The sequence below is a fragment of the Solanum verrucosum genome, unplaced genomic scaffold, assembly GCF_900185275.1.
Source record: "Solanum verrucosum unplaced genomic scaffold, falcon-dt-bn FXZP01000217.1, whole genome shotgun sequence".
Lineage (NCBI taxonomy): Eukaryota > Viridiplantae > Streptophyta > Magnoliopsida > Solanales > Solanaceae > Solanum > Solanum verrucosum.
In genome coordinates this window covers 1-122,775 of record NW_026020032.1, presented here as the reverse complement: position 1 = coordinate 122,775, position 122,775 = coordinate 1, and the positions used below count along the sequence as shown (strand labels likewise).

The 122,775-nt window shown below is 33.5% G+C and overlaps 13 protein-coding genes and 4 pseudogenes across 16 annotated transcripts; 8 read left to right on the top strand and 9 right to left on the bottom strand.

The window, feature by feature from the left end:
• The first annotated feature begins 13,971 nt into the window (after positions 1 to 13,971).
• Positions 13,972 to 23,624, top strand: LOC125821497 (probable RNA-dependent RNA polymerase 1). The gene is made up of 5 exons (XM_049500917.1): positions 13,972 to 14,055; positions 16,638 to 17,207; positions 19,132 to 20,996; positions 21,435 to 21,585; positions 22,620 to 23,624. Exons 2-5 carry the CDS (start codon positions 16,704 to 16,706, stop codon positions 23,442 to 23,444), a joined length of 3,345 nt encoding a protein of 1,114 aa, XP_049356874.1. The 5' UTR covers positions 13,972 to 14,055; positions 16,638 to 16,703; the 3' UTR covers positions 23,445 to 23,624.
• A 717-nt stretch (positions 23,625 to 24,341) lies between these two features.
• On the bottom strand, positions 24,342 to 28,697 carry LOC125821509 (uncharacterized). Its single transcript, XM_049500929.1, has 10 exons — positions 28,392 to 28,697; positions 28,105 to 28,196; positions 27,560 to 27,667; positions 27,398 to 27,480; positions 27,134 to 27,267; positions 26,941 to 26,990; positions 26,703 to 26,795; positions 25,346 to 25,437; positions 24,847 to 24,953; positions 24,342 to 24,686 (listed from the first exon to the last, which is right to left on the bottom strand). Exons 1-10 carry the CDS (start codon positions 28,602 to 28,604, stop codon positions 24,645 to 24,647), a joined length of 1,014 nt encoding a protein of 337 aa, XP_049356886.1. The 5' UTR covers positions 28,605 to 28,697; the 3' UTR covers positions 24,342 to 24,644.
• Positions 28,698 to 34,010: 5,313 nt separating this feature from the next.
• Positions 34,011 to 40,962, top strand: LOC125821500 (probable methyltransferase PMT2). Of its 2 annotated transcripts, none has more exons than XM_049500919.1 (7): positions 34,011 to 34,340; positions 35,968 to 36,619; positions 36,736 to 36,946; positions 37,076 to 37,370; positions 38,547 to 38,921; positions 39,751 to 39,828; positions 40,364 to 40,962. In XM_049500919.1, exons 2-7 carry the CDS (start codon positions 35,975 to 35,977, stop codon positions 40,596 to 40,598), a joined length of 1,839 nt encoding a protein of 612 aa, XP_049356876.1. In that variant the 5' UTR covers positions 34,011 to 34,340; positions 35,968 to 35,974; the 3' UTR covers positions 40,599 to 40,962. The 2 variants fall into 2 exon arrangements, with proteins under 2 accessions (XP_049356876.1, XP_049356877.1); XM_049500920.1 differs by lacking the exon at positions 34,011 to 34,340 and adding an exon at positions 34,356 to 34,442.
• A 2,262-nt stretch (positions 40,963 to 43,224) lies between these two features.
• LOC125821502 (protein PHYTOCHROME KINASE SUBSTRATE 1-like) lies at positions 43,225 to 44,979 on the top strand. The gene has a single exon (XM_049500924.1). It carries the CDS (start codon positions 43,406 to 43,408, stop codon positions 44,819 to 44,821), a length of 1,416 nt encoding a protein of 471 aa, XP_049356881.1. The 5' UTR covers positions 43,225 to 43,405; the 3' UTR covers positions 44,822 to 44,979.
• Positions 44,980 to 49,867: 4,888 nt separating this feature from the next.
• LOC125821501 (AAA-ATPase At3g28580-like) lies at positions 49,868 to 51,794 on the bottom strand. 2 transcript variants are annotated; one of them, XM_049500921.1, is made up of 2 exons: positions 50,226 to 51,794; positions 49,868 to 50,189 (listed from the first exon to the last, which is right to left on the bottom strand). In XM_049500921.1, the coding sequence occupies exons 1-2, from the start codon at positions 51,792 to 51,794 to the stop codon at positions 50,052 to 50,054; spliced, it is 1,707 nt and encodes a 568-aa protein (XP_049356878.1). In that variant the 3' UTR covers positions 49,868 to 50,051. The 2 variants fall into 2 exon arrangements, with proteins under 2 accessions (XP_049356878.1, XP_049356879.1); XM_049500922.1 differs by having other exon boundaries at positions 49,868 to 51,720.
• An 11,251-nt stretch (positions 51,795 to 63,045) lies between these two features.
• On the top strand, positions 63,046 to 67,504 carry LOC125821495 (putative late blight resistance protein homolog R1C-3). 2 transcript variants are annotated; one of them, XM_049500915.1, is made up of 3 exons: positions 63,046 to 65,600; positions 65,696 to 66,824; positions 67,067 to 67,504. In XM_049500915.1, exons 1-3 carry the CDS (start codon positions 63,046 to 63,048, stop codon positions 67,259 to 67,261), a joined length of 3,879 nt encoding a protein of 1,292 aa, XP_049356872.1. In that variant the 3' UTR covers positions 67,262 to 67,504. The 2 variants fall into 2 exon arrangements, 1 of the variants encoding a protein (XP_049356872.1); XR_007442597.1 differs by lacking the exon at positions 63,046 to 65,600 and adding an exon at positions 66,966 to 67,010 and having other exon boundaries at positions 66,663 to 66,824; positions 67,098 to 67,197.
• Positions 67,505 to 68,056: 552 nt separating this feature from the next.
• On the bottom strand, positions 68,057 to 72,178 carry LOC125821517 (sphinganine C4-monooxygenase 1-like). Its single transcript, XM_049500936.1, has 2 exons — positions 71,484 to 72,178; positions 68,057 to 68,885 (listed from the first exon to the last, which is right to left on the bottom strand). Exons 1-2 carry the CDS (start codon positions 71,736 to 71,738, stop codon positions 68,331 to 68,333), a joined length of 810 nt encoding a protein of 269 aa, XP_049356893.1. The 5' UTR covers positions 71,739 to 72,178; the 3' UTR covers positions 68,057 to 68,330.
• Positions 72,179 to 73,988: 1,810 nt separating this feature from the next.
• On the bottom strand, positions 73,989 to 77,032 carry LOC125821516 (origin of replication complex subunit 6). Its single transcript, XM_049500935.1, has 10 exons — positions 76,830 to 77,032; positions 76,687 to 76,733; positions 76,059 to 76,163; positions 75,846 to 75,926; positions 75,456 to 75,567; positions 75,289 to 75,351; positions 75,073 to 75,160; positions 74,904 to 74,971; positions 74,420 to 74,516; positions 73,989 to 74,319 (listed from the first exon to the last, which is right to left on the bottom strand). Exons 1-10 carry the CDS (start codon positions 76,947 to 76,949, stop codon positions 74,246 to 74,248), a joined length of 855 nt encoding a protein of 284 aa, XP_049356892.1. The 5' UTR covers positions 76,950 to 77,032; the 3' UTR covers positions 73,989 to 74,245.
• A 1,060-nt stretch (positions 77,033 to 78,092) lies between these two features.
• LOC125821510 (uncharacterized) lies at positions 78,093 to 85,182 on the bottom strand. The gene is made up of 9 exons (XM_049500930.1): positions 85,051 to 85,182; positions 84,141 to 84,263; positions 82,988 to 83,185; positions 82,060 to 82,138; positions 80,589 to 80,731; positions 80,205 to 80,318; positions 79,163 to 79,294; positions 78,495 to 78,608; positions 78,093 to 78,398 (listed from the first exon to the last, which is right to left on the bottom strand). The coding sequence occupies exons 1-9, from the start codon at positions 85,102 to 85,104 to the stop codon at positions 78,348 to 78,350; spliced, it is 1,008 nt and encodes a 335-aa protein (XP_049356887.1). The 5' UTR covers positions 85,105 to 85,182; the 3' UTR covers positions 78,093 to 78,347.
• Positions 85,183 to 91,894: 6,712 nt separating this feature from the next.
• On the top strand, positions 91,895 to 96,548 carry LOC125821504 (probable hexosyltransferase MUCI70). The gene is made up of 8 exons (XM_049500925.1): positions 91,895 to 91,988; positions 92,134 to 92,366; positions 93,173 to 93,271; positions 93,807 to 94,165; positions 94,578 to 94,789; positions 94,881 to 95,137; positions 95,230 to 95,408; positions 96,036 to 96,548. Exons 2-8 carry the CDS (start codon positions 92,144 to 92,146, stop codon positions 96,111 to 96,113), a joined length of 1,407 nt encoding a protein of 468 aa, XP_049356882.1. The 5' UTR covers positions 91,895 to 91,988; positions 92,134 to 92,143; the 3' UTR covers positions 96,114 to 96,548.
• LOC125821590 (U6 spliceosomal RNA) lies at positions 95,767 to 95,861 on the bottom strand (annotated as a pseudogene).
• Positions 96,549 to 107,867: 11,319 nt separating the features above from the next.
• On the top strand, positions 107,868 to 109,310 carry LOC125821508 (transcription factor TCP15-like). The gene has a single exon (XM_049500928.1). It carries the CDS (start codon positions 108,022 to 108,024, stop codon positions 109,138 to 109,140), a length of 1,119 nt encoding a protein of 372 aa, XP_049356885.1. The 5' UTR covers positions 107,868 to 108,021; the 3' UTR covers positions 109,141 to 109,310.
• Positions 109,311 to 113,626: 4,316 nt separating this feature from the next.
• Positions 113,627 to 114,610, bottom strand: LOC125821511 (F-box/kelch-repeat protein At3g23880-like). The gene has a single exon (XM_049500931.1). The coding sequence runs from the start codon at positions 114,608 to 114,610 to the stop codon at positions 113,627 to 113,629; it is 984 nt and encodes a 327-aa protein (XP_049356888.1).
• Positions 114,611 to 114,941: 331 nt separating this feature from the next.
• On the bottom strand, positions 114,942 to 116,060 carry LOC125821518 (uncharacterized; annotated as a pseudogene).
• A 1,154-nt stretch (positions 116,061 to 117,214) lies between these two features.
• Positions 117,215 to 117,941, top strand: LOC125821417 (uncharacterized). The gene is given in 2 exon segments (XM_049500837.1): positions 117,215 to 117,232; positions 117,234 to 117,941. Coding segments are annotated over 2 exon segments (726 nt in total).
• A 1,924-nt stretch (positions 117,942 to 119,865) lies between these two features.
• Positions 119,866 to 120,708, bottom strand: LOC125821416 (F-box/kelch-repeat protein At3g23880-like; annotated as a pseudogene).
• Positions 120,709 to 121,084: 376 nt separating this feature from the next.
• LOC125821415 (uncharacterized) lies at positions 121,085 to 121,975 on the top strand (annotated as a pseudogene).
• Positions 121,976 to 122,775: the final 800 nt, after the last annotated feature.

The following is a 122,775-nucleotide window of genomic DNA, read 5'->3' as shown; positions in this document are numbered from 1 at the left end:
ACTAAAAGTACTTGACCAATGATTATTTATACCAAAAAAAAAAAAAATTGTTTCTCTCTAACCTCCCATAGAGGTGAATTGTGGTATTTATTAAATCATACATGAGCATGTCTTTATTTATAATTTTCATCATTTCTTGACACATTCTCTTTCAAGAATGGTCCACTTTCATGATACTTATTACAAGTCACATTCTCTTCAAGGAATTGACCATAATCATATATACATGCTTCATAATCAGTATTACATTATCATAGTGCATCCGGATTTAGACCTAATGTCTTATCCTGTTAATGTGATGAGACTTGAATCTATCGTTATATTTTCAATCAATGGTATAATAGGATAAAGTTCAATAAAGTTCACCCTCATGCCCTTAAAAATATCATTTATGATTATACGATAAATAAACTAAATTTTAACAAGAAATGAAGTATACTAATTTTGTAGCAGAACAATTCTTGTAACCTGTATTACAATCCAAGTAGACCATAAAATTATGTCATGAAGTCTTTCCAAAAATAATAATTCATATTGCTCTTCGGAAGCAATTTTGGGGCGTGATATAAATATATTTTTCTAATACATATTTTTCTTGGTAATTATGATGAACCATAAGTAAAAGAATACCTTAAGTATTCAAACTTTATTTATTACTATCAAATTAAAATAAAATTATCATTTCATAATCTTTCATAAGCATAATCAAATTTAATATCCTTAAAATCAAACTTGGAAAGAATAATCATTTTCTTTTTGTGATCTACTGTTCACTCTGTTTCTTAAGTATATCTTTTGATGTTTGATATTCAAATTCACAACAATGCAAGATAGATTTTATGCTCTGAAAATATAGCATCATCTAAGAAGTTTTAATAATATAGCAACTAATAGTAGTGTGCTATGCCATAATCTATCAAATGTTTTTATATGCTCTTGAAAAACAACACCTGATAGACCTTTAGGATAAACATATGCTCTGATTTTATCTCTTGTTATTTTGTTTTTGTTTGATATGCTTAAAGTTTGTAAGTTGTAGGCAATTTACTCACATATTTCACAATAAATAATGAAATTTGTTAACATTAACAAGCCTGTAAATTTTATAGGTCAAATATAAGTGTAAGTCCCTCTTTTATTTTTGTAAGCAAGTGATGGTTATTTTTGTGGTTAAATTAATAGCACTTTAAGTAGTCCACAATAGCAGATGTATAACCAATCACATAAGTAATCAATTGCAGTTGAATTAGATAAGAATACTACCAAGGATCTACTTACTGAGGTGTCGTTGAGATGCCGTCAAAGAAAATTTCATGGCCATACATCATGTTTTCTTGTGTATTAATAACAACATTAAGAAAAACAAATTAGGAGTAGTCTCAAATAATATTAGAGCCCCGTGCTGATAATGTGTTATAAAATAAAAGCAGAATATTAAAATCAAATGGTAAAAAGTGAAAAAAAAAGAAAAGGAAGAACAGAGAGCAATAGAAACTTTTTTTCTCAATATTTTTGGTATGTCATTTCATATAATAGTGTAGGCCTTGTATAGGCATTTAGTAACTTGGAGAGCAAAGCTTGCTACAGTGCATATGGGCCATGGGCGCCATGGACATACATTACATAATTTATTTAGGCTTAAGTCATTTGCGGCCCTCTAAAGTTATCCTCATAACTCACTTAAACACCTTAACTATGATTTATACCTATTGAACACCTAAATTATTCAAAACATGTGTCTATTAAGCACAAAATGTTGATGTGGCAAAATAAGTGCATCTCACTGCATTGAAGCGCGTGAACAGGTCCCAAACTTTTTTATATATATTTTTTATTAATAATAAACTTGTACCTTTTTTCCTTCTTATGACACTTGGCATTGCATTAATTAAAATAACTAAAAATAAACTTTTATTCAAAATGATGTCTTATAATATCCAAAAAGAAAACAAACCCACCCCACCCCCACCCCTGTAGGCTATACCAGCAGTTGTCTTCTTCTTCAGCCCATTTTAATCATTTTAAACTCTGAATTGGTACTTTATTTTTATTTTTCGCTTTTTATAAAAAAGAAAAAACTGAATATGCTAAGTGCTAATCAAATTTGCAAGAATGAAAAAAAAATTGGACATCAGAATTATAAAGGCAACTTCCGTCTATCTCTATTTTCGATCACTTCGATCAACAAACACCACCAGCCATTAAAGTTATAAAATAATATCAGAAAATTTGATATAATTCATTTGAATCCTCACAATTTCTCTTCGTCATCGATTTCAAAATAATTTATCAAGTCAACTTATTCTTCACAAAAATCATAATAATCACTCCATTAATCTATCATGCTTCAAAATTTATTTCATTAGCTGCATTTGACTTAATTTTCATAGCTCATAATTTATTATAAGAAGAAAAATAAAAGTTAATCTCTTCGGAGGAATAGAAAATAGTGGATGACAACGGATGAAGAAGAAGAAAGGGCAAATAATTAGATGGGTGGGGAGAGATTTGCTTTTTTCTTTCTTTTTTGTTGTTGTTGCCGCAGGAGGTGCCGACGTTAGGGGAAGAAGAAGAAAAGTGGTTGGGTTCCTGTGGGGTTGGGGGGAGGAAACTTTTTTTCTTTCTTTTTGTTTATCAATTTTTTGATTTATTAAAGGTTGAAATTAAAAATAAATGAAAATTCATTAGATTGGACCCATGTGCCACATGTTGAAGTCTTATTGGTTACTTTTTCAAGACGATGTGCATGAATTACACATACCACATTTTAAAAGCTTTATTATCGTTTTGTGTTCAATAAGTAAATATTCCTTAATATTAGAATGTCTAATAGGTACTAGTCATAGTTAAAGTGTCTAAGTGAATTATGCGGATAACTTTAGGGGGCCGCAAATGACTTAAAGTCATTTATTTATTTACAACAAGAGTTACTATAGTCACGTCATTGAATTTGTAGTAAAAGGGCGGTCAACATATTGAACGTATTGTCATAAACAAATAAAGCCCAAAAAAACACAAAAATGTAAGATGAATCATATTACGCTAAAATATACTGTTACCAATATATAAAGATAATAAAAACTCATAAAACAAATAATGTTAACAAGGGATACTGAAAATAATTTGATTTTTTTTTTTTTGAGTTTTTAGACATCTGTTTACTATAATTTATGGCAAATTTGTAGGACCATTATCGGATTCTCTTCACATTCTAATTTCTAGAGATATTCAAATACAGTAAAACCTCTATAAATTAATACTCAATAAGTTAATAATCTCTATAAAATAATATTTTCCTCCAGTCCCGACTTGGGCCAATGGAAAGAATCATCAATTTCGATAAGATAATAAGATAGTACATTTTCAAAAAACCCCTATATAAATATATGGTCCCATTAATATCATAAATTAATAATTCTTTAAAAGTAGAAATATATCTAAGACAATTTAGTAAAATATGATTCTATTGTGTTCTGTTTTTTCTTATAATTTAAATCTAGTTGAAGCTCATCTGTAACTTTTCTTATTGCATCCAAGAGCTCCGGTGTTGTCTTTTCGAACTGCACCATAAAATTGTGAAGAGTTCTAGATGCGATAAGTGTTTTCATACGTGTAATTGGTTCCAAAGGTATAGTATCATCTTCAACTTCATCATCAACATTGCATTTTCCGATGGTATCCACAATTTCTTCTAATCTCTGGACCTCTGAACATGCATCACTTTCACCCGGATAATCCAACAGGTTATTGACATCCATTTTATTGTGGTAACCGAGATCATTAATCAATGACCTCAAGTTTATGAATGACGTTCTCACAAGTAGGTTCATTCAAATTCTTTGAGATTGCATCCCCGAACGAATTTTACAGTGTCAAAAACAATTTGTTATTGTCTCTTACTGAACATTTATTGTCCAAATAGGGATTGCAAAATTGATAGCATCCAAAACATTAATCTTTGTTGGATCAGTTTGTCCCACTTCATAGTCTTCTATATCCTACGATAAAATATGTTCGATAATACATCTTGAAAGCTCTTATTATCCACAAGGTTGAAATTCTTAAGATACAATGATTTTGATGTATTCGTTGTACTTTATGTAAATATGATACATAAATTAGTAAGATACAATGATTTTGATATATTCAAAATCAACCTTCATTAAATCTCAAACGATTCTTTAAATTAATAAATATTAATTTATCGATTAAATAATATCTCTATAAAATAACACAAGGGACTATTATTTTATAGAGATATTATTTGAAAAATAGATGAGGGACTATTATTTTATAGAGATATTATTAATTTATCGATTAAAATCTCTATAAAATAACATGAGGGACTATTATTTTATAGAGATATTATTTTAAAAATAGATGATGGACTATTATTTTATAGAGATATTATTAATTTATCGATTAAATAATATCTCTATAAAATACATGTATGTTGTCTTTGAGCATTCCCTAGGTTGTCATTGTATCCTTAAACCACCTCAATAGGTTGAACAACCTTGAACCATTTACAAGTCACAATACCTGTAACAGAGATGCACTCGAAAGCACGCAAGCAATTAATATTGTTCATTGGACAAACAACAGTATCAACCCAAAATGAGATCTCATCAGTAGAAATATATATCATTCTCAAACACCAATATGCACATTGGACTGTTGACACATTTTGATGCTCCATTATTCATTTAACAGTTAAATTTTTATCACCCCGTGCACCAAGTGGTTCTATTTGGGATGAAGGTTTTACACTCAACGTAGGCATGTTCTTAGCTCCCAACGCACATACATCAACTAAAACTTGCCATCCATTGTCCTGTAACAAACTCAGCCAAAAATAAGGAAATGCAGAGTGTCATTTTGCTGTCATCTTCCTCCTTTTTGTAGATTGAGTATTACCTTTCAAGTGAGCATCATAAAAGTAATTAAAAAGTAGAGAAAGAGTAACAATAAATTCCAGCAATAGGTGTGTGTCAATGGTTTCCAACTTTCCATAAGACCATTTCGGCGCATAATTTTGGAACTGATTCCTGGATCCCATTCACAATTAACCTTCACCGTTCCACCAAGTTTAACCATGAACAGATTCTCACCGGGATCGACTGGAAAGAGACATTCATCATGTCTTATTTCCTCATTAAATTTTACATGTTTAACATCATTCCTCACATCGTTCGATTGTATTTCTCTCTTTGAAACATCCTCAAGTATTGTGGACTTCATGAAAATTATGTCAACATATATGTTGTTAGATGCCACCAAATCATTTTTTTGTCTAGACAAGACACTATAAAGAGAGTTGACATCAAAATACCTCCTTGGTAGGGCGTGTGTGGAATGTGCAGCCGACACTATAGATTCTTGACCACCAAAAGAAATCAGTAAACATTCTTTGTCTTTAAAGTGAAATTGCTGAATAGTACCCGTTTCTTTGGGTGTTTCAGCGAGTACCCTAACCAGTAACGATGTGGACATAACATTAAATACCTTGCAAGCTTTATCCGACATTGCGTCGAATAGCTGGTTCATCTTTGAATCGCCTGATTTCATAGCTAGGATGTAGTGCGACATCTCGAGAAATCAATTGTGAGAAGCCCCTTCCCAAGCTATATTTTGAGTTGTCCCCGCTGCTATAGTAACTTGAGCACCTAACGGCAAAAATTAGGATGCTGCTACCTTGAGCCCCAATAATAGGACGATAACCATTCTTATCGAATTCTGTTGCAGATACATGATGACCATACTTCGTATGCCTGAACACGAATGGAATAAACGGAGAAACATGCTGCCCAGTGTCAAACCAATGACAAGTGGGTAAGCCATCTGTCACACTCTCACACATTGCTAGGTCCCCAAAATCGGCCAATGACGACTGATTGAATACGAATGGAAAAAACTCAGCAATCGCAGCAACGTTATCATGAGGGATAAGGGAGACTTATCCATCAACTCCTATTGGTTCATCAAAATCAGAAATCAAAATCTCATGAGAAAAAAATTTGTCTGTCACAACAAGCTGCAAATTTGCAAATTGGCATTGTAGGTCGAACTCATTTCGCTGGAGACTTCCATCAAACACTATGTTTGTTTTAGTTTTGAGACATTCATCTTCCTCGACCAGGGGCGGCTCAACAGATCTCGTGGCCTGCAAAAGAATTTGCAACCCCACTAAATTATCCGCTACCAATTAGTCAAAAGCCATGTCAAATTCATGGACCGAGTCTTCAATCTGGTGAGAACTTTCATCAAACACCTGGTCTGCATGGCCTGAATGTTATGACAAAAGTTGTCCCAGCTAAAAGGAGGTTTGTGTCGATCAAAGTGTCAAACGTCTCAGGATGTACCTCAAAATTATTTGCAATGCTTGATTGTCTATCACCCAAAGCAGAGGCGATCTCTTCGCTAACCCTCGTAGTAGCACTGTCAATTGCATCTTCTATTGCAGCCTCTTGAACTATTGTTGGTGACAAGCCCGTGATATTGGAAATTGAGATATGGGTGTTGTCAAGTTGGTTAGACATAACTGAAAAATTGTCCTACACCTTCTGTAGCAAAGTAAGAATAGTCGTGATTTGCGAATGTGCAAGTGCAGACTCAGGGGTGGTTCGTGCTCGAAAGCACAAAGATAACTTTTCCTTGAAATGCTTCCAATCCCAAAATTGTTTGTTGCGATACATCCAACGGAACCAGTCAAGTGCTTCACCATCGAGATAAAAGAAAGGAAGGAGGTATCCAGTCATTCTCCGGGAAGCCAAGGTAAGCGAAGTATCGTTCGGCCCGAAAGATCCAGTCATCTGGATTCCCCGTGCCAGTTAATCGATCTAAACCTACCACTGCCATTAGACTACGAAAATGAAAGCACCAATGTAACGTTTGGAAAACTATATGCACAACGGAAGCATACTAAAATCATACAACTTACATGAATAATAGACAACACATTGTTTGTACTAGAACAAGTACAATCATGTTAGGGCATATAAACTTTCTGAATTTAATTTCAGAATTACCTCTTGAAGCGTGAGCCGATACCTTCAAGTGAATCCACAAGCTAGTCAACAAGCTAGAAACTTCAAGCAAATTCATAAGCTAGTCCATAAACTAGACCACAGTTCTACGGTCTTCTACAGTGATCCCAAGTTCACTTCCAAACCCTCTCAATACTTGGGTGGACAAGTATTTTATAGAAAAAATTATTTTTCAAGGGTTGGAAGAATCCCTATTTATAGAGATTTCTTCTTAGTCCAAGTAAAAGGAATACCATGTCTTTCCTTAGAATAGAAAGACATGTACATCTCCCTTTCCTTAGAAAAGAAAAAGTCATGTCCTTCTTCCTTTCCTTAGAATAGAAAAAGTGATATACTTCTCCCTTGCCTTAGAACATAGAAAGATACATACTTCTCCCTTTCCTTAGAATAGAGAAAGACACATACTTCTCTTTTTTCCCTTTACAATAAATTCTAAGTTCTAGATAAATATGGGCACGATAGGAACCACAGAATTAATTACCGAGGCTTCCTATTATGAAAATAATTCCAAATAATTAATTTGAATTATTCTTACCATAATAAATTACAAATCATTCAACTAGAAATTCGTAATTGCACTCCTCTATTTATATTTTGAAATTCCCTATGTTAAGATTAGAGATACTAATCAATAAATTAAATTACTGACGAACTTAATTCAATGATCAATTTCCTTTAGAGCATTGCTTAACTTATTTCATGTGTCGGATTCTTAAATCCACTTGCAAGGTTTGACACGATGAAAACTTTTAAGCTTCTCAAAAAGGCATATCATCAATCTCTATACCGAGACATGGATTCCATCAACTAACTTATTATTTCACCAATATATATTATCATCATCCAATCTACCAGGAATATTGACCCATTTTAGAATCTCACCGTTTAATAAATCAAAACGATGATTAACATATACAAATCATAATAGTTATATCAGGATTAAGAATATAAGTACATTTAATAGTTTAGAGAATATGCTTTTGTCAGTCAGTCTAAAGCAACTATCTCTACTCGGTCCCGTTCAATACATACAAAATGCACTAGCACAAGAAGTTGGAACTATACCATTCCCATAATCAATATAAACTACATATAATTTTGTGCTACAATCGTCCCGATGGCATGTCCAATTTCCATCTTAGATTGTGAACAAAAAAAACTTTATACTTATAAGAACCGATGATTTAATCCTCTGTGTATAAGCTTAAACTCTATACACTAAATCATCTACTATATAAATAAACAAGCACCATAAATGAATATATGATCTATTAAAATAAATAAATAATTATTCTATAATAAATACTATATCTAAACACGTGGTTAATAGTATATATCCCAACAATCTCCCACTTAGACTTTTAACTATCACGATTGTTATAATGTACTATATCTAAATGCATGGTTAATAGTATATACCCTAACAATCTCCCACTAAGATATTTAATCTTGAAAACTATTAGAATATTATTTTTAAACACATGATTAATAGTATATACCCTAACAATAACAACTTCAATTTCACAATACAAACATTCAAATATTATAATCACTAAACTCGAAAGTTACAACGGAAAATGAAACTAACAAAGAAAACTATTGTAGAAGATAACTAGAAGGAAGATGAGAAGCATAGACTCAAAAAAAAAAGGGATGAGAAGACTAGACATTTTTCTCAACAACATTTGCATACACCCTTCTTTCTCATCCGTCATCCTTTTTAGCTACTTGTTAATTGGGCCTTGGACCCAAATCAACCTTTGTGAAGGCCTTTCAGTTATGTTGCATCTTCTCGGTCCAATAACTAATTGCGCGATATTCGTGTAGGTATTGATGTTGGGCCGAGGTTGGTTCATAACATATTATCTCCTATCAAATTTAAAAATATTTGTCTTATATGTATATTGCCCCAAAACATAATAAACAGGAAAAAAAAAAGAATTTAAAAAGAAGCAATGATTCATTAAAACGCGTCCCACAGTAGACATTTGGCCATACTAAAAAGTAGAGTTGTTAATATGGGCTGGTTCACCCCATCCGAGCTAACCTATACAATCTTTGAAATTTGATAGGTCAAACCGGGCTAGCCCATTTTTGGTGTGGGCCAGAAAATGGTTGTCCTAGCCCACAAGTACGTGGGCTACGGGCTTGTCGGGCCAGTCCTCTTTTCGTAAAAGTATATTTTTTTATAATTTTTTAAATTAAATTATAATTTAAAAATTATCATAAATATCGACAAGATAATATTACATTGTGTTAGTGTTACTACTTGTTAATCAAATCCACAAATAAAATTATCTTTGTAATATTTATTAAGTTTGATTTCAAGTAAAAGCATAAATAGCTAAATAAAAATATTAACCTAATTGTTTTCCAATAATCATAATAAAACACAAAAATTATGACGATATTCCATAGGCTACGGCCTATGTAGTGATTCGTAGAAATTTTAGGTAATTTTTATTTTATGTAATACATATTTTATAAACATAATTTGTATTTAAATTGTAATATTTCAAACTTTAAAATGATTTTGAGTATAGACTCTTTTATTTTTAACACTCTATTTTATTTTTTAATTAATTTTTATTTGGCTCACGGGCCGCCCCTATCCATATTTCTCAAGCCCACAAATCGGCAGGCCTATTCAGGCCGGGCTAAAAAGTTTTTTTCTTAAATGGGCTCCAAAAATCGTAACTCAATCCTATCAAATCACGGGTTAGGTTAGGCCGGCCCAACGGGCCTAGCCCATATTGACGGCTCTACTAAAAAGTTATACTATTTGAAAAAGAAAAGTTTGTACTATTTGAAAAAGTAATATATATCTAAGTTGAAATTATATTTAGACATGTTTTTTGTTTTGTTATTAAAATTATTTTTCAAACATACAATTCAGTAACAACAATTTATGCAAATGTAATTTTACGAGAGGAGATGTGGATGCAATCTAATTCTATGTTGTGAAGATAGAAATATTGTTACAAATAAATTATCGATTCAAGTAAAACATACCAAAATCAATCAGAAAATAAAATACATGTAACAAATATTTATAAAAACAATAGCGACTAGAAACAATATTGATAAACTAAGATACTAAAAACAACAATAGTAGAATGAAATAATATGATAATACTAGAGTTACTGATACCAATGTAACACCCATAAAAATTTTGAACCAAGACTCGAACCATTCTTTGTAGTGAGTGAGATATTTGCAAGGAATTAAACTTTTCCTAAGTGTTAAGGTCTCTAAAAATAGCACCTTGAGTTTCAAGAAGAACTTAAGAGAAAAACATTCAAGTCATTCCTAGTTTTCTTAAGTTTTGGGTCAACTTCAAACAACCATAACTCCTAGTACAGGATGAGTTAAGTGAGCTACAAGATAGAAAATTAAATCCCTTCGAGCCCTCTTTCCAACTCCACCGAGTTTGCTCAATTTCGAGCTATGAGTAAAAAGTTATGACTGATTTACTAACGATGCGCAAACCTGGCAGCAGCTCCGCGACGCGGAGCCAATACGGACCTCACTGCCTGGTGAAAAATCATTCCGACTCCCAGCTCATTTTAATTATTTCTTAAAGGGCATTTTAGTCCTAAAAACCCTTAGGAGGTCATCTAAATTGCCCTAAACGTGTAGAAACCAGTTTTTCATAAATCAAACCCTCTCATCCACTCCAAAAATTCTACGCTCAAGGGATTCAAGAAAAGCTAAGGCCAAAGTTCATCTTCCCAGATTTTCCTTCTAGTTCTTCAAGAAGATGATTCTTTCAGGTATGTAAGCTTCCATAGTGTTGGGTTTGTTCACCACATGCCAATCATGTTAATTTCAGCTTTAAATTCGTTCTAAAAGTTGAAGCTTTGAGTTCTTGATATGTATTCTTGAATTTGCTTTCGTTCTTGAATTGGGCTGAGATTGAGGAGTTCTTGAGATTATTGTGTCGATTTATAGAGTTGTTAGAGTTAGATTCTAGTGTACATGTGTTGGGCATCTAAATCTAAAGAGAGGTTGAGCAAAATAATCAAGTTTAGGTGAATTGGGTTTACAAAACGAAGAAGGAAAAATTCGGGCTAATCTGGCACCTTACTCCGTGTCGCGGACCTGCCTCCCCATTTCATAAAGTTTGTCTTTGCGTCGCGGAGAGGTCACAGACCTCTCTGCCTCAGAAGTTAATTCACGACCAAATATTTTAATTCATCTCCGCGTCGCGGACTTGCTTCCAGACAGTGATTTCTTGATCGTTTTTCATGTTTAACTATCTAAAAACACTCATAAACATCACAAGATCATTCGTATCACAAATCACAACCTTGAATTCATAAATCACATTCAAGGTAGCGTTGAGAGTTCTTTCGAACATTTTGAAAAAGTCCCTTTGAGTCCTTTGAAGAGTGTTATACAACTTCTAATAACTTGTTTCAAGACTCGAGTAAGTGAGCATGAGAGTGAGGAGAATGTATTCATGAGTCTACACTATCACCTAGATCTTTCATATCATGAACCATAACTCTTGAATTCACAATTCACATTCAAGAGAGAGTTAAAAGTAGAGTTTAAGAAAGTTTTTGAGTTCAATTGTGAATCATTTGAGATCCACCATCGATTTGAGTTAAGTTTTGAGAAGTAAGTATGAGAATGAAAGAGTTGTATACTTGAGTTCCTTATTGATATTTTGACCCTTGAGTCAAGTCGTTTATGCCCATAACTTCCACATGAACTCCATTAGTTTAGTATCTTTGAAAGAAGTAGTATCTTCAAGTTCTAAGTCTTGAGTATCGAGTTCCTAACCCTTCCGAGATTATAATCCTAATCATGGGACTATTACCTATTACCCATGAAGTCCATGAGTTGAGTTGTCATGCCCATAATTCCGCATGAACATTATAAGTCGAACAATCTTGAGATGAGAAGTATCTTTGAGTCCTTGAGTTGAGTAGTTCATGCTCATAATTCTGCATGAATCCTCTGAGTTGAGCATTCTTGAAATCAGTAGTATCATTGAAGTTCTTGAGTTCCAAGTATTTGAGTTCTATCTATAGTTATTGAAAATCTTGCATTAAGTCGTTCATATCCATAATTCGGCATGAACCATATTTTAAGAAGTCTTTTACAAACGTTTTAACTTTGTTTTAAGACTTAAGTTTTGAGGAAGTTCATTTCTTCAAAAGTATATGGGGACTATGTATTCCCAAAAGAGTTTAAAATGTTTTTACATTTAAATAAGAACGGAAAATTGAGATTTTCAAAAGAGCCTTTGAGCTAGTGTTTCAGTATAGAGCCTTTGGGCTAGTTTTCAGTTAAAGAGTAAATGCTTTCACAATAAAACAAGAGAGGAAACTTTGATTTCCAAGATAGCCTTTGAGCTAAGTTTTTGAGCACTAATTTCAAATCACAGAAAGAAGTATGTTTTTAAAACATAAAGAGCTAGTATATTTTGGGAGTAGTATTGAGCACCGATATGGGGGAGAGTTCAGACAACTCACAGCCCCCATAAACTATGTAGCCATCATAGGTAGAAAATAGTCATACTTTTTAGATGAATCCTTTTCGCATAGATTAGTGGATCCACTTAGTAGTCCAGGTCCTATACCTGTGGCAAGGTATAGGATGCGCTGGCAGCGTGAGGAAGATCGTTGTATCATCACAATAGCTCTTATGTGATGGTTATCGGTTAGAGAAACTCTCACAACAGTATTTTGTATTTTTGTGTACATCAGATTATTTGTATTTTTACATACATCTCAGAGTTATATGTATATTTGCATACACACAGAGTTGTTATCATGTTTTTAAATAGCTTTTTTTTATATTGCACATGTTTTAAATTGCTTTATATTGAAATGGGTTCAGTTATGTTGAGTTGAGTTGAGCCATGTAATTTCTTCAGTTTCTTTCAGATTCTTTTCAAGCTTATGTTTATGTTTTAGAATTCTCCTTACATGCTCGTACATTCCACGTATTGAGCCATTTGGCCTGCATCTTTTTATGATGCAGACACATGTATTTGGGATCATCAACAGGAGATTCGTTGATACATCCGAGAATTCGAGTTAGCTATGGTGAGCCTCCTTATTTCCGAAAGATTTCATTTACTTTTTAGTTTAGTCAGGATGTCGTGAGTCTTATCCTGACTTCCATCTTTATCAGTTAGAGGCTTCATAGATAGTCAGTATAGTTGAGAAGTCTGTATTATTCATTTATTTTATTAAATGTTTTAAAGACTTAAGTTGTCTATTTTATGGCGAGTTGAATATATTATTTTTATTCTAAGTTGTTCATTTGAGTTAAAGTTTTGAAAAGTTGAGTTTATTGAATTTTATTCAGTTTTAAGTTTTTGCATGCTTAAGTTAGTCTTCCGCTTGTAGTCAACCAGGATGAGGGTTAGCTTGGGGACCAACAATGGTTCTTGAGTGCCGGCCACGTCCAGGGTGTAGACTCGGGTCGTGACAACCAAACATTAAAGGATTTTTGTCATCTGTTCTAGTTTTGGTAGACAAAATTATGTGATATCTGTTATTGATGGCAAATGGTAGATATCTCATGAAATTAATTGAGGTGCGTAAAAACTGATTCGAACCTCTGTTAACTTTCTATCCTAAGAACATGAAATTCATCTTCAAGAATATTTAATATTTTAAAATATTTTTTTGGAAAAAAGAAAAAGAAAAAACATGATGGGGACGGTAGTGTTAGATGACTTAATTGATTGATTGTCTTACGTAAGTCTCAATACATCAGCAAACATCCAAACAAATCCCAAAATTTTCTCAATTGAATCATTGTAACGAAAAAAAGCCAAGAATTATTGTACCCTGTTCAATTTTATACTTATAAAAAACTTTGAAAGCAAAAGCAACCAATTAGAATGATAAAGATGTATTATTTACTTAGTTCACTAGGGATTGACTCATCACTCACCCCTCCCCTCAAGTCTTCGTGTGTTGTGTAAATAAATTTGGTTGTGCTTCAGTTTCTGGCACTACTACTGGGTAGTTTTATTTTTGCATAGTAAGTCTCTTTTTCAAAGACCCATGTTAAATTTTGCTTTGATTCAGTTTATTTTGTGTTGTTTATGTGTTTGGGGCTGTTGGGTAACTGTTTTCTTGGTTTGTGTGTTTTGTTGTTGTTTAAAGTTTGAATCTTTTTCATGGTTTTGTGAGTCTGACTGAATATATATGATCATGGGTGGTGAAATTTCTGTAAGATTCTTGATGGAAAGGCTGTTTTAACTAATGTTTCTAGTATGCTGTTTGTTGATCATTGGCTAAGAAGAAGCAGAAGGAAAAGTTAGCTTTAAAGAAGAAAAAAGAAGAGACTTTGTCATCTGTGCAAAAAGCTGTATAAAAGAGAGTGTAAAACCACTAGATATGGCTTGAGGTAGTAGTAGTTTGCTAGACTGGAGAAGGTCAAGAAACCCCATTTAGCTAGATGATCGACTTAAATTGGGGTTGAGTTAGGTTCAAGTGTTGTATCTTTACATGGTATCACACTATTTGGAGTCCCGTGCAGGGGCGGACCTAGGTTGTGTTTAGGGGGTTCACCCGAACCCCCTCGATCGAAAAATTACGTTATATATATAGGACCAAATTCTAATTTATGTGTACATATATTAAAATGAACCCCCTGAAAACAAGTGAGAAGCTTTGGCTCAATGGACAAGGGGTTCACGAGTGGCTTTTATGTTGTGGGTTCGAATCCTATGCGTAGCAATTCCTCTTCTCTTATTTTTTACCCTTATTGGGCTCAACTTTTGGGCTTTGGATCATCTTCTCTTTTTCATTATTTTTTTTCTAATTTGTTTTTGTTTAAATTTATTAGACACTTTTTTTTTTATTCTTCTTATATCTATTTGTCATTTTATTTCAACATAATTTTATGTACAACTCTTTTAAAAATGATGAATTATATATATAAAGATAAATTAGATGTAGTTGAATGAAGAAACTAAAAATCGTCAATATCCTTTTAATAATATATATTTAATAGAATTCATGGAATTTCCTTTCTATTTTTTCAATTCTATTTTAGAGAGATGGAAACTAAACTTATTTGATTTATTCGTTATTTTTTTTTCAACAGTGATGACTAACCTAGTAAATTAAACTACATGAACTAAAAAATTGACAATGCCATTTATTTATCTTCTGAATATGCATTATAATATTAGTAAATCTATACTTGCACACTTTTAGAGAATCTTGATAATTTTCCTAGTAATATGTGTTTGAATGGATACTAATTTAAAAAAATTTAAAATGTAAAATAAAGTAAAACATTGCAAAATAAAAGTATAAAAAGCACAAGAAAATTTAAGAATGTTCAATGGAGCAAGGTAAAAGTAGGAAGAAATGCTTAATGCGGTACGATAAGGTAATATAAATTTAGCGGATTAAGGTAAATATTTTTCTTCTCCGTCTCACTTCCTTTTTCATCCTTTAATTTTCACGTGTTTTAGGAATTAACTTATATAATACAATTGATCCACTAATTTTTTTATCAACGTAGCTTTGTTCTCAATATCTTTGATTAGTTTGGTGTTAACTTTTATCAACCAATGAGATACCTTGTACAAAAAGCATGTCGGGGTTACTACGCTCACCGTGCACTTACATTACCACATGAGCTTCTTCTTTAAATTTTGAACCCCCTGAGCTTAATTCCTGGATCCGCCACTGGTCCTGTGTAAGCTCTTTTTGGGCTTGGACATGTAGGGGGTGTTAGAGTGGGTCCCACATTGGTTGGGAATGGGTTGATGGTCATATCTTACCTGGTATTAGAGTTAGGTTCATCCTGTTTGGGCTCCCGGTGAATGCTCCAGTTGGCTTGGGCGTGAAGGGGTGTTAGAGTGGGTCCCACATCGGTTGGGGAATGGATTGGTGGTCAGTTTGTATGGACTTGGACAATCTTTTCCTTATAAGTTAATCTTTTGGGGTTGAGTTAGGCCTGAGTGTCATAACTTTATAGGCCAAAAATCTCAAATACGTACATCAATTAGGTTGATTTCCCTATTGATTCGTTTTCTTCTCTTCTCTGTTGTCCTGTGAACTATAGATTACACATCAACAGTCATAGTAAATGTAGTGGCTCATTCGCTAAATACTTCACAACTACATTAACATCTTGCTGTATTTAGTAGTCAAAACAACCTACATTTTTCATGTCTCACAAGTCTGGAAAACGTATCAAATAGGTGTCTAGTAGGTTGCTTATTTCTTTATAGGTAGTCATAGTTTTGCATAACTTTGTGGAGTCTAGTTTTCAGCACATTAGGCTGAGTTTGCTTTTAGATATCCTTCTTATGGAGCAGTTTAGTTGCTTACATGGTCGATGGGTATGAAGCTCTGGGCTGTCCTCTAGTGAAGGTATGGCAAGAACACAAAAGATCAATAGTTCAATGCTCTTGCTTTTGGGTTCACTCTGTCTGTGTGAAATAGAAGGATGAAGCTAAATTTGAAATGCATAGCATTTAGGATTCTCTTTTACCTAGTAACTTTTGGCTCTTCTTTTACCTAGTATAGTAACACTTTTACCTTAATCTTGCTATCTTTGTTCTTTACAAGTATTCTTACTTGTGTTACACATGTATGTAGACTTCAGGAGGTATTCCAGTTGGTGATTAGCATTTGAACGTCGAACTGCACTTGGAATTTGGCTACATGGGAAAGACAATTCAGGTTTATGGATTCCCTGATCTTCTGCCTGCAGAAGTGGTCAAGTCATTCTTAGAGAAACATACAGGATATGGAACTGTATGTGCATTGGATGTTAAACAGTCCAAAGGAGGATCTAGAGCATTTGCCAAAGTTCAATTTGTCGACAACATTAGTGCTGACAAAATCATCAATTTGGCTAGTAAGAGGCTGTATTTTGGGTCTTCTTATTTGAAGGCTTGGGAAATGAAAACTGATATTGTCCAAGTGGCGTATGTGGATCACATGGATGGCATAACTTTGAATTTTGGATGTCAAATATCAGACGACAAGTTTGCAGTGTTGGGAAGTACAGAAGTTTCAATTAAATTTGGCATTGGATTGAAGAAAATTTACTTCTTTTTGTCTAGGGGTTCAGCTGATTATAAACTTCAGCTTTCATATGAAAATATATGGCAGGTTGTGCTGCATCGTCCATATGGTCAAAATGCTCAGTCTCTCCTCATACAGGTTTTTCAATTATTCCAAACCTTTAGCTATTGTTTTCATCCTTCTCCCTGTGCCCGGTCTTTGTGAATATTGTGACTATTTGATTATTGGTTGAATGGTACACAATCCTCATGTATTGGGTCTCTTACTGCTTGTTGATCCACTTCTTTTGAAGCAAAATCATTTCTGCTAACATATATTTATTTGTTGACTTATGAACCATATGGAAGGGGTTGAAATCCTATATATGAGAATTTTGACAATAAATTCCATTTCTAGAAACTGAACATGCATGAAGGCTTGAACCGACATTAAACTGGAAACTTATTTGCTACAGATCATGAAGTAAAGAAGCTTTAGAAAATACAAAGTACAAGTTCATAAGCATTAATAGTGGTTAGGCCCTCCTCAATGTTGTTCTGCTTGAAGTCTTTTAAGGTTGGATGCTTGTGCGTTTATAAGCACTGCTATGTGGATAACCTAGCATCCTGTCCAAAATCCTAACTCACATGCCAGATTGCCATATTCTCAGCCTATCTTTTGATCTGTCGACATCCTATTCCTTTTATAAAGATATCTGTTGACATCCTTAAAGAGGAGTGTTCGAAATTCTTAACATCTTTCATGAATATTTGCGCTAGAACTTTTTTTATATAGTAGAATACCATGAAATGGTACTGTGAACATCCAGAATTCTTGAAGAACATGTCTTTCATTTTTTTTGTGCACATGTTTCCATCAAAGTATAAAATGTTGATTTTCTATCTTCTTTTTTTTGGGTAAAGTAATTAAATTGTGTTGATTTTCTGTTAATATGCGCTCCTATTAAAAATTTAGAAATTACTATTACTAATGTTACTAGTGTCAAAAAAAATAATTTAGAAATTACTATTACTACTACTACTATTAATAAGGGAGAGTCAGAGGAGCTTCTTGTCGTTCTGTCTACCGACCAAACGTATAATTTTGGAATTTTCCCTTTGAGTTTGCTATTCTTGTATTGCACTTCACAACAGCCGCAATAGATTCCAGACGGGAGAATTATAATAGGCTGTGCATTCAGACAAAATCATGTGCTTTTATTTTATCTGTTTAGAGTGGGAGGGTGTTTTCTGTACTTCTGTATTCGTTGTCCTTTCTCATTGGTGGATACAGATGCCTTTATTCAGTTTCCAAGTCACACTTTATAGTTTCAGTTATTTTTGGGGATATTTGGTAGTTGAGACATTCTAATTATGATTTGACTTTCCTCAAGACACCTATTTTAAAGTATTGCATTGTTTCTAATCAGTCTTTTAACAGGCATGTACTCTGTTTTTCATGTAAAATAGACTGGAAAATAACTAGGTGGAAAATGTGTGCATCATAGACTAGAGCCATTTGGATAGCCCTTGACTGTTTAATTATATTATGTGCTTAGTTTTGATTAAAGAAGAAAAGTTGAAAAATGGTTAAAGAACATTTGTCAGTTTTTCAAATTTATAACCTTGGTGGCCGGGTTAGCTTGTGTGCACCTCAACAAGTCCATGGGTACCTGCTACCTCCTACCAACAACCAACACAAATACCGAGTTAACAGTTTCTTTTTAACAACTAAAAATTCGTGATGATTAAAAAAAGTGTGTTAGTAAAGATGTTAAACTTGGGCTTGGTACCACTGGTTAATTAAATAAACCAAGCTTCTAACTTGCATATTATATAAGTTAACAAATATATGTCCACAATTTTCAAATTTTTCAATACTTGTGACTTGTCTGCTCGTGATCTTTTAAGTTAAAGAACGTGAAAGCAACTTTTCTACTGTGTTTGCAGAATTTCCTCATGAGTATAGTGCATCAGTTAATATATCGCTTCATATAATTGAATTCTGGTTAGATCAGTAGTCTACTTTGCTGATTTACGATAAGATTCAGTATTGACTTATTCATTCAATTTCTATGATTTAGTTATTTGGTGCTCCTCGGATCTATAAGAGACTTGAAAACTCCTGTTATAGCTTCTTTAAGGAAACTCCTGATGATCAGTGGGTGAGGACGACAGATTTCGCTCCATCTTGGATAGGGCTATCTTCTAGCTTATGTTTGCAGTTCCGTAGGGGTGTTCATCTTCCAAATTTCCAGGAAAGTTTTTTTCACTATGCAGAACGTGAAAACAATATTACTTTACAGACTGGTTTCACCTTTTTCATCTCTCAAAAATCGGCTCTGGTTCCCAATGTCCAGCCTCCGGAAGGAATTGCAATTCCCTACAAGATATTGTTCAAAATTAGTTCTTTGGTACAGCATGGATGCATTCCTGGGCCTTCATTAAATGTCTACTTTTTCCGATTAGTAGATCCTCAAAGGAGGAATGTTGCATGCATTGAGCAAGCCTTAGAGAAACTGTACTATTTGAAGGAGTGCTGTTATGATCCAGTGAGGTGGCTCACTGAGCAGTATGATGGGTATCTCAAGGGTAGACAACCTCCAAAATCTCCGTCCATCACTTTAGATGATGGGTTGGTGTATGTAAGAAGGGTCCTAGTAACACCATGCAAAGTTTATTTTTGTGGTCCAGAGGTTAATGTTTCCAATCGGGTTCTCCGCAATTATTCTGAAGACATAGATAACTTTCTTCGTGTTTCTTTTGTTGATGAGGAGTGGGAGAAGCTGTATTCTACAGAGTTATTACCAAAAGCAAGTACTGGAAATGGTATCAGGACAAACATCTATGAGAGGATCCTATCAACTCTGCGGAAAGGCTTTGTAATTGGTGATAAAAAATTTGAATTTCTTGCATTTTCATCGAGCCAATTGCGGGATAATTCAGTGTGGATGTTTGCATCAAGACCTGGCCTTACTGCAAATGATATAAGAACTTGGATGGGTGATTTTTCGCAGATCAAGAATGTGGCAAAATATGCTGCCAGACTTGGTCAATCTTTTGGTTCCTCCACAGAGACTTTGAGTGTTCTTAGGCATGAGATTGAAGTTATTCCTGACGTAAAGGTTCATGGAACCAGCTATGTCTTTTCTGATGGAATTGGTAAAATATCTGCTGACTTTGCTCGTAGAGTTGCCTCAAAATGTGGCCTTCAATATACACCATCTGCTTTTCAGATTCGTTATGGTGGATATAAAGGTGTTGTGGCTGTTGATCCATATTCATCAATGAAGTTATCTTTGAGAAAGAGCATGTCGAAATATGAATCAGACAACAATAAGTTAGATGTCCTTGGGTGGAGCAAATATCAGCCTTGTTTTCTTAATCGTCAACTGATTACTCTCTTGTCTACACTTGGAGTGAAAGATGATATTCTCGAACAGAAACAAAAGGAAGCTGTAGATCAGCTTGATGCTATCTTGCATGATTCTTTGAAGGCACAGGAGGCTTTGGAATTGATGTCTCCTGGAGAGAACACTAATATTCTCAAGGCAATGCTAAATTGTGGTTATATGCCTGATGCTGAGCCCTTTCTTTCAATGATGCTGCAAACCTTCCGCGCATCAAAGTTGCTCGATTTGCGGACTAAATCAAGAATATTTATTCCAAATGGAAGAGCAATGATGGGATGTTTGGATGAATCCAGAACCTTGGAATATGGTCAGGTGTTTGTTCAGTTTACTGGTGCTGGACATAGAGAGTTTTCTGAGGATTTACATCCATTTAATAACAGCAGATCCACCAACTGTAATTTCATTCTCAAGGGAAATGTGGTTGTTGCAAAAAATCCATGCTTGCATCCTGGTGATATTCGTGTTTTAAGGGCTGTAAATGTTCCAGCGCTGCACCACATGGTAGATTGTGTTGTATTCCCCCAGAAAGGAAATAGGTAAACTTTACGTCGGAAACCTATTAACTTCTACTTACGTGTAATCTTATAGAAGGCTTTACTCCAACTTATGGGTGGAAATCATTTTCCTACTGGCTACACAATTATTTCAACTCGTAACTTTGTATAAATGCTCCAGACTAGGTATGTATTTCTACTGCCTCCCTACCTCTGAGGTAGAGGTAAAGTATGCGTACACTTTACCCTCCTCAGACTCCACTTTGTGGTATCTTACTGGGTATGTTGTTGTATAATTCACAGTACTTCATCTATCTGGAATATTCTCAATTTTTGTTCATGGAAGAATTTTCAAGTTTGAACTTTATTAATTGTTCTTTCTAGTAAAAGTGTAAAACTAGCTTCCATCCTTGTTAACTCTTTCTATCTTTATTTTTTTTTCATGGCATTGTTACTTAAGTGTTAAAGCTTTGATGACAGACCTCATCCGAATGAATGTTCTGGGAGTGATTTGGATGGAGATATCTACTTTGTTTGCTGGGATCAAGACATGATTCCGCCAAGGCAAGTCCAACCGATGGAATATCCTCCAGCACCCAGCATACAGTTGGATCATGATGTCACAATTGAGGTACCCTTAGCTTCGAACAACTAGTTTTACTTCCAAAATTATCATGCTTCTGATGCATCACTATGTTCAACCTTTCTTACGGAGAATTGGCATGGTCTTGATATTTTTCTTTCCTTTTAATCCTTTTTTTTTTATCAACGCTTTATTGCTGAGATTACCTTCTCTAAGACTTAGATTCAGTCGAATCTAGTTTAGTGTATGAGTGTTAGGTGCATCACCTACAAACTGGTTACTGTACTTTTCTATTGCTGAGATCTCCTTCTGCACAGCTTCGTGACTGGATAGGCACATAAAATCCAGAACCGCTGACCAGACTTCATTCTTTCACCCCCTTCTTTCTCCTTCTCTAAGATCTTTCGATTAATGAGACAAAAAAGGAAGAGATCAACACGAGTATTGCAGTAAGAGCTGAATGCCTTAATTGTTTATTTTCACTATATTTTCATTATTGTCCAATTTCCTTATTTTGGATGTACAGCTAACAGCATAAAGGCAATGCTGTTTTCTTTGTTTTTTACATCAATAAAATTCTCTACCCATAAAAAAATTAATGAAGGAAAATATACCCTGAAGATAAACAACTTGTAAGTGACCAAAACCATAAATAAAAATTTTCTGTTGTGTCAAACCTGAAATAGTTTCTTCTTTCCCCTTTCTTATTTACCTTATCAACTGTACATGTGAGATTCATCTTCTAAGTTTATTATTGTCTCGTTCATGAGGGGGATCAATCCTGAGAGTCCCTAAAGTTTGTGGAAGTGTGCTTATTCTTGATTTTTTTTACTTCAAATCGCCGATTTGCATATCAATATGTGCCATAGGAGTTACATCTCTGATGAAAGAGCACTTACACTCTTGAATTTGTAGTAGGGAATGAACTCTTGAAATCATACTTATAAGATGTGTAATGCAATACAAGTACTGAGGAACTCTTTATTATCTTTTGTTTGTTGTGGGAGAGGGGGGATTGGCCAGTATGTGCAACAACAGTGCAAGTACTGAGGAACTCCTTTTCACCTGTCTGCCTACTGCAGGAAGTTGAAGAGTACTTCACCAACTATATTGTGAATGACAGTTTGGGAATCATATCAAATGCCCATGTCGTATTTGCAGACAGAGAACCTGATATGGCCATGAGTGATCCATGCAAAAAACTTGCTGAGCTCTGTTCAATTGCAGTGGACTTTCCAAAGACTGGTGTTCCTGCTGAAATACCATCTCAGTTGCGCCCTAAAGAATACCCAGACTTCATGGATAAGCCGCCAGACAAGACAACCTATATCTCAGAAAGAGTTATTGGAAAGCTTTTCAGGAAAGTGAAGGACAAAGCACCTCAGGCTAGCTCTACTGCGATCTTCACAAGGGATGTTGCAAGGAGATCATATGATGCTGATTTGGAAGTTGATGGATTTGAAGATTACATTGACGAAGCTTTTGACTACAAAACTGAACATGACAACAAGCTGGGTAATTTAATGGACTACTATGGCATAAAAACGGAGGCTGAAATACTTAGTGGAGGCATCATGAAGACATCAAAAACTTTTGACCGCAGAAAAGATGCTGAGGCCATTAGTATTGCTGTGAGGGCCTTGAGGAAGGAAGCAAGGACCTGGTTCAAGAGGCGTAATGATATAGATGACATGTTACCAAAGGCATCGGCTTGGTACCACGTTACATATCATCCTACATATTGGGGTTGCTACAATCAGGGGTTGAAAAGAGATCATTTCATTAGCTTTCCCTGGTGTGTTTATGACCAGCTAATCCAGATTAAGAAGGAGAAAGCACGTAACAGGCCAGTTCTCAATTTGTCATATCTCAGGGCTCAGCTGAGTCGCAAATTAGTGCTGAAATGAGATTTCAGTCGAGCATTTAGCTGATATATATATAATGTAATAGAGTGTGATCATAAGAAAACTGCTATGCCTTGTTAACAACCTTTTGTCTTTAAAACTGCATGAACCTGTAACATATATGCAGTATTCTTAGAAACAGCTGTACAGCTAAGTACTAATATGTATGTGATTTGAGTTTTATCTCTCTAGTCAACATGGTTCATATTATGTTTTTTGTATTATGCACAACCACAATTCCTTTCTTGATATCCATGAGACATTATAAATTACTGGAATTTTGGATGACAGGACTGATGGATAGTCTATCATAAACAACCTCTCTACCCCACAAAGGTAGGATAAAGGTTTACGTACATCCTAGCCTCCCTAGAGCTCCACCTGTGGCATTATTCTGGTTATGTTGTTGTAAGACTGATGGATAGAGAACTTAATAGCTCCAGGCTGCAGCTGAGAACTGAACATCTTTATTTGTGTTAGCTGGGGTAAATTGACCGATGGATCACAAAGCTAGCATAATAACTCTTGCTAGCTCAGACAGCAGTAACGACATCAATGGTGAAATTTCAGCAATATGTTTTTAACTTGTCTCCATCCCTTTGTCATCCCTAGTCATAAATAATATTTCAGGAACTTCAGTAGTTAAAATACTAGTGAGACATTCATGTTTGTGCCAACAGGATTTGCTGGGACCCTTCTTAATTCTATCAAAGATTTGAATGTTCCTAGAATGTGAAGAGAACCACATACCATTGAGTAACCATTTTAGTCCAATTATCTATTTGAATGTCTTTAGAGTGTGAAGGGAGTTCCATATCATTGAGTCTCCGATAGAAACATGTCCAAATGAAGCAATATGGCTATCAAAAATTCACTCATGTAACGATCCTGACCAACATGTACACACAAGGATACATTAAAGGAGAACTCTGTAGTCAAAACCTACAACAAATAGTATACTAGATTATTGAAAATTGAACAGAAGCTTCCTTGTGGATTTTTCGGCTGCTTTTCAGGAGGGAAGAGTATTATTAGCTCTTCCAGTAAATTTAGCAACTCGGCATTGTAAAAAAGAAGAAGAATAATAGCTTCTCACATTACTTACAAGCTCCAACTAGCATTTGGCCTAAATTACAGAAAATAAAACCAGATTCGTTACAAGCTGATGAAGACGACTTTGTCCAGAGAATTATGGTGCCTAAGTCAAGTTCCTTGTATTATTTCCCTGATATCATAGCCTTGGAGCTATATACAAAAGAGTTTAAGAGGAAGAAATCAGACTAGCATATTCATAGAAAGCAACATGGCAACAAATACTGCCTGCTAGATGGTAATTCTAAGTTGTCATGCTTTAAATGACTTCACAAAGCAGTGAGCTTAAATAAATGTACGAGGAGAAGATTACCTGAAGGAAGGTCAGAAGCAAAATAACACCAGAGTTCCATAAAGCATGAATTGTGATTGGGGTTAGGAGGTTCCGCGTCTGAGCATAAGAAAATCCCAGAGCAGTCCCTGAATGCATGTCATTTTTCAGTTCAGATTAAACATGAAGAGAAGTGCACTGATAATAAAGGGTGAAATCAATTAAGTATTCGCCTCAACGGTGCTTCAATTCCAAACTAGTGGAGGTAAACTACATGAACCCTTTGTATCCATTCTACTGTGTTCGAATTCATTTCATTTCCTCTAAAATTTAATAAAATATAATCTCAAAAACTACAGAAAGTTGTTGATCCTTTCTTACAAGGTAAAAGCAATTCTTACTAGAACTATTTTTCCTTCCTAAAAAGATCTTTTTGAGAACTTTCAGAAGTAAAACCCAATTATATTATTCCTTTTTGTAATTTCTGCTTTTCCTCTACTTTCGTCCAGTGTGTATACATTTAAGAAAATGGAAGCAATACCAAGAACAAACAACTGAGGAAATTGTCCAGGAGTGAGATGTGCAAGAGCAAATACAGCACCACTAATAACCGCTGCAAGCGGTGTAGGTACCCTGCAAGGGAAAATGGAAAAGCATGAGAGACAATGAAGCATCAAGTCACATGTCCACATTAGACATGCATGTGTATGTATGAATAGTCCATAAGTAATAAAGTCATTAGACGACTTTCTTCCGCTGATTTTTCTTTTATTCTTTTTGATGAAGTAGTGATATAAATGGCATCAAGAAGATGCATGATAGCAAAATAGGTACAGAAGAGTTGAGTTTGTTAGCTCTATTGCAATTATGTTATGGATAGAGCTAACAAAGTCCAAAAGTCTGACATGTACAACTATCTTAACCACTTCCTAATGTATCTTAATCCTCATCGGGGTTCTCATGTTGCTATTCAATAACTAGGTTGCCATTTTTTCCGCCTTATTCCCTTTAAAACCAATTTTAATTATAAACATCCACAACAGAATGTTCAAGAGACAACATCATAGTTCTAAGCAAAGTATAGAAGTATCAACCGATCAAGCCCAGAAATATTTTCAAGTTGAGAAGGTTCACACTTGACATTTAAGTTGTGTCCGGTACAAAAAATATTTTCCAATTTTCTCATGTTCGGTTGGTCAAATATTTTGGAAAAAATTTCCTTCATACCGAACACACCCTAAGAGTATCTATAGCCTACCTCATAAGTCATAACATGTTGGCATTCAATAACTAGGTTGGCATTTTTTCTGCCTCGTTCCCTTTAAAACCCAATTTCATTATAAAACATCCACAACAGAATGATCAAGAGATAACATCGTAGTTCATAAGCAAAATATAGACGGATCGACTGATCAAGCCCAGAAACACTTTCAACTTGAGAAGGTTCACACTTGACATTTAATGCATAGAGCAATGCAGTTGGCAGAATCTATAGAAAGAAATCCCAGGATGGCAAAAGATATCTGTTTTGTGTTCGGCATGATGATGTCTCAGGTGTCGATTTAAAAAGAGTTATTGGGGACAGCCCTACTATATAGTATTCGTCTTTTAAGACAGGAGCTCGGCTCTTAGGCAAGGAGGGAATATAAAAGCAAAAAAGTAGATCAACTGGTGAAATCAGAATGTTTACGTATTTATTGTGTTTTCATGCTCATAAGAGATAATGATCCACTGGGGTAACAACTTTATCAAACCTTGAGCAATTCAAAACTTTTTGTCCCTTCTTTTTTCAAGCTTCTTCAGTAAAGTCCAGAAGATTCACAGACACATAGAGCCAGTTCTAACAAATGTGAAGCAGTAGTACATCTGTAATCGAATTTATCTAGAAAGAATTATACCACTTAGTCAGAGAGACCATAAAAAATCCTCTAAACACGGTCTCCTCAAGAATTGGAGCAAGTACACCAGTAATGCCTAGCAGAGAAGCAGTGCTACATAAAAAAAAGAAAGGTGGTTACTCAATAGTATATCATGCATAAGTATTCAGTTAGTGGCAGGAAAGCCATCAACACAAAAGCAATTGACTTGATAACTGAGATAATTTACAGATGAACTTCAAACTTCCTTCGAAAATACCTGATACTTGAGGAACCTATCAATGGGAGTAACCGAGCAAGCGCATCAGTCTGTAACAATTTTTAAGGAATTAAATGAGGAAAAAAGAAAACATCACAGGGGAGAAAAATGAAATTTAATTTGCTTCAAAGGTTATACAAAGAATGAAATTCTCAATCCAAAAGATTGGATGAACTGTTAGTTAAATTCTAACCTCTCTTTGTGGCGGCTCACCATTGAAAGCAGACATTGCCACTCCTGTTAAAGCAATTGCACCTACTGCTCCCGCTAGACCAATTCCAGCCCACAAAAGCCATCCTCTCTGGAGATTGAAAGGTTCCTTCAGATCTGGAATACTAACAGATCATAATCAACCACGCTGTAATCTTTTAGAGTGGAGGAAACTGCAATCCAGTTTTCTGACCAAACAAAGCAACAGATGAATGAATCATTCCATAACTTGGAAAATGCTAATTACCATAACGATATATGTCATCAGGAAGTGGTTGAGATGACTTGGTGAGAGTATAAAGGACTATTAGCACAACTGCAGTTGTTATACTGAAAAAAAAAAAACAATAAGTACACAAAACATCGGAATCGTGGAGATTGGATACAATGCAAAAATGACTGTCCATACAATTGATCAGCGAACAAAATTTCAGCCTTCTCATCCAAGCTCAATGCTTCTACATCAAGTCCTACATATGGTATTGATGCTGTCTCTATTAGTCCTGTCAAAACAAAACTGCCTGAATATTAGTTAGCTTTTTCCTCCCAAGACCAATATTGGTTGCTAGTTACCCAATATCCTTCCAAGTTCCAAGACAAAACAGAATTTCAGCTTGTAAAGATATTTTACACCAACAAAAAGAACAAAACTACCATTTCAGTTACGATCAAATAAAATGTTGCAGTTCATAAATCTTCTATCTTGCTTAGTTGCAATAATACATCCCATTACAAAAAAGGTTCAATCTTTTTACAATTCACAATAAGATGACACTTCATTAGTCAGAGTCAGACATATTTGAAACCTATGTTGCTCAGAATCTCCAAAAATGATGTCGCACCCTTGTTGGATCCTTCAAAAATGCACTACTTCTGAAGGATCCAACACGCACCAATCGCCATTTTTGAAGAGAGCAACATGTTTGAAAGCTTAACCAAGTAACAAAATTACACCTTAATCCACATGCAAGCGAAGAAAGTGAAACAGTTTGCCAATTCCATGGCACATCCCAGCGTCTCAAAATTGGCCAATCAGGTCCACCTCCCTGTAGAAAAATAAAATAAAAAACACAAAAATCACTCCCAGAGAAAAACCATTCTAAGAAGCTCATTCCAAAAGCATTCAAATTTATCATTTTCAATTACATCACTGTGACATAGCACAATTACTTCCACCTAATATATACCTAGCACAAAAAAAGATATACCCTTAATGCCAATTTGAAGTTTATTATACTTACTTTATAATCAGAACCATTTCTGGGACTAGAAAAGCATATAGTAGTGAACCCTCTTGTAGAACATTGACTATGAGCTGAATCTTGAAATTTGAGAAATGGGGTCAATGGGGCAATAGAGATTCTATGTGATTTCTCAAGAAGGGGTTTTGATGAATAAAGTTTTGGTGAAAAGGGTGAAGATTGAGTGAGAGTCATACATAAATTGCCAGCCATTGTTTGAAAGTTCAAAGCTTTGAGGAGAATTTGGAGTTTTGGTGGAGATAAGGGGCTAAGGATTGTGGATGTGTGGTTTTTGAGAAGTTTAGGGGGTGAAAAGAAAATTAAAGTGGAATGGAAGTACCAATATTGAAAGGGAAAAATGATAAATATAACCCTAAACTTTTTGATTTAGAACAGATAATGGAAGTACCAATATTGAAAGGGAAAAATGATAAATATAACCCCAAACTTTTTGATTTAGAACAGATATAACCTCGTTAAAAAAGTTATACATATATACGACGTTTGTTAGACGGTGAGTGAGTGTAAATATACAATTTCCGTTAACTAACATATATTTACTTAATTAAGAAAATCTCTAGACTAGTTTTAATTTCAAAAATGTCATATGACTTCAAAAAATAAACTCATTCATCTTTTATGATTTACCCCTCCATGCCCTATCCAAATTTGACCTACATGAAAAAAATTTATCCCTCATTTATTCAGTTATCACCCCGATGACTTACACTAAGGACGCCTTTAGTTGGTCGGGTAAGAAAAATGAGTGAGGTAATTTTTTAAAATTACGTAGTATTTTTGGAATTAAAATAAAATAATTTTAGGATTATTAGTCTCTCTACCTCTGAGATAGAGATAAAGTCTACACATATTCTATTTATTCCAAATCTCATATATTGGATATATCATTTTGTAGTAAATATAGATTTGTGAATGAAAATAATAAATATATATCATTTATTAGACAACAAAGATATAAACGTCATTTTTTAAACGACTAAGGTATATATGTGCAATTTTTCTAATGAGAAATATATTTATTCTAAATTATAAATTAAGGAGGTGTATAATATTTGCCCCTTTTCCCATAATAATGTTTCTCTTGTGATATCTGCATGTTAGCCACATGTTCAACCAAAGTGAAAAGGTAGACATGTCTCTTCCCAAAAATGAAAATTATGAGTCTGCAATTGAACTACACAATACAAGTGTCTTATACAACAAAGAGTAAATAAATGCATTTACTAAATTCAATTTTACGATACAATTCAAACAATTTTTTGTATAATGATCAATTGCAGTCTTTGTACATTTGCTTGTTGGCTTAAAGAGAAGTGAAATCCACGTGTACATTCACTAATAAAATATGTCCGGTGTAGGCATTGAAATTTTGTCAAACTTTTCAAGATGCGTTCAATTTGATTTGAGACTTTACAAGGAGTGTGTAATTTAAATTAGGATTATTGAAGGTTACTCAATCCTAAACTCTAGTTCAAACCTATATAAAGGGTACAAAATTCAAGATCAAGATCTCCTCAAATATTCCACAAACTCATGGGAATATTCATAAAGAGATCATAATTCGATAAATACGTCACTAACGACCCTCGAATTATGAATATCAAATCTAAATCATCCTAATTCGAGAAATACGCCACTAACGGCCCTCGAATCATGAATAAATCTTAGGAGAGTAGAATCAAGGAAGAAATAAAATTATACCTGCATATTTATTAATAAAGTTATGTTTCTTCAGATTTTTTTTTGTGTGTTTGATTTATTTTGCATGTGTTTAAAATCTGTTGCAAACACCCAATTTCCAGTACAATCAACACTACTTTTTGTACAACAATTCATTGCAATATTCGTACCCCAAAAATTGTCATTTCTAAATAAGAGTAAGTTATAAATATTTTATCGAAATGTATGTAGTAGTGAAGTATAACTTACTCATTATAAGCACATATATACTTTTATAAATAGCTATGACAACAACTTTTGAGGAGTTTTTGGCAAGGGTTTTTGCCTAGGAATGTTCCATATCAAGTTATCAACCCAAGTGAGTTTTTATTCAGATTTTGTGTTAATTAAAATTGATTAACACTAGTATTAACAAGATTTAACCATATAAATTAGTAATAGTTACATTCTTGAGATCTTTACTTTAATTACTACTGTTGAATAATAATGGAAGACAGGAAAAAGGGATGAAAATTTTGAAAATGCAAATGATTACACTTGTTTCATCCATTAAAAACTCTATTGATATCTAACAATCAATCCCAAAACGATACCCCACACAAAACCTTCAATTCTACGAAAAAAGTCCAATCTCTTGACCAACGTGACTCGTAATGGTACAAATCATAATTAGAATCTTTCGATCTTTAATAAGAGGTTTCAGGTTCGAACTTCTAGAAGTGAAAAAATTCTACTAAAAATGTCACCTCCAAAATTGAATCCTGCAATATATGAATCAAAATTTAGTTGAAATTCAATACAAATATTAAACACCGAATAATTTTTTTTAAAAAGTCCACTCTTACCTAATTTTTGAATTGATAACGATATGGAATTTTGATATTTGTTGTAGTTAGTCTTAAAAGCATCATCATATATAAATGTCCCTTTACAATAAAAGAACGGGTCCATTTCTATATTTACTCGAGTAAGCCAAGTGTTTAGCTACTTTTTTCCTATTATAAAAATTAAATTGTCTAATTGTTAAGTTTTTAAATTACAACTTTTACCAATGTTACCTGCAAATATATTTTCCGTAACTTAATAATTAGTGTTTTTTAAAAAAAATTCAATGATGTATAATAGTAAAAAAAATTGTAGAATATGAAAGAAGTCATATATTACCCTAGACGAGATCTTGATTATTTTTTTCATTCGATATTTGATATTTGGTATTCACATTGAAGTTCGATAAAATTTAGTCTTATGTCAAAAAATTCCACATTAAGGAGAGGGGTGTAAAAACTCCCGTAACTCAAACTCAAAAATTCTGATTAAATTTAAAAAATTACTTATCGCTTTATTAGAATCTATCTAGATAGATCTATGATATATTATAGAATATGAACATGCTGACCATATAATAATGCATGATGGAGAAAACGGCAAAAATATCAAGACATCTTACCCCTTTTTCCTATTTGATTAATTAAAAAAAGGAAAAATAAATACAAATTAGTACTACTACTATGATTACTTTATGCATATTTAGTTGGATCTCGATCCTCTAACCTTATTTTATTTACCAAAAAAAGTTAATAACTGAGATAGAAACTTAATTGTCTTGTCGATTACGGTAAGGAACATATAATTTTCTTAAAATATGATTTTAATTGATTATTATTATTTATTCTTCAATTATGCCATTTTTTTATGACTTAACTAATTTTATCCCCTACTATTTTTATACTCAGAATTTTTATTAACCTTTTTGGCATAGCAAGTCGGAAGAAAAAGAGGAAAGAAAAACAAATTGGAGTTAATTTTCTGATGACACGTATTTTAATTTTTTTTGGCAAATTTTTTTCTGTGAGTTGAATAAAAAGAAAAAAAGTTCGTTTTTACTATTTAGATAAAAATAAGAGAAAATAATAATTGATTCGTAAGAACTCAATTCTCCTTCGAACCAAACGAATAAAGAAGGAATTTGATTGAATTCTTACGTTTTTAAGCTAATTATAACTCAATTTAACTTCTTTTACTTTTTTAATTAATCTTTTTTTTATGAAAAAATAAAGAATTTTTTTTCCAATAATGATTGCGTTTACATAAAGTGACAAGACAGCATTTATGAAACATTAATTAAGTAGTAGTTCCCATGTCTTCCTAAAACGTACGCAAATTAAGGATCTCCTAAAATAAGTAATAATTTCATCTAATATGACTACTTTTTATTCTATTTTTTTAAATTTGATTTTGTTTTTTTATGGGATTTAAAAATAAAATATTATTATTTTAAATTAAAAATATTTATGATCTTAGATATGCTTAAAATTAAATAGCTATAAAAAAATTACTACTGTAATATTTTTTTTAAAAATAAAGATAAATAAATTGAAACGAGACGACAAAAAACTTAAATGAAAAATAAATTATAAAACCACCGTCAAAAAGCGTTAGATTCCCAAAAGAAAGGGGCATTTAGTCTACGTCGTGGTCCACACTATATCCCTGGTCCACCTTTCCAAAATAGAACAAACATCCTACGGGCCCCACCCATTTACCATCTAACGCACCTGAATAATTAATATCCCATTGATTAAACGATCTCAACCGTCCATTCCTACCGACTACTTCACTAGAAAGACAACACCTACTTGCGTAAAAATTACTAACTATAGCATAATGAGATCTACTACTTTGTACTTACCATTAAAATAAAATAAAATTGCATACTCGTTATTCAATTTTAAAGATCAATTAATAATTTTAAAATACCTGTTATAGATGGTTTGGAAATGTAAAGAGAAAGTGCGCAAATATTTCAGTGAGAAGATGTGAGAGATTGGTTATAAAAGTACGTGAAGAGATAGTAATATTGTGGTAGGCTGAAAAAGTATTGTGAATAAGTAATTAAAATAAAATATGATGCAACTAATTCATATTATCGAGGACATGACTTGTATACGAAGGAGTGAATGTCGCGTATTACGGTAGAAGGTTAGTAGAGATAGAGTGAGTCTTATCTGCGAGGGTTTACGCTTGTCAGTGCATGTCATAGTACTAATCGTACACTTGTAATTCTTGTTTTTGGTGTGCTTAACACCATGTGTTATTTGTTCTGTTTCGATTATTACACTATTTTGTTATTGTTATTGCTTTTTTATCGATTGTACACTGCTTTTCTTATTTAATTGTTATACTTTCTTCATTGTTTTCTTCTTCTTTCACTTGAATTTGATGTTGCACTTGAGCCAAAAAATTTTCGGCAACAACCTCTCTACCTCCACGAAGTAGCGATAAAATCTACGTATACTTTATCCTCCCGTCATTGATCATCCTCACTTAGTGGGGCTTTACTTAGTATGTTATATTGTTGTTAAAATAAACAATTTATTATTTATTGAATATTATAATTCATTTATAATTGAGACATAAAATTTATACTTACATATTTTTTAATTTTGTGTTTCACTCTTCGTATATTTTTTTTAAAAAGAAATATGGCAAAGGACTATTTCAAAAAAAAAAAAGAAATATGGCAAAGGAATGAGAAACCAGGAAAATAGTGAAAGCGCAGATAGCCAACCAATTGTGTTATTAAAATTTACTTATAATTTGAAACATATCACATAAAAAGTTAATTTTTTTTTTTAAAAAAAATAAACTAAGATAAACAAATTAAAACGAAAATAAAAGTCACATTGTTGATTTACCACCCCTAGTTTTTCACCCAAAAATAGCTTCAACCTTAGCACCGGCAAAAGTCCTTCTTCTCCTTGCTAGATTTTTACTAAAATACAATATAGGTCCCTCATTTTCCAATCAATTCGCGCATGGGTCCCTTATACAGATCTGGGATCTCATTGGTGAACATTTTGTACCCCAAAATTTTCCATTTTTATTATACTAATAAATAAATGTGAAAATGATTTATTTCATTTAGCAAACTGAAAACAACCAAACCCGAGTTTTCACTTTCTTCAAAGTACCATTTTTTCTGTCTTTGTATGATAGATAGAGAGAAGGAGACGTGTGATTTTGATATATTTGGTTGAAAGAATCATCAAGAAACGATTTTTATGAATTAAAGTTTGGATTTTTGAAGTGGGGTTTGTGTTAAATTCGTTTCTTGATTAATTTTTTGGAACTTTTTAAGGACTGGACCCATAACCCATTTCTGTCTGTTGATAAAGGAAAAGAAATAAAGGGGAAAGAAGAGTTTTTGGAGATCATTTAAGGAATTGTTGGAATATTTTCATGCCATTGGTATGCGATTCTTGAATCATATGTTAGCTGTGATCTGTTTATCTAATCATTGGAACTTTGTGATTTGGATTTGATTTCTTGTTTAGTTGATTCATTTGACAGGTGGGGTTTGTTTAAAAAAACGTTTTTTCTGCTCATTTATGTTTCAAATCTGGTCCCTTTTTTGTTTTTTTAAGGTGATATTGATCATTGGTTGGATTAGCTGATTTAAATGAAAGTTGTGTTGTTGAGCATTTAATGTGGTATGTAATTCTTGGCTAAAAGGTTTCTTCTTTGGTAGTGCATTGTGTTTGTTTGATATTTTTGTTTTATTATGTTTGGAGTAAAGATATGTTATTTAAGTGTTTGGTTTAAGCACTAGACTGTTTAGTGTTATGTAGACCAGAATTCTTGTACTAGTAAAGATCTGATTTTGATCCTTGTGAAGTTTTGAATGCTTGAAAGATCCAATTTTTATGGGATGTCCAAGAAGTGACTTTTTGAGTGTTTGAAAGCTATACTGGTTTCATCACTATGCTGGATCTGCAGTTATTCAACTTCTGATTGTATCCATGGCTTGGGGAATGAGAGCTTCATCTGATCTAAGTCTACGTTTTGGTTTAGTTGATCTCGATTAACTTTAGGAACTTTGATAACATTTGACATGAAAGGGTTGGCATGGAGAGATCCCTTACATTATGAGAGTGATGTGAGGAGGAACTTTGAAAGTTTGTTTGAAATAATAAGCCTATGTAGAGAAAAATTAAGATCTTGAGACCTCAATAACCAGCGGAGATGAGGATGTTGAGATGGATGTGTGGGCACACTAGGAGCGACAAGATTAGGAATGAGGTAATCCGGGAGAAGGTGGGAGTGGCCTCTGTGGTGGACAAGTTGAGGGAAGCGAGACTGAGATGGTTTGGACATGTGAAGAGACGGAGCGCAGACGCCCCAGTGAGGAGGTGCGAGGTAATGGTGGTAGAGGGTACGCGGAGGGGTAGAGGTAGGCCCAAGAAGTATTGGGAGGAGGTGATTAGACAAGACTTGGCTATGCTTCACATTACCGAGGACATGACTCTAGATAGGAAGGAGTGGAGGTCGCGTATTAAGGTTGAAGGTTAGTAGGGTTAGCGTGTTGTCTTCCCTTGCAAGGGTATGGGTTGTTAGCGTTTGGAGTAGACCTAGCCTTATGCTGTTTACTGCGTTTCACGCATCGCATTACTTTCTTGTTGTTATTGTCTCATTGGTTGATTATACGCTATCTTTTGTATTGGCTGTTATGTTTTATATATATCTCTCCTGTCACTTAGATTTGTTGTTCTTGAGCTGAGGGTCTCCCGGAAACAGCCTCTCTACCTCCACGAGGTAGTGGCAAGGTCTGCGTACACTTTACCCTCCCCAGACCCCACCTAGTGGAATCCCACTGGGCATGTTGTTGTTGTTGTTGAGACCTCAATAACCATTTATCACACTCTGAATTCTGATCTAGCTACAAGCTTGTATTTTTCTTACTCTATATTATGAAGGGCCATGTTATATGCAATTAGTGATGTCTTGATTTCCTTGCATCTTTTTATCATTTGAAGGAAATGTGCATATGCATTTGTATTTCCTTTTCAATCCTAACGAGGTACTGAAATTATTTCAGGGCAGCAATGGCGGGCAAAAACTCAGGGGATAATAGGACTAGGACTTCTGTATCAATATTTATAATAGCTGGTCTATGCTGCTTCTTCTATTTACTTGGAGCATGGCAAAGAAGTGGGTTTGGGAAAGGAGATAGTATAGCAGTGGCTATCACCAAGACTGCTGGTGAGAATTGCGATATACTACCAAATCTCAATTTTGAAACTCGTCACGCTGGCGAAGCAGGCGGTACTGATGAGTCGGAAGAAGTCGAGGAACTCAAACCATGTGATCCTCAGTACACTGATTATACACCATGTCAAGATCAAAAGCGTGCTATGACTTTCCCAAGGGAAAATATGAACTACCGAGAAAGGCATTGTCCACCTCAAGAAGAGAAGTTACATTGCCTTATTCCAGCACCTAAGGGATATGTTACCCCGTTTCCATGGCCAAAAAGTCGGGATTATGTTCCCTATGCCAATGCTCCATATAAGAGCTTGACTGTTGAGAAGGCCATTCAGAACTGGGTTCAATATGAGGGTAACGTGTTTAGATTCCCAGGAGGAGGGACACAATTCCCTCAAGGAGCAGATAAGTATATTGATCAGCTTGCTTCAGTTGTCCCAATCGAAAATGGGACAGTTCGGACTGCTTTGGACACTGGTTGTGGGGTACGTTTCCTGCTTTGTGAACTTCTTTCTTCTCTAAACACACGTGTCTTTGCTTACATGGAACGTATTTGTTATTCTGTTGCGTTTTTGGCTAAGAATTTCTCAAATGGTGCTAGGTTGCAAGTTGGGGTGCTTATCTTTGGAAAAGAAATGTCATAGCAATGTCATTTGCCCCAAGAGACTCACATGAAGCTCAGGTTCAGTTTGCTCTGGAAAGGGGTGTGCCTGCTGTTATTGGTGTACTAGGAACAATCAAAATGCCATATCCATCTAAAGCCTTTGATATGGCCCATTGTTCTCGTTGTCTAATCCCATGGGGAGCTGCTGGTATGTATCTCATGTTGATATCCAGAAAAATGGTTAAATGCAGTTTACTTGTTTGTTTGTATTTTTAGCTAATTATTTTCTTTCTGATAATGGTTTTTTAATTGCATGAATTGTTTATTCGTCATGTAGATGGAATCCTCATGATGGAAGTTGACCGAGTTCTTAGACCTGGAGGCTACTGGGTGCTTTCTGGACCTCCTATCAACTGGAAGGTCAATTTTAAGGCCTGGCAACGCCCCAAGGAGGATCTTGAGGAAGAACAAAGGAAGATTGAAGAGGCTGCTAAACTTCTTTGCTGGGAGAAGATATCTGAAAAGGGAGAGACTGCCATTTGGCAGAAAAGAAAGGATAGTGCCTCATGCCGTTCTGCACAAGAAAATTCTGCAGCCAGAGTTTGTAAACCTTCTGATCCAGATAGTGTCTGGTATGTCATCATACTTAATAGTTCAATTGTATGTGTTGGAGGTTCTCAGATCTTCTCTTGGGAAAATGAAAAGGTGAATGTCCTTCATGTGTCCCAATTCCCATGAGTGGCAGCTCTATTCTACTGTGAAATAGGTTTCCTCTTGAGGTGCTTTAGAAATAAATTAGATCACGTCACCAGTTAGAATTACTTGAACTTGAGAAACTTATTTCTTACGAATGAATAGCATGTCAAGAAGGTTCAGTATGCGAATTTGAATTGTCTAGGTAGCAGAAAATTCACTAAGTATGCAGGACAATCCATTTGCCATAATCTGATAAGGTAAATATCACATTGCTAACTTACTAAGCGAACTGCGTTATGGGAGTGGCTTAGTGCATGCTACAACTTATCTCAACTCTCTAAGCCAAGACCCTTCCTAAAAAAGCGGAAAAAAAAAGGATAGACTGAGGTTCTTTCATTACATTGGACATGTCACTGTCAGTTAAAAATTTTCTTTAATGATTTAAGCTGTATGTTAGAAGTAAGATTTTCCTTCATATTTAGTTACATCCTGGTTTGACCATAGAAGCAATTTAAATTACTTGTTCTGCACTTTATTCTAAAAAAAAAACTTGTTCTGCACTTCAATCTGTTCTCCTATTCTCTTATTAACAGTTCTGGTCATCTAATTATTCAACCGCCACTTCTGCTAATTAAGCCAGCTGAAATTGTTCAATTGATGCTTAATTCTTGTTGAACACAATATATGTACTACCACAGGAATATATCAACTTATAGCTAACTGCACGATGAACAGCACTGTCCTGTTTAGATGACCATAAACAAGATAAGCCTTGCTTCATTTTGTCCAAACTGGTTTCTGATAGAATTGAGTATTTTAACTGGTTTAATTTTGCAGCTATTAGTTTTGGGATTTCCAGAGAACTTAAAATAATTCACATTATATCTGTAAATGCCTTTTTGTGCTGAATGTGACAGTAGGATTGGTATTGTGTTTTGAATACTTCGTTATTTTGTAGTAAGTGATACAACCCTGAAATCGGTTGTATGTTGAAATGCATGATTACTGTGTTTTGTTTGAGGCAGTTTCAGTGGTCTTGGTTGTGTTCATATTGTATCAATATTGAAAATCAAGCTCATGGCTGATCCATTATTTTTACCTCTTTGGTTCAGGTACAACAAAATGGAAATGTGCATAACACCAAACAATGGTAATGGTGGAGACGAGAGTCTAAAGCCATTCCCTGAGAGACTTTATGCTGTTCCTCCAAGAATTGCCAATGGATTAGTTTCTGGAGTGTCTGTTGCGAAATATCAAGAAGACAGCAAGAAATGGAAGAAACACGTAAGTGCTTATAAGAAGATCAACAAACTCCTGGACACTGGAAGGTACCGCAACATTATGGACATGAATGCTGGACTAGGAGGTTTTGCAGCAGCACTTCACAATCCCAAGTTTTGGGTTATGAATGTTATGCCAACAATAGCTGAGAAGAATACTTTGGGAGTTATATTTGAACGGGGACTGATTGGTATCTATCATGACTGGTACGTACTAATAGGGGAAGAATGATCTATAGTACTGATATTGAGATGATGATGTAGTTATTGCTGTCTCCTTCATAATCTTATCTTTTTAGGAATTATTCTCGTTGTCTCCCTCATAATCTGACTTTTTAGGAATTCAGTCTGTGTTTACTCTTGTCATGCAATTTCAGTCTGTGTTTACTGGTGGTTCTTCTCTTTCTTCAATATTTTCATTATAGCTTTTAACTCCTGCATTTGTTTTATAGCTATTCTGAAAATGATTTTCTTGAGACAAAGGGTCTATCAAAAACAGTCTTTCTACCCCACAAAGGTCTGAATACACCCCACCCTCCCCACACCCCACCTGTGGGACTATTCTGGGTATGTTGTTATTGTTGATTTAACAGGCATTGGACCATATGATAGAAACTCTCCTTTCCCCTGGTTCAATGTGTTTTCTTTACATGCTGCCTGCTGGAGCTAAGATCAAAACCTCCACCCAAGTAAATGTCTAAATGTGTTAAAAATATATGACTACTGCATTTCATTTTTGATGAAATTGTCTCTTATGATTCCATCTAAATGTTTCACAAATGCACCTAAGATCCATATATACAAAAGCAATTTTCTCATTTGTTTCTCTCAGAACATATTCCTGCTTTATTGAAATAGCAAAAAGGATGTCAAGAAAATGCAGTATGCTGTTTGAGAAAATAGCTTGTATCAAATTTATCTTTGTTTTTATTCACAAGGAAGATAGTAGTGTTATGTTTTACTTTATTTCTATTTATTTCTCTTCCTTATGTAAGAGAAAGCTATCGTCTGATCATATAGTTGTCTTCTGATTCAGGTGTGAAGCATTTTCTACATACCCAAGGACATATGATCTCATTCATGCTAGTGGCCTTTTCAGTTTATATAAGGATAAGTAAGTTTTTATCTTCGCTATTTTATTTATATTGCTAATTTACTTAGCGTGTTCTTCATTTAGATAAAGAGCCTTATAGCACTGTGGCATTGCAGCTCCTTCATTGAAAGTCCTATTGTTGGCCATGCCTAGTTGCTATTTAAGTAAAAGGGTCTAATTAATTGTGATATGTACGAGCCAAGGTAACTTAAGTAAATATACACTGATAGTAGATGATCAGCCACTTAAAATTTTAGGGTAGTAACCTTATCAAGATCAAGTATGGTATCAGGACTGATATTTGAATTACCGGCAGAAGTTTGCGTGTGCTGTGGCTAAATCCACCGGCATTTCTCCTTTTTGCTGCTGTGACTTCATATGCTGTTATTCGTAATTGCACTGTTCTTGTTGAAATAGAAATGCCAGCTCGTCACTCACATCTCCCCCTCCTATTGATCCCCAGCCAGGAAAAGAAAAAAAAATCCAGATAAAGGGAGCTATAGAAAAAAAAAAGAATTGATATCATTGACTAAATTAGCATTTTCTAATTTTATAGGTGTGAATTTGAAGACATTCTCTTAGAGATGGACCGTATTTTGCGTCCAGAAGGAGCTGTTATTCTTAGAGACAATGTAGATGTACTGATCAAGGTGAAGAAGATAATAGGAGGCATGAGGTGGAACTTCAAATTGATGGATCATGAGGACGGTCCCCTTGTTCCCGAGAAAATACTGGTTGCTGTCAAACAATATTGGACTCTGGGTGATACCAACTCCACATCCTCGCAATGAGATGCCACCGAAGATGTTGTCTGACCATTTGAACTCGTATGAATCAGGAAGACCAACATCTTATGAATACAAAACCCATGGTTATGCAAGACGTTTCACCACTAGAAATTTTGATCGAGCAGGGTCCCTTGAGACGAGACTCCACCGCCTATCTTTAGTCTTGATGGATCCATAAATTATACCAGATGATTTAGCGTTTATAACTGTCTTCATTTTCTTCTCTGTTCCATGTCTCGTTAGATAATGACTCTAAAAACCGAGCTACATGGGATTATTATGAAGCTTTTCGAAAGTCCTTAGGAACATTTCTTCCCTCGATATATACTCTGTAATGTGTTGTTTAATTAAAGTGGAATCTTGATCTTGATCTAGTTGATTTCTTATATGATATCTTGATTCAGTAATTGTTTTTTCTTCAACAGAAGGAGGGAAAGTAGTAGCTTTATACATACATGAAGATACATCCTTGAGAAAAAAAATGCAAAAAATACATAATATGGAAGTGCCCAAGAAACCACAGGACACTGATCTTATTACAAAAACCATAGACATCACTGTGCATTTCTTTTATATTTGAGGTTATTGTACCTCAAGTTACACTTGACTAGCAGGGGTGGAGCTACAGTTTTAGTATCGGGTTAGACCAAACTTGTAACTTGCATTTTCTAGAATTCAGAACACATAAACTCAATATTTTAGATCGGCCTCCCTGGCTTTGAATGACAAGTGACAAGAGTTGTCACTAGGCTACTAGGATTGACAGTAGGGTCAATGATTTGAGACAGATTTTGTTTTAAAGTGAAACTAAGATCTAAATACAGAGTATTTATTAGCCATCTGCACCTAAAAACTAAGTCAAATAACATAATCTCTATCAACCTTAGGTGCATCCAAGGAAAGAGGAGAAGATCTTTATAAGGCATAAAACAAGTTCCAATGGTACACACGCCTTTGAGTTCGATGATAACTTAGCTGAAGGGACAAATCTGTGAGGTCAAAGCGGACAATATATGACGTCATTGGCGTTAGATTGTGACATCTGGTTAAGTGTGAAGGAATCTCAACCATCCTACGACGCCCCTCGGTGGTGGGACTATACCCCTACCTTACATGTTGGTAATTGAGTTGTAAAATCTTGTGTTGTATGCATCAAGTAGTATGTTAATCCGTGGCTCTGCAGAAGTATTTGCCGACAAGGAGCATGTATACATGAATGATCACATTATTGATACCAAATGAGTTAAAAATTTATTAACTGTTCATACACAGATTTGATTGTAAATGTTGTTAGATATTGTGAATCTTGTGTGGCCAGCAGTCTTTATGGGCCAAAATTCACATAACACCATTAAATTGACTTGTTCTTATTTGTGATAGCTAAAGCATAAGCTAATGTGGGGTAACTGCATTGATATGATTTCTGTTTTTGATAGATTTCTAACCTCATCTACTTCTACACCATATTTAAAACAAATTAATTATATTCCATAAAGGACAAGCAAATATTCTGCATTTTCTGCTACATATTCAAATTTTATTACTCCACTATAGAAATTATAGCAGTATGGTTGATAATTGCAAAGCTGAAAGTAACTAGCCACCTAGAAAATCATTACATGCTAAGCTTGTTTGAAAAAATAATTTTCTCTTCAATTAGAGTTAAAGATTAAGAAAATAGTAAGTTGAATAAAAGAAAGTGTAAAGAGGACTACTTTCAAAAAGTGGGAAAGTTATTGTAAGTACTAACTCTAAGGATGTGTTTGGTATAAAGTGAAACATTTTCGACGAAATTGTTTTTCTGAAAAATAAGTGTTTTTCTTACTTATTTTTTCGATAGTTGATAAGTAAGCAGAAAATATTATCGAAATGGTGGGGTCGGGGTTGGGGATGAGGAGGTGGGGGTGGGACCGGGCGGTTCCACAACATTTTGACCAACCTATCATGAAAACCTTTTGAGAAAATATTTTCCTATTTACTTACGTATGATGATAGATCTATCATTGATTGGCTTAGTGAAGTATTATCTTATTACTCCCTCCGTCCCATTTTATGTGGCAATATTTGATCGGGCACGGAGTTTAAGAAATAAATGAAGATTTTGAAATGTTTACCAAATTGCTCTTTAAAAAGTAGACTCACTTTTCTCTCTCCTCATAAATGTATTGGAGTACTATTTTTAAGATTAAGTGGAACCAACAAGGGTAAAAGAGGAATTGTACCTTTAAGTACTTACTATATAAGGAAATGTGACATTTTTTTTGGGACTGACCAAAAAGGAAATGGTGCCACATAAAATGGGACGGAGGGAGTACTAGTGACCGCCTGACCGGTGAATCATTGATTAAAGAGTGAGCAAGCATCATACATATTGATACCAATTAGAAACTACCTCTCTACCTCGCAAGAGATGAGTAACGTTTGTCTTCTTCAAATCCCACTTGTGGGATCATACTGAATATGTTATTGTCGTTGATGATAATTTTCCTCCATACCAAACACATCCTAAAAGGTGGGACAAGTTGTCAAAGGAAAAATCACAATCTGATGTTGAGAACTCTAATATAGGAACTAGGAAGGAAGAAAAAGGGTATATAGCTTTAGTAAGCACCATCTATTTCACTAGTGAACTGGCTTCCTTTTTTCCTTCTATGATTTCTGTTATATCTGCATCCAAACTATTTTTACATCAGTTTCCTATTGTAGTTTAGTGCTTCCAAAATCCATTTTTCTTTACAAAATCCTCTTTTTGAGTCCTTTTCCCCTTACCAAAAAACTTTCTTTCCACTCAAATACAAAATTTAGTCTCAATGGCTATGGTCAAACTAGAAGCCACCAAAAGTACTAGTTCCAATCTTCTTGATCCCTCATTTTCTTCTTACATGATCAATGGTACTGAAGAAACCATTGTACTTAATCTTGAATCAAGTAGAGATTTGAGTAAGAAGGTAGATGATGGAGAAATAGACATCTTTAGTGCAGAAAAATACTTCAATGAAGGGGTTGATGAAGAAAATAATGTGACACAAAACAAACACAAGATTCATGATGATCAACCTGTTGCTGATATAGTTTCTTTGCAGCAAAAGATTAGACCTTTAACTCCAAGTATTCATTCAGAATCAAGTTGGAATAGCAGAAGTGCATTGTTGCAGAAAGTTTCAATAAATCATCAATATCAGCATCAACATCATCAACTGCCGCGGCCAACAAAGACTAATAACAAGTCTTATGGCAAGAAATTCCTTGCTAGATTTGGCTGCAATTGTTACTGCAAAGACAAGAACTCTGTTGAGATTGATGATCAACTCCGCGAAAAAAGTTTCAAATCAAAATCAAAGCAAAACACCATCAAGACTAGTACAATAGGAGCTAATCATCAAAATTTGCACTTCAAGAAAATTGATGAATTAGGAGTACTTGGATTGAAATCAGATGAGCGTTTCGCGGTTCCTGTTTTTGATCCTAAAGTTGGAAATCCAAATCCAGGAGTGAAGATACAATTGCACAAGGAAGAAGAAGAAGAATCAAGAAAGTCACTAGAAGTGTTTGGCTTTCCAATAACAGAGAAAGAAAGAAGCAAAATGAGTCTTGAGAAGAACATAGGCATGTTAACATGGGATGCAATTGTTCCGAAAGCTGAAGAAATCGACATCATCAACATAGGTGCAAGTTCAAATGGAACATATGAAGAAGATTACGAAGAAAGCGATGCAAGTTCAGACTTATTTGAAATCGAAAGCTTCCCAAGTAACAACACAGCTAATCCAAGTCTAGTTAGACAGGGCTCAGATAGTATGTCCTGTTATGCTCCAAGTGAAGTTAGTATTGATTGGAGTGTTGTCACTGCTAGTGCAGCTGATTTCTCTATAATGTCTGATATAGAAGAAGTCAAAATACCCTCAATTAGAACAACCAGCAACTCCAATAGATCAGTTTCACAAAATGGAAGAGACAAAGCTAAACGTCGTTCGGGCATTCTGTTGGGATGTAATAGTCATAAAGCTGTAGGAGTTGTGGGAGATGCATATAAAGTTAGTGAAAAATCATCAATTGAGATGCATCAGAGGAATTTCAAGACTTATGAGCCTATTATACCAATGACAAGGTTTCATGCTGAGAGCAGAGTGAATCGATTCGATGGAGGAAATAGGAAACATGAATTTACTACGAGATCATTTGCTACTACATATTCTGGACGTCCTGCAGATTTCTTGTATATTTAGATGTCGAAAATTCTGTGTTTTTTTTTAGAATTTTTATGTAAAACTATAGTAGTTGAAGAATAAAGTAGACTATTAGAAGTATTTTTTGTTAGTTCTTGTTCTTGTTCTAGTGTGCAAGTGTAATATGAGATTCTTAGTTTTAAGTGTTTGGAGTTGTTTTTTTCCAATAAAACATTGGTTATATTTCTTTATGTTGTTTGTACCAGTGATCAATTTATGGATGAGTGCCCTTGGAGTAGTCGGTCTTCCTATTCAGTTGCTGAAAGATAGAGATCAGACTTTTTTGTTGTGAATACACCTTGTTGATTGGCTTATTACTATAGCTAATGTAACTGAATAATGATATTCACTACATCAAAAATGATCTTTAGCAGCAATTATTAACGGCAATAGTTCAATTGCCACTAAATATGTATTTTTAGCGGCAATTAACACTCTTTGTATATGTCCCTAAAGCCTTTAACAACATTAGATCTAATGACAGTTAACTAATGCCGGTAAAGACTTTAGCACTCTTTATTAATGTGTCTATTTATTGCCGCTAAAAGTTGCTTTTGTTGTAGTGATTGTTCTTTCTAATATACCTTAGCTTATTTAACTCTCTTTTATAGATGATGATACGAAGTCAGATTGATGTCAACTACTCACTCTTACTCTCAGGGTCGAAGCTTTAGTTGATACAATTCTACATGAAATATTTCTTTTATTTAAAATATAAGTGTTGAAACTGATAATAAATCGTAATTTCATTATACTTCCTTCATGACTACCTTAAGATTATTTACAAGCCTATCTCCTAGCAATTAGATGTGTTTACTAGTTGAGGCCGGTCCCTAACAATGAATAGGATAATAGAAGTATAGCACACCCTATTAAAAAATCATTTAATACAAATAAATAATTTATTTAAAATTCAGTAAATAAAAATAATCATAATCGAAAACTCATAAACTAAAAATCTCACTAATCACAAGATATGATTATTGATTAGTTACCAACTTACCATCACTTGGTCATGTTCTTGCAAGACATTCCATACTTATTAAAGTTATTTTTTTCTTCTTAAAAGTGTATTTAATATGGTGGGGTTGACTAATTACTTCCTTTTAATTAATTCCAACTTGTCATGAAAGTGATATATATTGTGTTCCTCGTGGCTAGTTTGGTTCATCCTTGTCCAACCATATTATAAAAGGATTATATAACTATTGACTACTATATGTTGATAAGCTTTAAAATTATTGACATGCATGATATATTAATTATGTCCCTTCATTTTTACGTGTTCACTATATTAACAAGGAAAAAAAGGTAAAAAATACCCTTAAACTATATGAAAGAAACAAAACTGTCATCCATTTATAGTTTGGCTCAAAAACACCCTTACCATCAATACTTTGGTTCATAAATGCCCTTAAACTATGCGAAAGGAACAAAAATACCATCCGTTTGTAGTTTGGTCCAAAAATGCCTTTGCCATCAATACTTTGGTCCAAAAATGCCTTTATTGTTATTTAATGGATAAAAAATGCTCATTTTCCAAATAAATATATTATTATTTTCTTTTAAACTCATCATTTTTCTAATAATGTTTTTTTTAAAAAAAATTAGCAAATGATTATCTTCAATTTAGAAAAAAATAAAAATATTTCTTATTTTATCATCAGTATTTTTATCGTTATATTACTATGATCATATATATATGACATATATTATTTGTCGAAAGGGTACATAAAGTTACTCTATTTTAATTGATAAAATGAGATTAAGAAGAAAAAAAAAAATTTCCTACATTTTTATTTGTTAAAGTGATTTTAGAAGAAAGAAAGCAAGAATAGTGTTCTTTAATAATATTTTAATTAGGAAGAAGATGTGTTTAAAAAGAAAAAAAATAATATATTTATTCGGAAAAGGGCATTTTTGACCAATTTTGTAACTATAGGAATATTTCTGGACCAAAGTATTGACTGCAAGGACATTTTTGAACCAAAATATTAACGGTAAGGATATTTTTGAGCCAAACTATAAACGGTTCAATTCTGTAACTTGTAATCTAATTTTCTAAAATAGCTTTTAGGGCATTTCAATCATTTAAATAAAAATAGTAGTAATTATATTATAACCAAACACATAAACAAATATATGGTTATTTATCTATATTATTATATACCTATATTTCTAAATCACTTAATGTGATTTTTCATTATTTTTTATTTTAAAAATTGGTAAGATTTTATCTCGTGTCTTAAGAGTTAGGAGTTACTACGTAACTACCCCTCTCATGTTGTAGTGAGATGGTTCGATTTTTTTTTTAAGGTCATAAGGAGTGGCTAGTGGGGTTGTTTAGTTATCTTTCTTTGCTAACTAATTTATTTTTCTATTTTCCATGTTTTCTTTTTATGTATGATTAATATTTAATAATTAAACAATAGGATCAAATTAAATTTTTAAAAAAACAAATCGATAAATACATTATCATATTTGATGATAATAATTTAGTTTGATTTTAATATTTTAAAAATCGATTAAATTAATTTGATTTTAATTTTAATCAATAATCGATTCAAATCGACCTGTGGCCAACCTTGTTAGGATATCATTGGTTTTAAAAATGTCTTAAAATTGAAGATAACATATCTCAATGTGATTGTTCAAACATAGATGCAAATCCAGCTGGTCTTTTCGAGTGACTTTTCAATCTCTAACTTTAAAGATGAGTCAATTTTCAATAATAATTGAAAAGGTATATCCAAAATCATCTCAATCATTCATTACCTTTATCTCACATGAATTGACATCTACAATATTATTGAAAGTAGATCAAGAAAAAAAATAACGACTAAAGTATATTTCGATCGCATTGATAAATAATATTAATTGAACGGTACATATTAATAAGTTTACTAAAAAAATAATGAATTTATTTATAAATCCTAGTCTATTTTATTCTGTTATTTTCCTTCTCATGGGCTACTATTGACACTTGAAAACTTGGCTGGATGAGAACCAGGTTAAGAATTTGTCATATGAGCAATATTGTATTAAACTTTTTTTCAAATTTCATTTTTTTTTTGTAAAGAGATCAATAGTATACATTCAACTCCAAAAATAGCTCATGAAACGAGAATTATTTAAAAGCATATAAAAAGATAATAATATGTTTCTTTCAAATAAAATGTACACTTAACACCCTTCACTCTGACTTATCAATTGGAGTGTGAATGACATATATAACATATGAGGGTCAATATTATGACACAATAACATCGAATTAGAGTAAGATTTTTATTACCATATAAAAAATATATTTGATTCAAACTCAATCCGAAAAAAATATATGATGCATAAGATAACAATTATTCAAAATCATATAAAGAGATAACCAATATATTCATCATCCAATGTGGCACACTTAACATACTTCCTTTAATCTTATATAATACAAATTTAAATCAGTCAAATAATCAAAGTGGGACTTAATTATATATCTTAGCCCCTATACCTGAATTTATTTTTCAAAAAGTGGTCAACAAAATATAATTAAGATCCTTATCACTTTGCTGACAATTTATTAGGTATATTCATATAATATAGTATGTGTATAGGTTCTCTACCAAGTGTTGAATTAAGGCTTTTTATTTGACACAAGTCCCTCTTATTGTTTTAGATTCTTCTAGTATTACCTGCGGATAGGTTAATAATTCACTTATTTTATTATAATTCAATTCATTTTGATTCGTTCAATTCAATTTACTTTAAAATTGGATTGATACGTAGTTGAAGCAGGCTGTTGATTTGCCTTTGAATCAGAACATAAGCCCAACTATATTATTGGATTGATTTATTCATTATGGGCTTCAACAACAGAAACAATAGAGGTCCAGTTCTAGTAGAACAATTTCCTTGTAAATACATATACATGTACAAATATTTTAGAGTAAAGTACTCTGGAAATAGTACATGTCCTATTTTCTGCTACACAGCTGTATGTACTAGGTAGGTACTTAGTTTATTTTATTACCATTCAATCCCTAGGAAGTTCCAATATATTTTCTTGTACAATAACTTTGTAGTTTCAGGTTGAAGAAATACAAAATCCAGAAAATTTCTCATGATCCTTTCTAGTATATTTCTTTATATTCTTTCAATAATGCTATTTTCATCTATTTTAATCCAACATGTTTCAACCTAAATAGCTTATAAACGAGTCATTAAAATTTTAACATATCCAAATTCAATTCAACTCACACGTTTAACACCTCTACTTGCAAGTGGCGAATTAATATAAATATGTATAAGAAATGTATATATATACATTATTATACAATATTTATACACTGATATATATCGTTTTGAGCTGGATCATGAAGTTTTTCATTGAAATCCCTTATATATATCTTTATGCAAAGCTGTTTCCTGTGGTACCATTTGTTGGACATCTTACAGTACATGAACAGACTTGCTAGTCAATTAGAGATCTTCTTTATTAATACATATTAAACTTTATTCTGTAGTCGCGACAACTTTTGAAGCATGATACGTTAGGACTTTTTGATGATATAGGTACAGCTTCTTTACATTCACTTTCCTTCTCTTAAACTGTGGTTCCCAACATTTCTTTTGTGAATATGACTTCAATTCAAGTAAATATAGTGTCTGTCTATCCAATGACCACGAAAATGCTTTTTTTCTTTTCGTGCTGATTCCATCTAGGATCTGTCCTGCATTGTTCTTGCACCTATTTATAACATTCTTCTTGTATCAGATTCCTGTATCAAACAGAATGTGTACCTACTTTTGCATAAGAATAAAACCATAAATTCCCAATGACTTGTGTAGATTAATCCTTTTTAAAATTACTAATAAGGACTAAGGAGGAGTGTTGAAGACAAACAGAAACCACAAATATACTATGTCAACATCGTTTAATTTCATACAAATAGACACAAGTGGCACTGCAACACTTAGTAATTGAGCGCTGCAGTGCTTGTTAGCTCATTAGAAGGCGCTAGGCAAAATGTTGATTGTAATGCTAAAATTTGAGTATTTCATGATAAAAAACTTCTTATTAACCTTCACCAACTACATGAAAACCACTTGCAGAATTATGTGTATTCAAGCACCACTAAGACATAAAATAAACTTATTACAAGTACAGCTAATAGACCCAATATTGTAGAAAACATAAAGCTAAAACACCCCCAAGTACACTTTCATATATGTGTGTTCATCAATCTTTGCTAACATCACCATTTTCCTTAACACCATTATCTTTTTCGTTTACATCGTCAGCATTCTTGGCTTCTTCAGTAGCTGTTACTTCTTTCTTTTCCTCGCGATCTTTCTCTTCCTTCTCCTTCTCAGCCGCCTTTGCTCTCTCTTCTTCCTTCTCCTTCTCAGCCGCCTTTGCTCTCTCTTCTTCCTCAGCCTTCAGTTTTGCTTCCTCTTTTGCAGTTTCAAGAGCTTTAATCAATCTCTCTAAACAAGTTTCTGCATTTTCCTTTGAAGACTTAGGCATCAAATTCTCAGCAATATCAGCAGGAGTCATATTAGTTTCCTCCAATAAACGACGAATCTCAGGAAAGTGAACATGAGATTCAACGACGTCAAGATAGTTATGTGCAAGAACTTTGAATGACTCAAAGCAACAGTAGGATAGGACAATATGTTTATCCATTCTCCCCCTCCTAATTAGAGCAGGATCAAGCTTTTCCACGTAGTTGGTAGTGAAGACGATAAGCCTTTCACCGCCAATAGCTGACCATAGACCATCAATGAAGTTCAAAAGTCCAGATAAAGTTACCTCACTTTGCTTTTCTTTCACCTCTCCTCCTTTTTTCATCTTCTCCTTGACGGCATCTTCCTCATTTTTTCCTTTATCCTCCTCTTCTTTCTTCTTCTTATTCGTCTCTCGTTGACCTGTAAGGTCAAGGGAACAATCTATATCTTCAATCACAATAATAGATTTACCTGTTGTATCTATCAGCAGTTTTCTTAGCTCGGTATTGTCCTTAACCGATGTCAGCTCAAGATCATAGACGTCATACTTCAAGAAATTAGCCATAGCAGCAATCATGCTAGATTTACCGGTTCCTGGAGGACCATAAAGAAGATAACCACGCTTCCACGCCTTGCCAATCTTTGCATAGTAGTCTTTTGACTTGCTAAATGTTTCGAGATCATCTATAATCTCTTGCTTCTTGTTTGGATCCATAGCTAGAGTATCAAATGTTGACGGATGCTCAAATACTACTCCACTCCACATCCTTCCTCCCCTGTATCTATAACCACCTCCATCTCCCTTATTGTTTGTGTACAGCTTTCGCTGTCGTTCTTTCACAGATATCGCCTTTCCTTCATCCAACACATACTTCAAGTATGAATTTGTGATAAGGTCGCGATTCTTTTTGTGAAATTTTAGCTTGAAATACCTCTTCTCATCCTCCCTATAAAGAGATATTGTCTGTCTGCTGGCTGGTTTTTGGCTCGAAATCCACCAAACCTTCTTGCCTTTATATTCATCGGTTATCTCCTCATGATCATCCATGGTTAGAACAAGCGATTGACCATCCTTCACCGCATTGGCTTTGAGACGCTTAGCTTGAGTGCTCGAGTTCTTGCTAAGGTACCTTTCAATCGCTATGTAAGCTTTGCTCCTCTCAAACCACCCTTCAGTTTCAAGTTCATAAAAGATAATGTGCATATAAGGATAGAAATAGCTCACAAGTTTATCGGTATACCTCCTAATATGACCACGAAGTTCGTGAGGAAAGTAGTTCTGGTACATGGTCCAGGTGAACATGATTGCTGCAATGGTTGGACCCAACTGAGTCCAAACATCTTGCATCATCTTGAAGTTAATTGGAGTATTCAAGTTTATGTGAATGTTTGTTATGACCTTATATATATAGAGAGAGATAGAAATGACCAGAGAGGGCGTGTAAAATGCCTTTAAGATGAGACAAAAAGACATTTTGTCATTCTTTTTTCGACAGACTAAAAAGGCAAGTATATCACATAAATTGGGAATAGACCTCTAGACCTGATTTGAGATCTGACTCCTAGGTCTGAGGTTGGGTCGGATTGGGTCGAAGTCAGATCCCGATCTGGGTGTTGGGTCCCGGGTCAGGATTCTAGATCGGATCCTAGGTCGAGTGTTGGGGTGGGGTTCCGGGTCGAGTGACGAAGTCAGGTATCGGGTTGAGAGTTGAGGTTGGATCGGGTCCAAAGTCAGGTGTTGTGTGTCAGGGTCGGATTCGAGTTAGAAATCGGGTCTCGGGTCGAGTGTTGGGGTCGGGTCCCAGATCGAGAGTCGGAGTCGGGTCTCATTTTGGAAGTCGGGTCCTAGGTCGAGTCTCGAGTCAGGTGTTGGGGTCGGGTCCCTTTTCAAATGTCGTGTCTTGAGTTGAGAGTCGAAAGTCAAGGTCAAGTCCTAGATCGGGTCTCGGGGTTGGATCCTGAATCGATTATCGGGTGTGTACAATGCCTTTAAGACAAGATAAAAAAGACATATTTTGTCATTTTTTATCGACACACTAAAAAAGAAAATACATCACATAAATTGGAGCAACGTTTCTATTGCGAATGTTGAAATACTGTTCTTGTCCTCATTAGTTGACTTTTAAGTTTTAATTTATATATAATTAGGTCCCTTGAGAACTAGGAAGGTTAAGTTAAGATTAAGATCCAATAATGCATGTGAACATTTGTCTTTATTCAAGGGAACCATATATATATATAAGATGTCATTGTACTTACGTATGGAAGAGTGAATTATGACCATATATATCATTTAAAATAAGATGTTTTAAATCATCTGATATTCGATATATAAATTCACACATAAAGACCAAACAGGGAGGGCGAATCACAAACGTTAAATAAAAAATTAAGGTTAAGTAATTCAGAAAAAGAGGAAAATCGAACGAAAAGTTAGGCTTGAACAAATTAAAGTATATTTGTTTGTTGAACCAAGTCTTTCAACAAATTATATTTTATTAAGCCACCCCTTTGTTGGTACCAACTTGCATTAAGTAATTATTGTCTTTGTTTATATTGATATAGGTATGCACGGGCAACATTACCTAGTATAATACATATAAGTGACACTTTGTGTTTAGGTAAAGCAATTAGTAAGTAAAGTTTCCTGGAAAATGCAGTCTCATCAATGTGTTAAGTATCTTGACTTACAATGGTCATATATTTGTAGTTCAAACACCATTCGTTGAAAAATTATATTATGTATATAAATTATTATGCAAAATATATTGATTAAAAATTATTTTTCATACATATATATCAAATCTTGAACACCCTTAACAAAATTTTTGATTTTGCAACTAACTGTCACTATTATTAACAATTTCCTGGAAGTTGCTAAGATAAAACACTGTCATGACTCATCAAGTAAAAATATATTGACTTATATAATATTGGTCTTTTTGAACTATATGTACGTAATCAAAGACTCAATGAAAAGAAATATCAGACATCATGGCATGCGCCATGCATACTACTCCCTCCGTCCCATTTTATGTGATACTTTTCGGATTTCAAGATTCAAACGAATTTATCTTTGACCGCAAGTTTTTCATAGATCCTTTAAACATTTTGAATTATCAATTATAGTGACTTATAGTACTTTTTACGTAGTTTACAAATATATAAATTTCATTTCAAGAAATTTGAAAATTTCATGCGCAAAATCCCGGTCAAACTCGTTTATGGTTGTTTTATTGAGCACCACACATATCACAATTGAACTTTCCAAACAATTATTGTCAGCAGTCAACTTTCCACACATATACATTCTACTCACGGAGCTAAATAATTGTTGGTTGTAATTGACGCAGTAAAATAATGGGATAATACATAAACGTGTGTGGCATAATATAAATCGGTCTATCATGTAGGACGAGTGTATCTCACAGGATTTTGTCATGTAGGCAGTATGTGTCTACTAATTTAATTTTATACTAGTTTAAGTCTCTACTTACACACAACTTAAGTTGGAGGGCATTTAACGGTGGAATAGTAAGTTAACTATGAGGTGAGAAAGTGAAGAAAGAAACCATAATACTATGTATTGTATGTCAATTGCTCTTCTTTCCCAGTCCACAACAATTTTAATTCTTCTGTCAACATTTAACCTAATATTAATTTATTTAGATTTGTCATAGTGAAATTATTTTTCCATGTGGAGTGTCACGTGATAGAATTTCAAAACAAAAGAGAGAGGGCAATACACAACATCAAAAATTAGTTGAGAGGTGTTTCGGTGACTATGGTGTGATAGTTCAAGGATGAAACTCACCCTCAATTCAGATATGAAACTCAAAAAATAAAATAATTTAGGTGTATTTTTGACCCTTAACGCTTTTGTTAATAAAGGGGAAAATAAGCCCTATTATTGTTCGTCAAGAATAGACAAATACAATTTTTCGTTTGCCATTCCAAGACCAAATTAGTCACATTTTGGAAAGTTGAACTTTGTATAGATGGATCAGACTCGATTAGGGTTGTTGGATGGGACGGGGAAGTGGATCGGGTCGGGTTAAGATAGAGGAAATGGAGGGGGGGGGGGGGGGGGGGTTCACAACCCGATTTAGGGTTCGGAGATGGCACCGGTGCCTTTTCTATACTCAAACCTTCCAGTCTTGCCCCCCTACCTTTGGGAGTGGAGTCATCAGGTGGAGGTGAATTTTTTTTGGCGTATAATTACTTTGTACAACAAAATTAAAATTATTTTTATGTATATATAGTAATTGTTATTTGCCCTCTTCAAAGGTTTACATCTCCATAATTTCATTAGGTCATTCTTTTATCTTAAATCCGATGAATGAATTGAATAAATTGGTGGACGGGCCTCGATTTATATATTTAAGTATTTTATTTTAAAAAAACATCTTAAATTAAATAAGTTTTAAAAATATTCGTAATAACCAACGGTAGGTCAATTTTTAAGTTTCTGCATTGTTTTTAATTTTAATTTTGTAGAAAGTCGACGGACAATGTTGATTAGTTGATCGATTTTTTGCCCAAAAATTAAAAAAAAAATGCAGAAACGTGCAATTTATGCATCTCACTTGTCAAATGTAATTAATTCCAATTCAATATTTAGTTGTAAACCAACACTAATTGTTGCAAAAATCAACTTTAACTGAGCTATAATATCTGTAACAAACTGACTAAATACATACTAAAAATATATCCATCAAACAATCTAAAAGGTCTACCAAAGTTCATTCATTTACAAAACATTCAATTACCAAATACTATAAAATTATCAAGCCAATATTATTCCTAATTAAAGTATCTAGCTAACAGTTAAATAAACCGATGGACAATATCGGGTTTTTAATTTATTTTTTTAAAAAAAACTGACTTTGTTCGTCGCTTTCTAATATTTATATTTTCTCTCAAAAAAAATCGTTTGCAAAATTGATGGATCTAACTCAAAAATTTTATCCCACGCAAAAAATCGAGAGATGTCCTCAGTTTATTATAAAAGTAAATTAAAAAAAAAATAGAAAGGAATAAGGATGGACTTTTGACCCAATCTTGCAGTACTAATCCTTTCATAATTGTTCTTGGATTTTTATTTTTATTGGAGCACCACATATCACAATTGAACTATTCAAACAATTATTGCCAGCTGTTACAATTATTTCAATGCCCATGAGTCATATCATCGATAGGGGCTGAGCTAAAACCTACGGATTCGAAGTAATTCAATAATTTTAATTTTAATTTTAATTATGTGTATATATAAAAAATTTATTTAGTTTGTATAAATACAGTAATATATTTGGAATTCAATAAATTAAATTAACTTTTTTAAAATTTATAAATTCTAAAGTTATCTTTACACTTTACATGTCTGCCTTCCTCGAATACTTTTGAATATGCATAATGCTTAATATGTCTTTTAACTTGGTCTTATTTTATATTTATGTCGTTCAATTTGTGTGGACACAAGTAGACATGTAAATTTATATAACGTTAAACAAGTAAATACATGAGTCCACGTGACATAGTACACACGGGCCAATATACTGGATGCAAATTATCATGTAAGATGCCATGTAGGACATGTATACTTATTTGTTTAATTTTATACAAATTTAAGTGTCTATTTATGTGCAATCAAAATTGGAGAACACAAATATAAATCGAAATCAAGTTAAAGGATATATTTGTTGGCAGAAGATATGAGCGACTACTCGAGTAAGACGTTAACAGAGAGAAACTTGATCTTTTTTTATTACTTCAGAAGACAACACTGCAAGTCTTTAAATAGAACTTGGAAAGAAACAAATTTAGAGAAAAAATAGGGCACTAGTTTAGCACTAACCCATGACCTGCTAACTAACTATTATCAACTAATTAGGATTCCTAGAGCTAGTTAACTGAAAACATAAAAGACTCCTAAAAGTACTGCCACTAACAGCATTAAACTTTTGAATCAGTCAACTAACACTTCCCCTTGATTCAAAATCACACACTCCCAATTGCAACCTGAAATATTCATGCTTAGCCTGAGGAAGAGACTTCGTAAATATATCCGCTGCTTGCTCGTTTGTGCTGCAGAATTTCAGCACTATTCTTCCATCCGCTACCAGTGTCCTGATAAAGTGATATTGCACATCAATGTGCTTAGTTCTCCCATGAAAAGAGGGATTCTTAGCCATAGCAATTGCTGATTTGCTATCAGAAAAAATCTCAGTAGACTCCTTTTGCTCGTAACTAAAATCTTCAAGTAGTTTCCGGAGCCATAAAGCTTGTCGTGCTGCTAAACTTGCTGCTGTATACTCTGCCTCAGAAGTCGACAAAGCTACTGTCTCCTGCTTCTTTGAACTCCATGTCACAACTCCAGAACCAAAGCTGAAACAACTTCCGGAAGTGCTTTTCTGGTCATCCAAGCAGCCTGCATAATCACTGTCAGTAAAGCCAACCAATCTGAAATTTGGTGCTTTAGAATACCAGATACCGAAGTCTGTTGTTCCAGCAACATAACGAAGAACTCGCTTCGCAGCACCAAAATGTTGCTTTGTGGGACTTTGCAAAAATCTGGACACAACACTAACAGAAAAAGCAATGTCAGGTCTAGTGTGCGTTAGATAATTCAAGCCACCAACTAAACTTCTAAACAGTTTAGGATTTGCTTTCTCAGTTCCATCTGCACGCTGCAACTTTTCATTGATATTCATCGGTGTAGTTGCTACTTCACAGTTCATCATCTGGAACTTTTTCAAAAGATCCTCTGCATATTTCTTTTGAGAAATAAAAATTCCATCTTTATCTTGGATCACTTCAAGCCCCAAGAAATATTTCAGTAAGCCCAAGTCAGACATCTCAAAGTTTCTCATCATATTGGACTTGAAATCATTAACTAGAGACTTTGAGGAACCAATATAAATCATATCATCAACGTAGAGACAGACCAACAAAAATTCATCAGTACCTTGTTTCTTCAAGTACAAAGTGGGCTCATTGTCGCTTCTTCTGAATCCGCTACCTTGAAAGAATGAGTCAATTTTGCTATACCATGCACGTGGAGCTTGCTTTAGCCCGTAAAGAGCTTTTCTTAACTTGTAGACTTTATTCTCGTTGCCAGTTATCATAAAGCCTTGAGGTTGTGAAACATAAACCTCCTCTTCTAAATCGCCATTCAAGAAAGCAGACTTCACATCAAATTGATACACGGGCAAGTGCAATTGCGCAGCCAAAGCCAAAACAACTCTCACTGTTTCAAATCGAGCAACAGGAGAAAAAGTTTCGTCAAAATCTACACCTTGTTGTTGTGAATATCCTTTCGCCACGAGTCGAGCTTTGTGCTTTTGAATGCTCCCATCAGCATTGTACTTTGTTCGAAACACCCATTTGAGCCCTATTACATTCTTTCCTTCAGGTGCATCAACTAACTCCCATGTAGAGTTTCTTTCAATTGCTTGCATCTCTTCAATCATAGCATTCTTCCATTCAGATTGTTCTACTGCTTCTTCATAACAAATAGGATCTGAAACAAGCAAAGCAAATTGACAAGAAGTATTTACAGTGTTAGAGTACTTAGGATTCGGTTTCTTTTCCCTTGTTGATCTTCTTAGTGGAATCGGCTCAACTGAAGACTCATCAGGTGCAACAGTTGTTGATGGTGCAATTGGTGAGCTAACAGATGAACTTACAGGAGAAGAATTGGGTGAATTTCCGAAATCTACTGCAGATTCTTCATCAGTAGGTAGCAATTGGATATTGGACATCATGTTCCCAGAATTAAAGTTCCAACTTACATCCTCATTAAACACAACATTTCTACTTATGATCACTTTGCCACTTATCGGATTATATAGACGATATGCTTTGGATTGAAGACTATAGCCAACAAAAATGCATTTTGTAGATTTTTCATCAAGCTTAGAGTGAAAATTAACCAAAGCATATGCTATACAACCAAAGATTCTTAAGTGGCTTACTCGAGGCTTCTTACCATTCCAAGCTTCAAGAGGTGTTGTGTTCCAAACAGCCTTTGTTGGTGAGATATTCAAAAAGTATACAGCAGTTGCAACAGCTTCTCCCCAAAAATAATCTGGCAGACCCTTTGCTTTCAGTGAACTTCGAGCCATTTCCACCACCGTCCTATTCTTTCGCTCGGCCACACCATTTTGTTCTGGTGTATATGGCGCTGTTAGTTCCCTGCGAATTCCATTCTCTTCACAGAACAAATTAAAATCATTAGACAAGAATTCACCACCTCTATCTGTACGGAGTGATTTTATCTTGTTGCCACTTTGATTCTCTACAAATGCCTTAAATTTCTTGAAAGTCTCAAAGGTTTCAGATTTGAATTTCAAGAAATAAACCCAACTAAAGCGGCTGTAATCATCAGTAAACATCAAAAAATATCGACTTCCACCAAGGGATTCCATTTTCATTGGCCCGCACAAATCAGCATGCACAAGTTCAAGACAAGTTGTAGCCCTCCATGATTTTCCCACTGGAAACGATTTCCTAGTTTGCTTCCCATAGATACAGCCTTCACACAGGTCAAGTTCCTTGATTTTTGGCAAGCCAATAACCATGTCTTTTTGAACCAAAAGTTTCAACCAATTAACATTCAAATGTCCATAACGTAAGTGCCACAAATTAGTCTCATTTTTTTCTTTAACAACTAAGGCAGAATTACCAACATTTGAAATATCAAGAGGAAACATTTTGTTTTGAGTCATAGGCACACGAGCTATTGTGCGTCCAGATTCTTTGTCCTTAATGTCACATGCATTATCATCAAAAACAACTGAGTAGCCACTGGTCATCAATTGGCCAACACTTAACAGATTATGAGCCAAAGTAGGGACATATTGCACATCATATAAAAACTTCACATTACCTTGGACAGTTTTTATCTCAACTGTACCTTTCCTTTCAATGTGCACTTGTTTGTCATCTCCAAGTCGCACCTCACTTTTCTGGGACTCATCAAGATCTCTGAATAGAGACTTCGAACTTGACATGTGATTTGAGCATCCGCTATCAATGAACCACACAGCATTCGCACTTTCAGTTATTTGGGAACTAGCCATAAACAACTTACTTTCTTCTTCCACATTTTGAGTGAAATTGGCATCCTTCTGCTCATCTTTCTGCTTCGTCCAACAGTCAACTTCTTTGTGGCCAAATTTCTTGCAGTATCGGCATTGAATATTGCTCTTGTACTGACGGAATTCACCAACTTGGTTTCTACCTCTGCCGCTACCACCACGGCCTCGACCACGGAAATTGCCTCTGCCATGTCCACGTCCTGCTGAGTTTTCTGCTTTTCCCTTGTAGCTAAACTCCCCCTTAACCTGGAATGCCTTCTCTTGAACTTTCTCACGAGACCTATTTAGCCTGTCTTCATGAGCTAGCAAGGAACTCATTAATTCATCGAAAGAATAGGTAGATAGGTCCTTAGATTCCTCAATTGCAGTAACAACATGCTCAAATTTTGTGGTTAAACTTCTCAACACTTTTGACACAACAATTTGATTATCAATTTTCTCACCATAGGACCTCATCCTATTAACAATAGCAGATGTTCTAGACAAATATCCTTGCACAGATTCATTTTCATTCATGAATAATGTTTCAAAATCCCGTCTGAGAGTTTGTAATTTAACAGTAATTACCTTATCATCTCCAAAGTACTCTTGCTTTAGGATCTCCCATGCTTGTTTGGAAGTCTCAACTGCTGATATGCGAGGAAAAATTTCATCATCAAGAGCCTGCTGGATCGTGAAAAGAGCTTTTGAGTCTCTCTTCCGATGTTCTCTCATCTGGTTTGCATTCCCTTCTGGAATTCCAGTCTCAACTATATCCCATAGTTCTTGAGACTTGAAAAGAGTCTTCATTTTTAGACTCCAGAACTGATAATTTTCCCCTCTGAAAATTGGAATTAGGGGCTGCGACGAAGCTGCTGTCCCGTTTCCTGCCATGGAAATTGTCTGATTTCTATGGAAAAAAAATCTCACAATATTTCACTATTTTTCTCTCTTACTATACCAATCCCTGCTTGAGGAAAGGATGGATCTTAACCTGGAGTATTGCTCTGATACCAAGAATGTTGGCAGAAGATATGAGCGACTACTCGAGTAAGACGTTAACAGAGAGAAACTTGATCTTTTTTTATTACTTCAGAAGACAACACTGCAAGTCTTTAAATAGAACTTGGAAAGAAACAAATTTAGAGAAAAAATAGGGCACTAGTTTAGCACTAACCCATGACCTGCTAACTAACTATTATCAACTAATTAGGATTCCTAGAGCTAGTTAACTGAAAACATAAAAGACTCCTAAAAGTACTGCCACTAACAGCATTAAACTTTTGAATCAGTCAACTAACAATATTGTATAATACCTTTTGAATAATTCTTTGGCACTTTATCTTAGTGTACGAGCAATGACTTTGTTTTTTTGTTTGTATGGCCCAACTCTTTCAAAATATCTTACGCGTAGGGGAGAGAGCTATTTATTATCATCTATATACTCCCTCTTTATGAAACTTTTTCTATATCTAGTTCTCTCTTGTTCTTATTTTCTTCATGTTTGTTAATTAATAGAGATTCACAATATGATTGGTAAAGTAAGACCTAGTCCCCTTTGCTTGTACTTATCCCTATTGAGGATATTTATGTTAATAAAATGTCTAGTGGTATACATTCAAAAAAATTAAAAAAAATACTCATGTAAATATTACTATTTATTTTAGATTATAAGTTTCAAAAAAATTTCTTTTATTCTTAAATTTTATGTCTAGTCTAACACTCTCACATAATTGATGTTCTAGTGAAGGTCAATTTTTGAGTTTTTTTATTTTTTTTATTTTTTTTGTCGAAAATTGACGGAGGTGTGTTGGTTAATTCATTCGATTTTTTGCCAAAAAAAGAAGAAGCAGAAACATGCAATTTATGCATCTCACTTGTCAAATGTAATTAATTGCAATTTGCTATTCATGGAGTATTTAGTTGTAAATCAACACTAAACGTTGCAAAAATCAATTTTAACTGAGCTATAATATCAATATTAAAATTATCAAGTCAATAATATTCCTAATTCAGGTATCTAGGCAACATTTAAATAAACCGATGGACAATATCGGGTTTTTTAAATATTTTTTTTCAAAAAAAAAACAGACTTTGTTTGTCTCTTTCTAATATTTATATTTTCTCCCAAAAAAATGTTTGCAAAATTTATGGACCATCTCAAAAAATGTATCCCACGCAAAAAATCGAGAGATGTCCCTTAATTTATTATTAATTTTTTTTTAAAAAAAAATTAGAAAGGAATAAGTTGATGGACACGTTAAGTGTGGCCTCAATTTATAAGAGCGATTATATCCATCGATTTTGCCCAATTTTTTCAGGGTTATATCATTAGCTATTGTTCTTATTTTGCAGTACTTATCCTTTCGTAATAGTTCTTGGATTTTATTTTTTGGAGCACCACATATCACAATTGAACTATTTAAACAATTATTGCCAGCTGTTACAATTATTTCAATGCCCATAAGTCATATCATCGATAGGGGCTGAGCTAAAACCTACGAATTCGACCTAATTCAATAATTTTAATTTTAATTATGTGTATATATCAAAATTTTATTTAGTTTGTATAAATACAGTAATATATTTGGAATTCAATAAATCAAATTAACTTTTTTAAAATTTATAAATTCTAAAGTTATTTTTTCACTTTACCTTCCTCGAATACTTCTAAATATGTATAATGCTTAACATGTCTTTTAACTTGGTCTTATTTTGTATTTATATCGTTCAATTTGTGTGGACACAAGTAGACATGTAAATTTATATAATGTTAAACAAGTAAACACATGAGTCCACGTGACATAGTACACACATGGCAATATACTGGATGCAAATTATCATGTAAGATGTCATGTAGGACATGTATGCTTATTTGTTTAATTTTATACAAATTTAAGTGTCTATTTATGTGCATCCAAAATTAGAGAACATAAATGTAAATCGAGTTCAAGTTAAAAGATATATTGTATAATACCTTTTGAATAATTCTTTGGCACTTTATCTTTGTGTACCAGCAATGACTTTGTTTTTTTGCTAGTATTGCCCAACTCTTCAAAATATCTTACGCGTAGGGGAGAGAGCTATTTATTATCTTCTGTACTCCCTCTTTATGACACATTTTCTATATCCAGTTTTCTCTAGTTTTTATTTTCTTCATATTTGTTAATTAATAGAGATTCACAATAAGATTGGTAAGGTAAAACCTAGCATCCTTTACTTGTACTTATCCCTATTGAGGATATTTATGTTAATAAAAGACAAATTGTCTAGTGGTATACATTCAAAAAAAAAAAAAACTCATGTAAATATTACTATTTATTTTAGATTATAAGTTTCAAAAAATTTTCTTTTATTCTTAAATTTTTTGTCTAGTCTAACACTCTCACATAATTTGAAATTTGAGTAATATATATTCTACTCACGGATCTTCATCGTTGACAAATAATTGTTGATCGTAAAATAATGAGATAATACATAAATATGTCTTTGAATGTGACATGATATAAATCAGCTTATCTCATGCGAATTATTATGTAGGCCGTTTGTGTCCACTAATTTAATAGTAAGTTGTGAGATGAGGAAGTGAAGAAATAAACTATAATACTGTGTGTTGTATCTCAATTGTTCTTCTTTCCCAGTCCAAGGATGTATTTCAACAATGAATTGTCTAATCTGAAAGATCATCTCCTTGTCACGCTACAAAATAACTCGGATGTTGAAAGGGATCGAATAAATTTCATTCTATGGGACTTAAAATTCCTCGATTGTTTTCTCCATTTGAAAAGGTTACCTTTTGCAAGTGAATGCGGTATGCTAGAATTCTCACAGAAAATGATAGAAATTTGGAAGATTCAGTCTCATAGAGAACCCTATGATTGTCCCTACTGGAAGGAGGTAATTTGGAAGACTAAGCAAGAATTCAGAGCTGAATACTCTTTTCCAAATACATCACTTGCAGCCAACAAGGTGGATGATGTTAGCCCCAAATTTGTGATGGAAGTCATCGATGTTTTTGTGGAGAACCTCAATGTTCTAGTGAAGATCAATGATCCATATTCGTGGCTTTTTGTTCCAGAACACAAGGAACAAATAGAACAAGTGTTAAAGGAGTTGAAGTTATTGAGATTTTTTGTCTGCTTTGTTTCAAACAAATGTATAGAGCCTCAATACCGACATACTACTTTTTATATTCATGCTTTAATTGAGGCTAGCCACATTGCAATGGTTGTCTGGTTGCATTTGCCAGTCCTCAATGGCATCGTAAATCAATACTTGGCTCCAAGTGAAGTCAGTCGTTTGCGTTCTGATTTCATGGAAATGAAGATTAAGTCCATTCAGCCAGACATCAGCCGCAACAATATTTACATTGATGTTCTGCAAGCTCTGAAGTCAACCATACCACAAGCTCAAAATAAGCATGCAGTTGAGAGTGGCATTGTAGAGACTCCAACACAAAATCTGACGGTTGGTTTAAGTGATCAAATGGTCAACCTTCAGGAGATGCTCTGCTTTCTAAGAGACAATCTCATTCATCTGCCAATACTAGATCTGGAATTTCATCTTCAAGATATGGATTCTGTTATTGTTGATGCCGGACTTCTTATTTACTCATTATATGATATTAAGGGGGAGAAGGAAGACACAGTATTGGATAATATGAACCGAGCACTTGGTTTTGATCTTCCAAGAAATATTGAGCCTATCAAGGCGATGGTCTACCTTGTCATGCAAAAGGCATTTCAATCTAACTTGCCAAGGGTTCATGGACTAGGCTATGTCGATTTTCTATTGAAAAACCTGAAGGATTTCCAAGGCCGTTATTCAGATTCACTTGCCTTCCTCAAGAATCAACTTCAAGTAATTCAAACGAAATTTGAGAGCATGCAACCTTTCTTGAAGGTTGTCGTAGAAGAGCCACACAATAAGCTCAAGACACTGAATGAAGATTATGCTACACAGATAATTAGGAAGGCATATGAGGTGGAATATGTAGTTGATGCTTGTATAAACAAAGAAGTTCCTCAGTGGTGCATCGAGCGTTGGCTCCTGGATATCATAGAGGAGATTACTTGTATCAAAGCAAAGATTCAGGAAAAGAACACAGTTGAGGATACAATGAAGAGTGTCATTGCATCATCACAATTGGCAAGGACTCCAAGGATGAATGAAGAGATTGTTGGGTTTGAGGATGTCATAGAAACTTTAAGAAAAAAACTACTGAATGGAACGAAAGGGCAAGATGTCATTTCAATGCACGGCATGCCAGGTTTAGGTAAGACAACTTTAGCCAACAGACTCTATTCTGATAGGTCAGTTGTTTCTCAATTTGATATTTGTGCACAATGTTGTGTGTCTCAAGTATATTCTTATAAGGACTTGTTATTGGCCTTGCTACGTGATGCTATTGGTGAGGGTTCTGTGCGAACAGAACTTCATGCCAATGAATTAGCTGATATGCTTCGCAAAACTTTATTGCCCCGAAGGTACCTTATCCTTGTTGATGACGTGTGGGAAAATAGTGTTTGGGATGATTTAAGTGGTTGTTTCCCAGATGTCAATAACAGAAGCAGAATCATTCTGACGACAAGACATCATGAAGTTGCCAAATATGCTAGTGTTCATAGTGATCCCCTTCATCTTCGTATGTTTGACGAAGTTGAAAGTTGGAAGTTGCTTGAAAAGAAAGTGTTTGGTGAAGAAAGCTGCTCCCCTCTCCTAAGAGATATTGGGCAGAGAATAGCAAAAATGTGTGGACAACTACCTCTTTCAATTGTTTTGGTGGCTGGTATTCTGTCAGAGATGGAAAAGGAAGTAGAATATTGGGAACAAGTGGCCAACAATTTGGGTACCCACATTCACAATGACTCAAGAGCCGTTGTAGACCAAAGCTATCATGTTTTACCCTGTCATCTTAAGTCTTGCTTCCTTTATTTTGGAGCATTTTTAGAGGATAGAGTGATTGACATTTCAAGGTTAATAAGGTTATGGATATCAGAATCATTTGTAAAAAGTTGTGAAGGCAGAAGCTTGGAGGACATAGCAGAAGGTTACTTGGAGAATCTTATTGGAAGAAATCTAGTAATGGTTACTCAGAGGGACGATTCAGATGGTAAGGTCAAAGCATGTCGCCTTCATGATGTATTACTCGATTTCTGCAAGGAAAGAGCAGCTGAGGAGAATTTTCTACTATGGATAAATAGGTAATATGATAAGTAATGGTACTTTCAATCAATCAAGTATTTCAAGTTATATCTAAAAATTAATGATATGATTTTGCTAATTGATATATTCACAGGGATCAGATTACCAAACCTTCCTCCTGTGTTTACTCTCACAACCAGCATGCTCACTTGGCCTTCACTGATATGAAGAATCTTGTAGAATGGAGTGCGTCTTGCTCACGTGTTGGCTCTGTACTTTTTAAGAATTACGACCCATACTTTGCTGGTCGTCCCTTATCCTCTCATGCTTTTTCAATTTCACGCATTTTATTAAATTTCAAGTTTCTAAAAGTATTGGATTTGGAGCACCAGGTTGTTATTGATTCTATTCCAACTGAGCTCTTTTACTTGAGGTATATATCTGCACACATTGAACAGAATTCAATTCCTTCAAGCATATCCAATCTTTGGAACCTTGAAACTCTTATATTAAACCGTACATCAGCTGCGACAGGTAAGACGCTATTACTACCTAGTACAGTTTGGGATATGGTTAAATTGAGACATCTGCATATTCCTAAGTTCAGCCCAGAAAATAAAAAAGCATTACTCAAGAAATCTGCAAGACTTGATGATTTGGAAACCCTTTTCAATCCATATTTCACTCGTGTTGAGGATGCAGAATTGATGTTGAGAAAAACACCTAATCTTCGAAAACTGATATGTGAAGTCCAGTGCTTAGAATACCCCCATCAGTACCATGTGCTTAATTTTCCGATAAGGCTTGAAATGCTAAAGCTTCATCAATCAAACATCTTTAATCCCATCTCCTTTTGCATCTCTGCACCAAATCTCAAATACCTAGAACTCTCTGGCTTTTACCTGGATTCTCAGTACTTATCAGAAACTGCTGATCATCTCAAGCACCTTGAGGTACTCAAACTGTACTACGTTGAATTTGGTGATCATAGGGAATGGAAAGTGAGCAATGGCATGTTCCCTCAACTCAAAATCTTGAAACTAAAATGTGTGTCCTTGTTGAAATGGATTGTAGCTGATGATGCCTTTCCTAACCTTGAACAATTGGTTTTGCGTGGATGTCGACATCTTATGGAGATCCCTTCTTGTTTCATGGACATCCTTTCTCTGCAGTACATCGAGGTAGAAAACTGCAATGAGTCGGTTGTCAAGTCAGCCATGAATATACAAGAAACACAAGTCGAAGATAATCAAAATACTAATTTCAAGCTCATTCTCATCGAGGTACACTACTGAAAAAAGCTTTATTCTGCATGATTTTGATGACTAAGAAATAATGGCCTAAATTGTATGAACTGTTTTCTCTGTTATCTTTACCTGATGGCCTCGTTTTACATTTGGATTTTTCTCTTGGTTTTCTTGCAGAAAAAGACATACCCAAGGCATTTAAAAGATTAGTTTTTCTTCCAGGTACTACTTATATTTTTTTTCTCTCTTTCCTTTTTTTGAGTACACCGAATAGATAGATTCATCTTTTTTATCTTTTCGATATGAAAGGGATAGAATCAATTTCAACTGATATGAAAGAGAAGAAACTTACTGTGACCAGAGATGTGGATGCTGATGAAGTTCAATTAGTTGTGGAGAAACTGAGAAACGTGGCATATGCTGATGAAGTTCAATTAGTTGTGGAGAAACTGAGAAAGCGTGGCATGCTCTAACAAAATGCTGAGCTCTGGTGAACTCAACCATGATGGATTTCCAAATAATGACAGGATTGTAGTCCCAACTTGTCAACACAAATGTGCTATACTCATTTTGCTTACTGTAATACCATTTCATGGCACACACAAACATTAACTGTAGTAAAGTTTTGATGGATCAGTAAATCTGAGTTCAACCCATTGTAATCCGTTCAAATTCAACTCAAAAAATGCCCATTGAGTTATTCTTTAACAGGGTATCCAGAGTTTGTAGCTAGAGCAATTTCGAATATCACATGTCATTTATTTATTAGTTATTTCGTTTAATAAAGATTCTGTAAAACGTCCAACGGCTGTTGCATTCATTGTAAACTAAATGCATCTCACAATGTAACTGTTGAACAAATTTTTCATTTAAGTCCTTGAGGTTTGTTGTAAGTCATTAGATTTTACGGATCCTGAAGTGAAGGGTTTCAGCCTTTTCTATTTTCTTATGAGTTCACCTAAATGTTGTGATGCTACTCTGCTACATGTTAGAGAAATGAGAATGTTAGCACCCAAGAGTATGGCCTAGCGGTCAATCAATGAAGCAGGTGAAAACAACAAAAGCGAAAAATATTGAAAACAACAAAAGCGAAAAATATTAAGAGATTTCTTCCCATCTAAGTACCGCTAAACAGAGATACCTGATACCTCTTTGGTTGGAAGAAGCAGGTACTCAGTAAAATGGTCGAGGTGAGCTCGACACCATCAATAACAGCCCATAAAAAAGAACAATGAGAAAGTCACAATATATGTCCATATGCTTGGAACTAAAGAATTCAAGGCACACAATGTATTTCAGTAATCTTTTATCTCTGCCTGCAGTTGAATATACCAGATATCAGATCTGAGACAATGTTTAAAAAGGAAACTATTATTCGACCCTATTCCTTTCTCAAACCTCGAAACCAACACCAGTTATACAACAATATATGCAGAACCCTTTAACTATATGCTCTATACAAATTAAATGAGTAACTAAGCATTTGAAGAAGACAAAAATTGCAGTGGTACATACTATATGACAAACATGTTAACAGTATTGTCAATGTTCCTTGCAATCTTTAACAGGCTTAGCTTCAAACCCTCCTTCCGGTCTCCTCTCAAGTTCATATGGCATGTAAGTACCAAGTATCCTATCCCACGTCACAAAGAAAGGCTGTGAATAGTTATACTTGGTGCCATAAAGCTGGTGATGGATATCATGGTAAGCGGAGTTGTTTTTAAAGAAGATATGGAAGAGATTTCCAGGTAACCATAGTCCGCAATGATCATCAACCGTCTTGATCGTAGCAAATGAGAAAAAGAAGATGGAGGTACGTGGTGACATGCCAGAGACAAGAAAAGCTAGAGCCCCGCCGATTGTGTCAAGAATCAGACCCTCCAAAGGGTGGTTGTACAAAGCTCCAAATGCATACGGAACAATTAGCCGGTGATGTTGAGCATGGATATGTTTGTACAAGAACTTGTTTTGGTGCATGTACCGATGCATAAAATATTGCCAAGTATCTAACATCAACATGGCAACAAATAACTGTCTGCCAAGAACAAAGATTGAAGCGTGTTGATCCCCACCAGATTCACCATCATCTCCTGTGACCTGCGCCATATTAGTAGATAATCAGACACCAAGAATTAATCAAAATACAAACATAAAAATTGACATGATATGGAACAAGAATATGAGAATCAGGTTCATGATTGGAACAAGATACTAAAAGTAGAGAAAACAAGTATGAAAAGTACAACCCCTCATGGTATATACTTGAGTTACTTATCAGAACATACAAAGGTGTACAACTTTTAGCTCATTGATCGGAGATAAATTGTATTCGGTATGAGCTAGCCCTCTACTAATTAAACTGACCTACTTTCCTCTCTTACCAAAGTGAAAGGAAACAAAAGCAGTGCATTAGTTGAGGTCAGGACTCAAGAGACCCAACTAATGGACCACCCATAAAGAGAAGCGCCCACAAATAAAATAAGTTTTGAGCAGAGATTTTAAGGGGATAGATATGAGTTAGGCTACACTTTGCAACTTAGTTTATAGAAGAGATTGAAACTAACTTTGCAAATTAGGCTACAGCCTACACACATAACAACGCAAGCCAAATGTAAGACAAGACCACATTAATGTTTCCTTTTTATATCTCTTCTTTGCAGGTTAGAGAAACGAATCTATCCCTCAATATATCCAAGTTCACATATTGCGGTTGAAAAGATCATCTCACAACTTACTTTAGTCTTTCCATAATTCCAAACATATGTGAAGTAGCACTGTAGAAAGCTTTATTGGGAGGTCACAGTTAGGCCTCCTATTCTCAACTATTAAGCTGCCGTCAACTAACTTTGCAAGACAAATGGACACCAAGAAGAAGGTAGACAACGAAATGCAAAAGAAGAGCAATGATTCCCCATTTTCTTTAGTAAAGGCAGATTAAGCAAATAAAAGCTTATTCTTGATAGTCTCGACATCCTTGTAGACAGTTTCTTTATGAGACGTCTAGTAGTCTTATCCCCAGTATCAGCATCGACAGCCAAGATCAAAACAATGCCGATTGAGCCGCTTTGGCAACCTATTTTCCTAGAAGAGCTTCAAAGTCAACCTTTCTTTATAAATCAAATGACTCAAAACTGAGGTTCAACAGTTTGCATCTAACTTTTACAGAACTCCTATTTTCCTATCACTCAAAGAAAATCAAACCTGCAAGCTTCAGCGTTTCATATAAACTTCCTTATCAAAAATATTTCATATAAAGTTAAAAGATGAAATTTCTGTTCAGATAACTATCGACTATCACTTTTTAGGTTCAAGAGATTTTGAGACACTTCATAACGTAAATTATAATATATAGATATAAAACACTCCACATAAGTAGCCTTGAAGGCTTGTCAAGGCAGGAAAAAAAGAAATTTACACACTTTGTGATTGACTAACACAAGAAGTTATACTTCTTGCTCTTGTACTTCAATTGAATTTGTTTATTCTGTGCATGAAGGATTCTCTACCTCCACGAGGTAGTGACAAGGTCTGCGTACACTCTACCCTCCCCAGACCCCACCTAGTGGGATTTCACTGGGTATGTTGTTGTTGTTGTTGTGCATGAAGGATTCATCTAAATGATAGGTAAAACAAGTGAGAAGTGGATTAACATCCAAATAAAGCATTGTATCATAGTTCCTCTGACAAATGACTCCTTTACCAAAAATGTATAAAAATAAATATTAAGAAAACGTTAAGGACTAAGGTAGAACAATTTTACCATCCATCTATCGGATGGATTCTAGGATCACACACACAAGCATAAAAAAGCTCCTCCCTCAAGTTCATGAATATAATTCAAAATGTTTGAAATCTGCCTAACAACAGATAATATTCAATTTGAAATCCAACAACATTTGCCTAGCAGTGCCAATTCGGACAAAAGAACTTATTATTACACCGCCATCGCATTTAAATATTCCCCTATCCATGACTCACCCCGCGTTGTAATACACAACATCCAATTATGAGTTGGCACATATCGTTGACAAAATCATATGACTCACCCCCCCGGTTGTAATACACAACATCCAATTATGAATTGCACATACCGACAAAATCATACACTCATAAATCAAATAATTTCTAAACCTTAAGCCGGCACCAGACATAAGCATTTCATTCCAATCAAAACAAAACCAAACGAGCATATGCATAATAAGTTATCAATATCAACCAAGCTTCAATAGTTAACCATATAAATCCCATGTATCATTACGGTTCACCAAACAAGCATATGGCATAATAAGTTATCAATATTAACTAAGCCTCAATAGTTAACCATATAAATCCTCTGTATCATTATGATGCATAAAAAGAAGACCAAACAAGCATATGCATAATAAGTAATCACATCAACTAAGCCTCAAAAGTTATCCATATAAATCCTCTATATCATTATGATTCATTAAAACTAGACCAAACAAACATATGCATAATAAGTTATCAAATCAACTAAGCGTCAATAGCTAACCATATAAATATCATTATGAGCTTAAAGAAAAGACCAAACAAGCATATGAATAATAATACATCAATACCATCTAAGCCTCAATAGTAAACTATATAAATCCAATGCACCAGGATGCATAATAACCTCCTAAACAAATAAAAATCAAAACTTTGCAGCAAATAGAGATGATCAAAGTAACTAACCGCGAAGAGAACGGTAGCAACAGCAGCCTGAACAATCTGTTGGAGAAGAACACCTTTAACAACCTCTTTTTTTGACACCAAATTCTTCTCATCCTCATCTTTCTTAGAATGCAACCTATAATTATCCATAGTCCCAAGCATTAAATACAATCCTGAATATACCCAATACACAACTATTGGTAAAAATGTTCCCAAAACTTCATCTGACACATATCCTCCCTTCCCCTGTTGATCAATATTCACACTACCCACCATCTCAAAAATACAAAATCCTCACCAAAATATTACCAAGGTCCTTCCTTTATACCTTCTTGAAATTACCCTTAATTGAAAAAACCCAGAAAAGAAACAAAATTGTTCCTTTTTAAATCTTTTATTGAAAATTACCCTTAAAAAAGAAAAATAAATCACTATCTTTTTCAAAGTAGCCTTAAAAGGAAAACAAATAAATACCCAATAAAAGAAAAACTGAGCTTTCTTTCAAACTCTGTAAAAGATTCAAACTTTGTATAAAATTGAAATTAGGGTTTGTAGAGAAAGAGAACAGTGGAGATATATGGTTTGATTGAAATTCTCTTCCAAATAGAATTGGAAGGAATTTCAAACAGCAAAAAATATTCAGAAAAAATTTAACAAAAATAATGAATTTTTCAGAGAGGATATTATTGTTTTGGAAAACTGGACTCCTATAATAACGATCATCAAATTAATTTTATTTATTTATAATGGGTTTTTCTTTGTCGTTGTTATTATCAAATTAATTTAAAAAATAAAATAAAAAAGGAATATTAGGCCCACGACTTTTCAGCGGTGAAAAACTTGCCTTATTCCGCAATTTAACCAAGTCTATAAATCAACTTCTATGATATTTATTACAGTCAAACTTTATTATAATGACCATATTCGTTTGAAAAATTCATAGTTGTTAAAAGTAAGGATTTGTTATACATGTAATTATTATTGATGTTTAAAAAAGACAAACATAACAAGTTTTTTTCTCATAAAATTATTACCATAGGTCCATAATATTATGTGTATGACATTAATATAGTTATTACCATAGTTAGAATTAGCTAAAGTGAAGGGCTCTACATTAAAGGATCATTAAGTTTCATTTTCGGAATTATATATACGAAAAAAAATATCTTGATTAATTATGATTAGACAATAAATAAATAAAAATATCATGTATTCGTTGATTTAAATAAAACTGGCAAAATTTCTTCTTATGGAAATATTGTTTTCATTTTAAAAGAAATAGTGTTTTCCGTTTGAATACACTTGTTTTAAAAAAATCTAAAAAAAAAATAAAATTACTATTTTATTTTAATCAAGTGCCTTAAACAAAGAATAATAATTCTCTAACATTATTAATTTTTAAACTAATGGAGCAGTATGTGCTGTCACTGATGGTTGATATTTTATATGGAAGGTTGACATGTCAGACAAGATAATAAATACAAATAGAAGTATCGCAAGTGATTTTAGGAGGTCGCTCATATGGTATATATTTTTTAGTTTTAAAATTAAAATTATAAAAAAGTGAAACTTTTAAGTAGGGATAAAAAATTATTTTTGTATTTTACTTTTAGTAGTATATCAACATTTCAATTATGTGATGATGACACATAGTAAGATTATATTATATTTTAAGATATAAATTAAAATAAAATAACTAAAATTCCTCAAATTAAAAAAATGAAGGAAATAATTGTTTATTCTTTTTTTTATGGGTGTGGGTTCATCGTGGCTTATGAATTTTATTAGATAGCTTTGTTAAATTTAGGGTCATCCAAATTTGACTTTGGATTTTTGGCTCTATTTGGTCCAAAATACTTCGCCAGTTGGCATTTTTCTCCAATGAGCCGCCAACAAGATTATTATCTACCCACTGCTTATACGTTATCCAAAAAGCTTGATTTTCTAAAAAAAAAAAAACTTTGCAATTTACGGATAGTGTAAAGTATTTTATTTATTGGTATGATATTATTGGCTATAAAAAGTTTTAAAATTATTTCTGAAGCATGCAGTAAAAAATTACTCGCTCAGTCCATCTTTACTTGTTATGAAACATGCAATAGTGAATATTTATTACAAGCTCGTTGAGTTTTTATCAGAAGAAGAAGAAAATAGAGAGATCATTGTTTTCCCAAATGGCATTGCTTAACATGAATTAGTCAAGTCATAAATTTAAAAAATCAAACTTTACACCTTGAAGTTGACGTTGCGTTGTGGAATTTTTGTATTCTAGATGTTGATATTCTTCTTTCAAATACAAGGGTCTCCGATTATGGGAAGCATCCTATTCTATTTAGTATTTACCCTTCCAAAACAAAGTCTCCAATTGTGGAAACATCATTTTCTTTTTTGACCATTTCATCAAGACTAAAAAGATAGGATGACTAAATTAGGATAGGGACACACATGGTAGTTATTGTGTAACAGAGACTATAAATTTATAATAAGATAAATGATTTATGTATTGTAGAAGAATATGGTCACAGCAAACACAATAATTGAGCTATCATAAGCATGTGATTTGATAATTTAACAAGAATAATCTATATCTGTACAGACAAACCTTGCTGTTAAGAAGGATCAATCCAAATAAACATTCATTTTAGTGGCTTACCACTATCTCTTCTTTTTTAAAGGTAAACTATGGTATCAAGAAACCAAAAGGAAATTTCTTCCCAATCATTTTGTCCACTGTTTGAAAAAAATCAACTAAAATTTGTCTAATTGGAAAGGACAATGGAGAATTATGTAGCTTGCACTTTAGTTTCAGGAACTTTCTTCATGAAGTCCAGCCGGGCTTGTTTGGTTTGTTTAGGAGCTACAAGAATAAACACAATTCCCATCAGCACATAAGCTAATGTAACTCCTAAATGGTCTGGGAACTCCTAGTTAATGGATGAAGTATTCGTTTATTTTACCTTTTTGGCTGCTTTGGTTTTTTGATGCAAGGACAGTAGATTTCCATTCCTCGTAAGCATGTTCATCCATGCGTTTACGCTTCTTGTAAGCTGATGACTGCAAAATGGAAGGTTTCAAAAATCAGCAAGAAACGACACAAACTGAGATGTAACTTGTAAGAACTTTAATTGAGTATAGAACTCCAGCACAAAGATTTGTGGAGATTATAACTTGCATTCAATGACGGTTTAGTCCAAGATAAGCCAGTAACCAGTCAAACTCATCGTCTTTTTTTTTCTAATCTAGGAGTTCAAATAAGCATCAATGTGGCTTGCCATATGTCCTCAACAGTAGTAGGGTTGTTTCCTACCATATCTATGCATAACATATAAACAAACAGGTCCTTACATCTGAGTTGAGAGCTTCTGTGTTCCTTATTTATGTTAATTAGTGTTATGGCATCATTAACTAGTAGCAAAATTTAAAAGAGAGCTTCTCATTTACATTATCATCCTCGGATGAATAGCCACCATCTTCAACCCTCCTTTTTTCAGGTAATGCATCTAGCAGTTCTGCATATGCAAATCACTATGTTAAATATGTGTATTGAAAAGCACTAAACCTCATTTTGCTTGTAATAAAGTGAGGAACTTAATTAATCAGCATGTGTTACCTCGGTTCCCCTTCACTGTCTTGGGATCCTTTTTCTCCTTTGATGTCCCAAAAACATCGAAACAAAGATCATTCATTGAGGTAGAAACCTGTATCATTTCAATCCACATAAAAATATTAGAACCATAGTATAGCAAACTGATAGCTTAAGTAAATAAACAATTTGATGATAAAAACAATGAAAAGAAACAAGTAATCAAAGGAGTAAAGGCCTTACATTAGCAAATTCAGGTTCTGATGTGCCACAAAGTTCAATGAGCTTCATTTTATCAACCTTGAGCTGCAAACACAGATGAAGAAAACTATGAGACAGTTCATTCCAATTTATCATGCTGCTACAACTAGTGCAGGACTACCAATGCTTGAAGAGTATATTGAAGAAACCTTGTGTCTTTTTGCGCACAGGTAGAACGCAGCAGCAGTGAACACAGGTCGACTGAAATCAGCACTTGCCCTTCTAGAAGGTGGCAAGGATGTACGAAACCGATCTTTGTATCTGTAAAGGAATTATAATCATCAAAACCTAATTAAGAACTCTCTAACTATTTATATAACCCCATCTAAACTAGAAACTCTAGCATGCTGAAATTCAGAAAGAACAGGCACAGATAGGTCCCAACATGCCAAACCAAATCCCATAAAAAACAATACAAAAGCAGCTTATTCTTGTCCAATTAGGCTCTCAAACATAAGATCAAACAAACATCATAGGCAGGACAATCAAAACAACAAAATATGTAAGTTCATGAGTTCAAAGTAGATGATCAAACTTACAATGATAGACCTTTTTGAACAAAAGGAATGAGCCTGATACACCCAAACTGAATTGCCAATTCTCTAATATCAAGCTTGTTTCTGCAAAGTAAAAAAGAACTTTTCACATCAGCAAGAATCCAACATCTAACAAAGCACCATTTGCCTCCAAAAAGGCATGTACAGATTCACAAAAATGAAAATGTAGAGTGAAACAAAAGCTTAAAAACTCACTTTACTCCAATTCCATTCTGCATTGAAGTGAATGATCTGTTATAAGCCTTCTCCGACATCCCACTCAATTTTATCGCTGTCTGACGATCAAACACTACATCCATCCTACATTTATCACCAGAACATATTACAAATCATAGACAAGTGTCACTCACATCTTACAGCGGCATCAGTACTTCAAATAATTTTGTCTGGATCATTTCTAATAGGAGTACATTCTATTATTTTGATGTAAAACTATAAGTAGACCTATGACTTGGACTATATAAAAAAGGGCAGCCCAATGCACTAAACCTCCAGCTATTACACTACATTTCTACAAGAGGCCATTTCTCCATTTGCAATTATTTAGTACATAAATGAAACAAATATCAAATATAACAAAATCTATATAACCCAGTTACTTGATTAATCAGTACTACAAATTGACATTCAAATCAACCCATTTAATAACCCGACTCTGCACACGCCCAATTTCTATCTATCCAAAAATGAAATAGCAGATTCATATAACAAACCCCCAACAAATTTGGAATACCCATAGTCGACTGATCGTTTTACTTCAACCCTAATTCACCTTGGAACAGAATTCACCCAAACAATCGGAGAAGAAAAACAGAAATTGTACCTACAAGCAGCAATCTCTAAACAAATTATAGCTTTGCAGATCTCCCCCTACAAAAAAAAAAAATCAATCCAAATTCAATTCCATCCAATTCTAATCAAATAAACCTCAATTCCCAGCAACCAATCCATCATATCATTACTTACGACGCCAATGACGGAGGAATCGAACTGTACATCGGCGAGTCGACGGAGCTCGGCGGCTTTGCGAACCAGATGTTTGGTTTCGGTGAGACCAAGCTTTCGGGCGATGTCGGAAAGATCCATTTAATTTCGGGTTTGGGTGATGAAGAGGAAATGGAGAATTTTTCGGGTCGCATTTTGGAGGGTTTAAGGGAAGAAGAAGAAGAGATGGCGGGAATGTTGAATTGCTTGTGTTTCGCTAAATTTCATTTGGCGCGCGCGGGGTGAAGATATGCACAATCTTCATTTCGCGCCAACGGTTATTTTTACTGTGGTAAAAAGGAATATGTGGAAAAGTTAAAAGCAAGGTGTGCGTTCAATTTTTCGTTTTGATTTTACATTGATCGATTTTAATTTGATTTGATTCAATTTTTTTCTTTTTATCTAATTAACTTAATCAAATAGAATAGTTATATTTGTAAGTTGAAAAGGAGTAAAACCTATACATAGAAAAAAGTAATAATATTAAATTTCTTAAATATATATTTTCTAATATAAGTCATGAGTAAAACTTTCAAACACAATACTTAAAAGTTATCAATCCATGTCTAAATATAAAATCTAAAAATTAAATCATAATCAATAAAAAGAGGCGATAACTAAAACAAGTTGAAAGAAGTAAACTCAAACTCCATCTCTTTAACCTAAATTATATTTTAAAGAAATATTTACATAAATATTACGTAATTTGATTTCCTCAATCTTTCGTTTCTTGGCAAGTGTCATAAAAATAATATGAGCTCATTTACATTATCGATCACAATTCACAAGTCCGGATAAAGGAGAAGGGTAGCAATCTCCCCTCTACACCATAAAAGTGAGACGACATACATCTCAACTTCCCCAAAACTCACTTGTAAAATTACACTAGACTTGTTGTTATCGGTACAAACAAATAGCACTGACTGTAATAAAAGTTGAAATACTTGTAGATGAAAATGTTCATTCCAAGTTGAAATATTTGGATCTAGTAAGACATTTGATCACTATAACAACATACCCAACATAGTCCACAGGTGGAGTCTGGGTAGGATGAGGTATACGCAAACCTTACCTCTACCTTGAGGAGGTAGAGAGATTGTTTCCGATAGACCCTTAGCTTGAGAACAGGTTTGAATAGAACTACCCTTAGTCGGGTGACAACTGACAATCAATAACACTGCTAAATCATTTAAACAGGACAGAGATATCTGAAATCATATTCTTAAAGCCAATCTCATATTGTTCCTTCAGCAGTAAAAGCTGCCTTGTATATATAATACTAACCTCCGATACATCACCCGAGTCCTTGACATAACAACCTTTCAGAGGATCATAACCAACCCCGCTACAAGAAACCGAAAAAATATAATAATTCAAAGTACACTTGGGACCTTCCCACTTCTATAGTGCTTGAATACTCTAAGCAACCTGCAGTTTGTCTGATTGATTGTCAGAACTCGTTGCTATCGCAGTATCAAAACAAGCAAGAAAGGAGGATGTCTACGAAGATGTCTCTGTTAATTCTTCATCGAGGCCACTCTCTTGAATCAGCTGTTAACATTCAGAAGAATTTAGATTAGGACAGTTAAAGATATATTTCCTATGACAGAAGAGACTTGACGGATGATAGGCTGCAGTTTGAAATACCAAGGAGCCAGCTCGCTCATATGCTTCCATTGCTTTAGGATCATCCTCGTCTGCATAGCCCACTTGCAATATCCGGGGACCATTCACTGACCAAAATGCTCTTCTGCCTGCTTCCTGCAATCAATTCAAGCATATCATACAGTCGCCTACGGAATCATCCATAGCAGAAGGAAAGCTTCCCCGGACAATAAAATCTGTCGTTTCATAGGACAAACACAGCAGCTAGCAAGTAGAAGGGCTTCGTGAACTACTAATGGTACAATGTATGGCGATCTGACAGATAAGAAGAAATGATCAATTCATACACAAAAGATTTCCTTTAAACTTATATGGATTAAAAACAAAGAGTGCTGTTCTTGGACAACCATCCTCTACAATTGGTCAAAAACTTTTTTTGTGTGTGTGGTTATAGTTTAAGTTCCAAAAAGTGAAGAATGGCTTGATTAAATGGTTTCATTACACAGAAAGATAGCTGCTTTCTATCCACACATCTAAAAGTAAAACACTTTTGAGATAATTAACTATGTAGTGTTAGAGGAGCTACTATTTCAGGTGGCTGGATATAAACTCCGAACTTGAAAAGCTATAATATGTGCTGCTTATTATCACAGCTGTAAGGGTTAAGATAAGCAAACGAAGCACATACAAAGAAACTGTTCAGACTATACCTGTAATATGAGCAAATAAATAGCCTCTAGCGCCTGTACACGAATTTCAGGATCAGTAACGGGTTCTCGTTCAATTGAGAGTGCACTTGCAAGCTCTAGTGGCATTTTCCGAGTGTCTTCCTCACTATAGACCTGTCAGAAGTTGGACCATAAGAAAATACTCAATTCAAATGGAAAGGAATATGGAGAACTGAGACAAGAAAATTAAAGTTTTGACATATTTGTAACAGCGAGCTACAGATAACTGGGAAGGAGACAAAGCAAGAAAGTAAATAATATAGAGCGCCAAAAAGGTAGAAAGAAGATATGTTCCGTCATGGAAGATATTTTAAACTTGATTGAAAATCTAGATCAAGCCTTTTTAGCCTTTACCCAAGCAGCGAACCAAACAGAAATGATTCTCAGCGCCATCTGCGCCTTTATTCCCATTTGAAATTTATTCTCTTTGCTCCTCACTAACTTTGTTTTTCTATTGAATTGGGTCTTCTAAGGCCTTCAGGTTACCAGATTAATGCTTAGCACACTCAGTCAGCAAACCATTCCCTTTTGTGTACATTAAGTAATGACACACACTTATAACAAGAATACACATAGTAACTCTCGGTATACTTGTTGAAAGAAATCTTTGTTGACAGTCCTTGAACAAAGATGGGAGCTTTCCTATTTCATTCAAATAAGAACCATTCACCTTATGGTCAGAATGAATTCTCGATGACAAACAACATTTCTTAGTTTTCGGATTTCACATTATCTGGTTGAACTTATCTATTTCGTCACTTGTTTGAGGTATTTCAATCAGAGAGAAAGAACAATTAAATGACAGATCTCCATCGAGCATAATAATACTGACCTTGAGATGATGGAAAAAATAGTTTTACAGGTCTCTAACAAGTTCTACGAAACAGAAACAAAGAAGTGTGATATGACAGTAAAAAGCAAAGACACATCCATTCTTTCAAGTCCTAATTACAGATAGATTTGAAGTGTACTGCAGAAATAAATGAATTATTGTTGACATCTTCCTTATATAGGTGAAAGTCACCTTATTTCCAGCAACAGGCAGGAGCAGAGCTGGCCATAAGAATTCAGAAATCAGAAGCAAATTTTGCAGCTGATTCTCCGCTTCAAAGCAGCAGTTGCGGATGGTTCCTGCGACCTATATCCAAAATCAGTGCACAATTTTTTCCTCCTAAACTTTTGCTTATCAAATGATTGTAAAAGAAAGTTTTTAAATATACGATAAAGAAGCTGGATCAAGCCAAATTGCTCAGTCTAGAAGGCACTAATTACATATATTAGTGTTCGATGACAGAATTTGAAACATTTCCATTTTTTTTCATTTTGAATTCAAATACTTAATTTTAAAGCAGAAGTCCATATATTCATGAAAATAGCCATCTTGAACTGAAAATATCCTACCACATACCCCTCTCTTTCGCAACAAGCTCTTAGAATCATTCCGGACTATTTGCTTTAGTAGGCATCGTTTTTGATCAAGCAGAAGCTTTCTCCCATCTTCCTTCTTAGAAATGTTGACAAGTATAGAAGCCACATGTTCAAAGGGATCAACTGATCACAAGGGAAAAAGAAATATGTGGTAATAACGACAAAGATAATAGATACTACGGAAAGTTAAGCCAATAATTTCTTGTTTGAGTTAAACATGCATCATGTTGGAGATATATTCAAGTTAGGATGTCTTCACTAACAACTTAAGTTTTCCGATGAGATGGTCAGACATTTCAACACATCGCATGCCAAAAGATACTTTTTATGTACTAGAATCTTGAAATAATATATTTTGCTATGCCTTCAACTTCCCCTAAGCAAGTAAATGTTGAGAAAAAGCTCTGTCATGATTGAAGGTAGAAGCCCAGAACAGAATCCAACTAGCATTATCGTAAAACAGACAGACTTTACACATAATTGCTCATCCACAGTGGAACACTTTCTAACCAAGTCTTGTAGCACCCAAAATTTAGTGAAGTACTTCAATCATAAAAGATTCTTCCTCCCCATAAAGTCTGCTAAGTCTCTTGCTTCTCAATCGAGGATTCACCTTTTCTCATAAAACACAGAAAATCACATGACGCACATCTGGTCAAATTCAATGCTTAGTGGACCAAATTACGGATAGAACTTGTGCTCCAGGTTTCAAGGCTTTTGGGTCAATCCTTTAAGTAGATAAGAAATCCATGAAAAATTACAACACTGATTTGTTGACTTAGATATTTTACCATTCTCAGAAAACAAATTATTGACTAAGATTTGTTATCCATCTTAAGCAGACTAAGGTGAATTTAAGTCGAGTTCTCTAGCTAGGCAATCAATTCAGCTCAAGTAACCAATTTGGAGGGATGATCAGGAAACAAGCACCCTCCAGGTTCTCACTTTCTGTACAAGCTAAGCAGGGGGTGTATCTGAGTTCAGCTGTAATCGTTTCATTTTCGCTCTTTGTTCTAGGGACCAGTTGTCAAGGGCGCGCTCAAGCCCTGAAGTAAGGCTCAAAACGTGTTGAACGCTTCACCTAGCTTAATGTGCGCTTCAATGACGTCATCAAGGTTCTAAGACAAACTTTCCTTGCCAATGAGCCTCTTCTAAAGAGACGACACTAAACAAATGATATTTCACTTTATCATAAAAAAAATTGAATTTCCTTGTTCATATATTTGTCGTTCATGCTTATAATTATTAGTCTTGGACAAAACATATATATTTGTATTTTTTTCTCACTTTGTGCATTTTTTCATCACACTTTATTTGCGCTTAAAGACCCAACGGACCTTAGAGCTTTTTTTGTGCTTGATAACAGTGTCAGGGACTAAAGTATCAAAGCACTTAAATGCACAAAACAATCAAACTAGATAAAAGGGAAAAAGAATGATAATTGAACATACCTTTTCCCTCACAGGAGGACGAACAAAATGATCTCACAAGTTTCATGACATATAAGCCATGCATCTTCTCATCTGCAGACTGCCAATCACGGAAAGCAATCAGCATAATAAGCATAAGAAACCAATATTTTTTAATGACACTGTAAAAGAAATCGGTATTCAACTTAGCCATATTAATTGTGGAGAACCAATGACTACAACCTAACAGCAGGTAGAAAGTGTACGAAGTGCTTTAAGATATCTATGGAACTCTTCTTGTTCCTCTAGAGTCTCTCAGTCTTTAAATTTTCTTCAATTTCTGTACAGGCATTTTTTAATTTCTTTCTTCAGCCATTCAATGACCACAGAAGAGGGAAATGCAGAATCAAAACCTAATATTTGCGAAGTTGTCCCATTCTATTTACAAATGGGAAGGTTAAGTGTGGAAACTTTCCTCCATTATTGATCAACTTAAAAAAGATACAAAACACTATTTTGTAATTTATCTAACAGTGTATAAACAAGAATAATGACACATATTAGTAGCTTCAAAGTTAAACTTGCCGTAAACAAGAACTTAAGGAGAGTTGATAAGACCATCAAGAAAATGTGGTGATAATCCCTGCAATTATGTTTTGGTGTTTGTGGACGGAAAGGGATCAAAGATGTTTGGTGGAACCTCAATACTCTCAAAGCCAGATGTTTGCTTAATCTTTTTTGTTGGACGAAGTTAACTTGGCCATTGTTTGGACACACTTTGTTGGCCCCCTAGTTTTAGTTTGATACATTGTAAAGGCCAAAGGGGCTAATAATCTTGCACTTCATTTCTTTTGTAGTTTTGCATCTACTAGTACCTTTTTAATGAAATGCCTTAATTCATAAAAATAAAAATAAAAAAAGAAAGAGGCATTTAAAGCGTTAGTGCAAAAAAAAAAGGATGAGAATTAACCTGAAGCAAAGAATCAATACCAGCATCCAGCTGTGTGAGATTAACAAGGAGCATAATCAGCAGACTTGTGATTTCACAATCTTGCTTGTACAAGGTCTCCATCGATGTCCTAACCATATGCATCTCAACCATCTTACCTGCCAACTCTGGCTTTTGTGACAGATTTACCAGTGCTTGAGCCGCAGGTTCAGAAACCACCTGAATGGTATTTTTGATACAAAAAAAGAAATTAAAAAGGCCTTCTGGAGGCTACTGCATAGTATAAGTATCAATACACGAAAAATATTACATACATGTCAATAAATTGAGTTTGATAAAAGAACTCAGGAAGACAAACCATGGTCATGGTATGAATTAATCAACAATAAATTTCTCAAAGTTTTGGACAATTGGTATGCAACGAAAACAAGGGCTTCACAAGAAAGAAAGTGATACCATATGTGTATCCATCAATTTGGAAAGGTTCATATTTTCAAGAGATCTCATTCAGCTTCGTCTTGTTCTAGCTCATAACGTTATGCTAGGAATGATTTTTTTTTAAAAAAAGGTTTTGTGCACAGTAATTTTTTGGCATAAAGTCTTTCTAAAAAATATTGTAATAAAGTGTTTGCGAAAATTAAGTTAATTTTGCATAGTGAACCTCGGTACTATAACATAATGCTTGTTTCTTATCTTTTCAAAAGTCATATTTAAAACACCATTTCTATAGCAGTGAGTTGGTGTTTGCACAGTGAACTTTGGTGTTTTCAAAAGTCTTTATTTTTTCTTCAAAAAAAGGGAAAAAGAGAAGTTTCTAAATCATTGCTCTATCACCATGTTAGGATATGGATGGTTATGCATAGTGTACACAACTATCAATATTAACAACAGCAGTTCAAGTTTACACAGATAAGAACCAATCCCTCCTTCCAAATATCAGATCTATTTTGACCTTGGTAAGATTCTTTAAATGTTACAGAAAATATTGCAACATCCAGCCATTGTAACAGTTAAAAAAAATCTTTTTTATTTACGAATTTTCTGTTGTGGGGGGGTTTCCAAAAGTTGAAATGTTACTTATGACTCTGAAGAAAAGGGATAATTTGTTTAACTTTTTTTGTCCCAAGCATCCAACTTTATTGGTGTAATCACACATCTTAGAAGATACTGGTACCTTTTTTTCACCAAGAAGGCGAGACAGAGAGGGAAGCACGACGTTAGAATACTTGCCAAGAGATTCCAAGCCATCCTCAGAACCAGTATAATCACGAACAATATCAACCGCTATTTTTTTCACCTAAAACCATTGTTCATTCAAACATACATACACCAAAAAACTCAACAATACAAGTATTGAATTCAAAGCAATTAGCTGTCACATGAAAAAGGTTGCACATTGAAAAATTCTAACATCTGTTTTTTTTTTGGTGGGGAAACACACTGCTTTTTTAACCTACAGCATTGTTCAACATGCACACTGGACAAATAAAGCCCAAAAGGTTAACCACAATCCAGTTCCACATTAGAAATCTAACAAAAGATTCTTACTTTTTTTGACGGTTACTTTTTTCACCAAAACCATAGCTCAAACATATACCAAGAAGCTCAATAAAACGAAAAAAAACTAAAAGCAAATCATCTCTGACGAGAAAAGTTCACCCACAAGTTAGTTCTTAATCCTAATTTAAAATTTATCCAAAAAGATACTTCCTTTATTTCAAAAAACACTAATCTTTAAACATACATATCCAAAAGTTCAAACCCATTAAATAAAGACGAAAAGGGTTCAAATCCATTACACTCCCATGTTAAACAATTAAGAGACTAAGCTACTTTTTCACCAAAATATCACTCTTCTAACATATATAGTTACAAGAATGACTAGTACTTGACTAAAAACCCAAATCAATTAACTGTAAAACGAAAAGGGTTCGTCCCAATCGGTACTAATTTAATTTTTAAGCAAAGATACTTCCTTTTACATCAATCAATCAAATTGAAGACAAGCGAAAAGGGGAAAAATCAAACAAATTGTACTCAATAACATACAAAAGGATTAAAGGGTATAAGCTTATGATACTCACTGGAGGAGAAGGGGCTGAGAGAAACCCAATCAATTCTTCTAGCTCCGTCGCCATTTGATTTGATACTTTCCTTCTTCACTTGGCGGCAGTTCTTCGCTGCTCTACTGATGGTTAGCTCTGTTTTTCACATTCAGGTTATAAGGGTACGACGTCGTTGCGTTCGGAAGAGCCGTTTGGTCCTTTGTATTATTGCGGCCTAATCCATCGGTGACCCCCCTAAAGTTGACATCAATTTTCACTTAAACATCTCAACTAAGTTTTGTTCGTTTTAGACACCGCATGTCATGTTGTATTGTATCATTTTGACACTTTTTTCACAATCAACAAAAAATTTAAAGGTAGTGTAACTCACTGGCCGATGAGTCGATGACGTGTCAAAGTACCAAATTAAATGAAAACATTTGTCATTTGACACCAAAACAATTCTTTAACAATGAATTTTGAATAAAACTAAAAATTAGCCAATGAATCAACGACACTTGGCATTTTTCTCCAAATAATTATTAAAGAGGATTAAATTATTTTTAAATTACTTTGCAGAACTCCCCCACCCACCCACCCCCGACCCTAGTCGTCTTCTCCAGCAAATTAAACCCAACCCCCTTCGTCTTCTCCTCCGACCGTCGTATCTCAATGCTTTTTAGTATTATTAGTAGGAGGATTCCATTATACACTAACAAAATGGTCATTTTCTCAACTTCTAAACTAAGGACTGCCATTTTAATGAAGAATTGAGATAGTAATTAAGGCCAAATATCACACAATCAATGGTCAAATCTACAACTGCACTTTTTAGAAGCTATGAAGAGTGATAAGCTTAGAAGAATATCAGTAGAAAAAATTGTTAGTGAAGCCGTAATGACGACTTTCAACCACATAATTTGAACTGTCATGATTTAACAATAAAATTCTTCACCAATTTGACCATCAAATCTAATCCACGTAGAGATGTGTTAGTCAACTCTAAAATCACTCTCCACACTTTTCACCATTGAAGGACCTTACGGTAGGAAAAATGGTGGCCAAAAAATAGGAAAGAAGAAGGAAAATTTAAATAAAAATTGGCTAAAGATGCCTTTCACGCACTTTTTATAAGTGCATTACACTCACCATATCATGTCAGCAAAAAGTGTCAAAATGACACAATGGGACCTGACACAAGGTGTCTAAAATGAACAAAGTCTAGTTAAAGTGTTTAAATGAAAAATTGTGTCAACTTTAAGGGGCCACCGATGAGTTCAGCCTATTATTGCCAATGAAACTTCAATTAAGCAAATTGTGTACTATTGGTCCCTAAGTTAACAAAACTAACGAAAGTAGAAAAAAATAATAGAATACTAATGTGAAAACCGAGAGAGGTAAAAGCTTGTCAATTGGATCAAGGATGAGGAAGGTAAGGTGTTGGTGGACGAGACCTCTATTAAGTAAAGGTGGCAAACGAAAAAAAAGGGGACAAAGGCATTGTGTTGTGTGAATTGACGCATTCTGAAAGTTTTCATGAATTTTGAATATTGTAGGTGTTTTAAAGTTGAGGAGGTTAGACGTGATATTAGTAGGATGAGCAGGGGAAGATGATTCATGTCGGGGCGATCAACTACTGAAGCAATATCCATCTTGTGCGGAGACTAGTGGAGAAATATAGGGAAAGAAAGAGGAACTTACACATGATGTGTTTATTGATCTTGGGGTCCATGACAAAGTTCTGAGAGATGTCCTCCGAAGGTGTTTGGAGGCTAAAGATGTTCCGATGGTTTATTTATGGCAATAAGGGACATGTATGATGGATTCAAGACTCGAATTAGAATGGTGAGAGGAGACTCAGAGCACTTCCGTGTTGAGATGGGCTACATCAAAGATCATTTGTATTGGTGATAGATGAGTTGATGTTGTCTATTCAGAATGAGGTGCTATGGTGTATATTATTTGCGGATGACATAGTACTGAGAGATAAGACGCGGGATAGAGTTAATAAGAGGTTGGAGGTTCGGAAACAAACTCTAGAGTCCAAGGGTTCAAATTGAGTAGGATCAAAATGAAATATTTGGAGTGCAAATTCACTAATACGTTGAATAAAACCGACTTGAAAGTGAGACTTGTCACACAGACTATTCCCAAGAGAGAGTTTTAAATATGAGATCATGCATTAATTAGTATAACCACTGTAACAAATTATTAACTATTGTTTCTTAAGGCGTGCAGAGTATAAATGTATAATTCAAAGTAAACATAAGTAAGTCCAAATCTCATTAAGCACAAGCCTACCGACAGTGGATTAAAAGCTCAGATCAGTACTAATGTGAAAACATCTGCAAGATAAAATGCACAACTATTGATTCACATTTCTCTCTCAAGAAAATACGAAATTCAAGACCCATTTTATATTAGTATCTTAAGCAAACAACATTCCGTTTCTGAAATAGTGAAATTTGCATATCCTGAATGTTTAGACGTCAACAACATCTACTTTCAAAAATAGTGGAATGAGTTAATACACACTACAAACTAAGAACATACAAGTCTTAAAATTGATTAGACAGGCACCAACAATGATTAAAATAAGAACACACTACTTGTAAAAAGAGATCTGAATGGTACTATATCTTTTTTAAAAAAATTATGTATTGTCGATAACACATGTAAACGTGATTATTATTATGAATCGACAACGTTAATAATTATCGCAACTAGGCACGATTCAACCGACAGAGGGTTAAACTCATAACACTATTCAAGTGCAATGACGTTTCAATAAAATGATATAAAAGCTAAATTTTAACTTCAAACCTTAAAATATACACATAGGCCGTTCATATTAAGATTAAAACAGGGGAACACATTGGTCTTATACATAACAAATATAAACCACTGATGAACTCAGTCGGTTTGATTGTGGTGGGAGTCTCTGTGCCTTTTTTTTAGGAAGGCTACCGTAAATGGACTATGCTTGCATTAATATGCGCTACTAGATCAGCATTGTTTGCATCTCTATTCTTCGACCATTGTCGGTGGATTATGGAATGGTCAGAATGTTGTGTAGCTTTTCGTTTAAATTATCTTATGATCCAATACATACCTCAGTAGGGAAGTGGGTTAGAAATTTTGTAGCATGTGTTTGTGTTATTTTTCGGAAACATTTAGTTGATATTAGCTCAACTGATGTCTGCCTAAGTCTCAAATTTCTAGTGTCGTTCCACAGCCGCACCCGCTCAGGCATTATCCCGCTGCTCTTCTATCTACCCTCACACGTAATAAAAGACTCCAAACTCTCTTAAACAAGGTGTTCAGTTTACATATTCCCGTTGATGTTACATGTATTGTGTAAATCAAATTCAAACTTTCATGTAGTCTTTTATGTGTTCAATCCGTAATTGTCTAGTTGAAAAATAAAATACACATAGGTAAAAAAAATAAAAATTAATGTGACTTTTTTTTGTTTTTCATAATTGTTATTTTTGGAACTATTATATTTCACAACTATAGGTTACCTACATAAATAATTGTGTTGAATTTAAAATGTAATGGGTGCTTAAGCACCTATAACTTGAATGTAGATCCGTAATTGATATTAAACATGTATTTTAATATATTATCTTGAATATTATTATAAAAATATTATTTATTACTGTAACTTCTAAAATATTTTTGTTAAAAAGTGATCATTTTTCTTTTCATTTTTCAATGTACATTTTATACTCTCTCTTTTTTTTTTTTAAAAAGTTACATTCTATATTATCAAAGAGAAAATAAAATCATAAATTTTACAATTTAAATTTTCTGAGGTCGTAGAATTTGAGGCTACAAAGGACTTTACTACGAAAGCATTTACAAGACAAAATTATTGTGTAAATATTGATGCACATCTCTCATAAAAACAAGAAATTCAATTAACCCACTTTTATTGATGGACATCTGAATTGAAATGAATTGGTAAATTCTCATTTAATGTTCACATTTCTACTATATACTAGATACAAAAGTCCGGGTAAGTCCGGACCAATATATATTACTATATTTGTTGTAATTTATATGATTTTGTTGTTAATTATTTTTATAATATTATAAACGTACTTTTCAAATAATATATGTGATACATGTGATTTTTTGAGAGTTAATCAATTTAAGTACATAATTTTAAAATAATATTTTTCCTATCCCAATTTGTACATGACACATGTGAAATTTCGAGAGTTAATCAATTTTTCAACATGTTTTTAAATACTTTAAGTTGTATTTTATTGTATTCTTAACACAATTTTTAAATAATATATGTTACTCGCGTTATCCCAATTTATGTGGCACATATGAAATTTCTAGAGTTAAATACATTTTAATATGTTTTCTGAGACTTATTTTAGAATACAAATTTGAAAAGCCTTCTTTTCTTTTTCAAACTTATGTATCTAGTCAAATACTGTTACTAAAATTGGAATGAACGTAGTATTAAATTTAAAATTTATATTTCTCATTAATTAGATCAATAATTTACATTTCTCATTAATCCTAATTTAATAATTTACATTTCTCATTAATTATTAATTATAAGAAGTTGGAATAAACAGTAGCAAACAAAGATAATGAAGAAAGTGAAGAATGGCTTTAAGTATTTTTAAAAGGCACAAAAATGTGACTTTATTTACGGAAAAGTACAAAACAACTAAAGTAATAAAATACAATATTAAGGGTAAAATATAAATTGATAAAGTACTGAAGTTGTAGCACTTCAAGGATCCTAAAAAAGCAGCAGAATATGGCTTTATTTACAAAATTGTACAGGATAAGTGAAGTAATAATATAGTATACCAAGGGCAAAAATATAAATCTATTTATATACGTGCGGAAACCACACAGCTGATGCAGACATGTTGACGAGCTGTGTGGTTATCCCGACTTATATATTAGTAGTCGATATATATGTGCTATTTACAAATCACAATGAATGATTTTGTGTAATTTATTGAACCGACAATATTTGACGTTAGGTCTCATGTAAACATGCGATATGATTTTTTTGTAATGACAACTATATTTATTCATCACCTGTGCAAACATTACAAAATCAAAGCAGTTCAAGCTCGACGACTTGTCTCGGTACATCCACATCCCCTCTTATATAGTTTCAATCATTTTCTTCTTTCAAAAGTTACATTTTATCCATCTTTCAAAAGGTACATTCAGAACATCCCCTTAATCTAAAGCGATATGGAATTAGATTTATATGAGGTCAACATTTTGTTTTGATATGTGATTTGAATTTCTATATTATATATTTTATCATAAACTTGAAAATCCACAAGTTTTGAAAATGATTAAAAAAATTCAAATCTTAAACGATCTTACCAAATGAGTAAACCATAGTTTATAAACAAGATGTCTAAATATCCTAAGGTGTTGCATTAATAAACCACATATCTCCATATTCCTAATAAATGTTTGCCACCAACATGGATTGTGGTGCACTGGTGGGAGCAGTGGCGGGGCCAAATTTTTTATCAAGGGTGTTCAGGATTTTTTTTCTTTCTAATAAGTGAGTAAATATTATTTGTTTAACCTAGAAATTCTACAATGAACAATCCCAACATTTGTCGATATAAAAAACAAACAATCGTGTTTTTTTCTTTTTGATGCATTGATTTTATATGATAAAAATATATGATCATTGTATATAAAGTGAAATATTGATTAAACAAATGCGCCTAGCTTTACGAAACATAAATCATACTCTAGCAGAGATTTTTTTTTTCTTAAAAAAAGAAGAAGATAAAACACATGTATCGATTTTAGCTTTGGGTTTAAAGTTGTTAACATATATAAACACAATTTTTAATGAAAAATGTTGGATTTTTTTGTTTTCACCCTTTGACTAAAGTGCATTATATCCTAGACAAAATTAGAAATACATGATATCTAAATATATAAATTTCAAAATTAAAATAACTATTCATATATGTTACTCTATATTATTAAAATTGTAATATTAATAATTAAGCAACTTGAGGAACATTTAAGAATTTCAAGTAAATTAAAATTAATAAATGTATGATGCAAGAATAATGGTGTTTTAAGATTGTGTTCTGCTCTCCAAATAAAATCAAAAAAAAGTTGTGCACTTACCCGCAAAGTCCGGGCAGAAATGAGCAAGCTCAACCACTGCGCCAAAGGGAGATTTTACATAAAAAATGTTCAACATCAATTATTTATCCCTTAAACTCAAAATTTGGCCTTTGTATATAATGCAATTTTTCGGCGAAGGGTGTTCAGCTGACCACCCTTGAGTGGTTGTAGCTCCTCCCCTGGATGGGAGTGTTTCACCCTTAACCAGATGTCTTGTGTTCCAGTCCTAGTATGGAGAAAATCCTGTTGAGAGCGGTCAAGCGCCATCCCCGAATGGGCCCTACAGTGCCCAATCCAAATTTAGTTGGAGCTCCAATGCGGGCTTCGAATGAGAAATAAAAAAAATATTTACAATTACAAACTTTCAAATACACACAATTTCATAAATATACACTAGTCAACAATAGTATAAAGCCAAGTTTTACATCTTAAAAAAAATTAAAAGATTCGAACGATGATTTGAAGTCATAAATTGCTCTTCCGAACGCATGCAAGTATTTTACCATAATATCTATATTAAATTTAGAAAATAAGCAGTTAATTCTGAATACAAAAATATGAACAAACATATTTTTTTCTCACTCCATCATAAATAACAAGTAAAAGAGTATTTTTAGTATACTGAATAAATAAATAAAAAATAAAATATATTTTTTCACATTGAATAAGTAAAAATGGATATTTATTTTTAATATATTTAAGACACTATAAACTAAATTTAGACTATAGCCAACAGTGGTGAAAGTAAGAACAGCTCAGGTGAAAAAGGGATCTGAAACACAAAATCAATATACAAATGCCGATGCAGATTTCTTTTGTGAAAATCGGTAATTTCTTGTTTAATATACGCATTTCTACAATGTATTTGTTGTCTACGATGAATGATTCTGTGTAGTTATTGATTTTTTTTTTAAAAATTGTATCAATTTTGATTTGGGCAGATGAGGAGTTTGATGTTTAAGGGTTTTGGAGGGATGTTGTGATGGCTCTGTATAAGAACAATACTGAACTCTTCCAAGTGAGAAGAGGCATAACTGGGTTTGTTTACAAGTTTTTGGATAAAATCAAGAACTGTTTTAGAAGCTGTGGAAGAGGAGGGAAGTTCAGTCTTTTTACAAATAGGGGATTGCTGTTTTGTGTATTTGTACTTGCTGTGCTCTGCTTGATTTCATTGGCGGCTTTTGGCTTAGGAATGCACTTCCATGGTGAGAAACAAAACTAGTTTCAATTTCATTATTATCATATTTGTAGTTATTAAACTGATGGTTCTTGCATTTTGTCTTTTTTAAATGAGGTAAGTAATAAATTTTAGTAATATTAGGGCAAATGTGGGATATGTTTTGATATGCTTTTCCTTAAGCCGAGTTAGTTCCTAAGGTATGGAATTAGGTTTTGGTACATTCTACTCTCCCCAGACCCGTGTGGGATTACATTGAGTATGTTGTTGTATTGGGGCGAAAAAGCGTCTGGAGGCAAGAAGTATACCAAAAATCTATGTTGCTCGGACTTTTCAAACAGATCATTGGGCGTGTTGATTGTTGCATCATCCAAAAGTTATGCATTTTTGCAGAATCAGGCACGACGCAGCTTCGTATTACCGAGGACATGACTCTAGATAGGAAGGAGTAGAAGTCGCATGCTTTCCATCTTGGGCGTCTTTTTTTCTTGACCAAACTTGAGCTGTAAAGCTTTAAACTTGTCCGTGCTGTATCCTCTAGCGCGTTAGATGTTATAATTCTTTCATTTATGATTTTAAATGTTAGTAAGTAATAAGTGGTATCTGCAAGCAATTGCTACTCTTTCTAGGAGTTTTATACTTGTAGATGAGCATACTACTGCGAGTATCTTATGGGCAGTCGGTGTCTCTTTGGCTGCTTTAATATCCTAACCACTAGTTGAAGGATAACAAATCTTTTTTAGTCATACGAGCTTCTCATATTTTGAGTTCATAAAAATTTGGCAACTTTTTTCTAAGTTTAGATGTTACATGTTTTCCCATTGTTCTTTGCAGGTAAATTGGAACCCAACATGTTGCCTTGGAGAGAAATGCGAAAAGATGTTATTGCGCATGATGTCCCTGACCGCCCAACAAAGAAACCCCGTAGGCAGCGTAAGTCTTGCTTTTACTATCCTTGTGTATACTTTTATCTGAGTTTACACAAGCAGGAAACTATAAGGTTGAGAAAGCTTAGGTAGGTTGATTATAGTATGAACAATCTTCCTTTTCCATCTTACTGCAGCGAAATGGCCTCGTTTGGAGAAAACTGGCGAGTAGTAAATCCAAATTGCATTATAGTCATAGCACACAATTTTAAAGAAACATGAGTTTTGTATTCCTCAAAAGAATATATTAAAGAAACAAAAGTTTCTTTTAGAAAAGGTTCCATGAAAAATACAATTAGGTTGATAATGAAGATAAGTATGCTTTCGATAAGCTTCATCTTTGTAGCACATATGGCCTGCTAAGCAAGATTACTTAATCATCTGTCATGTATTTTATCAAAGAATTTTGTGGTCTATCCCTTTGTTGACATCTCTTGGTAAAATGCTGTATACAAACTAGGAAGTTGAAGGGACTATTTCCAGAGTAAGCAGAAAATATTGAAAATCTGCAAATCTTCATTTCGTTTCTATTTGATTTTCAGGTTTTTTTCCCTGTGAGGTAGCATTTAAGGATTCCGTCGATTTGCTTAGTGAACCGAAGGACTTTTTGAATTTCACCCATTTTTCCTTGGGATATATGGAAACAGAAAAGAAAGCTTCCCATATTGATGCTCATGAACCCAGATTTGGTGGACATCAGACCCTTGAAGAAAGAGAACAATCATTTTTTGCTGTAAATCAAACAGTTCATTGTGGTTTTGTGAGGGGAGCTGAAGGGTTCCCAAGTACTGGATTTGATTTGAAAGAGGAGGATAGAAAATACATGAGTGCGTGCAGAGTGGTCGTATCATCATGTATATTTGGAAGCTCTGATTTTTTAAGAAGGCCGACAAGCAGATTGGTAATGATTTGGCTTACTTTTTTCTTTATATTTACTTTTCTCTCATGTAATGATGTACGTTGAGTTTTTTTTATTATATCCATTCTGAAGTTCTAAAACACCAGGAAGGGCTGGAAAATTCCTTTTCTCTTCATTCTCATTCTAATGACCTTGCAGTATTCAACTGAGTTTGCTCTCTCTATTCTCAGAAATGGCAGTTGCATAAAAAAACTTGTAAATCAGAAATGTTGAATAGCTCTGTGAAGATGAAAGACTTTCTAAAACATGTATCCCGAATACGACAGTTTTCTATAATAATAAGTGACTCAATTTAGCATTCTACAGATTTGTCAGATGGTATCTTTGGAAAGCCGAAGAGCAGGTTAGGATATAGCAACATGTGCTTACTTTGGATTGATCCTTGCCTTTTCAGATGAGTGAGTACTCAAAGAAGAATGTATGTTTTGTTATGTTTGTTGATGAGGAAACTCTTTCGACACTCTCCAAAGAAGGAAATGCACCTGATGATGGTGGATTTGTTGGTTTGTGGAAATTAGTTGTCGTAAAGAACTTACCGTACACAGATATGCGTAAAACAGGGAAAGTACCAAAGTTTTTGTCACATCGCCTCTTTCCTTCTTCGAGGTGATTATCCATATCCCTATCTGGATTTTATTCTTTATGTATCTTGCTCCAATTGAAGATGAATTTGTTCTCCTATTGTGGCAACTTTTAGGTACTCTATTTGGCTTGATAGCAAACTGCGGCTCGCAACCGATCCAATGTTGATAATTGATCATTTCTTGTGGCAAACTGGCTCTGAGTATGCCATCTCAAATCATTATACTCGGCACTGTGTTTGGGATGAAGTACTCCAAAATAAGCGTCTAAATAAGTACAATCACACTGCTATTGATGAACAGTTTTCATTTTACCAATCTGACGGTCTTACCAAATTTGACCCTTCAGATCCAAATACTCCTCTGCCAAGCTGTATGTGCCACTTAGTGCTTACTATTTATCCTGTTCTCGTTGTCTTCATATGCAGTTTGTTGAACTAATTATGGCTTTTTTGTGTATTGCAGATGTGCCTGAAGGTTCTTTTATTGTTAGAGCACATACACCCATGTCAAATTTGTTCTCTTGCCTCTGGTTCAACGAAGTTGATCGATTTACTTCACGTGACCAGCTAAGCTTCGCATTTACATTCCTAAAACTGAAGAGAATGAATCCAGACAAACCATTCCATTTAAATATGTTTAAGGTAAGGTGTCTTCAGGTCACTTTAATTCTTTTTATTTACAGCTCTTGCAGAAGTCACATACATATGGTTACTGTTGAATCGTCTGCTTGCTCTTGAAAACTAACTGTCTTGCCAGATATGTTTCTGCAGCATTATATCCTACTTCAATATATCTGCTAACTAAGAGAAGCTATTTGTAATTTGACTTTGCAACAGTGTTATCATTTTGAAACGTTAACACCTTTTTTTCAAAAGTAATGGTTGACATGTTATTGAGGTCGGACAACTTGTAGTCACTTGTGCTGCTTTATCTTCCATCAAACCTGAGAACTGAACATGTAACACAATGCTCTCAGTGTCATTATTTTGTTGGAATATTGTATGTGCACACCAACTCTCGGTTTGTGCATGTCATCCTTGCACAGCGGCTGTGCATATCTTCTCTCCAATTTTATTGGATGTCCCTGAAGGAACATTCAACTGAGTTGTTTTGTTTGCTTGAACATAAGTGTTCCACTAATTGCTCCATTGTTCTGCTGAGTTGTGAAGTTCTTATATTGTAACAAAATTGCACCCAAAACTTGGTGTCCTTTACTTGTGTTAAAGCAAGTCTGTGGAACTTCATCATATGTTTGAATGTTTCTGCAGGACTGCGAGCGTAGGTCGCTGGTCAAGTTATTTCATCACAGAGAGCCATCTATTCCACCTCCTCCAAAAATTAGTTGATATTCTGACTTGACTTAGTAAACTGGACCTCTTGCTAGACCCATTGGAACTAACTTTCCGTTTGAAGATGAACTGATGCATTACATTGGCGTCTAGAGATTATACATTTTGAGGCGCGGAGCTATTTTAAGCTCTACTAAATAGGTGATAGAACTTCCGTTGAATATCTTTGGTTTGTCATTTTGGGCCAAGAGTATGGGGCTAACTCATCTGCCTTTGAGCCACCGTCTTCATGTGATCTTGAGGTGTCACTGCTGCTTGAATTATCACAACTGTTGAACGTTTTCTGAGACTTCTTGTGGGTTCAGCACCAAATGAGTTCTGCAGTAGTTTGCATACATCATCTCATCTGATATACTTGTACAATCTAGATTGGGTACGCGTTTTGTACATTGAATATAGTATCTTCTCTTTTGCAGCTAGCATTGATGAAGTTGGTCATTTCTACAACATAGAGAGCTTTTATTACTATTCATATAGCCGATCCTAACTTGTTTGGGATTGAGGCATAGTTCTTATTACTCACTGCTGAGTTTTCTAACGAATTGCTTTTAGCATTGACAGTACAGTAATATTACAGTCTCATAAGCTCAGCTGTTTTAGTGTAGCGACTTTTCTTCTATTTTTACTATTATCTATTGCTTCTTTTGCAGTGTTCTATCTTGCTCTTTTGCTAACATTATTTTCTTTCCAATACTGCTTTGATTTTTTTTTTTTTTGAGTCGAGGGTTTTATCGAAAACAACTCCACTGACAAAAAACATTTTGTAAGTATAGTAAGTAATTTTTTGTTGCATGTTCAAGAATACTAATGCGAAAGAGAGTGAAAATCATTTTAAGAAAATAATCACTTTCCTCATTTAACGAACTCGTTTTTTTAGATAAAATGTTTTCAAAATTTTTGATCAATCAAAACATACGAAAATTAGAAAATATTTTCCTTCTTTGTATATTTTTTTTCTGCTGACAGTGAAACGTAGTAACTATGGTAATAGTATTTTCTTTTTGCTAATTATAATTATTATTCACTCACCGTTTGTGTAAAAGTGAAATGTCTTATAAAAAGGACATGAAACTTAAAAGAGTTAGAAAATCATTTCTCTTAAAAAAAGATTAACAAATTATATTCTTGTGAAAACAAAAACAATAAATATGGTGGCGAGTGAAAATCAGTGGCGGATCCAGAATTCGATGATCGTGGGTGCTCAATTCTTTTAACAAGCCAAAAAAAAATTATTTCTAGAAGTTTACTACTAATATTTTTATAATTTAATTAATAAATGAAATACAAAAAATAGGAAAGTGGAAAAACAAAAAGAAATATAAGCAAAATTTTGAAAAAGAAGTCAAGAAGTTTCTGTTGGCCGTTTTTCAACAAAAAATTAGGTGTTGTCGCAGGGGCTCGAACCCTCAATGAAGGGCACCAGCACTCCTAGAATCCTACTTCAGAACCACAGCGTCCATGGAACACTTTGTTTAATGGGTGCTGAAACAAACATTATATAACATTTTAAGTATTTTCTATACACATATATAAAGTTTCCGTCGGGGTCAATGGGTGCTCGAGCACCCAAAACTCTACACGTGGGTCCGCCCCTGGTGAAAATACTACTACTCTGTTTCTTTTTTTATTTTTCACAATTTCTATTTTAGAATCAAACGGTATGAACTTTTACCATTTAAGATATATTTTTCCATCATATTTATGAGAAAAATTACAATTTATAGTACATTATGTATAGTTTTCAAATATCTAAATTTCAATCAAATTGACTTTCGAAACGTGAAATTCTGACAATTATTTTGAAATAGAAAGAATATGGAAAAAGAAGGCAAAGTAAACATTTTATGGAAGTTCAAAGGTTTATCTACCTTTTTTTAAATTAACCGCAATGAAATAACAACACCATCAGAGTGGCGCAGCGGAAGCGTGGTGGGCCCATAACCCACAGGTCCCAGGATCGAAATCTGGCTCTGATATAAAAATATGTTCTATATATATATATCTCAGATGCAAGCTTCCAATCTCCACATTTTTTTTTTGCTGTTAATTACTCCCTCCGTCGATCTTTACTTGTCTATTATACTATTTTGAAATGTCTAATAATATTTGTCCAGTTTATGTTGTGTCTATTTTACCCTAGTTATTGAATACTAGTAATATTTATTTTCCAATGTTTAGATGACTTATATTTGATAAGGGTGGTTCGATAAAATGACCATTCTTAATCTGTGTCAAGTCAATAGTGGATAAAAAATTATAATATACATTTTTATAACATGTGAAACTACATTAATAATACATTTTTCTATATCTAGTATTCATTTGAATATATGTATGTGACTTGTAAAATCTACATACTGTTGTAATCTTTTGAGCACTATACAGGACTTTAATGTCATAAATTATTCTTTGATACATCATTTTCATGAAAGATCTTTTATTGTGTTATGTGGAAGTGATGATAGCTGGCTGAGGAATTATTGGATGTAAATGTGAAGTGTCATATATTTTTAGAGTTTTTATTTTTATATCTAACTATTCATGAAGTGTCATTGTTTTGAAAGCAATTATTGAAATAGGGTCATATGTTTCTGATTTTTTAATACAATGTTGCTCTTGCACATAAAGTCGGTAATCTTTATCACCATTCTCTCGATAGCTTCAATAGTTTACTGAAAGCTTTTGACTTAGGCTGACGATCATAAGGTAGGGCGTGGCTCCAATTCTCAATCCTGACCTACACAAGTGGTTCTAGGGATTGAAAATTTTGGAAGTGAACTAATGTTATATATATGTAACTCAATTAGTTAGTGATAACCTTTTCAAGTAATTGTTTGTTTTTTGAAAAAAATGTAAGCAAATTTGGATGATTTATCAAGAGGGTTAAAATTTAAATAGCAAGACAAGGTTGAATACATGGATATTTCCTTAGAGGGATAATAGGAGATGTTGAAGTTAAACCCTTTGCATGCTCACCACGAATATATTTAGAGATAATAATAAATATGAGTAGTTATAATTAATATTTTATATAAATTTTGAAGTTGCAGAAGACTTTAACGACTCTGAATGTAATAACATTAATTCAATTACCGCTAAAAGAAAAATCCTACTGAATGTTTCATTTATTGTAATGACTCTAGCTAAGGTAATGAACATTAAAGATGGATTGATGAAGCCATCCAAATGGAAAACGATGTGCCACATGATATGTATAATAATTAAAAACTAGATATTTGGAAGTCCCCCAATATTAATTTTAATTTTAATTTTAATTCAATTTACATTTACAACTTTATGACTTCTTACAATATACTAATGTTCACAGAAAATCTAAAAGCAGAACTAAATTGAAAACTTAAGGATTATTAGTGTTCATTGTTAAAGAATAAAGGTCATTTAAATCCAAATTCTAAACTTAAGAGACTGTTTTAAACATTTTGTCTCACTTTTAAAAGGGCTTTATAGCAATAGTACTTTGTAATAAGATAAATATGTGAACTTGAATAACTTTATTGAAATAAAAAGAAAAAACCTAAATGATTTTAATTTACTTGTTAAGTTCAATAAATTGTTGTGACCATATGAGGATTTAACTCCTAAATTCTTCGATAATTCTATGATTTTTTAGAGGAAGCTACACTTGTGTGTATAACTTGATTATATGAGTACTTGATTCTATAGTGTTATATTGAAATAGAACCAAACTGATATGTGATTGAAAGTATACTGTTATATATATATGACTATAAAAAATTGACAAAAATTGAAACAATAAAAAATCAACTTAGTTATAATTTGTTTGGTTCCATGTTCCTTAACACTTAAAAATCGATTTAATTGATTTGATTTTCTTCGTAATAAAACCTTAACCATGAAGACCCCTACATGTTTATTTTGCGATATTTTTTCTTAACTAAATTAGTGATTAATCAATCACGCCGCAATTGATTACACTTCAATTTTCCTATAGCCCTCCCCCCCCCCCCCACCCCCACCCCCACACACAAAAGTCTATATCAAATCAATTATAATCAGGACTTATAAATTAAATTATGATAAGACAGTTTATATCAAAATCATATTGGGAGTACGTAATAACGAAAGTGACTTAGGATAATTTAATCTAAGATGCTAACAAACAATAAACAATCTATTACTAATACTATTTAAGATAAAGATTGACATTTAAACACCAAGTGTTTGGATATATTTTGAGTAATATTTGGAAAAAAATAATGATATTTTAAAGTTGAAATGATGTACTTGAAAGTTAAGTTTGTATTTGGACATATATTATAAAAAAATTTGACAAATATTAAAGTTTGTGAGGGAAGATTTTCTTTTACTTGAAGAAAAAAAAAAAATCTAATTTGGAGGAAATTTTTGGCTTTGGCATAAAGTATCACTTAACAACATTAAAAAAAATTATATGTCCAAAATGGCCTCTAATGGAAGTTTGAAAAGGAAACAAGCGATACCTAATTAAGCCAATCACCATCATTAAGGGTGGAGCTAGGGAGAGATTAGGGTTCTATAGCATTTAGTAACTTTATTACGAAATTTACTTAGCTAGGTTTCATTTATTTGTATTAAGATTAAAATATATGAATCTGAATGCACATTTGATTATGATGTTTCTATAGATCTTCTGAACAATGGATGATTATGATTGTTTTTCAATATCTAAACGTTATTATAATTAATTTATTTTTAAATATAATAAATATACCATACAAATAAAAAGTAGTTAAATATTAGAAAAACATATAAATTTAATATAATAAAATCATTTTTAAAAAAAAAACATTTATGTTCACTAGTGATAGAGCGGAGATGCATGGTTTGTAATGCTGAATTGTTGATGATTGGTGCTAGTTCTTAATAATAAATTTGATGATAATTGTGATGACGGAGACCATGGTTGTAATGGTGGAGTTAGTTGAGGTTGGTAGTTGATAATGGTGCTGAAGAACGTGTGAAAGTTGACGATGATGTTAATGATAGTTGTGCTGATGGAGATGATGGGTAGTAGAAATATAAGTTATAACCGCGAAAATTTGATATAATTATAATGATAACTCCTCTCCTCTCTAGTACTTGAACTCTTTATATTTAATTGAACATATATTATTTTTATTTTAGAGATATTTATTTTGCCAATTATATATGTGTACTTTTTGTATGGAAGGGAAAATACAAAAACACTCAAGTAAGTTTTGAGTGCTTGAGGCCGACATTGAATTGTCAGCCTACCCACCAACTTTGCCAGAAGGGGTGGAATTGACACTTCAAATTAAAACCATTTGGAAACAATATCACTTTCAATTTCTACAAACATATTGAAAATCATGCAAACTTAAATTAATTTCCCCACTTGGCAACTAAATTAATTGCCTTCTTTTTTCTATGCCTCTTTCAATGCATAATACATAGATAGTCATTAAAATTTGGTCTTAGCAGATAAGTAAGTACTTTATTATTGAGTATACGCATCTAAATACCTGATCAATTTATCTTTATTGTATCAGTTGAGTACACTGTACACTCCCGACATACAAAATGATCTTGTAAACACCTCCAAAAATTATGTGACACGTCAATGTCAGGAGTTTGCGAATTACGAGGCACAATGGAAACAAGTTCGAGTGTTTAATTGTCAGTTAAGACAAATTAGGCTATCTGGATAAACTCTCAAAGTTAGAAATTATAATGCTTGCTAGCTAATTAAGACCAAGTTTAAGTGTATGCTTATGTAGTAATTCCTTCGTCCCATTTTATATGTCACTTTTTTACTTTGCACTTGCATTAAGAAATGATGTAACTTTACCCTTCTACCCTTATTTAATATTTTCTTAAGTCAACTTTATTAATAAATGACAAGATTAATTAACTATTTTATCAAGGGTATAATAGGCAAAATATGGTAATTTATGCATACATTTTATAAAATGACAAATATTGTGGTCCAACTATTTATAGAAAGCGATGACATATAAAATGAGACGGGGGGAGTATATGTTATTAATATCTTAAAAAAAAGAAAGTGCTTAAGATTTTCGTCTTTAATTTATACTCTTCAAGCTCTTTTTTGAGACAAAAAATAAACCGAATTCGATTTGCTTTTTTTTTTAATTAAAAAAATTAAAGTAGCAATTGTGTCTATTGATAATTTGGTTGACTTTTTAAAATAATTAAGTTGATCAAAGTTTTGATTTTTTTAAAAAATAATAAATCGATTGTGTCTATCGATTTTTCTATTTTCTGAATTTTCACCAACTTGGTTTCTTAAAAAAATGATTAATTTTTATTTGTCAATTTTGGACATGTTTTTAGTAGTGAAGCATCACCTTAATTTATATATTAAAAAAATGTACTAAGTATTGCTTAATTTTAAAGTACAAGCCAAGGAGAAAGTGATTTTCACTCTAATATTATTATCATCGAAAATAAAATATGCAAAATGAATTCTCCATCCAAATGTATAAGTAAATTGAGTATGGAGAACTAGTTTTATTTAAAGAAAAAGGGAAGTGAGACACAAATTATTAGCTCGATCTTTAGTTTGTGAGTTCAAATTATTGAAGAAGTAAAAAGATGAAAGTTTTGGAAAAAAATTAAAAAGAATTGTTATTCCTAGTTAAAATAAGCAGCAACATTCTGATGGGAGCGTCACCCTCGAATGAATCCTGCAATGCGTGATCTAGATTTAATCTGAGCTCGAATGTAGGCTCCGAACACCGATTTAAAAAAAAAAAGCAACATTCCGACAATTTTGTTTGAATGATTTAAGCCTAGAATGGATGGTAAGACATCTATCTCCATTATGTCACTGCAACAGGAGCTGGCATCTCACGTGAATCTTGCAACCACCTATATATATTATTTTTCTAGTTTTCATGTCTGGTACGATATTAAAATTCGACTAAATTCAAATTCATATAGAATAGAGTTTGAGGATAGTCCTCTAATTAATAAGATTCTTTTTAATCTTTTAAAGCTCAAATCTGAAATATCTAATTAAAGATGAAGAAATTTTAAATTTTCTATCATGATTCATATTTTGTACAACCACTAAATATTATAGGAGTAGTAATTATTTCTGTCTCCTAAATTCTAGCGTCCTCTTCTTCTTCTACTTCTTTAGTATTTCAAAAAACAAGTTCATGGATTTTAAATTTTTAATAATTAATGAAATAATTACATATTCCACAATATCATATAGGAATGATATGTTCCTCGTTATATAATTTTGAACAATATTCATTTCTTGAGATTGAGTTATATTTAATTATAATTCTATCAAATCACATAAATTTCACTATCAAAAAAGTCGTGAGACATTGGAGATGGACATAAAATGTCAAAAATTGCACCAAACACAAAAAATAGATCGTCAAATTAAATTCAAATGAGAGTTCCCTTTCTTTCAAAATTCTTTTTAGCCAACTATTTCTTTTTATTTTCCCAAATATAAAGGATATGTTTTATTTTTTGTCATTTTCTCTTACAATTAATTTACGCTTAGAAATTACTGTCACTTTTTTCATTCACTTTTATTTATTCACTATACTAAAAATAATTTTTTACTTTTATTTATCTGCTTTAACATATATTTTGAAAAAAGACTATATATATAATATAAATATCTTAATAAAGTATATAATTTATTTATTAGCTTTCAACAGGTGTAAAGTCTACTATAAATAGGTAAAAGTAAACGAACAATTATGTCAAAATTCGGAACACAACGTGACTTTGTCGTGGATTATGGTAACCGTACTTTCTACTCCCCAGTCCCTAATTACTTGTCCACGAATTGACACACCTATTAAGAAAATAATTAATGACATAGTAAGTTTATTATTTTACCCATATTAATTATTAAGTGGATGAAAAATTCTACATTTTTCAAAATAATTAGTCATTTAATTGAGGTATAATAGGTAAAAAGAATTTGTCCTTTCTTGATTTGTCAAAATGAACAAATAATTAGGGACAACTATAAAAGAAAAAATGGACAAATAATTAGGAACAGAGGGAGTATATGATTAGAACCAACAAATATTGTTCCGTCCGTTTTATATTACTTGATAATTTGATACTTTTTAAAATTAAAATGTATTTTACTGAATAAATTTAGGGAAAAAGGATAAATATACCTTCGAACTATCGTAAATGTATGTAGATACCCCCGTCATAATTTTGGGACATTGATGTCCTTGCCGTCCAAAAACTAGAGCATATATGCCCTTTATACTAACATATATGCACGTGTCATAATCTTATCCACCGACCCGACATTTATTAAATATCGGATTGACGAATAAGATTGTGCCACATGTCCATATTTAGTCTTCCGTTACAGTGAATGGCATATATGCTATAGTTTTCGGATGACAGGGACACCAATATCCCAAAAGTATGACGGAGGTATCTGCATATATCATTTACGATAGTTCAGAATATATTTTTCCTTTTTCCCTTTTATTAATGATGCTTTATAACTCTAAGTTTAACTAATATGCTACTTTATGTAATAAAATTCTATTTATTTACTAAAATACATAAGTAAAATAAAGATATAGAAGGTCAAGTAAAATACGGAGAGAGTACTACTGATTATTTCATAGAGAGAATAAAAGTACATATGCAACTATATATAAGTCTATAAGTCATGATGACAATTAAGTTAAGAAATGTACATTTGATTGTGTACTTGGCCAAGTAATTAGGCTAATTAATTCCTTAAAAATGTGCATTAATTGAGAAGCACTTATAGTAACATATCTTAATTCTTGGGGAGCAGATATGACTAATAAGCATAATCTATATAGAGTTTAAAACAAATCAAACACTAATTGGATTATGTCAATGATGATGAAAATGTACTTGAATGGAAAAGTAGTCATAATCAAGTTATGGGGGGCCATAATTAATTAAGTACTGAGAATTACATGCAACTACACCTATCAAATTATTTTTTAGATCATAGTTAGTCAAAAAAAAATTAAATCATGTAAGGTTGTTGGTAGTTCAATTGTTACGTTATACTAATATTCAACCATGGTTATGAAGTCATATTTTCAACGTAATTGCAACTAAAGTGTAATTTAATGGTGTCTCAAATTATCTATCGTAATTTTAAAAAGTAGCTGTCTTAATTTTTTTTCTTATTTATCTTTAATAACAATTGTTCTTGAAGACAAATTAAATATCTCAATATAACGTAAATATTTAGTAAACATAAATTATATCTTAATACATAAATGACGAGAATAAATAGTCAAAAACATCCTTCTAATTATTCTAATAGTTTCTTTAAAGACACATATAAAAGAGAAACACCACAAATAATTTGAATCGAATAGAATAAAATATACATATACACTTGCTACTAAAGAAATCCATCTTGTATTTCATTTTCTTTCCATTTCAAATTTAAGGTTATTATATAAGTCTCATCAAACATATATATGGAAAAAAATTACTTAAATACAGAACTTATTTTATCATATTCTAAAATTTTCTATCATTCGGAAGAATTACAAAATCCCTACTTTCTCCTATTCTTGAATTTATCACTCTTATGCGATGTATTGTGACAAATGTGTTTTGTATCAACAATGGTAATATATCGGAACGCGATGTATCAGGACGTTGATCGATGTATTGAGACTAGTGTGTCTTGTATCAACAAAGGTAATGCATCTGGACACGATGTATCAGACGTTGAGTGATGTATTCGAAATCAGGATGTGAGGTATCGAGATGTTGAGTGATGTATCAGAAATCGAGACGCGATGCATGTATTGGAACATTGAGTGATGTATTCGAAATACTTAAATTTTAAGGAATTTTTGTAATTTGAAAAAGAGTATATATATATTAAAAAGAAGAATTATGAAAAAAGTAGAAAACCCCACATAAATTAGCTTTCAATCAAATCGACATTAAAAGAAGATCCTGAATTCCCAACACAATGGTTGATTAAATATGAAAAAAAAGTTGAATTACACAATGATTGCTCAAATGAGATTATATATATATGGATCCACTTGACTTTATATCTTCTTTTTTTAAATAAAATAAAATAAATAAATATCTTTTCTCCCTCCATTAATTGTCTATGAATTGAATGATAATTAAGCAGCACTACACGTGGAGTCTGAATGAAGGGACCTTGCCTCCAACCACAATAATTATTAGGTCTGCTTGTACTTCGATTTGAAAATAGATTGATTTTTATTTGAAATTTTATTTACGATTTGTAATTTAAATTTTTTAAGTTATATTCTATTTTCGTAAACATGAAAATTTATTTCTTTATTAACTTTTATTTGTGGTGCATACTTTTTTGAAATGCAGGTAGTGATTATGACTTATAATCGATTTAATAGAAAGGAAGGAGTAGTACTCTACCATTTATGAAAATTATTAAAATTTCTTTAATCCTTATACAATCTTATCAAATAAATAAACATAATTTAGAAATAAGATATCAACATATTCTAAAATGCACATTAAGAAATCACATATCTTTATGTTCTTTTTATAAATAAATACTTGCAATTATATGCTATTACAAATTATTAAATACACATTATAAAAATCCACTAAATCTAATAATTCAATAGCAATAGTAATTAACTATTCATTGATATAATCCTCCCACATGTTGTAATCAATCTATTCATCTGGAGCATAAATATCTTTGTTTGTTAATAAATTTAAAACAATTGATCTATTTTTTACAAAATAAGAACTTATAGGTCAAGTTTTACATTTTAAGAAGATTAAAATCATAGCTTGTAATTTAAAATCTTACGTTTAAAGAAATTGAAATTAAATAACCTATTTCATAAAAAAACACTAGTTTTAAATTGAAACTTCAAAATTAAGCCCAAATTTTATGACCAAACGTTTACTTACCATTTCATCATACAAAATTACATACTATATTACATTCCCCCTCCTCTAAATTGAGAATAGAGAGAGGAGAAATAAAGAGAAGATTACAATATCATGAAAATTAAATTCTCGTCAATAAAGTAAAAATTCAAATAACTGACCAATTGAATTACTATGATTTTTCCTCAATTACATAATACTACTACTACATCTTTCTAGAAAATAATTTTCGATTAAGTTACAATCATACCCTCATAAAAACAAAGATTTACTTTCATGATTAACATTAGCTTTTCCAATTCCCATAGCCCACTCATATACATTCCCACTCATTATGTTTGTTGCTTAAAGCACCTCTCACTCATTTCTCTCTTTCCCCCTTAGCTTTTTTCCTCTCTTTTGACCCAAAAATATATCAACAAGAAACTTCAAACAGCAAAAAGCTTGGTACAATCAACTTACTTATAAGATAATTATAAATAAAATTTGATAGGAGTAATAAACACTAGTAATTAATAAACTTGTAAAAATTAAATCATAACAAATTGAATTATACTGATATAATGTAAATATAAATTATTTCTTTCAGTCAATACACTAACAAATTAACAACGATTTATCCAATTTGTGTGATTTCATACATGAGATCTGAAAATAATAAAATGTATACAAATTTTACTTTGAAGAGAGAGACTCTATTGAGAGCCATCCATTAGAGAATAGAAATAGATATATACATCATATTATATGTAATACTACTAATACATTTAACTAGCGTAATTTTATACGTGGGATCTGAAATTAATAAAGTGTACGCAGATTTTACGCTAAAGAGAGACCCTTTCTTGAGAGCCATCCATTAGAGAGAATAGAGATAGATAGATACATCATATTAGATGTACTACTATTACTACAACTTCTAGCTATCTACCTTAGCCCTCACTTCAAACACATCCCACACAAAGAAAAACACTACCAATTTAATTTTCTTATAATGGAAAATGTCCATCATCATCATGATCATGATAATATTGGAAATTCCATTCAAAGACCAAATTTCCCCTTACAATTGTTAGAAAAAAGAGATCAAGATCATACAACAACAATATGTTCATCACAACTTCATCCTTATAATTCCACTTCTTTACACATGATGACTACCTCTAGTAGTGATGCACCTTGTGTTGATCATAACCAAAAATCAAAAAATCAAGACAAGAAACAACAAGCAAAAAAACCAACAACAACAAAAGATAGACACACAAAGGTTGATGGTCGTGGTCGAAGAATTCGTATGCCAGCAACATGTGCAGCTAGGGTTTTTCAACTCACTAGAGAATTAGGTCACAAATCTGATGGTGAAACTATTGAATGGCTCTTACAACAAGCTGAACCTGCTGTTATTGCTGCTACTGGTACTGGTACTATTCCAGCTAATTATTCATCACTTAATATTTCTTTAAGAAGTTCTAGACATCATAGTGCTAGTAACTACCTAGCACATAATAATATTAATAATTTCGGTCATGTTTATCATGACCGAAATTATTTTAATGGGGTTGGTTTATTTTCGTCCGAAAATAATTCATTTTTCCCTAGTGGGAATTTGAACATGTTACAAGCGAAGGAGGAGTTATGTGATGACGATGATAATGATAATGATAATAATAATAATACTGGACGAATTAAGCGGAGGTCAGAAGATCAAGACTTACAACACAATAATTACCATATGAGTAATATGTTACAATCTAGTACTTATGGTTCAATTCCAGCAAGTCATCAAATTGGGCATATTCCAGCAACAACGTTATATATGATGACAAATAATAATAATAATACTAGTCATCATGACCCTAATAATTGTTCTATGTGGGCATCTCCTAGTAATAGTAATATTGAGAATTCAAATATTAGAGGAGGGTTATTGAATTTTATGAATTTTCATCAACCAATTTTGGGGACACGTGGCGGTGGCGGCGGTGGGACGGCGGCAGAAGGGCAATGGGGGATGTTGACGGCGGCGATGAACTCGTATAGACAAAGTGGTGGTCATGCTAGTGGTTCTTCTAATCAGCATAATGGAGGAGATGATCATCAACATCATTCTTGAAATGTATGTATTCTTGTTCGATTTTGTTAACGCGAGATATTTTGTGTATCAGACTTTTTTTTTTCTTTTCTTTCTTGTATGGGGAAGTTAAATACAATAGTTATGTAGTAATTGCTATTAGTATATTTTTGTATTAATAATAGGGCAAAATAAATTTCTTGGAATATTGAGAGCATGCATCATTTTCTTTTAATGGAATTTCTTAAGAAAATTGTAGGGTTTGGTGAGAATTTTGTAAAGAGTCTTGTTTTTCTACTAATTTGTTTTCTTTTCTTTTTTGCTTTTCCTTTCAAGTGTTGACTACTTTAATTTTAAGAAAGGGTTTTCGAATATTACATTCAGCCAATGATTCTTGTCAATGTGTTTTTGGATTTTATTTTTGGTACGACGAGTCGATGATGAAACGAGTTGATCAACCGATTCCAATTTATTTAGGACTGAGACATAATTATTGTTATTGATGAGATGAGTTGAGTTTTGATGGAAACTATGATCACTGAGAACTCATATAGTTGATATAACTTATTTGACATTGAGATACAATTTTTGTTGTATTTTGAATTCTATTTTTATTATACGATGATAAAGTATTTGAATTTGAGACCGAGATACAATAACTGTTAATGATAAATCAGGATTTATATAGCGTACCACAACTTGATATAGCTGTTGTTGTTGAGGAAATGAGTTGAGTTTAGACTAAAAACATATTGAAAATTCATATAACCAACACAACTTATTTGAGATTGATATATAGTTATGATTGTATGTATTTTGAATTCTATATTTTCCTAGACAAACAAATAATAAATAAAGCTTATGCAAAAGTCAGATCATAGAGATGTTAATTGTAGTTACATTTATAAATAATATAACTTGATCCATTTTTAACATTTCATTTTGTATATGTCTGAAGATCCACATATATAACCCTCAATTTATGTGTTATTTATCCATTGTTTAAGGTACCATATATATATATATATATATATAGAAATGGTCCAACTAAATTAATAAAAAGGTGGGGTATTATATACTCACTAGAAAAGTAATTTTTCTGCACTTCTTGATAAGGAAGATGCAGTCAAAACCTTGTTCATTGGTTAGTTCTGCTATTTGCTATCTGGTATCAAATATCACAGCACGTGCCGTGATGGATCTAGAATTTTCACTTATAAAGTTCAAGTATAATATCTAGATTTTAGCTTGAAAATTTAAGGTAAATTTTGAACCCCTATACCACTAAACCATCTCTTATCTTATATTCAGGAGATTATATAAAAGTTAAAAAAATATCTTATATATACAATGCAATTTTTTACTAAAAAGTTGGTATGAATATCCTCCCGACCCTCTAGATACATCCTTGCATACATAAACGCCATAAGTGAACGATATATATATATATAAAAGTGGGGTCTGAACAAAATATTATATATGCAGACAGACCTTATATATTTTACCTTGAAGAGGTAAAAAAACTATTTTTTGATAAATCCTCGTAAAAGAAATGGTGCATCAACGATGATACACAGAGGTGGATTTAGCCTTTATTCAGTGGGATCAATTGGGTCCAATAATATGCTTTCTGAAAAAAAAAAGAAGCTCTGACCAATATGTTAAAGGGTGTAGGGACCATAATTTCTTTCAATTACATGTCTCTGGCATTCTTTGCATGAACGTACAAAATAAAGTATTGAATGATAAAAATAATATTACGTATATATATACTACATGTTTAATTCTCTTAGCATATTCACATGATGTTCACCTCATTAAAATGTCGATGCTGCATAGGATTTGACTTCCAGTTGGACATTCCTTATGGATGAAGAGTATATTTGAGCCACTTGACTACCCTCAAAAGGTGTTTTTATACTATAACAACGGGTAAAATTTATCTTTATCCACATACTAAAAGGACTGAAGAAGTAGATCTGAGAAATAATTACTCATTGTTTTATCTAATTTATAGTGATTATCAACATAGGCGGAGTTAGGTGGAGATTTATGGATTTGGACGAACTCAGTAGCCTTTTCGTAGACCCTATATTTGTACTAGAAAATTAATTAAATATATAAGTATATTAATTTATGAGAGTAAATATCTAAAAGGTCACTCAAGCATGTGAAATTATTTGAGAAAGTCATTCAACTTGGTTTTATATCAATAAAGTCACTCAACTTATAGATTTTCTTTTATAAAATCACTCAACTTATTATTTTTCTAGAAAATCATTATAACCAAAAGATTAAAAAAATAATTGCATAAACTACCCTTCAAGTTTAGTTTGGTAATACTTACTTCTATTGTAGTTTAATATTATGCTTATTTCTCTTATTTTATTTTATTTTTAGTAATTGTCTTAACTTAATTAATATCAACTCAATTGTCCAAGCATTAAGCATATATTCAACTTGGCTCAGGGTTTCATCATATTTTACCATAATTTATACCCACCAATATATACATTTAATATTTTATTTTGATAATAAAATGCATATACACCAATACTTCGAAGTTAGTCGGACAAATCCAAATTCGATGACTCCAAAACCGAATCATCTCCTCCCACCCCAACTGGAATTGGACATGGATGACAGGATGAGGCTGAGATAAACCCACCCCCACCCCCTCAAATTCTTCCCTCTTTTTCCCCCACCCCCAAATTCTTCCCTCTTTTTCTTCCTTCATCAACCTGAGATGTTTTTTAAGAAAAAGAACCATTCCCTTGTTCCCCACCTTGCAAAAGTTTTTTCAAAAAATTATTTCAACTAAATATTAGATACTATCTAGTTTTTGAATATTCCTTCAGTATTTCTATTTGCGTGGTTTTGAATTAAAATTTCATTTTAATTTGTGGGTCGAATATTTGATATTAGTGTTTGATATGATATTATTTAGTGTGGCGTGCATATTTATATAGAATAACAAATGAGTTTGTTTTGCAAAGTGAGATTTTTTTGATTACTTGAATAAAAGATGTTATAAAACTATTTAAATTAAATAATATATGATAAAGAAAAATTTAGTTAAATCATAAATTTTTATGTTAATAATAATTAGGTTAAGAAAATAATTATTTAAAATAAAATAAAATAAGAGAAATAAACAGAATATTATAAACTATAATGGAAGTAAGTATTGCAAAACTAAACTTGAATGATAGTTTGTGCAATTATCTCTTTTATCTTTTGGTTATAATGATTTTCTAGAAAAATAGCTTAAATTGAGTGATTTTATAAAAGAAAATCCATAAGTTGAGTGACTTTATTGATATAAAATCAAGTTGAGTGGCTTTCTCAAATAATTTCACATACTTGAGTGACCTTTTCAGATATTTACTCTAATTTATGAACCCCTAACAAAATTGATTGACAGTTATTAGCGAAATTTAGAATCCCAAACTCTTAATTCTGGCTTCGTCTCTGAATTTATCAATCCACTATATCCATTGCTTCATTTGGACCTGTTTCATTCTGATACTCAACAATATCCGGTTCTCTTCACATTTGACAGACATTCAGTAATCTGGACCAAGTTCTTAACGCGATTGTTATCAGGTTCTGGTTTATAGCAGATGATTGTAAATCCGCCAACAAGATAGAACTACGAGTCTGATACAAAATACAACTGACACAATATCAGGTTTTAGGTACACAAGTTATCTCTAACATATACAAATTAATCGAGACTAGTTATATGAATCCTCGATATCCATTTAGCTTTGGTTATATCAATCCTTAATCTAAGGTAAGTATGCAAGCAATACTCTTTTAAGTTGCAAATATATATCACTAATCAAATGTGGAGAATTTCATATATACAAATACGATTTTGTTTGTTCAAAGTATATCATGAATAATTCACCAAAGGTATGGCTCCAGCACTACAAAATCCAAGGTTACGATATCAGGGAAAGTGAACGAGGCATTGTAATTCTTAGTCATCTTCATTAGCTTGTTCCCAGTTGCTGAACATACGAATGAATCTGATTATATTATCTATAATACGAATAATACTCTTTCACCCTGAAAAGCAAGGGAACAATCCACAAGGTTTCCTTTAACATTCTATGTGTACAAGTTGGAATCAAGTTATGTGAATCCTCTATATATCCATTTTCCTTCATTTGGACCTGTTTCATTTCAATACTCAACAATATTGGGTTCTCTTCACATTCTAGAGACATTCAAATATCTAATTATACGGAAAAAAAAGGTTTATACCAAACCAAGTTTTTAACACAATTGTTATCAGGATTCTAGTTTATAGCAAATGATTGTAAATCTGATAACGAGATAGAACTTCAAGTCTAATATGAAAGAAAACAGATCATTAAGAGACTTCATAGTTTCGATCCATACAGTCAGCAGCAACTATTAATTAGTGTTCAACATTAGCTTCCACTTCCTGAAATTCAATTGTACAAAACAAATAGTTACAAAATTTTCACGTGACTTGTAAAAACAGAGTATTCATACATCAGAGGTAGCAGTACCTCTGATGTATGAATGTGAAAGCAGGTGCAGCACACCTATGTATCTTAATATTTTGAGGATATTTGATGGTGAACAATTTTGTCCAAGATACATTAACTCCAGAATGCTTCATAATCCATACATCAGAGGTAGCAGCACCTCGTTGACAAGTATAAAGCAGAGAAAGATCACTTCCCACAACTCCCACGTTGATATAAGAATTGTCTTTTCCACAACTGGGAAGCTCCAACCTTTCCCATGTCCCGTCTGCTAAATCAAAAGAAGTGATGTTGCACACCTTGTAATTATTAATACAACTCGATGAAGTCCAATAAAGCTTCCCATTGACAAATCTACCATGAAGATTTAATAGAAAGAAGCCCTGAAGCTGATCATGGAGTGTTGTCCAAGACTTAGTCCTCAAACTGTATATGTTGACCACAGTCCTATGATTATGACGATGAATAGGATAATCGATAAATACAACTTTATAATCATCACGTGACTCATCATATCCGAAACCACATTTGATACCATCAGAGCACAAATTACTCCTAGACTTTGGTAATTCCTTTGACTTGGTAATAGTGGGGTTCCATATATATGCCTCTCTTTGGCGGACATGGGCAGCACAAATCAACCCATTGACAGAGCCGACAATGTGAGTTGATAAAGTGGTTCTTTCGATGGGGGAATCGATGTGGTATAGCTCCTTAATGAGTTGTTGTTGGGTAAACAAGGGAGGGAGAGGACAAAACTTGAAATCATCGTTGGTGTTTCGAAATATAAGTCTGTGATAGATGTATCCTTTGTCATCAGCAGTTAACTTGATATGGTTCTTCACAAAAGCAGGGCTAGAGATTAGTTGAAGCCATGATTTTGAAACGCACATGAATTTCAACAGAGATTTGATAGGAAGCTTTAACAGAATCTCTGTTATGAGTTCATCAGGAAGAAGAAGAGGAGGGATTATGGAATCACTTGCCATAGCAGAAGGATGTTTTTTTCTGAATGGTAGTAGTTTGTGCACTAAGTGTACAAGGAGTTGTAATTTTGATTGCAGCACAGTTTATTACTTTAAATAGGTTCCGCTTCTTAATAGGTGTTAAAAAGGGGTGATACTGATTGTTAAATACTTTCAATTAAATTCTTTAATTAATTCATTCGGATCTTCACATCTATTTTACAGTTTTATTCATCAGAGAAATCAATGTATACAGTTCTATAATCTCAAAAATTCTTGCTCTAATCTGACCTAGCTGACGGAAGAAGCTAAATAAAGAACTCTTACAAGTTATCGGCTAAATGATTGTGAGGTTTCATGATATCAATAGGGGATCAACAAGGCTTTCTACATAGATTTCTGCAGCAGCACATTCCTCAAATCGATCAACAACCTCTACTTGTCTGGTTGAACCGTTATATGTCAAGATAACGGGGGGAAGTAAAAGTAAAATTTCATCCTTATTCGACTGGTAACAAGGTACGGAGAAAATGGATGTAAAGAATATAAACTCCCCAAGGTCTTTAGGATGATCGACAGTAAAAATCTTTGTCCATGATACTTCAACTCCACAATCCTTCCTAATCCACACATCGGAATTAGTTCCTTCAATACAATTAAGACAAAGCACAGAAAGATGACTTCCCACCACTCCCAGTGCCAACGGATAACTACCTTTTCCATAACTATCCGGAAGCTCCAACCTTCTCCACGTCTCGTCTGCTAAATCAAGAGAAATGATATTGCACATATTGAACGTATCAACATCAGCAGATAAAGCCCAATAAATCTTTCCATTGACAAATTTACCTGGAGAATTTACTAGAAAATTGCCCTGAAACTTGTTAATTGTTCTCCAAGAATCAGCCTTCAAACTGTATATGTTGACTACAGAATCACACGAACCACTATCCTCATAAATACATTGAATAACTACCACTTTGTAATCATCACGTGTTTCGTCATATCCAAAACCATATTTGAGATAGTAAGAGCAACCGTTCCTCAGTTTAGCTCCAAGTGTAGGCAATTTCTTAGACTTCTTTACAGCGGGGTTCCATAGAACTGTCTCCTCTATCTTACTATACAGACAAATCAATCCATTGACAGAACCGACAATCCAAGTATAAATAGTGGGGTTTTCCATGGGAGAACCAATGTCAAATAGCTCAGTGCTTCGTTCTTTGTTAAGCATGGAAGGGAGACAACATACCTTAAAATTGCATGCGGATTCTTGAAAAATAATCCTGTGGTGGCTGTATTCTTTGTCATTAGCTATTAATTCCAAATGGGTTTTTATAAACTTTGCGCTGGAGATTAGTTCAAGCCATGTTTTTGAAACACACATGAACTTCAACAGAGACTTTGGTGGCACCTTTAAGAGGATCTCTATGATGATTTCATGAGGAAGAACTGAGATTATTGATTCAGCCATAAGTCTAATGGTGCAGCTTTTGTGTGTACTTTTTGTTAGTTTAACAACAGAAATAGTCGAGGTAGAGGGTAAGGTTTGCGTAGACTTATGATGTTGTAAGGTCAAGAAACAAACATAGAAACTTATAGAGAAAGGGAAACGGCTGATGGATCTTATCTTTATGATATCCTATTAGACATGGCTGAGATCCCCAAGCTACGTGGTGAAGAGATCAATGTTTTTGGAGGGAAATGGTCAGTGATAACATCATCTTTCACATTTTTTCTAATTGTTTTCTGGATTTTATATCATAAATAATTATTAAGATTCAGGACAAATGCTAGGTGAATGTGATATTTTATATTTTTTTCTATCTCAATGTTCAGTTGCTTGTAATTATCAGTCGTCTTCATTGTAGTTTAGGCCAAATGCTAGTTGGAGCTTGTACGGAATGTGAGAAATTTTCAGTGCCTAATTGCTTAGTTTATTGAAACAGAGCTAATAATATATATACTCTTTGTCTCTTTCACCCTGAAACAATCCACAAGGTTTCCTCTTAACAAAAATTATCAATCCAATACCGAAAACAAATAATAAATCATGTTGCTAAGAAATATTTTTTGTACGTGCAAATTCTTCTTCTGTTGTAGGCATGATTGTACTTAATATGAGGTTTTATTTTTCTAGTCAAGGTCAAAAGGGTCACTGAACTTTTGAAGGGTAATTTCGTAAATCAACTGGGGCTTCCTACTTCTAGAAAAAGTATGATGATATGTTAAATATTTTGATAATTTTATTTTTAAAAATAAATTGTTTTTGGGCGTTTGTACATAAACATAAATCCTAATTTGGATAGAAGTAGATATTTGAAGTATAGAGGGATTGGGAAGTACCGCCTAAATACTTTGCCTATTTATATCAACTCCTTTTGCACCGTATTATTCATACAAGTTTAAAGGATTTCGGAAGTTCCGCTTTGGCTATATATATTTGATCCTTCCATCTCACCTAAATAATTACTCATTCTTTTTCTTTTGAAACATGTCTTCGTCATCGAGAAGTGACACATTATTATGTTTGTTTCTACTGTTGGGTTGCATAGGCATTGCTACTGCCACTGCAACGGAACCCAAAACAGAATCGTTTGGTACTTCTTCAATTGGATTGTGGCCCCGATGGTGGTGGCATACTCACCCAAAAATACCATCACCACCTACTCCATCTCCATCTCCAATTGATAATGCGGCTTCACCAATGCATATGGCTCCATCCCCAGTTGATGATGTGGTTTCGCCACCACACACGACCCCGGCTACATCCACTTCTTGCACCAAGATGGACGGTTGTGCATTAGATTTGATCACTTCCGTTTTCAAGCTTAGAATTTCATTATCCACTCAATGCTGCCAAGGACTTTTAACAATTTCAGATGATTGCTTTTACAGAGAGTACACACACACAAAGAGGGTACCATTTTTCCTTGGAAAAGTGAGAAACTTTTGTAGTCATGCTGTTAATAATGCGGCTCCATCTCCATCTCCCGTTGATAATGTGGCTTCACCTACTCATGCGGCTCCATCTCCATCTCTAGTTGATAATGCGGCTTCACCTACTCAAGCAGCTCCATACCCATCCCCAGTTGATGATGTTGTTTCTCCATCGCACATGGCTCGCTCTTGGGGTCCGGCCCCTTCTCCAATCACTTCTTGCATCAAGGTGAACGGTTGTGCATTCAATTTGATCACTTCCGTTTTCAAGCGTAAAATTTCATTATCCACACAATGCTGCCAAGTACTTTCTACAATTTCAGATGATTGCTTTTACAAAGAGTTCACGCACTCCAAGAGGGTACCATTTTTCCTACGCAAAGTGAGGAACTATTGCAGTCATCATCAAGCCTGAAGCAGATTTTTTTTTGGTCATTTAGCTTATTTTATTTAGGATTTTTCCCCTTAATAGGTTTTTAGGTGCTAGTTAAATACTTTCGATTAAATTCTTTATTTAGTTTAATTGGATTTTCATCTATATTAATTTTACAGTTTAATTACTACTCTCTCTGCACATACCTTTATTTGTCCATGTTTGACTTGGCACACTCCTTTACTATTACTCCTAGACTGTTGATAATGCGAACTATGGAACACAACCTTTTACTTATTCGCAATATGGTAGGCGTATCAGTCAACTATACCTTGGTCCGAATGAAGTTGAGTAGTTATATGAATTTCTGCAACTATTTCTTTCTATTCGACCCCAACATCCCAACAAATTAATTAATAGGAAGACTTACTATGACATTTTTACACTACCTAGATAAAGACTTTTATCAGCTCGATTGTTTTTTTTTTTTTTACAAAATATAACTGAAAATCGAATTCCTAAAACTTCTGATTTGATGCATTACTTTCTGAATAGTTTTGTAGGGTTCTGAGCATTAAGTTTCTTTATTCTGGCAACAATATTTGTATTTGATTTTAGTTATTTGGAGGCTGATTTATGTGATGACGAGTAATGGCAAGGGAAAACAAAGCATTTATGGGTGAAACAGAGCTTCTTAGTGTTGAAGTAAAGAGAAATATGGCAGTTGCAGAGACGGATTTTGATTGTTGTGATTCTACTGATGATTCTGAAATTGAGAGCTATAAGTATCCTTAATTCAATCCAAAGATTAGCCCCAGCGTCAAGTAAGAAAACAGCGAGACATGGACTTGGTTCTTGATTTATTTGGCTGACGATTTGGATATACATGATGATGAGGCTATGTTCGACAAAAAAAAGGGTCTTAATGAAGCTCTAAAGATATTACCATATGTTATTCATTAGAGAAATCAATGTACACTGTTCTATAATCAAGTAAGCTATTTTAACCGATCTCTGTAGCTGAAAAGCAGGGGAACAATTCACAAAGTTTCTTTTAACATTCTTTGGTTACAAGTCGGAGTCAAGTTCTATGAATCCTCATTATACAAGAAAGAACTAAAAGTCTGATACTATATACAACAGACACGATGGAGAAATAAAACAGATTATTACATTGTTTCGATCTACTTCCTGAAATTCAGTACAACAACAACACTTCTTGAAATTTAATAGTACTAAACAAGTTAAGCTTGGATCTATCAAAACAGTGCATAACACTACAAAATAACCACCTAGGTTAAGCAAAAGTAACACCATAGATACGAGTGAATCATCATTTCTCAATGTAAAAGGATATTAGCAATGAAACTCTAAGCAGCCTATAGAAAAGAATATTCTCCTTTTACACCAAACGTATAAAAGAACAGAACTCTTCATATGTCGTGATTTCGAAACAGACATACATTTGAAGAGAGACTCAGTGGGGAAGCCTTAAGAGGATATATGTTATGATTTCATTTGGGATTATGGAATCAGTACTTGTAGAAGTTGGAGTGAAGAAGAAATCATACCATGAGAGGAGTTTGAGTAGAACAGTCTCAATCCAATCTTGAAAAGAAAGAAACGAAAACATGTTTTAGTCATATGAGGTAACAATCACAAAAATTGGTAGCAGAGCAGTGAAAGGCGGAAGGATTTTTTTCTGTAAAGTGAGGCAGTAGCAGAGCAGAACAGAGGAGGCAGTTTTAGACCTGTTAATTAAATATTTAAGTATCACATTAACGCTAGATCGTGAAGCGAATAATTGTATATTGAGTCAAACATGTCTAAATGAAGAAATTGATGATTCATATACAAGCAATACCAGCATAAACACAATGCTTGTATTTATAAAAAAATATAGTCTCTCCAAACGTGCGTTTGCAAGTTTTCAACATAATTGTCAAATGATTATGATTGTGAGGTTTCATGATATGAATAGGGGATCAACAAGGCTTTCTACATAGATTTCTGCAGCAGCACATTCCTCAAATTGATCAGCAACCTCTACTTGTCTGGTTGAACCGTTATATGTCATGATAACGGAGGGAAGTAAAAGTAAAATTTCATCCATATTCGACTTGTAACAAGGTACGGAGAAAATGGATGTAAAGAATATAAACTCCCAAGGTCTTTAGGATGATCGACAGTAAAAATCTTTGTCCATGATACTTCAACTCCACAATCCTTCCTAATCCATACATCGGAATTAGTTCCTTCAAGACAATTAAGACAAAGCACAGAAAGATGACTTCCCACCACTCCCAGTGCCAACGGATAACTACCTTTTCCATAATTATCCGGAAGCTCCAACTTCTCCATGTCTCGTCTGCTAAATCAAGAGAAATGATGTTGCACATATTGAACGTATCAACATCAGCTGATAAAGCCCAATAAAGCTTTCCATCGACAAATTTACCCAGAGAATTTACTAGAAAATTGCCCTGAAACTGTCTCCTCTATCTTACTATACAGACATATCAATCTATTGACAGAACCGACTATCCAAGTATAAATAGTGGGGTTTTCCATGGGAGAACCAATGTCAAATAGGTCGGTGCTTCGTTCTTTGTTAAGCATGGAAGGGAGACAACATACCTTAAAATTGCATGTGGATTCTTGAAATATAATCCTGTGGTGGCTGAGATCCCCAAGCTACGTGGCGAAGAGATCAATGTTTTTGAAGGGTAATTGTTTAAAAATTTTCATTGTTGTTATTTTTTTTAACAAAAAATGTTTTTGGCGGTTGTCTTGATTGAGGAGGAGTCATAGTTTGATTGCAACACAGTCTTGAACTATAATTTTTATTAAAATTGGATGACTGGAGGTGACATATATAGAAATCCTAATTTGGATAGAAGTAGATATTTGAAGCATAAATGGACTGGGATTAAGTATCCCTTAAATTGTTTGTGGCGTTTGTACATAAACAGAAATCCAAATTTGGATTGAATTAGATATTTGAAGTATAAAGGGATTGGGAAGTACCGCCTAGATTCTTTGCCTATTTATATAAACTCATATCGCACCTAATTAATTATTCATTCAAGTTTAAAGGATTTGGAAGTATCGCCTGTAATTCTTTGGCTATATATATTTGTTCCTTCCATCTCACCTAATTAATTACTCATTCTTTCTTCTGAAACATGTCGTCGTTGTTGAGAAGTGCCACATTGTTATGTCTGTTTCTGCTGTTGGGTTGCATAGGCATTGCTACGGTCACTGCAACCGAACCCAAAACAAAATCGTTTGGTACTTCTTCAATTGGATTGTGGCCCCGATGGAGGTGGCGTACTCACCCAAAAATACCATCACCACCAACTCCATCTCCATCTGCGATTGATAATGCTGCTTCACCAACACATATGGCTCCATCCCTAATTGATGATGTGGTTTTGCCACCACACATGGTTCCGTCTTGGGGCCTGGTCCTGGCTCCAACTACTTCTTGCATCAAGGTGGACGGTTGTGCATTAGATTTGATCACTTCTGTTTTCAAGCGTAGAATTTCATTATCCACTCAATGCTGCCAAGTACTTTTAACAATTTCAGATGATTGCTTTTACAGAGAGTACACTCACTCAAAGAGGGTACCATTTTTCCTTGGAAAAGTGAGAAACTTTTGTAGTCATGCGGTTGATAATGCGGCTCCATCTCCATCTCTACTTGATAATGCGGCTTCACCAACTCATGCGTCTCCATCTCCATCTCCCGTTGATAATGTGGCTTCACCAACTCATGTGGCTTCACCTACTCATGCGGCTCCATCTCCATCTCTAGTTGATAATGCGGCTTCACCAACTCATGCGGTTCCATCCCCATCCCCAGTTGATGATGTCGTTTCTCCATTTCACATGGCTTCCTCTTGGGGCCCAGCCCCGGCTCCAACCACTTCTTGCATCAAGGTGGACGCTTGTGCATTCAATTTGATCACTTCCGTTTTCAAGCGTAAAATTTCATTATCCACACAATGCTGCCAAGTACTTTCTACAATTTCAGATGATTGCTTTTACAAAGAGTTCACGCACTCCAAGAGGGTACCATTTTTCCTACGCAAAGTGAGGAACTATTGTAGTCATCATCAAGCCTGAAGCAGATTTTTTTTTTGGTCATTTAGCTTATTTTATTTAGGATTTTCCCCCTTAATAGGTTTTTAGGTGTTAGTTAAATACTTTCGATTAAATTCTTTGATTAGTTTAATTGAATTTTCATCTCTATTTTACAGTTTAATTACTACTCTCTCCGCGTACCTTTATTTGTCCATGTTTGACTTGACACACTCCTTTACTATCACTCCTAGACTATTGATAATGTTAACTATGGAACACAACCTTTTACTTATTTGTGATATGGTAGACATATCAATCAACTATACCTTGGTCCTAATAAAGTTGAGTACAGTTATATGAATCTTCCGCAACTATTCCTTTCTATTCGACCCCAACATCCCAACAAATTAATTAATAAGTAAGAAGACTTACCATGACAATTTTACACTAGCTATCAACCTGCCACAGTCGTACAACCTACAAGTAAGACTTTGTTAGCTCAAAATAATTGAAAATCAAATTACTAAAACTTCTGATTTGATTCACTACTTTCTGAATAGTTTATTGTTTATAGGTTCTGAGCATCAAATTTCTTTATTCTGGCCGTAATGTTGTATTTGATTATTAGGACAAGCATTCATCAGTGGCAGACTGGCAGCTTAGAGTATACCAATGAATCGATCTTTAAGAAGATGGCGGACAAGCATTACATCAGTTCTTGCCTCTGTATCGAATCTTACACTATCTATCCTAGAAATAATTTACTTTGAATTGTCTCCTCGAATCAG

Coding starts and splice junctions, on each gene's coding strand:
- LOC125821502 (XM_049500924.1), top strand. CDS start 43,406: ATGGCTATGGTCAAACTAGAAGCCACCAAAAGTACTAGTTCCAATCTT.
- LOC125821500 (XM_049500919.1), top strand. CDS start 35,975: ATGGCGGGCAAAAACTCAGGGGATAATAGGACTAGGACTTCTGTATCA. Junction 36,620..36,735: donor CTTTGGACACTGGTTGTGGG/GTACGTTTCCTG, acceptor AAATGGTGCTAG/GTTGCAAGTTGGGGTGCTTA. Junction 36,947..37,075: donor AATCCCATGGGGAGCTGCTG/GTATGTATCTCA, acceptor TTCGTCATGTAG/ATGGAATCCTCATGATGGAA.
- LOC125821517 (XM_049500936.1), bottom strand. CDS start 71,738: ATGGTGGGTAGTGTGAATATTGATCAACAGGGGAAGGGAGGATATGTG. Junction 68,886..71,483: donor TTGCTACCGTTCTCTTCGCG/GTTAGTTACTTT, acceptor AATATGGCGCAG/GTCACAGGAGATGATGGTGA.
- LOC125821509 (XM_049500929.1), bottom strand. CDS start 28,604: ATGGCTGGCAATTTATGTATGACTCTCACTCAATCTTCACCCTTTTCA. Junction 26,991..27,133: donor GTGAGCCGCCACAAAGAGAG/GTTAGAATTTAA, acceptor AAATTGTTACAG/ACTGATGCGCTTGCTCGGTT. Junction 24,954..25,345: donor TCCTCAGTTGTTTGTTCTTG/GTATTGCTTCCA, acceptor ACATGCATTCAG/GGACTGCTCTGGGATTTTCT.
- LOC125821508 (XM_049500928.1), top strand. CDS start 108,022: ATGGAAAATGTCCATCATCATCATGATCATGATAATATTGGAAATTCC.
- LOC125821510 (XM_049500930.1), bottom strand. CDS start 85,104: ATGGCGACGGAGCTAGAAGAATTGATTGGGTTTCTCTCAGCCCCTTCT. Junction 83,186..84,140: donor GCCTTCTTGGTGAAAAAAAG/GTACCAGTATCT, acceptor AATACCATTCAG/GTGGTTTCTGAACCTGCGGC. Junction 80,732..82,059: donor GTCCTCCTGTGAGGGAAAAG/GTATGTTCAATT, acceptor CCTTGTGATCAG/TTGATCCCTTTGAACATGTG.
- LOC125821504 (XM_049500925.1), top strand. CDS start 92,144: ATGGCTCTGTATAAGAACAATACTGAACTCTTCCAAGTGAGAAGAGGC. Junction 93,272..93,806: donor AAAGAAACCCCGTAGGCAGC/GTAAGTCTTGCT, acceptor TTTGATTTTCAG/GTTTTTTTCCCTGTGAGGTA. Junction 95,138..95,229: donor AAATACTCCTCTGCCAAGCT/GTATGTGCCACT, acceptor TGTGTATTGCAG/ATGTGCCTGAAGGTTCTTTT.
- LOC125821516 (XM_049500935.1), bottom strand. CDS start 76,949: ATGGATCTTTCCGACATCGCCCGAAAGCTTGGTCTCACCGAAACCAAA. Junction 75,161..75,288: donor CAGAACCTGAATTTGCTAAT/GTAAGGCCTTTA, acceptor GAAATGATACAG/GTTTCTACCTCAATGAATGA. Junction 74,320..74,419: donor AAACCAAAGCAGCCAAAAAG/GTAAAATAAACG, acceptor TTATTCTTGTAG/CTCCTAAACAAACCAAACAA.
- LOC125821511 (XM_049500931.1), bottom strand. CDS start 114,610: ATGGCAAGTGATTCCATAATCCCTCCTCTTCTTCTTCCTGATGAACTC.
- LOC125821495 (XM_049500915.1), top strand. CDS start 63,046: ATGTATTTCAACAATGAATTGTCTAATCTGAAAGATCATCTCCTTGTC. Junction 65,601..65,695: donor TTTCTACTATGGATAAATAG/GTAATATGATAA, acceptor ATATATTCACAG/GGATCAGATTACCAAACCTT. Junction 66,825..67,066: donor TCAAGCTCATTCTCATCGAG/GTACACTACTGA, acceptor CCGAATAGATAG/ATTCATCTTTTTTATCTTTT.
- LOC125821501 (XM_049500921.1), bottom strand. CDS start 51,794: ATGTCTTTTTGTCTCATCTTAAAGGCATTTTACACGCCCTCTCTGGTC. Junction 50,190..50,225: donor AGGAAGAAGAGAGAGCAAAG/GCGGCTGAGAAG, acceptor GAGAGAGCAAAG/GCGGCTGAGAAGGAGAAGGA.
- LOC125821497 (XM_049500917.1), top strand. CDS start 16,704: ATGGGAAAGACAATTCAGGTTTATGGATTCCCTGATCTTCTGCCTGCA. Junction 17,208..19,131: donor CTCAGTCTCTCCTCATACAG/GTTTTTCAATTA, acceptor TCTATGATTTAG/TTATTTGGTGCTCCTCGGAT. Junction 20,997..21,434: donor TTCCCCCAGAAAGGAAATAG/GTAAACTTTACG, acceptor CTTTGATGACAG/ACCTCATCCGAATGAATGTT.